This window comes from Balaenoptera borealis (assembly GCF_965194805.1).
Source record: "Balaenoptera borealis genome assembly, chromosome: 2".
Classification (NCBI taxonomy): domain Eukaryota; kingdom Metazoa; phylum Chordata; class Mammalia; order Artiodactyla; family Balaenopteridae; genus Balaenoptera; species Balaenoptera borealis.
The window spans coordinates 176,626,338-176,751,713 of NC_138867.1; the positions used below are offsets into that span (position 1 = coordinate 176,626,338).

General features: G+C 52.5%; 5 protein-coding genes across 28 annotated transcripts; 2 read left to right on the top strand and 3 right to left on the bottom strand.

Moving 5' to 3' along the window:
* Positions 1–43,252: 43,252 nt before the first annotated feature.
* On the top strand, positions 43,253–59,003 carry ADGRE5 (adhesion G protein-coupled receptor E5). 4 transcript variants are annotated; one of them, XM_082380069.1, is made up of 21 exons: positions 43,253–43,327; positions 43,458–43,652; positions 47,130–47,180; positions 47,398–47,517; positions 48,068–48,223; positions 51,328–51,459; positions 52,018–52,164; positions 52,624–52,773; positions 52,861–52,907; positions 53,037–53,114; positions 54,364–54,541; positions 54,625–54,732; positions 54,953–55,176; positions 55,765–55,944; positions 56,761–56,952; positions 57,217–57,443; positions 57,569–57,635; positions 57,773–57,864; positions 57,950–58,118; positions 58,206–58,310; positions 58,395–59,003. In XM_082380069.1, exons 2-21 carry the CDS (start codon positions 43,613–43,615, stop codon positions 58,422–58,424), a joined length of 2,493 nt encoding a protein of 830 aa, XP_082236195.1. In that variant the 5' UTR covers positions 43,253–43,327; positions 43,458–43,612; the 3' UTR covers positions 58,425–59,003. The 4 variants fall into 4 exon arrangements, with proteins under 4 accessions (XP_082236195.1, XP_082236198.1, XP_082236196.1 ...); XM_082380072.1 differs by lacking the exon at positions 43,253–43,327 and adding an exon at positions 45,993–46,058 and having other exon boundaries at positions 43,402–43,652; XM_082380070.1 differs by lacking the exons at positions 43,253–43,327; positions 52,018–52,164 and having other exon boundaries at positions 43,402–43,652.
* A 94-nt stretch (positions 59,004–59,097) lies between these two features.
* On the bottom strand, positions 59,098–67,139 carry DDX39A (DExD-box helicase 39A). 5 transcript variants are annotated; one of them, XM_082380073.1, is made up of 11 exons: positions 66,988–67,139; positions 63,116–63,327; positions 62,855–62,982; positions 61,908–62,000; positions 61,361–61,544; positions 60,536–60,654; positions 60,076–60,207; positions 59,878–59,987; positions 59,630–59,774; positions 59,345–59,492; positions 59,098–59,249 (listed from the first exon to the last, which is right to left on the bottom strand). In XM_082380073.1, exons 2-11 carry the CDS (start codon positions 63,321–63,323, stop codon positions 59,233–59,235), a joined length of 1,284 nt encoding a protein of 427 aa, XP_082236199.1. In that variant the 5' UTR covers positions 63,324–63,327; positions 66,988–67,139; the 3' UTR covers positions 59,098–59,232. The 5 variants fall into 5 exon arrangements, with proteins under 5 accessions (XP_082236199.1, XP_082236201.1, XP_082236200.1 ...); XM_082380075.1 differs by lacking the exon at positions 66,988–67,139 and adding an exon at positions 66,885–66,909; XM_082380074.1 differs by lacking the exon at positions 66,988–67,139 and adding an exon at positions 66,536–66,661.
* An 8,362-nt stretch (positions 67,140–75,501) lies between these two features.
* Positions 75,502–99,599, top strand: PKN1 (protein kinase N1). Of its 2 annotated transcripts, none has more exons than XM_082380068.1 (22): positions 75,502–75,723; positions 80,311–80,614; positions 82,114–82,265; positions 83,926–84,061; positions 87,063–87,208; positions 87,430–87,643; positions 88,461–88,655; positions 90,644–90,753; positions 90,845–90,988; positions 93,555–93,630; positions 93,713–93,854; positions 93,944–94,037; positions 95,753–95,832; positions 95,908–95,983; positions 96,081–96,172; positions 97,428–97,604; positions 97,766–97,828; positions 97,976–98,052; positions 98,253–98,395; positions 98,667–98,774; positions 98,864–98,944; positions 99,327–99,599. In XM_082380068.1, exons 1-22 carry the CDS (start codon positions 75,703–75,705, stop codon positions 99,528–99,530), a joined length of 2,835 nt encoding a protein of 944 aa, XP_082236194.1. In that variant the 5' UTR covers positions 75,502–75,702; the 3' UTR covers positions 99,531–99,599. The 2 variants fall into 2 exon arrangements, with proteins under 2 accessions (XP_082236194.1, XP_082236193.1); XM_082380067.1 differs by lacking the exon at positions 75,502–75,723 and adding an exon at positions 79,153–79,260.
* Positions 99,600–99,748: 149 nt separating this feature from the next.
* On the bottom strand, positions 99,749–103,166 carry PTGER1 (prostaglandin E receptor 1). The gene is made up of 3 exons (XM_082380078.1): positions 103,096–103,166; positions 101,131–102,110; positions 99,749–100,538 (listed from the first exon to the last, which is right to left on the bottom strand). The coding sequence occupies exons 2-3, from the start codon at positions 102,088–102,090 to the stop codon at positions 100,275–100,277; spliced, it is 1,224 nt and encodes a 407-aa protein (XP_082236204.1). The 5' UTR covers positions 102,091–102,110; positions 103,096–103,166; the 3' UTR covers positions 99,749–100,274.
* A 2,302-nt stretch (positions 103,167–105,468) lies between these two features.
* Positions 105,469–117,775, bottom strand: GIPC1 (GIPC PDZ domain containing family member 1). 16 transcript variants are annotated; one of them, XM_082380087.1, is made up of 10 exons: positions 117,642–117,775; positions 115,839–115,893; positions 114,156–114,210; positions 112,594–112,681; positions 108,910–109,230; positions 107,967–108,152; positions 107,690–107,870; positions 106,829–106,941; positions 106,423–106,504; positions 105,469–106,286 (listed from the first exon to the last, which is right to left on the bottom strand). In XM_082380087.1, exons 5-10 carry the CDS (start codon positions 109,195–109,197, stop codon positions 106,135–106,137), a joined length of 1,002 nt encoding a protein of 333 aa, XP_082236213.1. In that variant the 5' UTR covers positions 109,198–109,230; positions 112,594–112,681; positions 114,156–114,210; positions 115,839–115,893; positions 117,642–117,775; the 3' UTR covers positions 105,469–106,134. The 16 variants fall into 16 exon arrangements, with proteins under 16 accessions (XP_082236213.1, XP_082236215.1, XP_082236205.1 ...); XM_082380089.1 differs by lacking the exon at positions 117,642–117,775 and adding an exon at positions 116,445–116,617 and having other exon boundaries at positions 108,910–109,287; XM_082380079.1 differs by lacking the exon at positions 117,642–117,775 and adding an exon at positions 116,445–116,614.
* Positions 117,776–125,376: the final 7,601 nt, after the last annotated feature.

A 125,376-nucleotide genomic window follows, 5' to 3' on the forward strand; every position in this document is an offset into this window, starting at 1 on the left:
CCTGAGGGCAAGGGGTTTTGCTTCTCTTGAAAGGTGGGTGGGCAGGTGTCAGTTGGGGCAGCTGTCCTGGGATGTAAGCAATGATGTTCTGGTAAACCAGCTGGGATTTGTAATGTTTGCCAATTTACATGGTGTAAATTCTCCCACCTTGGTCAATTTCAAGCTGTGAAAGTGATGTCACTGAGAGGGAGAAGGGGGAGCTATAGACTGAATGTTATTTTCCCCCCCAGATTCACATGTTGACATCTTAACCCCCAAGGTGATAGTATTAGGAGGTGGGAGCCTTTGGAAGGTGATTAGGTCATGAGGGCAGGGTCCCCATGAATGGAATTAGTGTCCTTATAAAAGAGACCCCAGAGAGCTACCTGGCCCTTTCCACTGCGTGAGGACACAGCAAGAAGACACCATTTATGAAGCAGAAGAGAGTCTCACCAGACACCGAATCTGCCTGCGTCTTGATCTTGGACTTCCAGCCTCCAGAACTGTGGGAAATCAATGTTTATTGTTTATCAGCCACCCAGTCTATGGCATTTTGTTATAGCAGCCCCGATGGACTGAGACAGCGGGCATGAGGAGGTCTCCCGATGGATGTAAGCTACAGTGTGCTCATAAACCAGCTGGGGCAAGGGCATCTGTTTATAGTGTTTGCCAATTTCCATGGTGTAAATTCTCCCATCTTGGCAGATTTCAGGCTGTGAATGTGATACCTGATATGTGAGCCCTGAGCTAGGAAGAGATATGCATAATTGGCTCTTGTGAGCCAGTTTGATCCAACTCAAGTACACCAATTGGTGTCATCTCCTGGCCTGGAACTGGTCCTTTTGCAATTTGGGCTCAGGAAGAAGGGAGGAGAAGGAGGAAGGTGAAGTAGGCCTTCCTGCCTTCCATCCCAGGGCCATTTCACTCACTGTTCCCCGGCCTGGCATGATCTTTCTCCAAATAATAACCAAGTCTTCCCTACCCACTCTGAGCAGACCCCATCCCACCCTCCTGCTGGCCCTGCCCCCTAAGCAGCCCAGCATCCTCTGAGCCCCCTGCAGTGACTACCCATGCAGGTATCATTGCTGCCAAATCTGTATTTTATGAGTAGAAACATGAGGCACTGGAAGTTAAAGCGCCAGGCTAGAGGCACAGAGCCAGAGAGCGACAGGCTGGCTGCTGAATCTATTCGTGTAACAACTGGGCTTTATTACTGCCCACCTCCATCTCCTCCTCAGTACATTGTAGGCACTTTTTGCTGCTTTGTCTGCTAGAGAGCAGTGCGAGCACCAGCTCTGCTGTCTGAGCATGGCCAAGTCACTTCTTCTCTCTGAGCCTCAGTTTTCCCTTCTGCAAAATGGGTATAGAATAGTACCTACCCCCGACGTGGTGTCGTGCACCTTCACGGACGGAATACTTGGCTCATGTACCTCTAGAGCAGGGTTTCTGGACTTTGGCAATACTGACATTTAAGGCTGGGTCATTGTTACAGAGTCCTGTCCGGTGCATCGTAGGATACTTAGCAGCAACCCCAGCCTCCACCCACTATATGCTGGTAGCATCCATGCCCCAAGTGTGACAACTAAAAATGTCCCCAGATATTGCCAAATGTCTCCTGGGGATGGGGGTGGGCAGAATCCCCTCTGGTTGAGAAACACCATTCTAGATCAGCAATTCTTCACCCTGTCTGCACGTTAGAATTACATGGGAGTTTGAAAACTCCCCAAAGCCAGCCCCACCCAATTGCCTTAGGTTCTCTGGGGGTGGGGTCAGGGGTCAGCATTGTTAAACCTCCTTAGGTGATCCCAGTGGGCTGCTAAGGTTGAGACCAGTGGTGGGAGACAGATGATGCACCCAAAGTGGAGAATGGAAGAAGCCTCAATGAAGGCGTGGGCCACATCCTGGGAAATCAACAGTGGTGATGTACCCCAGGGCTGCCGGGAGCTGGGAGCTGTTACTACCCTGTCTCAGTCAGCTCGGGCTGCCAAAACAAAGAGCAGGTTGCTTAAACAACAGGCATTTATTTTCTCAGTTCTGGAGACTGAAAGTGATCAGGAAACTGACCAAGGTGCCAGCAGGGTTGGTTTCTGCTGAGACCTCTCTTCCTGGCTTCCGCACCACTGGGCTTGTGAGATCTCCGTTCCCTGACCAGGGATTGAACCCAGGCCGTGGCAGTGAAAGTGCTGAATCCTAAGCACTAGACAACCAGGGAACTCCCTCATTTAACCTTAATTACCTCCTTAAAGGCCCTGTCTCCACATACAGTCATATTGGGGGTTAGGGCTTCAACATATGAATTTGAGGGGAGACACAATTCAGTCCATAAAAAGGCAAATGGAAGAACATCCAGTATGGAGACAGACCGTGAGCTTCCAGGGATGTATGGTGATGGGCACGCAACTGCTTTGTGCATGTAGGCTGTTGATAAAGGGCAGGAGGGCTGAGTGGGCCTGCTGGGCCCTGCCATGGCTGATACACCCATGGATGGGCATGGGGGGATGGCTGTCAGAGGCCCCCTCCAAAATGTGATTCATGCAGGACAGTGTCCCCAGAGCTGATGACCCCCCCCCTACACACACACATGGGTTCCCAGATCCCTCTGCCCATCAAGGCTGGCCAGAGGCAGCTGCAGAAGGGACAAAGGGAGTCAAAGCCAAGGTCTCCAGCTCGGTAGACATAGATGAATGCTTTCTGCTTCCATATTTCGGCAGGAAGGGGATTTCCCATCCCTGAAAAATTCCTGAGAAGCTGGGAAGATGTGAAAGGCAAGGAGACCTGATGGGAGGCAGGAATGATACACATACTGCTCAACTCAACAGAGGGAGGGGGGATACCCAGGAACCCAACCCATGACCTCTGACTATAAAACTTGAAGCTGGTAACCAAGCCCCACCCCCAGGGGGACAAGATGGTACAATAAGTGTATCTTTGTGTGTATGTGTGTTAAAATACATATAACGTAACATTTACCATTTTTTAATTGTAACCATTTTTACGCTTACAGTTCAGTGGTATTAAGTACCTTCACTTTGTTGTACAACCATCACCACCATCCATCCCCAGAACTCTTTTTATCTTGTAAATCGGAAACTGTTCCATTAAATAATAACTCCCCATCCCCCCTCCCCAAGTCCTTGGCAACCACCATTCTACTTTCTGTCTTTATGATTTTGACTAATCTAAGAACCTCACATAAGTGGAATCATACACTATTTGTCTTTGTGTGGCTGGATTATTTCACTGAGCTTGATGTCCTCAAGTTTCATCCATGTTGTAGCATATTGCAAAATTTCCTTCCTTTTTAAAAGCTCAATAATATTCCATTGTATGAGTATACCACATTTTGGCAAGCCATTCATCGATTGATGGACACTTGGTTTACTTCCATGTTTTAGCTACTGTGAATAATGCTGCTATGAACATGGGTGCACAGATATCTCTTTGAGAACCTGCCTTCAATTCTTTTGTGTGTACACCCAAGAAGTGGGATTGCTGGGTCAATGGTAGGTGTGTCTTTAGATCCAGCGAGACCTACTATGTACCCAGCAGTGTTCTAAGACTGGGGATGCAGCAATGAACAAAACAGAGGCGCCTGTCCTCCCTGAGCCAATGTTCCAACAGAGAGGGAGACAATGAATTAGTTAAATAATATAGAAGTTGATAAGTTCTAGGAGGAAGGTAAAGCAGAGAAGAGGAATGGGGAGTTCTGGGAATGGGTTACAGTTTTAATTGGGTGGCCAGGGAAGATGTCATGGAGAAGTTGACTTTTGAGCAAAGAGGTGAGGGAGGTGAAAGAGTTATATTTGTTATGTAGTCCTGCGTAACAAATTACCCCAAAACCTAGTGGCTCTAAACAACATGGATGATCTTGTGATGATTTGGGGGTCTGGAATCTGGGTGCCACTTAGCTGGTCCTGTAACTCATGGGGCTGCATCAAGGCATCCACTGGGGCCATATGGTCATCTCAAGGCTCGACTTGGGAGAATCACACACAAGGCTGAAGACAGAATTCAGTTCCCCACTGGCTGTTGGCTGAAGGCTACTCTCTGTTCTTTGCCACTCTCCATAGGATGGCTTACCTCATGGCCACTGGCTTCATCAGAGCGAGAGACAAGAGTGCTGGCAAGAGGGAGAGTTCAGAAGGACAGAAGTCACAGTCTTATAACCTAATCTTGGAAGTGACACCCCATCACCTTTGCCACGTCCTACTGGTTAGAAGTGAGCGGTTCAGCCCCCACGCAAGATGAGAAAATTACGCAAGTGCCTGAAGACCAAGAAGCAGGGACCATTGGAGACCATCTTAGGTGCTGCCTACCACAGGAACCGTGCAGATACCTGGGGGAAGAGCATCTGAGGCAGAAGGAACAGCATGTGCAAAGGCCCTGAGACAGGAACAAGCTTGGACTGTGGTTGGGAAAAAAAGGACAATATGCCTGGAGCAGGGACTAAGTAAGGGGAAAGGGTAGAGCATGAAGGCAGAGAGACCAGCAGCCATCCTGAGGGCCATGGGAAGAAATCTGAAATTTTTTCTAAGAGCGATGAGCACCCACCGGCCAATTCCTAGGCAAGGCATGCGTCATCTAATTTATGGTTTGAGAAGATTCCTATGATGCTAGCAGAAGTAATATGGTACTCGGGGTTTGCTTTAAAATACTCCCTTAATTAGCAGATTCAAACTTGTATATAGAGAATGGATAAACAACAAGGTCCTACTATATAGCACAGGGAACTATAGGCAATATCCTGTGAAAAACCATAACAGAAAAGAATATGAAAAAGAATGTATATATATGTATAACTGAGTCACTTTGCTGTACAGCAGTAATTAACACAACATTGTAAATCAACTATACTTCAATAAAAAAAGATTATAAAATACTCCCTGAAAAAACACGTTGGGAGGTAAGAGATGAAACAAGATGGGCAAAACGTGGGTTATCATAAAAGTCGGGTGACAGGACCCTATGGGCTCTTCATACTCTTCTCTCTACTTTAGCACATGCAGGAAATTTTTCTATAATAAAAAGGGAAATATTAACGACAAACCATGTATCGGATTTCTGAAGTATGAACAAACAGTGGGGGAGCCAGGGTGGAAGCAGGTGTTCGAGGCAGAGGTGACTACAGTGGTCCAGGCTACACGCTATCAGCATGTTGGCCAAAATTAGAGGCTGCTGATACCGAGTGTTGACGAGACGTGGAGGAACTGGAACTCTCATCCACTGCAGGTGTGCAAAAAGAGTCTGCCAGGTTTGTTTGTTTGTTTGTTATAAAGTTACACGCTCACCATACAGCCCAACAATTGGATTCATAGGTATTTACCCAAGAGAAATGAAAACATATGTCGGCGCAAAGATCTGCTGGCAAATGTTCATAGCAGCTTTATTTGTTATTGCCGAAAAACTGGAAAAAACCCAAATGTCTAGGATGAGAGAATGGATAAACAAATTGGGGTCCGTTCATACCATGGGATACTCTGCTGCAAGAAAAAGGAACAAACTGCTAATAAGGGAGCTGGATAGAGATCTCAGAATGCTAGATGCCGAGGAGAAGCAGCCAGACAAAAGAGGCCACCCTGTGTGGATTTCTATTTGTATGAAATTCTCCAAAAAAGCTAAAGTAACCCATGTCGACAGAAATCAGAATAGTGATTAGGGCTGGGGATGAGGCAGATGGGAAACTTCTGGGACCTTCTAGATGGGAATGTTCCATAGTCTGATGGTGTGGAGGCCCAGGACCCAGAGGCACCTGCAATGCACCAGGCATCTCACCTTAAAGGATGTAAATGATCTCTCAATAACAGGGCCCGGGAAAATGATTCCAAACCCGGCGTGATAACAAGGGGGTGAGAAGCAAATGGGATTTCGTACTCGGTTCCGAGGCAAAGCCTGCAAACCTTGCAGGTGGGCAGGTTGTGGAGGTGAGAGGAAGCCCTGTGGCCTCCCCCCTTTAGGGGAGGGGGAAGCCCAGACCTCCGCCCCTGGGCGGGACTCGCTGGCGGGTCTAAAAGCTTCCCTGCAGCGGCCCAGGCGGTCGATAGCAGACACCCCGGCTCCGTCCCAGTCCCGCCTGCCCGGCAACCCAGCCCCTTCCCGCCAGCGCAGTCCCCGGGAGGGGACCCGGGCCGGGTAGAGCCTGCTCCGCAGACCCCCGTCTGACTCTGGTCCCCCTCCCCACGTGTCCCTCCTTCTCTGTCCCCAGAAGTTCCAGACTCTGAGACTTGATCTCGTCCGGGGACTGGAGCGGGGCGCCCAGACAGCCGCCCCTGGGGGCTGCGCTGTGATGGGCCTGCCTGAGCCCACTGCCCACCCCTCTACCCCACACAAGAGGCACGGGGAGCACAGGTGGCTCCGTGAAAGATGGGAGCTGAGGTCTTACTGTTGGAGCCGACCATAAATCTTGACTTAGAGCCACGTCTTTGATGTCATTCAGGCTCGCTTTCGTTAGTTCATTCATTCATGCATTCATTCATTCAACAAGTATTCACTGAGTGTCTAAGACGCCTAAAAAACAAAACAACCCCCCACCCCTCCTGGAGCCGACATCCTAGACCAGCAACGACAAACATATGATGAAGCCACAAATGAGGACCCATAGGTAATTTTCAATTTCCAGTAGCCACATTTTAAAAAGTCGAAAAGAAATAGATGCAATTAATTGTAATCATGTATTCTATTTAACCCAGTATAGCCAAAATATTATCCTTTCAACACATAATCAATATTTTAAAATGCATTTATGAGATATGTTACATTCTTTTCTTAGTACTAAGTCTTTGAAATCCTGTACATTTTTATTAGAGCATACCTCAATTTCGACTGGTCATTTTTATTTTTTATTTTTTTCCACCTGGCATGCTGGGATTCTAGTTCCCCCACCAGAGATTGACCCGGGCCCAGCAGTGAAAGTGTGGAGTCCTAACCACTGGACCGTCAGGGAATTCCCATGGACTGGCCATTTTTTTAAATTGAAGTATGGTTGAAGTACAATATTATATAAGTTACAGGTGTACAATGTAGTGATTCTTAATTTTTAAAGGTTATGCTCCATTTATAGTTATTATAAAATATTGGCTATGTTCTCTGTGTTGTACAATATATTCTTGTGGCTTATTTTATACATAGTAGTCCCCTACCCCTATATTGCCCCTCCCCCTTCCCTCTCTCCACTGATAATCACTAGTTTGTTCTCTATACCTGTGAGTCTGTTTCTTTTTTTGTTATATTCACTAGTTTGTTGTATTTTTTAGATTCTACGTATAAGCGATATCATATAGTATTTGTCATTCTGTGACTTATTTCACTTAGCATAATACTCTCCAAGTCCATCCATGTTGTTGCAAAGAGCAAAATTTCATTCTTTTTTATGGCTGAGTAGTATTCCATTGTGTATATGTATATACCACATCTTTATCCATTCATCTGTTGATGGACACTTAGGTTGGACTGGTCATTTTCAAGGGCTCAGGAAGCACACGTGGCCGGTGGTGACCATGTGGGCCGATGTAGGTTGGGAGGATGGTGGGGGGACAAGTGAAAGGGATAAGCAAGCCCTGAGGGCGCAGTGAGTCATTCAGGTTTCACTCAAGTGAGACGGGGACCCCAGAAGGTTTTGAGCAGGACAGGAGTTTGATCTGACTGTTACAAGATCGATTTGGCTGCTGTGTTAACATAAATGGGAAGGAGGTAGGGTCATACCTTGAAATGCACTAAAAAGTGAGGTGGATTATACTTCAGTAGGTGGATGGATAAATAAACTGTGGTGCATCTGTACCCATGGAATATTATTCAACACTAAAAAGAAATGAGTTATCAGGCCAGGGAGAGACACAACGAAAATTTAAATGCATATTACTAAGTAAAAGAAGACAATCTGAGAAGGCTACAAAAAGTATGATTCCAACCACATGGCATTCTGGAAGATGCAAAACTATGGAAACAGTAAAACATCAGAGGTTGGTGGGGGGAGGGAGGGATGAGGGTGGGTGGAGAACAGAGGATTTTTAGGGCAGTGAAACTACTCTGTATGAGACTATAATGGTGGATTCATGTTATTATACATTTCTCCAAACCCGTAGAATATACAACACCAAGAGTGAACCCTATTGTAAACTGAGTAATGATGGAGGTCCATCGATTGTAACAAATGTACCATGGTGGCGGGGATCTTGATAGTGGGTGTGGTTATGCACATGTCGGGGCAGGAAGTATATGAGAAATCTCTGTACCTTCCCCACTATTTTGCTGTGAACCTAAAATTGCTCTAAAAAATAAATTCTTAACTAGAAAAAAATTTTCAAAAGGTGGTTGAAGTAAGTCAGAAAGAGAAAGACAAATACCACATGATATCACTTACATGTGGAATCTAAATCATGACACAAATGAAATTATTTACGAAACAGAAACAGACCCACAGACATAGAAAACTTGCAAACTTACAGTTACCAAAGGGGAAAGGGATGGGGGAGGGATAAATTAGGAGTTTGGGATTAGCAGATACAAACTACTATAAATAAATTAGATCAACAACACGGTCCTACTGTATAGCACAGGGAACTATATTCAATATCCTGTAATAAACTATAATGGAAAAGAAAAAAAATAGAGAGGTGGGTAGATAGATGGATAGACGGACAGACAGTAACAAATAGAGCAAAACGTCCATTGTAGACTCTCAGCGGTGGGTGTATGAGTGAGTATTCACTGGACAATTCTTTCAGTTTGTCTGTACATTTGACAACATTTATGCTAAAATATGGAAAAATAGTCTGTACTTGTTTCCTGTGGCTGCTGTGACAAAGGACCACAAACTGGGTGACCACAAACAACAGGAATTTGTTCTCTCCTAGTTCTAGAGGCCAGAAATCTGAAATCAGGGTGTGGGCGGGGCTGTGCTCCCTCCAGAGGCTGTAGCAGAGGATCCTTCCTTGCTTCTTCCAGCTTCTGGAGGCTCCATGCATTCCTTGGCTTGTGGCGGCATCATTCCAATCTTTGTTTGCCTCCATCATCACATGGCTTTCTTCTCTTCTTGTGTCTTCTCTTTCTTCTGTCTCTTATAAGGACACTTGTCAGTGGACTTGGGGCTCACCTATATAATCCAGGTTGTTCTGATCTTGAGCTCCTTAACTTAATGACATCTGCAAAGACCCTATTTCCTTTTTTTAAATTTTTTTTGGGGGGGCCGCACTGTGCGGCCTGTGGGATATTAGTTCCCCAGCCAGGGATTGAACCTGGGCCCTCGGCATTGAGAGCGCAGAGTCCTAACCACTGGACTGACAGGGAATTCCCAAGACCCTATTTCCAAATAAGGCTACATTCACACGGCCCAGAGGATAGGACTTGGGCATGTCTTTTTGGGAGCACAATCCAACCCATGATGTAGGCCATGTCCCACAGATCAGCTGTGGGCCCCCAACACATGGCACAACCTCTCTGAGCCCCTCTCAGTGGCACAGAGTAGGTGCTCAATAAACCAAAGCTACTGTTTCCATCATCCCCAGGGCCTCTCCTGGCAGCTGGTCCACTTGCAAGCGGCCTCAGGGACCCAGGTTGGAGCATCAGGCACAGGACCTGGTATCATCTGGGGGAGAGGGCAGTGTCCTGGTTGATGGCACAGGCTCTGGCCTCAGAAGGACAAGAGTTCAAACCCTAGTCCCACCACCTAAAAAATTCAGTGCCCTTGAACAGGTGACTTTGAACCTCTGAGCTTCAATTTCCTCATTTGTAATGGGAAGGGGTGTGTCGTTGATTGCTTCAGCAAATATTTTTTGAGAACCTACCGTGTGCCAGGTACTGAGTGCGAGGGCTGGGTTTACAGTGGTGAATAAAAGAGGTGAGGTCTGCGCTCAGCAGGGAGATGAGTGATAAAAACAAGAAACATGCTATTCAGAAAATTTAAATGGGCTGATGGATTGGTGTAGAGAGGGCAGTAGAGAGGGCTTCTCGGAGGAGGTAACATTAATTGAAGTCTGAATAAGGGCATTCCAGGCAGAGGAAAAGGCAAAGTGGTCTTGGCTCCCGGGGTTTGATGATGGAGTCATTAATTTATTCACTCATTCATTCAACAAATGTTGTTCAGCACCATCTACCTGCCATGGATACAGCCCTGGATGAAGAACATTTGGTACAGGTCCTGGTCAGGCTGAAATGCTCAGTAACCATTGGCAGTTACTGATGGTCAGTAAATTCAGGGATCTCTCCGCCCCATCCTTCCCCAGGAGACTTTCCTGAGGGAGGAGCCTCTGCCCTATGGCCTTCTTTCCACAGTGAAAATGACTTTCTTGTTTTTATTCTGGTTGTAAGATGATACATACCAGGGGGAGAAAATCCAGGCAAGTAGAAAGAGAGGATAATACCTGTATTCTCACCTCCTGGAAGGAAGTATGGTTAACACTCTGAGGGCATCTTCCTGGATGTTTCTCTGTACAAGCAGGTGTGCACTCGCACACACGGGTGTGCACACATGCATGCATGCCTACAAATGCCTACCTAGGCACACATGCTTGCCCTCATGCATATACACCACACACAGAAGTGCACAAAAGCATGCAAACACGTGTGTGTTCACACCCAGGGAGACCCATGTATGCATGCACATGTGTGTACAAACACACATGTGCAAACACATGCAGGTACACAGGGCCAGGATTAGGGTCAAGTGACTGAGTCTGAGTCTTGAAATCAGGGTCAGGTCCTGACTGTATTATAATGTGGTGCTTTCAGGGAATGATATTCAATGCCTTGTAGTAACCTATAATGGAAAAGAATTTTTTAAAAAAAGAATATATATATATATATATATATATATATATATATATATATATATACACAACTGAATCACTTTGCTCTACACCTGAAACTAACACAATATTGTAAATGAACTATGCTTCAATAAAAAAAAGAACTATAAAGAAGAAAAAATGTAGTGCTTTAAAAAAATAAAAAATAAAATGTGGTGCTTTGTTCATATGGAATTTTTTATTATTTTGATTTATTTAAATATTGCATTAAATGGAATATAATCTATAAGAATATCAAATCTTTATGTTGTACACCTGAAACTAATATAATATCGTAAGTCAACTATACTTCAACTAAATGTATATATATATTGCATTAAAATATTTATCTTGATGACTGAGGTTTTTGACATTCCCTCAAATTTTGCACCTGAGGTCACCGCCTCACTCGCCTCACCTTCGTCCCAGCCCCAGCACACACACACACACACACACACACACACATCCACACTATGCACATACATGCACACGTGCATACATGAACACACAGGTACACATGTGGTCACACATATATACTGCAACCCCTTAGCGGGGGTGAAATCAAACCAGTGCATTGGAGCCATCACTTTCTTCTGTCGCCCCCCTCCTTTCTCCAGTCACTATGTAGACCCCGCCTTTTACTGGGGGTCTGGTGACATCAACCAGAACCTTGAAGACAAAAACATTGTACAAATGAGAAAGACCTCCTTTCAAATGGAACAGAAGAGAATAGAAAATATCAGAACCCACTGCACAGAGAAAAGATAAATATCACTTCATAAAACTTTTGTTTCAGTTCTGAATCTGGGTAGACTACATTGCAATGTGGAAAATTAATTCCCTGATTCTTGATCAAATTGCTTGAAATCTGTGGCTATATACGACGTTTGAAGCCTGTTTTCTTTTTCAATGAATATGTCGCAGAGGTCACGTGGTGTCAATGAATATAGGTTTGATCATTTTCATTTTCTACCATGTATTTGGGCAACCTGCTAGGCACAGACACTTCCATTATTTCCCCGGCTTTCCTTAAAGGTTTTCACAATGATGATAATAGTATCAAGCACCTGTTATGTGTTTGGCAAAGAGACTCTGAATTTCACACACATTACCTCATGGAGTCCTCATGATAAGCCCATTGTACAGGTGAGAAAATGGAGGCTCCGTGACATCAAGTCATTTGCCTGAGGTCACACAGCTTACAGGTGGTGGAGCCAGGATTTGAACCATGGCTGTCTGACTCTGGAGCACTTAACCACCCTGCATTACTCTTTATAGATCTTTGCATATTCCTAGAAATGGACTTCCTGGGTCAGAGAGTTTACACACTTAAATGTTTAATACAAATAGCTGCACTGCCCTCCAGTGTATTACTTTACACTTCCATGAGAGTACATGAATGTGTATACTCAAATTTCACACGTGCCGGTAAGCTTGACAAGTAAAAGGGATTCTTTAGCTGATGAATGATCAGATGGCACATCTTTACAGAGGTTTGTTGAATTTTTATCATTCCTTTGTAAGCCCTGTGCCAATTTCACACTTGGGATGTTTGTCTTTTTCTTATTGAATCATAAGTGCTCTTTATATGTTAAGGCTCTTAATGCTTTGTCTGCCATATATGTGGTCAACAATTGAATCTCCCTTGACCTGGGACCACTTTGAAAGGCCAGACAAGTCTGTTTTTATTGCACTTCTGGCCTTGATGAATGTGTCTGTTCTGACAAAACCTCACAACAGGCTGCACTTTATTGGTGGTGTCTCCAGAAGCAAAAGTGGGGACTGTGAGGTCTTATAAACCTCAGTCTTATTCAGACCAACATTTGAAAAACCCCTTAGCTTTCCACGGCAAGAAAGTCAGGACCCCCAGCTTTTTGTCCCAGGTCTGCAGCCCAACGCAATGCCTCAGCTCCTGCTCCTTCCAGGTTCAGAGGGATTGGTAAATCCAGCCACACCCACCTCCCCACCAAGCCATGCCCACTGCATACAAAATCTCCCCATTCGGCCATGCCCATCTCCTCTAATGGAGTGGAAGTAGCAGATACAGAGAAATGGTTGCCCCTCAAATATAGTCAAGGAAACTGTACAAGGGGGAGGCAGGCAGGAAGGGTCCCTTGACCTTGATGGCTGGCAACCCCTTGGTGTCCCCAGCAACCACCTGGTTAAGGAAAGAAGGAGGTCCCTGGCTACTTAAACCTACCTTTTTAACCCACTCTTTAATATATTCCTATCAGGGGCCACGGTTTCTCTGTGCCTCAGTTTTATCACCTGTAGAATGGAGATAATTTTAAGGATTCCATGAGTTGGCATCTGTAAAGGGGTTGGAACTGTGCCTGGCGCATAGTAGGTCTTCAATAAACAGTATCACTGTTTCGATTCCACTGTATTATCATTGAGGATAAGTTGCAGGCTGGAAAAGCAGGGCCCTGGGACACCTGGAACCAGCCCCGGGGGCAGGTGGGGCTCTGCACAGCATCTTTACCCAGTGTCACCTGGAGGACTCTCTGGGGGACAAATGAGGTCCCAACTACACCCCTCCCCAGCCCTTAGTCCCCCTCATCCATGTCCCTGTCTTCAGAAGCCCAGAAGGGGCCCCCTGGGAAAGTGGCACCGTGGGGACTGCAGGCTGCCCAGTACAATTACCGTTCTCATCCTCATTAAACCACATTTTCATTCTAATTAGAGTTTCACCGCCTCCCAGAGAGAAGGGCCGATTACTTTTCACATCATTACCAGCCTCTCCCTCCCTCCTTTCCCACCCTGCCCAGGTGCCTATTCCACACCAGCTTGTCTCTCTCTCTCTCTCTCTCCCCTCTCTCTTCATCTCTCCACGGACTAGACAGAAGCACAGAACATTTATCAGTCGCCTACGGGATGCCGAGCTTGGTATTAGGAACTTTCACCCACAGCATCACTGCCTTAGCTTTGCCCTGCTCTCATTGCCCTTTTTTTCTCCAACACTTATCCCTCTGAACATGCCCTGTGATTTACTTATTCTGTTTATTGTTTATCTCTGCTCCCCCAGAATGTCAGCACCCACTTGTATCCCCAAGGGACTCCACTCCTGGGTACACTGACCCTACAGCTTCCAACAGCCAGCCTCTGGCTGCTGGGTCATTCCCAGGGCGGGCAGAAAGTGCTGGAGAGCAAACACACTGCTGGAGCAGCCCTTGCCCAATGACTGGGGAAGGGCGAGGGATTAATACCCCAGCTCCCTTGCCCCTGGTGGGAAAACTCTGGGGGGTGTGCTCTACTTGGTGTCTCAGCATTTCCCCAGCAGAACTGAGTCACAGTTGTCCGCAGTGTAGATTCATTCATGAACACACTTTCATCCAATGCCTTCCCTCCCTTACTCCCCCTCTCCCCCCCATCCTTGCTTCCTGGGGTCACCTCCCAGATCAACCACATCCTGGATCTCCCAGCCTCCTTGGGGTCCAGGGAAACCAGATCTCTGAGAGAGTCACTTCAGTACTCAGCACCCAGGGTATGGGTTAAGAAACCTTCTGCAGCTCTCTCTGAAACAGAAGCTCCATTTTAACTAGAACACAGCATCACTGGGCAGCTCTGACCCAGGTTTAAAATAAACTCTCTGGGGAGTTCCCTGGCGCTCCAGTGGTTAAGACTCGGCATTTTCACTGAAATAAACTCTCTGGGTGCTCCCATTTGGAATGGAGGTAAACTGCCCAGCACTTTAGGGGAGCAGCTTGACAGTATGCATTAAAATGTGAAGTGCACAAATCACTATTTGCTTTCTGGGTGGCCAGGAGTCACTGGTCTCGAGCATGGCGGTGGAGCCAGCATGTTTTGGGCAGGCTGTTTGTGATCACGCAAACAAGAAATAATCTATGTGCCCATCAATAAAGGATGGGAAAATGAGCTACGGTACTGTGGAATACTACAAAACTGCAAAAAAGGAGCTGGATGCCTGTATTAGTTTCCTGGGGCCGACAAAACAACGTACTGCAAAGTAGGTGGCTGAAAAAAATAAGAATTTTTTCTTCCATGGCTCTGGAGGCTAGACATTCGAAATCAAGGTGTGGGCAGGGTTGGCTCCTTCTGGAGGCTCTGCGGGGAGAAGCGGTCCATGTCTCCCAGCCTCTGGTGGCACCCAGCAGTCCTTGGCTTGTGGCTGCATCACTCCAATCTCTGCCTCGGTCTGCCATGGCCTCTCTGTGTTTGTGTCTTTGTGTGTTACCTCTTTTTCTAATTGGATACCAGTCCTATTGGACTTAAGGCCCACCCTGACCCAGTATGACCTCATTTTAACTTAACTCATGTCATCTACAAAGACCCCATTTCCAAATAAGGTCATATTCACAGGTACTGGGGGTTGGGATTTATGTATATCTTTTGAAGAGACACAACTCAACCCATAATAGTGCCTGAGGGATCAACCCTAAGTGTGGGCTAATTCTCTTTATGTGATCACAGTCAACCTTTATTGGGAGATTAACATTCTCCTCCTGACACCCACGCCTCCAAGCTTTAGCCCAATCACAGCTATTTCTTTTCTCCCTTGATTTAGCCAATATTCATCATGCACTTATAACATGTTCAGCACTGTCTTAAACATTTTAAGGGCATCATTTTATATAATTTTTGCAGCAACCCCATGAAGCCTATATGACGTTAGCCCCCATTTTACAGATAGGGAAACTGATCCCCAGGTACATTGAATCCCTATTTCCAGGTCACTCAGCTGGTAAGCAACAGAGCTGGCCCAAGCGGCCTTTTGTCACCACTGTGGCTACTGGTTACTGATTTCCCTGATGACAGTGTGTACCTTCTACGAAATACATGCGGTCGTTTATTTTTTTCCAACAACCCTGCAAGGCAGAAATTACTCTCATGTCATAGATGAGAAAATGAGGCAAGGAGAGAGAAAGTGACTTGCTTAAGGTCACACAGCAGGTGTCAGAGTGGCGATGTGAGCCGAACATGTGAACTTTAGGGGGACCACAGGCTCCATCACCTGGTAAATGGAGTGAGGGTCCCCTCTGGCCCAAATGCAGTTACAGAAAGTCACAGGGCCTGGGTCTTGGCCTCCCGACTTTGGGCTGGGGAGCGGCCCTGACTGACAGAGGCCAACCAGTGGTGCCATCTGTGGGCCCTGCTCTTGAAGCATCTTGGGACTGGTAGCCCTTTCCCACCCCAGGCTCTGAGCACCACACACCAGGGACCCAAGTCAGCCTCTAGGTCTCTCCGAGCTTGGGGATCCACAGGCATCACCCTCACCTCGCAGGGGGTAATTAATTAATGCTGATTAATATCTGTGTTCACAGAGCCAGCCAGGCCCCTGGGCCTGGAGCATCCAAGGAAGGAAAGCATGAGAAAGCTGGTAACCTGCCAAGCAACAGGGATTATTCAGACTGCCACGGCTGGCTAGCAGGGAAGGGCTCACGGTAACCAGCTGACCAGCGGGAAAACGGAGGCACAGGTGAGGACCAAGCAGCAATGGACAGCTTCAAAAGTGGTTTGCCACTTGAAAGAACAAGGAGACAAGCCTTGGAGATCCAGCAGCTTCTGGTTTCACATGAGCTCTGGGTCCCACCCCTGAGCTTCAGTTTCCTCATCTGTAAATGGGCCAAAAATTTTTTTCTTCTATTTTGGAGGAGACTCGTCAAGCTTTTATGCATGTAAAATGCTTTGCACGCAAACTCCCTTCCCTGGCTGCCTGCGGGAGAGGACTTCTGCAGCCACTTGGCTCAGTTTCCCTCTTCCGCATACAATGAGCAGGCAGGGCACCCCTTTGCTGCTCCTCCCTTTGGAAGGTTCCCAGGGCAGGGCCCGACTTCACAGAAGACTCTGAAAGATCATTTCTGATCGGCCTTGAATTAATGTCGCCGTCGTTAACGTGGTGACGAGACAGTTCCCTGCCCCCTGATTAAAAACAGAAGTTTCTCCCCCACGAGACGGAGCAGAAGGGAAAACAAAGACGCGCACACTCGCCGCCAGATAAATACAGACTCAAACACAAGCACGGCAGATAAACACACACTGGCACACCAGATATACACACAGTCGGCTGCAGAATTCTGGTGGGCTGGCACAGCCTGGCTCAGACAGCCCAGAGACCCCCAGGAATGGCCACACGAAAGGTAAAGAAACCCACCTCCCACCCCACACCCCCAACCCGACCCCTACATGGATGTTGCCAAGTCTGGACCACATCCGGGCCCCTGACCGCTGCAGTGCCCATGGCCAGGAGCCAGACATGAGGGGATGAATGCCCCCGGCAAGCAGTCCTTAGTCCAAGGTGGAAGGGACTTGGTGGATAAATACCTTTGCTCCCTCTCCTGGCAGCTGCATGGGCCAATGGTCTCCCAGAGGCCCCTGGAGCGTCTGCAAGCCCTGTCTCCCCTGCCTTCTCCCCATATACCCACCCTCAAGTTTCCCCCATCATCTCCTGCCTTAGTCTGTTCTGGCTGCTATAACAAAAATACTGGGTGTCTTATAACAACAGAAATTTCTTTCTCACAGTTTTGGAGACTGGAAGTCCGAGATCATGGCGGGGTTCTGGTGAGAGCTCTCTTCCAGGTTTATAGAAGGCCACCTTTACGCTGTGTCCTCACATTGACAAAAAAGGGTGAGGGATCTCTCTGGGGTCCCTTTTATAAGGCGCTGACCTCATTCACGAGCGCTCCACCCTCATGACCTAATCACCTCCCAAAGGCGTCACCTCCTAACACCACCACGTTGAGGGTTAGGATTTCAACATAAGAATTTGGGGGAAGGGAATCCCCTGGTGGTGCAGCAGTTAGGACTCCTCACTTTCACTGCCGAGGGCCCGGGGTTCGATCCCTGGTCAGGGAACTAAGATTCCCACAAGCCGCGCAGCCAGAAGCAAACAAACAAAAAGAATCGGGGGAAAACACAAACAGCCATTTTATCTCCCAAACAAACCATGTGCCCTCCACCCTTGTGTCATGGTCTGCTTCTGGGGAAAGCCAAACCAAGGCACCCACAGAGAAGCACAAATGTACAAGTGTACACTCACCGTGACCGTGTGTGTACCTATCAAAAGAGCTGCAGGTCTCAGTGGGGGTGATTTTGCCCCTCAGGTGATGTTTGGCAAGTTCTGCAGACATTTTTGGTTGTCACAATTAAGTATGTGCTACTGGTATCTAGTGGGTCAAGGCAAGTGAGGCCGCTCAACACCTTACAGTGCATGGGACAGACCCCACAGCAAAGAATGATCTGGCCCCAAATGTCAAAAGTGCTGAGGTTGAGAAATTCTGGTCTACAGGAACCCGACTGCCTCGTACACCCTGGCACCCAAACTGACCCCCATGTAGAAAGAGCTGCACAGACATGCAGTGGGGTTCACAGGCCTCAGACCACAGAGATGCACTACTCACCAGGTCCTCATACTAGGGAAAGAGCAGGAACGTTCAAGAATGGTGTGTTTCCCACCAGGATATGTGGACTGCCAGAGGGGACCTTCACAGTCTGGGAGTAGCCTGTGTGCCAAGCTCTGTTCTAAGAGCTTTTCACGGGAATAACCCATTGGATCCTCACAGCCATCTGGGGAGATAGTTCAATGATCATTAAGCCCATTTTACAGATGAGGAAAGTGAGGCCCAGAGAGAGGAGTTTATGCCCAGTGACCCAGCTAGAAATCCAGGAGCCCCAAGTGGTATGTGTAGACACCTGTGAAGACAGTGAAAGCAGGGTGGATGGGAACCCTCCCTACCACTGTCTGGGGTCTGAGGTGAGGAGGGTCAGGGAAGACTTTGAGTTTCCAAATGGATTCCTACATCACTTGGGGTAACTAAGAAATCCATTTTTTAATGGTTCTGTTTTTCAACCTTTTGACCCTGGAGTTGGACACACCTATGGCTCCAACCTCAGCCTACCATTTTTGGGCTCTGTGAATCTGGGCCTCCCGGAGCCTCAGTTTCCCCATCTGTAAAATGGGGATTCCCCCATTCACGATTCCACAAGTATGCTGAGGGCCCACCGAGGCCAAGCACTGTGCCCAGCTCTAGCCCATAAAGGGTTAAGACAGGACATGCGCATAGCAAGCACTTTTTCCCCCACGTCCCCCTCCCCCAGGCATGGGGCTTCTTAACTAGTTTTGTGTGGAATGGGAGCAAACTGTAGGGCAGAGGGGCGGAGGGGCAGAGCTCTCAGCTCCTTCCACCCCTCAGCCCACCATCCCCGTGCCTCTCAGAGACCCAGAAGTTGGGGCCCGAGCAGGCATCCAGATTGGGGCCAGGGGCTGACCCCAGGTGGAGGACAGGGAAGGAGTAGTGCAGGTGCCTCCCCAGCCACCAAACGCTCGGGTCTTCCTACCTCTGCTTCCCGCAGCTAAAAGCACGCGGAGCGAGCTCCACCTGTGGGCCACCGGAGGGAGGTGCATGCGACTCCCCGGAAAGTGAGTCGCCCCTCCCATCTCTCCTCACCCAGGACACCCGCGGAGGGGGTGGGGAGGGTTGCTCAGCAATTTTGGATGCGACTCCCCCGCCTACAAAATTCTCCTCCACGTTCCGTTTTTCCCAGCCGCTGTTTCCACGTTGTAATCTTGTCGCCCGTGCATTCCCCTCCACCACCACTAGTTACTGAGCACCTGCTGTGTACCGGACTCTGTTCTGGGTTCAGAGGACACAGAAGGAACATAGTAGGTAAAACTCCCTGGTATTCTGGAGCCTATAGTCTGGGGGGAAGACAGACGAGGAAAGGGACAGCAACCAAGGAGGCCATTGCTGGCTGAGATAAGTGTTCTGACGGGGAAAGTAAACAGAGGGATGTAACAAGACAGGGAGCCCACCCTGGATAAGGGGAGTAGAGAGGGCTCTCCGAGGAGGCAATATTTGCACTGAGGTCTGAGAGGGATAAGTCCCCGGCCATACCAAGACTAGGGCAAGGCTTCCTGTGGAGGGCACAGCAAGTGCAAAGGCCCTGGGGCAGAAAGGAGCTTGGGGTGTGTTACAAGAAAGGGTCAGGGTGGCCAGAGCTGAGAGGTGGAGGGAGAGGTCGGGTGGGATGTCAAGGCCCCTTTTGGGGACAAACCCGACCCTATACTCCCCCTTGAGGAGTTGTCTCCTAAAAGCCTGAGAGGAAAAGAATAAACCTCAGACTGAACCAAAAGCCCTCTATCACCACTCAGCTCCACACAGATGCCGTCCTCCCCACCCACCATGAAGACCTGGGAGCAAGTGTTCCCCACAGAGAAAAGCCCCAGACCATGTGTCATGCCTCCCCTCCCAGGCCTTTGCGTCTGACGATATTGGCTCCAGTGTGCCACCAAAGGGCACCTGCAGTGGAGAGAAATGGGACTCGGTGACTCACTAGGGGCGGGGAGACCTAGAGTTGGCCTCAGAAGGCTCCTTGGGGGATGCCAGGGCCTAGATTGTTGGGGCAGGAACAAAACAAGGGGGTCTATGTGGACCTGCATGTCCCAGGGCTCCTTGTGTGCCAGCTGCCCCATGCCAGGCGGGCACTGGGGCAGGGGTTTGTCTCTGCTGGCAAAGCCCCCTCCTTGCTCCCTGGCTGCCTCCCTGGGGGACCCGGGAACCATACAGCCAGTCTGACTCCTGAGATAAATGCCTCTCGGCTGTGGTGAGTGCCCCCACCAGAGGGGGCATCCCCTGTCTTCACTGAGCGCCCCCAGGACTGCCCCTATCCTCCCTGTGCCCAACCCCTGTCTCTGGCATCCTCACCCCCTTCGAGGCTGGGTTATCTGCTTCAGCCCCCTCAGCCAGAGAGAAAAACCCTTAAGGGTTGTCACCAGCCCCACACCCCAGACCCCTGCCCAGCCCCATCTCCCTGTCTTCATGCCCCCCAAAAGCAAAGTCACCTTGTGTGGTCAGAAAACCCCAAAAGGGACTGCAGGGAAATGCCCGGGTCCCATGAGCACTGTTCCCTGGGGCCCTGCTTTGAGGGGTGGGCGCCCTGAGGGAGGCTGTGGGTCTCCCTCAGCCCCGGGAGGGGAACAGGGCCCTGTCCCGGTCCCAGCTGGCCTCAGCTTTGGGGACTGCCTGCCTCTTGGGGAGGGGGCGGAGCCTCCCGGAGCTTCTAATTACGGTTTCAGAGGCACAGACTTAATTACTGCCTTGTGAAGGGTTAATTACCCCTAATAGGCTGGGAATCATACAATTCTCCTGCCTTCTGAGAACCAAAATATTTCCCCTCCCAGACCCCCCCCCTCCTACTTGGAATCTTCTCAGTTTCCCGGCACGGAGGTGTGTGGTGGGCTAGGGAGAGTGGGGGCGGGGGGGGCGCGTGCGGACCTGAAACCACCAGTCTGCTGGCAGAGAATCCACCTTCTGGGCAGAGAGGAGACCTAGGTGGGCCCAGAGGTGGCTCGCTCAGCCGGAGCTCACTCAGCACCTGGGGCCACTCTGTTCCTCCCAAGAGCCCTGTGCCTGGGCTCCTGGTGACGTGAGTATCAGGACCTGCCCACCTCCCTGCTTTTCTCCTGACCCCCTCCTTAGGCCCTAGATACACCCACTGCTTCCCACCTCAGGCCCTTTGCCCTTGCAGGTCCCCCTACCTGGCTTACTTTTCCCCCCATGGTGCTGTGTCTGGGAAGCTCTGGCCCTAAAATGTCCTCTCCTCCAGGGAGCCCTCCCTGACCACTGTCTCCCCAGGCACCCTTCCTGGGAGTTCTCCAGCCTATCATGCTTTAACCCCTCTGAGAAATTGCCTTGTTTATATGCAGACTGGGTGACCCAGGACTCTGTTTCCTCATCTGTAAAGTAAGGGTGATGTCAGCAGTCCCATCAGAGTCCTGGGCCGTGACTCTGGTGACTCCAGGGGTCAGGGTGAGTTGGGACCTTCTTCTGCAGGGTCCCATGGGATAGACTTGGAGGTTCTGAGCACAGCTCAAGGGCAGTGAGCCGAGAGCAGGTAAGAGTGAGGTTCAGGTGAGCAGTTCATCAGAAGAGGTTAGAAAGGAGGCTGACCTGGGAACAGTGGTCAGGCTGTTTGCCCCTGTTTTACAGATGGGGAACTTGAGGCTCAGAGAGGTGAAGTCACTTACCCAGGGCACAAAGCTGTCTAGTGGGAGAACTGGTATTCACACCCACATTTGGCAGGTCCCACAGACAATTAAGGAGGGATGAGCCTGGGAAGGCAGTGATGGGAAGAGGTTTGTTTCAGGGAAGGTAAAAAGTGCAGTTTGACTCGGCTGTGTTGGCTGTATTGGGGGTGGGGGTGGGAGGCAAGAATGGTGGTTTAGACCAGGATTGGGTAATGATTCAATTAGAGATAGAAGGGAAGAAAGGAGGGAGGGAAGGAGGGAGGAGGGAGAAAGAAAAAGAAAGAAAGAAGGAAGGAAAGAAAGAAAGAGAGAGAGAGAGAGAGAGGGAGGGAGGGAGGGAGGAAGGAAAGGAAAGGAAAGGGGAGGAAAGAAAGGAAAGAGGGAGAGAAGAAGGAAGAATTATTCAGGACTATTTCAGTTTCAAGTAAAACTCCAAACCCAAACTGACTTGAGAATTTAAAAAATAATAATAATTTATTGGTTCATGTAACTGAAAAATCTAGGGTATGTTGGCTTCAGGCACAGCTGGATCCAGGGGCTGAAACAAAGTAATCTCTCCCTCTCAACTGAGCTCTCCTCTAGGGAAATTCATTCTCAGGCAGCCATTTCCCATGGGGATTAAATGGCCTCAGCAATTCCTGGCTTATATCTTATCAGCCCAGAAACTCCAAGGAAGATGGCCACTTTGCCTATAGCTCTGGCAAAAATCCTGGAGCTACCTCTCCTTGGACAGACCGAGATCCATGTCATTTAGGAATCAATCACTGTAGCCAGAAAAAGTGGAATGTGTCCGTTGGCCAGGCCTGGTCATGTGATCACTCCTGGTGATGGGGGTGGGCCTGGCCCCATCAGACCTAAGTGGACAAAAGGTGAAAGAGAAGAAGACAACTCATTCAACAAACATTTATTGAGCACCTACTATGTGCCTGGTTCTGGTTTAGGTGCTGGAAATACAGCAGAAACACCCCTGCTCTCTTGGGGCTGGTAAAGACGTGAATTCCAGTGATATTAGGTGTGTTATAGAGAAAATTAAGGCAGGGGAAGAGGGTAGAGACTGCTGGGGAAAGGGAGCTAAGATTTTTAAACAGGAGGTGGTGTGTGAGTAAAGACGTGAGGCAAAAGGAGTGAAGATATCTGGGAAAGGGTATTCCAGGCAGAGGGAAAAGCCCGTGCAAAGGCCCTGAGGCTGGACTGTGTCTGGTGTGTTTGGGGAACAGCGAGGAGGCCTGTGTGGCTGGAGGGAATGAGGGACGGGGAGAGTGGGAGGTGACGGGGCAAATTGTGCAAGGCCTTGTGGGCCATGGGGAGGACTTTGGACTTTACCCTGAGTGAGGTAGGAGCCACTGAGTGTTCTGAGCAGAAGAGAGACAGGACCTGACCGGACTCAGGTGTTCACGGGAAGAGTGGATGGTCAGACCCACAAAGTAGCCATCATATATACACAGAGAGAGAGGCTGGGTCTCTACCCATCATGATCTCCGCTGATCTGCCCACTGCCATCCTCTCCCCTGTGTCTCCCTGAGGTTTGGTGTGCTACCATTTCCCACGACCCACCGGGAGAGGCACAGGTAGGGTGAAGGGCTGGAAGGATAAGGTACTTCGGGCTTCCCCTTCCCAGGAGAACCTAGCCCCACTCTGATCCAGGATACACTTGAGCAGGACTGCTGTGGGATGTTTGCTTTTTACCCTCTCCAGGCTTGTGGGAACAGGCGTGGCTGGAGGCACAGAGAGGCATGACCAAGCTTGGCTTGGGCAAGGCTGAGGGGAAGGAAGCTGGGTCACAGAGAGGTCAACCCAGCCCGGGGAGCCCTATGGAGACAGGGGCTGCTCCCTCAGAGAAGGCACAGGGGTCCCGAGGTCAGTTTGGGCCTCTCTGGCACCTTGCTCTGTTTGAGTCTCAAGCCTGGGGCTGTAGGAAGGAGCAGGGTTCGGGTGGCAGGCTCTGTGGTTGGGCTGCCAATGGAAGTGCCGATAAGGACCCTTGAGGTTGGATTTCAGCCCTGAGAGGTTGGGCAACATCCTGTTTGGGCAGGCTCCTATGGCTTTCTCTCCTGCAGCCCTGCCCTGACCCTCGTGGGAGAATTACAGACAGTGAGAAACAGGAGCCAAGTACCCACTCAACAAGAAACAGAAATAACCTCCCCCTTGAATTTTCCGAAGAATAGGATATACACATGTAAAAGGAAGAGGAAGGAGAAGAAGAAGGGGAGGAGAGGAAGTACTTATATACTATTTCACATTCTACACAAAAAGTCACTATAAACAGATTGTAGACCTAAATATAAAAGCTAAAACTATAGGGAATTCCGGGGAGTTCCAGTGGGTTAGGACTTGGCGCTTTCACTACCGGGGCCTGGGTTCAGTCCCTGGTTGCGGAACTAAGATCCCACAAGCTGCACAGCAAGGCCAAAAGAAACAAAAAACAAAACAAAATAAAAACCCCTAAAACTATAAGACTTCTGGGAGAAAACCTATGAGGCAATTTTTGTGACCTTGGCTTAGGCAAAGATTTCTTAGACATGCCTCCAAAAGCATGACCTGTAAAAGAAAACATAGATAAGTTGGACTTCATCTAAATGAAATGTTCAGAAAAGGAAAAGACAAGCCACAGACCAGGGGAAAATATGGGCAAATCGTATATCTGGTAAAGGACTTGGATCCATAATACGTAAAAAGCTTTCAAAACTCAATAATAAGTCTCAACATCCACTCATGTTTAAAACTCTAAACAAGGTAGAAATAGACGGGAACTTCTAAACTCTCATATAAGGTACCTACCAAAAACCCCACAGCAAATATCAAACTTAATTGTGAAATAGTGAAAGACTTCCCTCTGATATTAGAACAAGAAAAGGATGGCCGCTATCACCACTTGTCTTCAACATTGCCGTAGAGGACCTAGCCAGGATAATAGAAGATTTAAAGATTGAAATGCAGTAACTAAAACCTTCACTATTAGTGAATGACACTATTATGTAAGTAGCATATGTAATAAAATCTACTGCTAAACTAATAGAACTGAGTGAAGTTAGCAAAATCCCTGGATACAAGGTCAATATATTTTTAAAAATTTATTTATTTATTTGGCTGCACCGGGTCTTAGTTGCAGCATGCAAACTCTTATTTGAGGCATGCATGTGAGATTTAGTTCCCTGACCAGAGATCAAACCCAGGCCCCCCCGCGTTGGGAGTGCAGAGTTTTAGCCACTGAACCACCAGGGAAGTCCCAAGGTCAATATTCTTTTAACAATTAATTTCTATTGGAGTACAAAGTCAATAAATTCTATTTCTGTATACCAGCAACAAGTTCTTGAAAAATAATTTTTAAAAAAACTCAGTAATAAGATACTGTACAACATGGGGAATATAGCCAATATTTTTTAATAACTAATTTAACTATGAATGGAGTATAACCTTTAAAAATTGTGAATCACTACATTGTACACCTATAACTTATATAATATTGTACAGCAACTATATTTCAATAAAAAACAAAAACAGGGAATTTCCCAGTGGTCCAGTGGTTAGGACTTGGCACTTTCATTGCCATGGCCTGAGTTCAATCCCTGGTTGGGGAACTAAGATCCCACAAGCCATGTGGTGCAGCCAAACAAATAAACAAACAAAAAAACACAAAAAACAAAATGAAAAAATATCAATAAAAGAACATTTAAAACCCAATCTAAAAAGGTTTTAAACAGATACTTCAGCAAAGAGGATATTTGAATGGCAAATGAGGATAGGAAAAGATACTCAAGATCATTAGTGGTTAGAGAAACACAAATTAAAACTACCATGAGATACCACTACACACACCCTTTGGAAGAGGTAAAACAAAAAAGACTGACAATACCTAGTGTTAGGATGTGGAGGTACTGGAACCCTCAACCGCTCCTGGTGGGTATGTAAAATGGTACCATCACTTTGCAAAACAATCTGGCAGTTTCTTAAAAAGTTAAACATACATGTCCCCTGTGATCCAGAAATGAAAGTAAACTCTAGACAAAAAATGCACATGAGTGTTCACAGCAGCCGTATTCATAATAGCCAAAATGTGGCAACAACCCAAATGTCTACCGACAGAGGAATGGATAAACAGAATGTGGTAGATCCATACAATGGAATACTACTCAGCAATGAAAAAGAACAAAGAATTGATAAACACACCAATGTGGATGGACCCCAACAACATTACACCAAGTGAAAGAAGCCGGATACAAAATACTACATCTGGGGCTTCCCTGGTGGCGCCGTGGTTAAGACTCCGCCTGCCAGTGCAGGGGACACGGGTTCGAGCCCTGGTCCGGGAAGATCCCACGTGCCCCGGAGCAACTAAGCCCGTGCACCACAACTGCTGAGCCTGTGCTCTAGAACCCACGAGCCATAACTACTGAGCCTGTGTGCCACAACTACTGAGGCCCGCGTGCCTAGAGCCCGTGCTCCACAACAAGAGAAGCCACCGCAATGAGAAGCCTGCGCACCACAACGAAGAGTAGCCCCCGCTCGCCGCAACTAGAGAAAGCTGGCGCATAGCAGTGAAGACCCAATGCAGCCAAACATAAATAAATAAATGAATAAATCAATAAAAATACTGCATCTTATATGATTCCAGTTATGTGAAATTTCTAGAGAAGGCAAAGCTAGAGAGACTGAAAGCAGACCAGTGGTTGCCTGAGCCAGGAGGCAGTGGAGACAGATTACAAAGGGGAACGAGGGAAATTTTGAGCTATTGAAAGTGTTCCCAAACACCAGACTGTTGTGATGGTTGCACAACTTGGTGAATTCACTAAAAATCATCGGACTGTACACGCACACCCGGTGAATTAAATGATATGTAAATTACGTCTCAATAAAGCTAAAAAAACCCACGTTGCCCCAACAATCTTAAGATGGGATTGTCACCATTCAGTCGATTAGATCAATAAGTACCTATTTTTCACGCTGGGAACACTACAGGGAGTAAAATGGACATGACCTCGTGGAACTGATGTTCTCATGAGGAGACCGACAGGAAGCAAGACGAGAAACAAAAAATCTATACAAGTGTCGGATGGTGATTGTTACAAAAAATTAAGCAGGGATTGGGGAGAGTGCAATTTTAAGTCGGGGGGTCAGGGAAGACTCTCTGAGGAGGTGATGTTTGAGGAAAGACCTGAAGGAGATGAAAAGAGAGGCATGTAGAGATCTAGGGAAGGAGGGTACCAGGCAGCGGAAACGGCAGGTGCAAAGGCCCTGTGGTAGGAGCATGCCAGGATCAGTGAGGAAGCCAGCGGGGCAGAGGAAATAGTAAGGGGGGAAGTGGGAGGAGGCGAGGGCAGGGAGGGGACAGGGCAGAGTGTGCAGAGACTTGTGGTCATGGGGAGGACTTTGACTTTTGCTATGAGTGAGGTGGGAGCCAAGGAGGGTTCTTGAGTAGAGGAGGGCATTCAAGGGTGTCCTCTGGCCACTGTTGGGGGAACAGCCTGTAGAGGGGGCAAGAGTAGGAGCTGGAAGATCAGGGCAGAGGTGACTGGTCCATCATCTCCCACTGGTCCAAGTGGGAGATGATGGGGAAGGTCCAGGGTGGGGGCCAGGAAGGAGATGAAAAGTGGTTCGATTCTGGATAGATTTTGAGAGTAGAGTCCTCAGGGTTTGCTGATGCAGGAGAGAAAGAAAGAGGACAGAGCCAGGAGAGACACAGATGACTCCAAGTATTTTGACCTGAGCGTCTGGGCCACTAGGAAGGAAACTAAGGCTCAGAGAGGTAAGGGAGGTGCCAGGTTGCACATGGGTCCACAGTGACCCTCGTCCCCAGCTGAGGCATGGCCCTGATTTGAGAGTTCTGGGGGTGTGGGTATCACTAGGGGTAGAGACTGCTCAGAGCCAGGCGCCTCCCAAATCCTCACCCCAGTACCCCCTCTGGCTCTGTTCTCATTCATTTTAGTCTTCTTTCCAGAACGTCTCCTCCCTGGGGAATTCAGCCCATGTGCTTCTGATTCCTTTGTCCTGAACTCATATGGCATGAGCACCCCCCGAAAGCCTTATGTGGAAGAGCGTAAAGGCAGAGAAGGAGGAGGGGGGCACATTCCTCCCAGGGGCCAGGGCTGTGTACAGCAGCACAGCGGTATCTCCAGGGCATCCAGCAGCAAGGGAGGCATATTTCCAGGCCGGGCCAGACCGGCTGCCGCCCAGCATAGGTTTTCTTTGGACCTGGCAGTCACCCACCCACAGGCCGGGCTCCAGCTATCCTGACCCCCCCCCCGAGGCCTCCCATGCATTTTCTCTTAGGAGCCACGACTGTGGGATTTGGTTTCCCCCACCCTCTCCTTCTCTTCCCAGCTCCGTCACTCCCTCAGGCCGCTGCCCTGGTGGCCACAGTGGGCCTGTCTCCCCACCGAGTCCCAAATAGCCATGGTAGGGCCTGCGTGTGTCCAGAGCCACAAGCTGGGCATCCCATCTTCCCTGGTACCTCCGCATCCTCTGGCCTCTGTGTTCCCTCCTCCTCCCCACCACCTGGGCATCTCTGGTCCCCTCCTGCCTCTCCATGTCAAAGGCTTTGGAGGGGTCTCCTTAATTCATCTGCTCTTTGCTGACCACTGACCCACCAGACCATGCTCTCACTATTGGGGAGACAGACTGACCGATGCTTAAAAGCTAATATTGGGTTGGCCAAAAAGTTCATTCAGGTTTGTCCATAAACCGTTCCCGAATGAACTTTCTGGCCAACCCAATACTTGTAGAGTCCCTTCTGGTCATTAATAAATCAGCCCATCCATCTCCTGACGACTCTATGAAGGAGAAGTATGGGTTCCTGTTCCCATTTACAGACAGAGAGGAGATGTTGCTTGCCCGGGGTCACAGTGCCAGAAAGTGGCCGAGCTGGGACAAACCCTTGACCACTCCACTCATCTGCTTCTCGTGAGAGAGACAGATGAGGTCTTGACCTTCCGGGGTTCTCAATCCAGGGGAGAGAGACAGGAAATAGCAAATGAAGAAGAATACCATTCAGCGACAAGTGTTTGAGGTCCCCAAGATCACCCTCGGGGTAAGTGATTCACTAGGACTCACAGAACTCAGAAAAGCTGTTATACTCACAGTTGCAGTTTATTACAGGAAAAGGATACAGATTAAAATCAGCCAAGGATAATGGCACACGGGTCAGAGTCCCAAGAAACCAGGCACAAATTTCCAATTGTCCCTTCCCAGTCATGCAGACAGCTCTCAGTTCTCCCAGTAATGATGTATGACACTAAGCATGGAGTGTTTAGAGTATTGCCGACCAGGGAAACTCACTCCAACCTTGGTGTCCAGGGTTTTACTGGGAGTCAGTCACTTAGGTACAGCTGACCACCGAGTAGCCAATTTTAGGCACCAGCTCCTCCAGAGGCCAAGCTGATACTGCATGGTGGCCCAAGGACCCCATCATAAATCACATTGTGATTTATCTGGCATGGGTAGGATCCTAGGTATACAGACACTCTTATCCAGCAAGACACTCCGGGGGCTTAAAGATGACCTCCAGGAGCAGGGCAAGGGCCAGTGCTGCAGTCTGTCCTTTCTTTGAAATGTGCAGGGTTGGAGCACCTCAAGCCCATCGAGTCTGTCGGTGCGAAGGAGGTGAGAACAGAAGGCCTCGTGGACAGAATGACAGAAAGAGGGGAGTCCAGAAGGACACCTCCACTTGGAGCTTGAACAACTGAGTCATACACTAAGAAGGGGAAAGTCAGTGGACAGACTCCAAGACAGCCCCTATGACCCTCATCTCCTGGTATCCACACCCTGTGTAATCCCTCCTCCTTGAGTGTGGGCAGGACCTTGTGACTTACTTCTAACAATAGAATAAAACAAAGGTGATGGGATGTCATTTCCACACTTTCGTTACGAAAGATTGAGACTTCCAAGTCTCTCTCTCTCTCTGCCTCTGATGAAATTGTATTGTGAGCTGCCCCGTAAAGAGGCCCACATGGCAAGGAGCTGGGAGCCACATCCTCAACAGCCTGTGAGAAACTGAGTCCTTCCAACAACAGTGAGTGAGTTTGGGAGCAGATCCTTCCCTTATCAAGCCTTCAGATGACACTGCAGCCCCAGCCGACATGTAGATGGCAGCCCATGAAAGACCCTAAATCAGAGAACTCAGTGAAGCCACACCTAATTCCTGGCCCACAAAAACTGTAAGATGTAACTCTTTGCTGTTATTTTAAGCCCCTACCTTTGGGATAACAGCAAGAAATCACTAATGCAGCAGGTCTGGCCAGAAGTTAGGAGGGGAACCATATATTAGGGTGTTTGTCATGTTGAAAAAAATTGTAATAGGCCTCTGCCTTGACTTTACTTCCCCCAGTTGCAGAGCCTGAGACAGGGATCTGAGTGCAGGTGCTTCCTTTGAAGGGGATTCTAGAAAGCATGAGTGGAGAAGAAGGGAAGTGTGATAGGGAGGGGCGGGAAGCAAATACTGAGAGTCTGAATGAGCACATTTTTGCTGTGAACATCTGGGACTCAGTCCCTGTGGGGCACCTCTGACAGAGTGTATAGGACACACCCCTCAGTTATCCCATATGAGGGGTGAGGGAGCTGGGGTATTGATCCACCAAAAATGATGAAGGGTTATTCCCAGGCATGTTAGCTTCCCATCAATTCAGACCTGTGGCCATGTGGTCCATAGAAAGCTCCCAGGCAGAGCATCTTGGGTGTTTACCAGGGCTGGGACTAGACTGAGGCGAGTGAGGTGCACAGATTGATTTTTCCCTCTGCCTCAGGCTCCAATATGTCTTGGTACATCATTTTGACAGATCCCGTCTTCATTTAAAATTTTGCCTTTTTATTCTTTAATTTTTTATTATTTATTATTATTATTTATTTAATTTTTATTTATTTATTTATTTTTTGGCCATGCCACGCAGCATGTGGGATCCTGACCAGGGATCAAACCTACGCCCCTTGCAGTGAAAGCACAGAGTCTTAACCAGTGGACCGCCAGGGAAGTCCCCATTTTGATTATTTAAAACATTGCATTAAAATAATATTCATCTTGACTATTGAGTTCTTTGTTGCCCCCTTACATTTTGCTCTCTGTGATGAATGCCTCACTTCTCACCCTAGTTCCAGCCCTGGGGTTCATGGTCTGAGGCCAGCAGCACCCGCAGGAGAAGACTCAGATGCCGGTTGCCATATCAGAGTCAAGGCAGCCTCAGTTCTGCTGCAGTGACATGTGAGCCCCACATCTCAGGGACTTAGAACATCAGAAGAGTTTTACTTCTCACTCAGCCACCGTCTGGCATATTGCAGGTTGCCCACTGCAGAAGGAAAAGGAACACAGCAGGGCCAACACCAGTTCTTAAAGCTTCCACCTGGAAGTGTCATAACTGCTCACTTTTCATTGGCCAAAGCAAATCACATGGCCACACAAGTGGGCGGGGCAGTGCCATCCTTCTGCTTGGAAGTAGAGAGGGCTGGAATGGTAGTGACAGACCCCAGTGACCACTGTAACAGCCCTGGGTGAGACTGAGGAGGATCTGGGTGTCTGAAACTAGGTGGGAAGGTCCAGGTGGGGATGGAAACGTATGAGGCTTAAGGATATAATTGGTATCGACTCCCTGGAGGGCCTGTCCCAGGCTTTGTCATCTGACAGACTCATGGGGCTGGTGGGTTCAGCCTCAGTCCCACCGCCCACCCTGGATTTTTATTCAATGTAATGAAATACACATAACAAAATTTACCATCTTAACCATTGTTGGTGTCCAGTTCAGTGGCATTAAGTGCATTCATAATGTTGTACAACCATCACCACCATCCATCTCCAGAATTCTTTGCATCATCCCAAACTGATTCTGTCCCTGTTAAACAGTAAGTCCCCATTCCTCCCTCCCCCAACCCCTGGCAACCACCATTCTGCTTTCTTGTCTCTATGATTCTGACTACTCTATGTGTCTCATGTAAGTGGAGTCATATAGTACTTGTCTTTTTGTGACAGGCTTATTTCACTCAGCATAATGTCCTTAAGTTTCATCCAAGTTGTACCATGTGTCAGAATGTCCTTCCTTTTTTTAAATTTTTAAGTAGTAAAAAAACACATAACATAAAATTCACCATCGTAACCATTTTAAGTGTACAGTTCTGCAGTGTTAAGTATATTCACACTGTGGTGCAATCAGCCTCTAGAACTTATACGTCTTGCAAAAGATGTACTCTATACCCACTAAACAACTCCCCTCCCCAGCCCTCCTCTCAGCCCTTGGCAACCACTACTTTCTTCTTCTACGAATTTGACTACTTTCGTTACCTCACGTGAGTGGAATCATGCAATATTTGTCCTTTTGTGACTGGCTTATTTCACTTAGTGTAACGTCTTCAACCATGTTGTACCATGTGTTATAATTTCCTTCCTTTTAAAGGCTGGATAATATTCCATTGTGTAGATGTACCATGTTTTGTTTATTCATTTATCCACTGATGGAAACTGGGTTGCTTCCACTTTGGGGCTATTGTGAATAATGCTGTTATGAACATGGGTGTACAAATATCTCTTTGAGACCTTGCTTTCAAATTTGGGGGAGTGGGAAGTATATACAGCATCCCAGAAGTGGGATGCTAATTCTATGTTTAATTTTTTTAAGGAACTGCCATACTCTTTTCCACAGCATCTGCACTATTTTACATTCCCACTAACGGTGCACAGGGGTTCCAGTTTCCCCACATCCTTGCCAACACTTGTTATTTTCTGTTTTCTTGATAGTAGCCATCCTAATGGGTGGGAGGTGGTATCTCATTGCGGTTTTGATTCACGTTTCCCTGATGATTAGTGATGTTGAGCATCTTCTCATGTGCTTACTGGTCATTTGTTCCACCAGGGATTTTAACAACTTGGTTTCAAAGAAAGCCCAGGGCACGGGTGCCAGTCTCTTTGTCAATGCCAGGGCCTCCTGGCCTCATGGGCATCAGGCAGCCTGTGGGGTGCCCAGGGCTGGATCCTTGAGCCAGGCAGAAACTGGGGGTGAGAGGCAGGCATGGTGGTGGCATATTCACAAAGAGATTACTGTTGAACTTCGTCCCTTGGCACCAAGACCCACATCAAAGGCCACGGAAAATCCCAGTGACACCCTCATCCCCAGATATGGGGATGCCGACAGGAAATGATCTCAGAAAAGTCATTTCTCCGACCAGTCAGAAAAGACAGTGCTCTCTGCCCAGAGGGGTCCTTTCCCCTTCCCTCACCCCGGATCCCAGTGGCTTCACCTACAAGACACTTTCGGCTGAGGCGGCACCACTCCTGCACACAGGACACAGGTCTGCTGCCCCATCCTCACCTCCTGCAGCATGGAGTTGATTGACAGCTCACAAGCATCTTTCATTCCTCTCTCCATCGACCACAGGTTGTTCCTTCAAGCAACTTTTCCTTTTTTTAATTCTTTTTTTAAAGATGTTTTTTAATATTTATTTTTATTTATTTATTATTTTTATTTATTTTGGCTGTGCTGCGTCTTAGTTGTGGCATGCGGGATCTTTGTCGGGGGCATGTGGGATCTTTTGTAGTTGCGGCATACGGGCTTCTTAGTTGCGGCATTTGGATTCCTAGTTGCCCACACGAACTCTTAGTTGCAGCATGCATGTGGGATCTAGTTCCCTGACCAGGGATCGAACCCGGGCCCCCTGCCCTGGGAGCACGGAGTCTTACCCACTGGACCACCAGGGAAGTCCCCCTTTTTTAAATTCTTAAATGAATTTATTTTGAAAGGAACCTTTTGCTGTACAGCTGAAACTAACACAGGATTGTAAATCAAATACACTTCAATAAAAATTAATTTCAAAAAAAAGAGGAACTTTTATGCCACTGCCACAAAAGGAAAACAAGACCATTTCCATAAGTGGAGGGCAGCAGAAAAAAGAACTACATTGGTGGGGGCAGTGGGGAGGTGATATTAAAGTAGGTTAATGCTGCTGCCTTCATAAGACTCAGAGCTGGGAGTAGGGTGAGGAGAGTGAGGCACTCAGGAGCAAAATTTAGGGGGTTACTGGCTCTCAGGGGCCTGAGAGCCATGGCCTTGCCCTCTATTCCAGCCATGGATCAAAGACTGCTCCCTTCCTTAAAAAAAGAAAAAAAAAAAAAAAAAAAGAAAGACAAAAAGGAAAATAAATGAAAATGGAAAGAGATTACTGAGGTGTTGAAAGGTGTCAAAAGCAGCTCATGCAGCTCAATATCAAAAAAACAAACAACCCAATCCAAAAATGGGTGGAAGATCTAAATAGACATTTCCCCAAAGAAGACATACAGATGGCCAACAATGAAAAGATGCTCAGCATTGTTAATTATTGGAGAAATGCAAATCAAAACTGCAGTGAAGTATCACCTCACACCAGTCAGAATGGCCATCACCATAAAGTCTACAAATAGTAAATGCAAGAGACGGTGTGAAGAAAAGGGGGCCCTCCCACACTGTTGGTGGGAATGTAAATTGATGCAGCCATTATAGAGAACAGTACGGAGGTTCCTCAAAAAACTAAAAACAGAGTTACCATATGATCCAGCAATCCCACTCCTGGGCATGTATCCGGAGAAAACCATAATCCGAAAGGATACATGCACCCCAGTGTTCATTGCAGCACTATTTACAGTAGCCAGGACATGGAAGCAACCCAAATGTCCATCGACAGATGAGTGGATAAAGAAGATGTGGTGCGTGTATATGTACAATGGAATATTACTCAGCCATAAAAATAGAATGAAATAATGCCATATGCAGCAACATGGATGGACCTAGAGATGATCATACTAAGAGAAATAAGGCAGACAGAGAAAGATTAATATCATGATATCGCTTATATGTAGAATCTAAAAAAAATGATAAAAATGAACTTTTTTACAAAACAGAAATAGACCCACAGACATAGAAAACAAGGTTATGGTTACCAAAGGGGAAAGGGGGGGAGAGAGGGATTAACATACACACACTACTATATGTAAAATGGTAAACAACAGGACCTACTGTATAGCATAGAGAACTATACTCATTATTTTATAATAACCTATAAGGGAAAAGAATCTGAAAAAGAATACATATATATATATATATATATATATATATATATATATATATCTGAATCACTTTGCTGTACACCTGAAACTAACACAACATTGTAAATCAACTATACTTCAATTTTAAAAAAAGAAAGGAGAAAAAAGAAAAGTGTCAAAGATATAACTACAGTAAACTCAGACTTTGACTTTCATCCATGCAACCATTATTTATTATTATTTTTTAAAAATTATTTATTTATTTTTGGCTGTGTTGGGTCTTCGTTTCTGTGCGAGGGCTTTCTCTAGTTGCGGCAAGCGGGGGCCACTCTTCATCGCGGTGCGCGGGCCTCTCACTATCGCGGCCTCTCTTGTTGCGGAGCACAGGCTCCAGACGCGCAGGCTCAGTAGTTGTGGCTCACGGGCCTAGTTGCTCCGCGGCATGTGGGATCTTCCCAGACCAGGGCTCGAACCCGTGTCCCCTGCATCAGCAGGCAGATTCTTAACCACTGCGCCACCAGGGAAGCCCTATTTTTTTTTTAATTTATTTTTGGCTGCCTTGGGTCTTCGTTGCACTGCATGGGCTTCTCATTGCTGTGGCTTCTCTTGTTGTGGAGCGTGGGCCCTAGAAGGCAGGGGCTTCAGTAGTTGTGGCTCGCGGGCTCTAGAGCGCAGGCTCAGTAGTTGTGGCGCACGGGCTTAGTTGCTCTGCGGCATGGGGATCTTCCCCGACCAGGGATCGAACCCGTGTGCCCTGCGTTGGCAGATGGATTCTTAACCACTGTGCCACCGAGGAAGTCCCATGCAATCATTATTGAGCACAGCTGTGGACCAGGTGCTGTTAAAGGTACAGAGGACACAGCCTTGACTGCAGCAGGTGTGCTGGAGTGATGCGGACACTGAACAATGAATAAAACAAGTGGAGGATTCTGGTTCCCCTAGGCACTCAGAGGAGGCCCTCAGAGATTAGGGGAATAGGAGAAAACCCACATAGGGCTAACACTTTTCTCGCTGGTCAGCTTCCACACCTTGCTAGGTGTTAAAAATATTTTAAATGTCACCTCTGACTTTATAGCTGCTGCACACAATATCACCCCACGATCTCCCTGGGCTTCTCTCCTATTTCTCTCCCCCCTATTCACTTGGCTTCAGCCACACAGGCCTCCTTGCTCTTCCACACCTGCCTCAGGGCCTTTGCACAGGCTGTTCCCTCTGTCTGGAAGGCTCTTCCCCAGATCTCCCATGGCTCCTCCCTCCTCACCTCCTTCAGGTGTTTCCTCAACTATCATCTCCGAGAGGCCTTCCCTGACCGCCCTATTTAGTTCAGCAACCCCCCAGCACAGCCCCCTTTCATTAACCTGCTTAATGTTCCCATTCCTAACATTCTGCGTAATTTCTTATTTATCATGTTCATAGTCCTCCCCTGTGATGAAACATCAGCCCCACAAGGCACAGATTTGGGATTGGCTTGTTCACACCTGCACCCCCCCAGTACCTAGAACAGTATGCAATAACATAGCCTGGCATGCTATGTTTGTTGAGTGAATGCATGACTGTCAGATCTGTAAAAGGAGGAACGTAATGCCTAATTCATCTCAGGGCAGTGGAAAGATGAAATGAGGGGAGACCTATGAGCCACAAAGGAGAAGTTGTGACAGGAGAGATGCCCATGGTGGGGTTAGGGGAACACTGCCGTGACCGGCTCAGGATTTTTTGAAATTGGGGTGAGATTCACGTGACATAAAATTAACCATTTAAAAGTGAACAACCCAGTGGCATTTAGTACATTCGTGTTGTGCAACTTCCACCTCTATCCATCTTGTAGCATGTATCAGAACTTCATTCTTCTTTATGGCTGAATAATGTTCCATCGTGTGGATGGACCACATTATTTATTTATTTATTTATTTATTTATTTGGTTGCGCCAGGTCTTAGTTGCGGCACGCAGGCTCCTTAGATGTGGCATGTGGACTCTTAGTTGTGGCACGCATGTGGGACCTAGTTCCCTGACCAGGGATCGAACCCCAGCCCCCTGCATTGGGAATGCGGAGTCTTAACCACTGCGCCACCAGGGAAGTCCCTGGACCACATTTTGTTTATCCATTCATCCATCCGTGGACCCTTGGGTTGTTTCCACCTTTTGGCAGTTTCTAAACACACTACTATGAATGTGGGTGTCCAAGTGTGTGTTGGAGTTCCTGTTTTCAATTTTATCAGGTATCGACCTAAAAGTGGAATTGCTAGCTCATAAGGTAACTCTATGTTTGACTTTTTGAGGAATTGCCAGACTGTTGGCCAGAGCTGTTGAAAGCAGACCCCCATCTGATAGAAGACTGGAGATGGGTTTATTCCTCCCAAAGCCCCTGCCCAGAACACAGCACTTCTTTCCAGGACTGGTCATGACCATCAGCAGTATCTGTGGTCTCATAGTCCATAACCCTGGAAACCCATGATGTGGGGACCCAGATGGGGAAGATGAGTCATGGGGAGAAACTGACGAGGGCACTTAGCCTAAACCCCCTTCCTTCCCCGCCCCACCCCCACATTCCAGGACCCCCTTGCAGTGGCCCTGGGAGGCCGGAGTCCACCCTCACTGGGCATTGTCAGCTCCCAGCCTGCGGCTCCCAGAAGCCCTTGCAGAATGGGGAAGAAGCCGAGAGCTGTGAGAAAGAGGTGGAAACGACAGCTAGGCTTGCACACTGTTCCCAGCTCGGGACTGCAGACCTTCCTGTTGGCGGCTGCCAGTTCCCCCCTCTCCCACCCCTACCGCCCACCAGCACCCACCACCCCCAGCTGCTCCCCTTCCCCAGCCGTGCCTCCCCACCTCTGGCCACCTCCGGCTGTCTTTCTTTCCTTTGCTTCTCGTTAAAGCCTTTAAATTTTTTTTTTTTTTATAATGGGAAGACTTTTTTTTTAATTATTTGCTTTATTATTTTTTTTTTAATTTTATTTATTTATTTATTTATTTATTTATTTATTTATTTATTTATGGCTGTGTTGGGTCTTCGTTTCTGTGCGAGGGCTTTCTCTAGTTGTGGCAAGCGGGGGCCACTCTTCATCGCGGTGCGCGGGCCTCTCACTATCGCGGCCTCTCTTGTTGCGGAGCACAGGCTCCAGACGCGCAGGCTCAGCAGTTGTGGCTCACGGGCCCAGTCGCTCCGCGGCATGTGGGATCTTCCCAGACCAGGGCTCAAACCCGTGTCCCCTGCATTGGCAGGCAGATTCTTAACCACTGCGCCACCAGGGAAGCCCAGCCTTTAAATATTTGTAAATTTCAAAATATTGTTTGCAGGGCCGGGTTCACAGAATTGATGAAATGTCATTCTCATGACCATGGGTCTATCCATGACCCACTTTACTCATTAATTTTTAAAAATTCCTTAAGGTAATACCCACAAGCCCTCAACAAGAAGTGGAAGATGGCCCTGCCCTCTCCCTCCACCACCCTGAATTCTGTTTCTTATTTTCTCACTCCTTTATTTTTTTAATAATAATCACTTGTATTTTTATTTATTTATTTTTAATATTTATTTATTTGGTTGCACTGGGTCTTAGTTGCGGCTCCAGGGCTCCTTAGTTGCGGCTCGCCAGCTTCTTAGTGGTTGCATGTGAACTCTCAGTTGTGGCATGCATGTGGGATCTAGTTCCCTGACCAGGGATCGAACCCTGGTCCCCTGCACTGGGAGCGTGAAGTCTTATCCACTGTGCTTCCAGGGAAGTCCCACTCCTTTATTTTTTTAAGTTTTCTTAGACATGTTGGTATGCTGAAAACTTATCTTGTATCAATTTCTCTGTCTGAGCTTTATGACTCGGGTGGCTTTCAGATGGGCTTTGGGGACTTCTTTTTTGCTCAAGATTCGACTATGATCAAATCATCATATCACAGCCTTTAAATATATTACAATTTTATTTGTCAGTTACACCTCAATAAAGCTGGGGGGGTGGATAAAGATTCTACTACAAAACCTGTCCAGCTGCAAATTAAGATTTTTGCACTGCATCCAATTTTTAAAATGAAGAAAGGAGTGTGTTGCCAGGACCCAGCCATCTGGCAGCTGACCCCGGGGGTTCTTTTCCACAGCCGTGTAATATTCCACTGTTTCTCCAGTTGCTACTGAGGAAACATTAACGTTCTGTTAAAGTCTTAACAGCCATCTTGTTAATGTGCTGCCTTTAAAGAATCATTGGTGTTGCTCCTTTTAAGCAACTCGCTTCTCTGTTCCCTCTTACTTCCCCAAATCTTGGGGATCTCTGGGAGGGGGGGTGAAGTTGGTACACTTCGGGTTCTGGCTACCCCTGAGGAGCGCTCTCCAACCCGAGGCCATCAGCTGCCCTGTTGGCCCTGCAGCTGCTTATAAACCAGCTATTTATAGCCCCACCCCACCCCCAGCCCATGTCACTGCCCACTTCCTTGGGGCCACCAGTGAGCTCAATGCTGATGGGGAAGGGGAAGTGGGTTGCTAGGTGCTGGGGTTTGTTTAGGGTTTGAGGGTGCCCCTACAATTTCCTGAAGGTCTTCATTTCCTAGAAGCTGAGAACACTGAGGTGATAGCTCAACCTATTTTTCTTACCTCAGTCAGTTCGGGGTGAGGGAGGAGGTGGAACAGGGCACTGGGACCCCGTGCCCCTTCCTTGGCCCTAAACGCAGCCCTCTAAGGCATCACAGCTTCTTGCTTCACCTCTCATTGGCTTTGGGCTCCTCCTCCACATCTTCCTCTATCCTCCATTCAAACGGGGTACAAAGTGCCCCTGAGACCCCCATAGCCCCAGCCCCGGGAGACTGAGAGGCCTGCGCAGTCTTGGGGGCCCGGGCTAAATAGGCACATGTGCAGTGCCCCCCCCAACTCTGCCCCAGGGCCGTGGCCCCAAATAGCTCAGCTTCTATATTTAGGGGTTTGCTCAGCAGTGCCAGGGAACTATAAATACGGCCCAGCTCTGCTGCTGCCTCCCAACTCCCCAGGCTGGGCCGGGCCGGGTAGGGGCCAGGGCTTAGGAGGATGCCAGCTGGGGCAGGGCTGAGTCTGCACCAGGAGTCCCTGGTCAGGTGGATTCTGGAGGCCTGGTCTCAAGGGAACCCAGGTGTCCAGCCTGAAGGAGGAGACAATGGGCCCATTGTTGGGCCTTTCCCCAGGTTGAAGGCCATCAGCCTCTGGCCTCCCACCCCCTTCCCTCACTCCATGGGGTTTCCTGGCGCAGAGACAGCTGTCTGGCCTCACAATAGCTGTGCCGTCCTCCTGGAGCCAGCAGCTGGGCTCATCCGCATGGGGGCTGGCCCGGCCCCTTCCTCTGCCATTGTCTCCCTTCCAGGGGGTTTCCTGTTATGCCCCCTCTACCCGAAGACCCCATCTGACCCCCTCTCTCAGCCTGGGCTTGTGAGGGTGCTGGGCATGGGCTGATGGCACAAGAAGCCAGGGGGCAGGACATTGGGGTCCCCTCATCTCCCTCCCCACCGCAGAGGGCAGCAAAGAAAAGGGTACCATCCTAACAGCCACTGCTGTAGTTCACTGTCTACTCTCAGCTATATCCCTGCAATCCACTCACTCTCTTATCATCTTCACCAGCCCTGCTGCGAGGTTCTGACCATTTCATAGATGGGGAAACTGAAGCCCAGAGAGGCCACATCACCCACCCAAGACCACACGGTCCAAAACATGGGGAATTCCCTGGCAGTCCAGTGGTTAGGACTCCATCCTTCCACTGCAGGGGGCATGGGTTCGATCCTTGGTCGGGGAACTAAGGTCCCGCAAGCCATGCGGCGCAGCCAAAAAAAAAAAAGGTACATGATCTCCCACAGCACCGCTTTTACTTATTACTAAATAGATTTTAAAAAAATAAAATGAGGAAGAGACTGGGTTTGTCCAAGACCTCTGATATGAGATGGTGGTGCCCTGTGACTGTGCATGTCATTTTACTACTCTGTGCCTCAGTTTCCCCATCTGCCAAATGGAAATCACAGCACCTGCCTTCTAGGCTGCTGGGAAGATAAGTGAGTTCAATCCCTGCAAAGTGATTAGAGGGCAGCCAGGTATATAGTAGGCGCTGGATGAATACTGTCATCCACTGTGATGATGTGTTACCATGGCAGCTATAATAATAAAAATAAAAATATGATATAATAAATAATACTATCATTATGATTGGCTGACTAGTCCTGGATCTGCTACTTCCTAGCTGAGGAATCTCAGGCCAGTGGCCCAACCCCCCAAGTGCTGGTTTTCCATCTGAAAAACAGGGATGCATGTCCCTACCTCACACCGTTGTGGACAGAGGTCTCGAGATTGTCCAGGGCTTTGGGGCTGGAACTTCAGGGCAGAGGAAAGGGGGAGAAACACTGTGACACCTCAGCAGGGGCAAGATCATGAAGCCTGTAGTGGGCTTCCTTCAGTGGAGGGTAGTATTACTAACTATGCAGCCCTACTGGGTGCAGGCTTTGCTCTGGTTCTACAGAGACACAAATGGACCAAAGTCCTGCCCTCCAGGCTGACAGTCTAGGCGGGGTAGGGGGCAGACAGTAAACAAATTAAGTAGGTAAATTTCGTGATGGGGGGATGGTGAAGGGCGACAGAGAACTGAGAAAGTAGGGAATATTCGGAGGATTACATTTATGACATGGGGACGGGGGGTAGGGGGTAGGTCAGGGAATGTTTGGGCAAAAACATGAAGGAGAGGAGGGAGCAAACCATGAGGTTATCTAGTTCTCTGGGTAAGAGTGCTCCAGGCAGAGGCAACAGCCTGTGCAAAGGCCCTGAGGTCATGCCATGCCTGGTGCTTTCCATAAGGAAAAACTGTAGCCAAGCTACCAAGGAGAGAGTGGGAGGAGGTGAGGGCAGGGAGGTGACATAGCAGAGCAGACTGGGCCTTAGGAGCCGAGGAAGGACTTAGGATTTTACTCTGAGTGAGGTGGGAGCCATGGAGGGTGCTTGAGCAGAGGAGGGATGAGATCTGACTCAGTTGTTCCCAGGCACCCTTGGGCCACTTGGAGAGGAAAGGAGTTGGGGTGGGGTTTGGGGGAGATGTCCCTCTTCGTGCCTTCCCCAGTCCTTCTCTCCTGTATCACTGGTTCCTTCCTTACCCTGCTCTGTGAGGCCAGTAGGCAGGAATTAGAATCCAATTCACCAGAAAGGAAAACTGAGTCCCAGGATGGTTAGACCTGCTCCAAGGGCTCAAGACACATCCCTGGGGGAAGAGAAGGCATGATTGCAACCCTCGGGCAGCGGGTCCCCCAGGCTGGAACCCCTACCCCCCAGCTTTTTCAAGCACCAGCTGTCAGACCTGTGGGCCTGTGGGCAGGGGGGGCATGTCCAGCCCTGGAATTTCCAGCTTTAAGGGGAAAAAGCCAAAAATCCCCCTTGGGCCTGGTCTGGCCCCCTCCCCTCCCAGTCTCCTCCCATGTCCACTCCCCTCCCCCTGAGGAAACTGAGGCACAGAGAGACCTCAGTTACCCTGATGGGACCCCTTTCCATGCCCTGTCCAGGTCAAAGGGACAGCAAGAGCATGAAGGGGTTAATTTTAGGACTAGGGGTGCTCCATCATCCCTGGGATAATGCTTCTCTGCCTTTGGCCATGAGTGACCTTTTTTTTCCATGACTGCAATCCTCCCCTTTTAAACTATTATGTACTTAATATTTTATTTAATTTTCTAAGAAGCTGTTGCATCCTTGAATCCATTCATTTAAAAAAGAATCTTTATATTGATGTCCTGATTGGGAAACCCTTCTCATTGCCTCAAATAGTCTGTAAATTTACAAATAAATAAGAACACAAGGAACATAAAACCATGGATTCTAGCTGGATAAACCTCAGGGCCACCAAGGTGTTAGCACCCAACAGAGACTTTCTCCTGGACCTTGGGCTCATTGCAGGGACCTGGGGACTGAGCTGCCTACCTGTGGATCTCTGCTTAGCCACTTGTTACCTGTACCTCAGTTTTCCCCTTCTGCAAAATGGGAATCATAGCAACACCTGCCTCGAAGGTATTTCGAGGAGTAAGTGAGTTAAAATAGATAAAGAGATAACTCTAGGCAAATCAGGTCTGGCTCAGATGAAGTGCTTTCTAAATAATAGTGTTTTTTAAAAAAATGATCAGAGGCTCAAGATAAACCAGTCATATGACTTATTTGAAAAGGAAAACATCTCTCTTATCATGTGTTTCTCTATTGCACTCTGTGCAGTGCCCAGGAATGCCCAAAATATAAGTTTCCTACCAGGTGAGACGCTGACCCAGAAAGGCCAGCTCCAGGAGCATGGTGGCCCCGAGGTCCCGCAGTCTCTCTTCTTGGCATCAGCCTGGCATCCATGAGGGCCCCTTTGTGTCCCTCCCCCAGCTCTTCTTTGGACTCTGGCCTCTCTGTGCCTCAGTTTCTTCAACTGGAAAACAGAGGAGGAGGGTCCTGTTAGCTCAGAGGCCGGCCCTGGAGACTCAGCCCGACGAGGCAGCGAGCACAGGGTGGTCCCCCAACGTGGGTGCCCTGAGCTATCATTTCGGACGTGGCTCCTCCCCAGCCTAAATGCCAGACAAGGCAAGACTTCCTCCTTGCCCCTGGGATCAGCCAACCCGAGTACACAGGGGCCAGAGAGTTCAGACACTCAACGGGCAGGTTGTACCACTATGCCACTTCCGAGTGTGTGTGTGTGTGCGTGTGTGCGTGTGTGTGTGTGCGCGCGCGCGCGTGCACACAAAGCGCCCCTGGGTCTGTGTTTTCACTGCACTTTCCTGTTGGCTTTCAGCTGCCCTGCCAGTTCCAGGGAGGGCCCTGGGCCAGTGGCTGCCCCCGCCTTTATAAAGGGCTGGCGGGCCTTGGGGAAGCCTGCACAGCTGCCCAGCCTGGAGACACAGAGAAGCCCTGCCCTATCTTCTGCTTCCCCTGCGGGCAGCTTAGACCATGGGAGGCCCCCACGGCATTGCCTCATTCGTCTTTCACGGTGAGAATTTGGGGGCCCCGTGGGGTTGGGAGCAGGCAGCAAGGGAGCCCCTGACAGCACCATGTGGAGCTCCGGCCCCCTTTTCCCCGGGGAGAAACGCGAAGTACGGTTGGCAGCTCTGGGGCCAGCCTCGGAGGAAGCCACATGGTCAGGCGGGCGCTGAGGGCACATGGGGAGAGGGGCTGGTAGTGCCCACAACCCCCAAGCCGTGGCAGGATCCCTCAGGGCGCTCTAAGAGCCTGCCCCCTCTCCCAGAGAAATCTCTGAGCTCTCTACTGGAGCCACTCTGGGGGCTGCTTCCAAAGCAGGGAAACAGGTTTGGGGAAGGAGAGGGGCAAAAAGCGAGTGCTGGGACTCCTGAAGACAGCCGGGCATAGGGGAGTGCTGGGGGCCTGGAGGGCTGGGGGGTTGGGGGTGGGACCTCCCCACTGAGGGCTTACCCCCAACCTGTCCCCCACTGTCTCAGTGGCAAGGGGCAGCCCCAGAGACCCTCATTCTGGCTCCCCCAGGCCCAGCTTGGACTCAGCTGCGGGTGGAAAGGACTTTGCCGGTGGAGGGTTTGAACTTGACTTTTGCTGCGACTTCCCCAGGGCCTCCCTTCCCGCCCCACCCAGGGTGGCTCTACCGGTTATCGGGGACAGTTGGTTGCCAGAGCAACCAAGCAACAAAGAGAATGAAGAAATGGCATTTGGGGTACCAACCAGAGCTTCCCCGGGCCACAGGGGCGGGCTTCCCCGTGCTGGCCCGGGATGGCAGGCGTGAGTCCAGTGGCTCCCAGACTGGGAAGCAAGAAACTGGAATCTGTGTGGGGCACACCTGATGGGGGGCAGTGTGTCACTGGAACCAGATCTCGCAGCCCCTGAGTCTCACTTTCCACATCTGTAAAATGGGGCAAGACTGGTCTTCACTTTACAGGGCTGTGTTAAAGGTTAACTGAGTTTGTATGCAAACTATTCCTGGCTTGCAGAATTAAGTATTAAGTAAACGGTATTTATTATTATTATTATTATTATTATTATTTCACTGGCTGGTCTGGGGGGTAGACTGGGGGGTCCTTAGCAGGAGGAGCAAGGAGAGGATGACTGCCCCGTCCCCACCCCAGGAATCTTACGGCTCAGGGCTCGGCAGCGGGAATGCAAACCAGATGGGACTGGGAGCAGATGACCAGCCGCTCCACTCCCAGCTCCTGTTTGGGCGACTTCCAAGGACCCAGATGGAGAAGTCCTGGCCCAAGAGCCTCCGTGGTGGGGGAGCAGTGCCCAGCCCAGCCGGGGCAGAGGTCACAGGGCACAAAACAACTGTCCCATCCCCCTGCAGCATCTGGGGACCTTGACCCCATCAATTCCACCTTTTCCAAGCTCCTTTGTTCACCAGATTCTTCCTGAATCTTTTTCTGGGCTCCAAGCCTCAGTCTGTCCATCTGCAGAATGGACACAAACAGGGCAGTTGTGAACGTGAAAGTTGCTACTGGGGACTTTGGGAGCTGGGGACAAATCAGCCCAGGTCCCATCCTACCAGGGAAGGTTATTTTGTGGTGTGTCCTGCAAAGAGGAACTGAGCCCCAGCCGAGGGGGAAACTAGCCACGCCTGGTGACCGGAGAGGAGGACGAGAGAAATCCTCACACGAGGGAGGGGAAGGACATTCCAGCCTCAGTTTACCTTGGCTGGGAGTGCTTGTGGGAGGGACTCTTGCCCACCGCCAGCCTGAGGGGTATCAAGTTTGGACCTAGGGGCTGAGTGGTCAGGGGACCCTCCAGCCTGCACCCTTGACAGCTCCGCAAGCTTTTCTCATGATGATGGACCCCAGAATTCTCCTGGGAGCTCCCTCCAAAGGCAACGAGCTATGAGTCATCCCTTCCCTTGGCCCAGGAAGTGACTCATGCCTGCCCTTCCTCCCGGCCCCCATCCCTCCGCCCACCGCCCCTTTTGGGTCTCCCTGGATTGCTGGGGTCTGCGTTGCCTCCCTGGCATTCCCACGTGGGCAGGGACTGGACGCCTCCCCCAAGCCCTCCCCATGCCCCCGCCTGCTGCTGAGCTGCCCTCCCCGCCTCGCTCCCTTTCCCTCTGTTTCCATCCCACCCCCTTTCTAATTGTTTTTCTCTATCTCTCTCTCAATCTCCATATCTGTGTCTCTCTGTCCAATCTCTGCCATTTCTGTCTCTCTCTGAGTGTCCTGTTTTCTCTGTCCCTCTCTCTCTATCACTGTCTTAACTTCTGTTTCTCTCCATCTGTCTCTCCTCATCTCTCTGTCTCTGTCTCCCTCTTTCTCCCTCTCTCTCATCTCTGTTTTCTCTCCATCTCTGTCTTCTTGTCTGTCTCTCTCTGGTGAACCGTGAGGAGATTCCCACCTCTGAAGCCCCTGATGACTTGAGGAGGCCTCGAGAGTGGGGTGCCCCTGAGCAGCAGGTACAGCCGGGGCGGAGGTGCTCGTCCAGCACCGCCCCCAACGTGAGCCCACAACATCTTCCTGTGCACAGGGGAGGCTGGGGTGAAATGTCACCACTGGGTCTCAAGACAGCCATGAGGGCTGACAGATGTTGTGGGCGTGGTGTGCATGCACCTGTGTCCCCGAGGACGGGTGTGCGGGCTGGAAGATCTTAGATTCGGGGGTGGGGAGGATCTGAGAAAACACCCAGTCCTTTTCCTCCAACCCCCTCATTCTTACATAGAGAAACGTTGCACGGGGAACTCTACTCAATATTCTGTGATAACCTCTATGAGAAAAGAATCTGAAAAAGAATGAATACATGTGGGACTTCCCGGGCGGTCCAGTGGTTAAGATTCTGAGCTTCCACTTCAGGTGGCACGGGTTCGATCCCTGGTCGGGGGACTAAGATTGCACATTCCTCGCGGTGTGGCAAAAAAAAAAAAAAAAAAAAGAATGAATATATGTATATGTATAACTGAATCACTTTGCTGTACACCTGAAGTTAACACAACGTTGTAAATCAACTATAATCCCATATAATTTTTTTTTAAAAAAGAAAAGAAACGTTGATGACAGTAAACGCTTTGACACACCAGGTGATATTCGCAGGCTTACTTCTCACACTACTCTAGGAAATGGGTCCCGTCACCATCCCCATTCTACAGAAGGGGAAGCTGGGGCTCTGAGAGATGAGGTAACCTGACCACAGTCCAGAATTTGAACTGCGGCTGCCAGGCTCCAGTCTGTTTACTGAACTGCTGCCCACAGAGCCCACAGGTCCGCGGGAGCCAGGACCCCCTCGGTGCTTGGGCCCCTTCTCCATCCCTCAGTTTCTGAAACCCACCTCCAGGTGGCAGGTGGCAGACCCTCTGGCCATGGGTGTCCAGTCTCTGGGAGGTGCCACATACTCACTCTCTCCTTGAGCAATGGACAGAGCCCAAGCCTGGGACGGGCCAACAGACCCCTTTCCACAGTTGCTTCTCTCTTAGCATTGCATCTGCCCTTCCCTGCTCTGGTGACCCCCTTGACCCTCCCCTTCTCTGTTCCAGTGCTGTGTGTCTTGCTGACTCTGTCGGAAGCTGGATCCCAGAACACCAGGGGTGAGTCTGCTGGGAGCAACTCAGTCCACAGCCGGAGCCTGGGGAAGGGGCCCTAGACCCTCACCCACCCCCTCAGCCCAAACAGGAGAGAGGCCTGTTGCAGGGGGAAGGCCAGGGTCATGCCTCCCCAGCACACCCTCTTATGGAGATGATCCTGCCCCCCTCCCCAGCCCCTGACTCAGCCCTCACGTTCTGACCAAGGTCTCCATCCCCACAGACTGTGCTCCGTGGTGCCCTCTGAACTCCTCATGTGTCAATGGCACCGCCTGCCGCTGCACTCCGGGATTCAGTTCTTCATCTGGGGAGATCTTCACCAACTTCTTGGAGAGCTGTGATGGTACAGAGGCTTGGGGGTGATGGAGGGACATGCAGAGATTGTGGGGTACAGTCCAATGCCTGTGGGGGGACATGGGTGTTGGTTGGGGGCTTCAGCCTTTCTCCTCAGGACCATCATCAAGGACAGAAAAAAGAGAAAGGAAAAGCTATGAGAGAGATGGAGAGATGAGACATGAATAAACATGGCTTCCTGGAGAGAGAGGAGCTGTGTCTCCAGGAGTCTGGAATCTGTGCCTCAGTTTGCCCTTTCAGGACTGAGGAGGGGGATGCAGAGCTTCCACCCACCCCCCACTTAAGCAGTTCCCACTGTGTCCCAATCTGAGGTGCCAGCCAGAGGGCCAAGAAGAGCAGAGCTGATAGACAAGCTTCAGGAATGGCTTGCTCCAGCCGCAGCCCAGCCTCAGCAGTATTGCCTGAGAGTCTAATTCTTTCTAAAAAGACACTGATTAACCATCAGGACCAGTGCTGGGGAGCCAGGTAGGGGATGGGGATCTCTGCCCTGACCAAACTCACGCCTTTGGGAGGTGACCCTTTGCCCTGCTGTGTTCCAGACATCAACGAGTGCGGACCACCCTTGACAGTGTCCTGTGGAAAATTAGCAGACTGCGAGAACACGGAAGGGGGCTACCACTGCATGTGCAGCCCAGGATATGAGCTTATTTCTGGGGCAACAACGTTCAAGAATGAGAGTGAGAACACGTGTCGAGGTAAGAATGACCCTGCATCTTCCACCTCTCCATCCAGGAGGTTTGGGGTCACCCAAATACTGAGTCATTCCTGTAGCATCCAGGGGTCAGGGCTTTGGTTACAGGTGTAGCACCCAGGTCTGAGTTGGGAAAGTTGTACCTGTGCCTTTCCCACCTGCACAGAGAGGCAGGGCGGCATGAGCCAGGGACCCAAATCCTGGCTTTGCCACCTGATAGCTGTGTGTGTGACACTGGCCAGGATACTTATTCAGAAATCACTGTTAACATGTGAGATGTGATAATACTATTGTGAGTGTATGTTTTTGGTTTTTTTTTAGAGTCTCTATCTTTTACAGATAAAAACAAAAGTAGCTTTGCCTTTTAGTAACTGTGTGATTTTGGGCAAGCTACTTCCCCTCTCTGTGCCTCAATTTACCCATCTGTAAAAAGGGGGTGACCAGTGGTGCTTATTACCTCATAGAATTGCCAGGAAGGTATAGGAGATCACAAAACACAAAACAGTGACGGCTCTTGGGTTTTTAAATTATAATGATTATGAGTTAATGCACCCTCTCCAGGATGGGCATCCCTGTGGTTCGTGCCCCACGGTGCGTGCTCAGGAGCAGCTGTCCCAGTCCATCACCTTACCAGGGACCCAGGAGGAGCCTGGTCTCCACACATCACCAGGTTTTGCCCCCTTTCCAGAGGGGTCAGGCAGGCAGGGAAAGGGGCAGATGGGGCCAGCAGTGGACAGACAGGAGCCACGACTCCAGAGAGGGGTCCAGAGAGGGGGTTAGACACGAATACTGAGGATGGGGAGGGGAAGGTGGGAGGTGAGGAGGAGGCTGAGCCCAGGGTCCAGAGGACTCTGAGTAGGGTCCATAGGCCCACCCTGCTGCTACCTTGGTCCCAGCGCCTTCCCTCCTGCCCTGCAGAGGGAGGGCGGCAGAGCCTCCCTGGTGGGAGGGAAGAGAGGACCTGCATCTATGTGGAGGTGCTGCTGGTCCACAGGGGCCTCTGTGGGGGTACGCTATGCTTGAAACATGTGGCCTGGCTAGAGCCTTCATGTGAATTGGAAAAATGTCCCTCATCTCCAGGTGAATACGGTGTGTTTAGGGAATGGAGAGTGAGCTGGTTTTCCTCTCCCACTTGCCTCCTTGGCTGGACACCCTTGTGCAGTCAGCAACCTGCACAACTGCACATGGTGGTCATGGAGCCCACTCAGTGTGCCTTGACTGGGGGTGCCACCCACCCACTGTTGTGAGCCCCTGCAGAGACACGGATGAACAAGAGTGAGGTGTGAGAGGGACCTCTACGGACCTCAAGGAGCGTGACTGCGAGAGAGCAGCCTGCTGGTTTGGACCAGAGCTTGCTGCCTGAAGACCTAGCTCTGTGACTGGCTCAGCTGGACTGTCTGTGCACCCCTTCCTCAGCATTCCAACCTTTGTCGCACCTGAGGATGTGTCCACGCATGTCCTGGCCGTGGGGTCTGCTATGGGCAGGAGACACAGGCTGCTCCCTGGGTTCCTCATCCCACTTTCTCCAGGCGTCAGAGGGCCGTCCTGTGCACCTACCTCATCTCCCAACCCTCTCTGAACCCCAAGGCTCAGAACCCTTTGCAGAGGGTCACTTCCAGATGTTTGGAACATCCCCCCGGCCACCTGGCATCTTATTTGCATGAAACAAAAGAGGGGCTGGCATTCAAGATACTCAGTGAGGTCACAGCACCGTGTGTTCCAGCACAATATCTGCCCTCTTCGCCGCTGTTAGTGACTGCTGGGAGGAGACCTGCCCCGCTGGGGCCCTCTCAGACCCCCTGGGCCATGGTGGACCCTGGGACCCTGTCCAGAAATGCGGGAGGAGGGAGATTCAAGGACAGGCCCACCGTCCCTGGCCAGCCCTGCCCTGGCTCAGAAACCTGCCTGGAAAAGATGCTTCCTGGCACCCTGACACCAATTCTCAGCCGCTCAGCTTCCGTCTATTTCCCCACACAAGGCTCCACCCTGACCCTCCCCAGTAATTCCAGTTCACGGACCTGAGGCAGCTCTGATGACTGGGGCCTGGGAGAACGTTGTGTCAGGGGTGGGCAGGGTGACATCGAGCCCCCAACACGCTGGAAGAATCAGATGAACAAAGAGGCTCCCATCTGGACCAGATGACAAGAGAGGTTGTCATCAGGGACCATTGCCCCTGGCCTGACGCTCTACTGAAGAGATCAACCCAGGCCCCACGATGACCCAGACCACTTGGGGACAGAAGATGGGAGGCTGAGCCCCACTCAGCAGGGTCCACGGGTCTACGTCCCTGGTGAGAGGCCAAGGGCCGAGATGACAGAAACACCTGCCACCCTTCATGCATGAGCACCTGCTCCCTGCTCCAGCCACTCAGCCATTGCCCACTGCACACGCCTTGCTCAGATGTGGATTCTCACCACTTCCTGCCAATCTAGGTGATGCCTTCGTGGGAATCAGAAAAAGGCACCTTCACAGGCCCAAGGCTGCCTGGTCAGACATCAGCCCCACTGTCCAGCACAGCCTGGTGCCCACTGCCCAGGTGGCCCTGGCCTTTCCGGCATCACCCTCATTTTCTGTGCCACTGCCCCAAAGCCTCGTCCGTGAGGGACGTGGCTCAGGGGTGGGTCGTGGTCCATCTCCATGCGGCTGGAGTCTCAGAGTGAGCGTGGATAGGAGAGTGCTGTCCCGCCAGGGTCACCAGGATCCAAGGAGAACTCAGCTGGCAGCACTCACTCTGGGGGAGTCAGGACAGAGTCCATCACCGGGAGCCAAGATGGGGCCTCCCTGCTCAGGGAACACAGCATCTCTCCTGCACTCAGTTCCCAGGAAGGCACCCACCACAGCTGGGAGCTTCCCAGGGAGGCTGAGAGAGCCAGAGCCAGCAGACAGGGGAGGACTTGGGTCACTCCTGGCCCCATCTGGACAACAGAACATCTGGGCCGCCATGCTCACCTATAGGATGCCTCCATGTGAATTAGAAAAGACCCACTCACCGGGGAAGAGAGAGCGGGCCCTTCTGGATGCTTCTAGGCCAGGAAATGTGGCCAACCTCCCAGCCCAGAAGGCTGTCCACAGCTGCAGGCATCCATCATCCTCTCCTTCCCCTTGCAGATGTGGATGAATGTCAGCAGAAACCCAAAATCTGTAAAGGCCGCAGCATCTGCATCAACACCCAGGGCAGCTACACCTGTCAGTGCCCACCCGGCTTGGAGCTCAACCTGGAGGACCCGAGACTGTGCACAGGTAGAGGCCCTGGGAAGACAGTGTGAGGATGGCCTGGAGCTGGAGAAGGAGTCGAGGCGGTTCCTGGAGCCTGAGGAGGAGGGAGAAGAACCTCAGGTTCCTGCAATGCCAAGGGCCTGCCGGGGCCCTGCCCAAGGATTCGCCTCCCCGAAAGGTCCCACCACAGGCCAGGGAGGCGGCAGAGCCTTCTGGGCCTGGGGTTCCCTTGTGGAGTTCCCTGCCCCCGTGAACATCCCCCAGACCTCGCCCCTTCCTCATCTGTCACATTCGAGCAGAGGAAGCTGTCACTTCCTGTTCCCAGAAGGGGAACCCCAGTCCAGGGCTGGACTTCCAAACCCCATGACTCAGTCTCCCTCCTGGTTTTACCGCCTATAGAGTGGGGCCCCTGCCACGCCCATCTTGCAGGGAGGCTACCCTAAGGTGCTTTGAGGGTGAAGTTGAAGGTCACCAGGTGATGGCACGTGCAATCACAGTGGGGTCCTTGGTGCTGGGCAGTGATAAGCGGGTACAGTGAGAAGTGGAAGTGGGGGCCGCCTGACCCTCTGGCTTTGTCCTCAGATGTGAATGAATGTACCTCGGGGAGAAACCCATGCCACAGCTCCAGCCACTGCTTCAACCTTGTGGGCACCTATCAGTGCCACTGCCGTCCAGGCTGGAAGCCAATTCCTGGGGCCGCCAGCGGCCCAAACAACACCGTCTGCGAAGGTTCAGAGCTCAGATGCTATGTTCTTGGAGACCCACACTCAAAACATCTGATCACATATTCAGTGGCACCCACACAAACCCAACAGAAAGAATGCTGGGGGAGCCCTGCTGTGCCAGGCATTAATTCCTTTGAGGCTAAATGTCAAAACATCTGGGGGCCCTGGAGAAGGAGCTGGGGTGCCAAGAGAAAAGCTCCCAGGAACTCCAGGCAGCAGCTAATTACTAACTGAGACGAAGATACTTCAGTATCTTCACAACCTGCCTATCTGTAGGGGGCTCACCTGCTAATGTGTCAGAACTCTGCACACTTCCCATAAATAACCTCAGCGTCCACCGTTCGAGGATGTGCAGTCACCAGGCGGCATCACCTCCGGGAGGTGGGAGGGGGCACTAATATGGGAAAAAGAGGGGCCTCATCAGGGCTGGGACAGAGCCAGACCCCCTTCTTCGTGTCCCCAGATACGGATGAGTGCAGCTCCGGGCAGCATCAGTGTCACAACTCCACCATCTGCGTCAACACCGTGGGTTCATACACGTGTCACTGCCGCCAAGGCTGGGTGCCCAAACCCGGATTCCAGGATAAGCAAGTGGACGCCATCTCCTGCGAAGGTACCTGTCCTGACCTGACCCCAGACCCCTCCTACAACAAGCACAGACACTCTCACACCTAATGAACTGCTGTCCTGTCCCCTGCAGAGATCTCCTTCCCCACCTGGACCGCACCCCCTGAAATCAAGAGCCAGGTGAGTGGCCCCAGCAGGGAGCAGGAGGCAGGAAATCCCTCCACCCAGCTCACTCTGTCCGCCCGTTTTCCCCAAGCTCCCCCATCCAGGATGAGGTTCTCTGACCCCCCTTCTGTTCCCTCTCTCCAGAGTCTCTCTGGCTTCTTTGAAAGAGTCCAGAAAATGAGCATAGACTTCAAGTCAGCCTTGACCCAGGAAACCATCCAGGTAAGGGCAGGCCCTGGGGGGAACCCCAGGACAGTGTGGGGTGGCTGGAGGATGCTTCCGTGTGAGTGGAGATGCCCAAGCAGGGGCCTCTGTGTCTGTATGCACAATATACACACACCATATATATACATTGTACAAACACAGACATACATACGCACTCCAAAAGGTACACACACACATACACACACACACATTTGAGAGGGATATAATGGCAATAGAATGAAGCAGTTGAGAATTTCACCTCTGGAGCCAGGCCTCAAGGTTCAAATACACCCCATCCTACCCGCTGCCACTTCCTGCTGTGTGACCTCAGGCAAGTGACTCCCCCTCTCTGGGCCTCAGTCTCCTCACTTCATAAATGGTGCCTGCTTCATACAGTTGGTGAAAAGGTTTAAATGAACTAATAGAAGTAAGGCTCAAAGAATAGTGTCTGGCACACAGTATAAGCAGTATACGTAAGTTTTGGCATATGTCCTTAGCCTGGTAGAAATATTGAGCCCCTAAAAAATAATAATAATAACTTTTAAAAAGAGAAATATGTGAGGAACTTCCCTGGTGGTCCAGTGGGTAGGACTCCACACTCCCAATGCAGGGGGCCTGGGTTCCCTGGTCGGGGAACCAGATCCCGCATGCATGACGCAACTAGTAAGAGTCTTCATGCCCCAACTAAAGATGCCGCATGCCGCACAAAGATCCCACGTGCTGCAACCAAGACCCGGCGCAGCCAAAATAAATAAATAAATATTAAAAAAAAGAGAGAGAGAGAAACATGTGAGCCCCTTGTGTCATTTAAAATTTTCCAGTAACTACACTTTTAAAATAGAAAAGTGAAGAATAAATTTAAAAGTAAACAAGTGAAATTAATGTGAAAATTGCATATAGCCCAGTAGATTCAAATTATTACCATTTCAATGTGGAGCCATATTTCAAGCGACACCTGTGGCTCATGGCAACTGTTCTGGGGCAGTGCAGACTTAGAAAAGGGCCTGACATAAAGCCCGTGCCTGATAAATGTTAAGTGCTGTTGTTGTTATAATACGTGCACACAGGCATATACTCAGTCCCCTTACTTGTCTTCTGGCTACTGCAGTGTCTTGAAGATTCCCCTGTGTCTGTCCCCCCAGGCAACCCAGGTGGTTCTCCAGTGTGTACCCCAGTTGTTGGGGCGGGGTGAGGGGAGGTGAGATCAGGGTCCTTCAGGCAGCCCCTGTGGTGCAATGACCCAGCAGCTGTCACCCAACACCCACAGTACCTCATCATGTCAGTGGATGACCTGTTGAAAACCCCAGGGGACCTGGAGGCCTTGGACCTGTCTTCCAGGCACCACACAGCCACCTACCTGTTCTCAGGCCTCGAACAAATCCTGAGGACCCTGGCCAAAGCCATGTCTGGAGGCTCCTTCATCTACCATTCGCCTGGGGACACAGGTGAGACCCTGTCCTGCCCCGCCGCAGCCCCGGGCCCCTTTCATACACCCAGAGCCCCTGATCACTGCCCCCTCTCCCCTCAGAGCTGTCCCTGATGGTCCAGGAGCAGGGGAGTGGAAACATCACCGTGGGCCAGAGCCATGCACGGATGCTGCTGGACTGGGCCGTGGCAGCTGGAGCCGAGCAGTCCGGTAATGGCAGGATCTGGAGTGGGCACCTGAGGGAGAGGGATGGAGAAGCTGGGATAGGGCTAGGGGTGAGATTCAGAATATGCAGCAACTGAAAACTGACCCATGGGGAGGGACGCCAGGCATCACAGTGGACTGGTGAGCCTGAATTAGACATCTTTGGAGGGAAGATGGGGCACAGAAGGAAGCAGAGCAGAAGATAGCCAGCGTGTCTGTCCCCCAGGCCCCACCGTGGTAGGAATCCTCTCCAGCCCAAACATGCAGAAATTGCTGGCCAACGCCTCTTTGGACCTGGACTCGGAGAAGCAAACCGAGCTGGAAGAGATCTACGAAAGTCCCGTCCGCGGCGCCCAGCTCAGGCTTCTTTCAGCCGTCAACTTGGTCTTTCTGAGCAACACGAACACAGATAAACTCAACTCCAAGGTCACCTTCGCCTTCTCCCACCCTGTGAGTCCTTGGGTGGGGAGGGGGGATCAGCCCTACTGCTCACCCCATGGCCAAGGTCACCGTGGTCCCTCTGCAGCATTTGTTTCCCCACCTCCACCCACTCTGCTCCTTCCTTACAGGTATCTCAGGGCCTTTGCACTTGCTGTGCCTGCTGCCTGGGACACCTTTCCTCCACATGACTCAGTCCTTTACCTGTCTCCAGTCTTTGTTCAAATGTCACCTTCTTTTCTAGGCCTTCCCTGACCTGCTTATTTTAAATTACAATCTGTAATCACGCCCCACCTTTCCTCTTTGTCCTTTTCTTTCTTTCTTTTGCACTCAGCACCTTCTAACACTGTCTAGTTTACTTATTGAATATTTATTAGGTTTATTATTTTCTGTCTGTCTCCCCCACTAGTATGTCAGCCCCAGAAGGACAGGGACTTGTGTCTGCCCTGTTTACTCCCGTGTCCCCTGGCCTGACACACACAGTAGGTGCTCAGTAGACAAATGCCAAATGAAAAACAGCCCTCTTTGGGTTCAACCCAAGCCCAGCACCCAAGAGTTGGTTCCAGGCTAACCTCTACCACCGCCCCTACCTGCTCACAGTGGGAGATGCCCGGGACACGGCAGGAGCTGATCTGTGCCTTCTGGAAGAGTGACAGCAACAGGAGAGGGTACTGGGCCACCTCGGGCTGCCAGACGCTGGGCAGCGGGAATGGCAGCACCACCTGCCAATGCAATCACCTGAGCAGCTTTGCCATCCTCATGGCCCACTACGATGTGGAGGTGAGCAGACCAGGGGCCATCCTCAAAAACCCACAGGTGGCACGGTTGGCTTCGGTGAGACAGGCAGCTGGTTCTTGGGGATACGGTCCACCTGGTTCTATATGGTTGCACAGCGCAGGTGGCCCTACACCACACCTCCCAGCCCCTTCCCTGGGACCCCCCCCCCCCAGGCCTCCACATGACCCAGCAACTAAACAGAGTGGCCTGGCACTGCAGGCTCTGCTCTGGCCAGTGCCCCTCTGACCGCTCACCCCTAACAAGTTGTTAAATATCCCTAAAAGTTCCTGAGGGAGCACCACTTTCTGTATGTGGCCTCAGAGGGATCCATAGATACGCTGGGCCATGTGAATACCTGGAATGGGCCAGGCAGAGTAGGGGAGGCTGGTGGTCCAGGCCCAAGGCCCAGGAAGGACAAAAATGTGGGTTTTGAGGAGCTCATAGTTGTGGCCAGGTGTAGGAGGGGCAAGAGATGAGGGTCAGAGAGGTGGGCTCATCAGTGTTGGGAAAGAGGGTTGCAGCCATTGAGGCCTCACTGGGGACCTTCTCAGGAGAGCTGTCTGGGTGTGTAGTGGGGAAGCCCATCCGGAAGAACTAGGGATCCCTGCTGCACCCATGGGGGTGGGGGTGGCGGTATTTAGGATGAGACACGGCAGGTTTACTCAGATGTTGATGGCAGAGGAGGTGGGGGGGAGATGCGCCACCTCATCAGAGTCCTACAGGCCAGGTCCCAGGTGCGTGTTGGTGGTGGGGCCCACAAGGAGGGCAGGAGGGCCTCAGAGTGCTAATCGAGTCCCGCCCACCCCGTCCTGCATCCAGGACTGGAAGCTGGCCCTGATCACCAAGGTGGGACTGGCTCTGTCGCTGGTCTGCCTGCTGCTGTGCATTCTCACCTTCCTGCTGGTGCGGCCGATCCAGGGCTCGCGCACCACGGTGCACCTGCACCTCTGCATCTGCCTCTTCGTGGGCTCTACCATCTTCCTGGTGGGCATCGAGAACGAAGGCGGCCAGGTGAGGCCCCGCCCCGTGGAAGGCCCCACTCTCGCCTGAGCGCTAGACCTACCTGCGAAGGCCTGGAGTGGAATAGCCCCGCCCACTCCCAGCTGGGTCCGGTGGTCGGGCCCGGGAAGCCCAGGGCCCCGCCCATTCGCCCGCTTTAACCTCGCACGTCCACGCCCTGACTCCGCCTGCCATCCGGCCTCGGGCCCGCCCACCGCTGACGTCACCCGCCCCTCTGTCCCTCCGCCCCGCCCCCGCCCCGCCCCCGCCCCGCAGGTTGGGCTGCGCTGCCGCCTGGTGGCCGGGCTGCTGCACTACTGCTTCCTGGCCGCCTTCTGCTGGATGAGCCTCGAGGGCGTGGAGCTCTACTTCCTCGTGGTGCGCGTGTTCCAAGGCCAAGGCCTGAGAAAGCGCTGGCTGTGCCTGATCGGCTACGGCGTGCCGCTGTTCATCGTGGCCGTCTCGGCAGCCATCAAGATCCAGGGCTACGGCCGCCCCCAATAGTGAGTGCGAGGTGGTGGGAGAGGGCCAGGGCGTGGAGGCTGCACCCAAACACAGTGCCCCTGCTCCCCTCTGGCTCCCCTCTGGGTTTCCTGGGTGCTGACCAGACCCCTCCCTTCTCGCCCAGCTGCTGGTTGGACCACGCCAACGGCTTCCTCTGGAGCTTCCTGGGACCTGTGACCTTCATCGTTTCGGTAACTGCCTCGCTCCCCACCCCACCCCACACCTGTGGAAACCTGAGGTGCTTGGTTCCACAGAGCCGGCCACCCCGGCTTTCTCCCTGTGAGTTCCAAGGACACCCCCTAATCCGAATTCTGTGCTCCCCACCCAGTGCAATGCTGTCATCTTCGTGATTACTGTCTGGAAGCTCACTCAGAAGTTTTCTGAAATCAACCCAGACATAAAGAAACTAAAGAAGGCCAGGTGAGAGCAGGGGCAGGGAGGGGGCCTGGCAGGAGTGGGTGTGTGAGGTGAGGACCCTACGCGGCAACTGCCCACCTCCCCACAGGGTGCTGACTGTCACCGCCATCGCCCAGCTCTTTGTGTTGGGCTGCACCTGGGTCTTCGGCCTGTTCCTCTTCGACCACAGTAGCTGGGTGCTGTGCTACACCTTCAGCATCCTCAACTGCCTGCAAGGCCTCTTCCTCTTTGTGCTGTACTGCCTCCTCAACAAGAAGGTGGGCTGCAGGCAGGGCTGCGGGCGGGGCTGGGACCCTAGTCCGGGGGCCCCCTCCTCCCCTGACCTGGCGCCCTGTGCCCCACAGGTGAGGGAAGAGTACCGGAGGTGGGCCTGCATGGTCACCAGGAACAAGTACTCCGAGTTCGCCACATCCACCTCTGGGTCTGGCTCCAGCCACAGTCAGACTCAGGTAAGGGTTGAGCCTGGAGCGGGGGTGCAGGCCATAAAGCAGCTGGGCCTGGGATCAGTTCTCACGGGGCTCCTTTCTCTCCAGGCCCTCAGGCCCTCAGAGTCTGGCATGTGAAGGCGCGGTTCTGGCCGGGCCAGCGGCTCCCGTGGCCTCAGCAGCTTCTGCACATGCTGAAGACCTCCTCTCCTCTCCCACTGCTCTGCTCCCTCCTGCCTTGGTCCCCATACGCACCATGGAGAGAAGGGTGACACCTGCCATCTGGCACCGAACTCCAGAATACCCAGCAAGGGTGGAGAGTCGGACCTACTGGGCCTGCTTCTGGCTGCCTCTCAGCTCCACCCCAGCCAGGACCCAGGGTAGGGGCAGAAGCTGGCCCAGGACTGCAGCCCCTTGCCCTGGTACACAAGGCCCAGACAGACTCAGGGCTCCTGTGCCCAGCCTGGCCCTCCCCCCTCATCTGTCTTTGCTACAGAACAAGAGGCCAGGGTGCTGGGACTCAGCACCGGTTAAGCTAAGACTGAGGTCAGGAGTGGGAGGAGGGCAGGGCCGAAGGCTCATGGTACAGAGGCCCATCTGCCCCCAGGGCAGAGGGTTCTCACTGATGTGAAGGCTGTGGATATTGTGTAATGTTTTGTATCTGTATAAACCTTCCAGTGTTGACACTTAAAATTAAATATCACATTGACATAGAAAGTGGCATTTCTTCCTGGCTAAGGACTCGGAGACCAGGCCCATGGTGTCCACGAAATGCCGAGACAGACAGAAACAGACATGGTGGGAGCCAGGCTTCCATAATAAAAATTTATTCTTACACAAATCTACAGCTTTTAAACAGTAAAAAGAAAGGCCCACTGTCACCTAGGAAGAGAACTTGAAGCAACACATGGGAAGCAGGGAGGCTCCGGGACATCCGGGCACGTGGTTACCGGCTCTGCTCAACTGTAAGACACATACAGGGAAGGCCAGTGAGGAGGGGGCGGGGGGAAGAGAGGGCCCCACCACCATGGCCCCCCAGCCCTGTCTGAGCCACTTACTGTATGTGGAGATGTCTATTTCTTCTGGAAGCTCTGCCACATTCACTTCAAACCGGTCCTGGACATCATTGAGAATTTTGGCATCATTCTCATCAGACACGAATGTAATGGCCAGGCCTTTGGTACCAAAGCGACCCGCACGGGCCACCTGCAGGGAGACAGGAGCAGGGGTCAGGCCACAGGACACAAGCTGGGGATCTGAGAACAAGCAGGGAGAGGTCCTCATCCAACACCAATCCTGGGAAGGGGGCACCAGGGAGGGGACACCTCTGGGGGGCCACTCACGCGGTGGAGGTAGGTGTCTGAGTCCTCGGGCATGTCATAATTGAAGACAATGTTGACACGCTCAATGTCCATTCCTCGGCCAAACAGATTGGTGGCCACCAGGATCCGCCGCTGGAAGTCCTTAAACTGCTGATAACGTGACAGGCTGGGCGCAGGAGGAACAAGGGGCGGCCATCAGAGACAGGGATCCTGGGCGGTGTTCCCCTCCAAGGGGCCTGCCTGGGGCTTTGAGGGCGGCGTGCACTCACCGCTCCTCCTGGGCCATGCCCCTGTGGATGGCAATGGCTGGGAAGTTCTGCTCCACAAGGAGCTGGGCCAAGGCCATGCAGCGCTGCACCGACTTCACAAATATCACCACCTGTGAGGGAGGGAGCGGCAGTCAAGGCCAGAATCCCTCCCAAAGGCTTAGAGCCCCAGGACAGGCCACAGGAGTGCGGAAGCATCACCTGGTTAAACTCCAGCACATCCAGGAGGTCAAAGAGCTTGCGGTTCTTCTCACTGTCCTTAAGTTTGACGTAGTACTGCTGCAGCCCATGCAGCGTGAGCTTGGTCTCGTCGTCCACAAACACCTCCATGGGCTGCGCCGGAAGGAGAGGAGGAAGGGGCAGGCAGGGCTTACTTCTGGGCGTCCTGCCTGCCGAGAACCTTCCAGGAGCGACTCCTTGGCTGTAATGCTTCCAGAGAGCCTGCTGTACCCCAGTAAATACTTCTCTCTCAGCAGCTGCATCTAGGGTCTGGTCTGGCTCTAGTGTAGACCAAGCTCTCAGCTCCCAGTGTGACAAGCGAGGAAGAGAGCTCTGCTGGCCTCCCAGCATTCGTGTGCCATGAGGGCAGTGTGGGAGTGGGGGAGCAGCAAGGACTCTAGGAGGCCAAAACTACTGCACCGAGGTCTTGGCCTCTACTCACGTCTTGCATGAACTTCCTACAGACGGGCCGGATCTCCTTGCTCAGGGTGGCGCTGAACATCATGCACTGCTTCTCGTGGGGTGTCAGGCGGAAGATCTCCTGCACGTCCCGCCGCATGTCTGGGTGGGGAGGGCAAGAAACAGGTGGACGTGAGCGCCTGCCAGACCACGACCCCCACCCGAGACCAGATCCAGCCCCTCCCAACCTGTGCCAGGGAGCCGTTGGCACCATGACGAGGGCGGTGTGAGCGAGGACTGGCTGGAGGGGAGAGTCCCAGGTGCCTGAAGGCCCGGACTCGGGGTGAGCACAGGCGCGGGAGGAGCGGCAATCCACTTACACGCTGCCAGAGCGGAGCAGCCGTGCCAGCGCGCCTCGAGCCACGCTTCAGGGAGGGGAGCCTGAGGCAGAGACAGCCGCTGGGGTGAGAGCTGCAGCCGCCTCCCAGGACACAAGCCCCATCTCCCACCGGCCCTGTCAGGGCTCACTGAGGGCAGGCAGGGGCCTAGAACTAACCCAGCAGGCAGCGAGGCCGCGGTACTCTGAGGGCTAACGGGGACGTGTGCCTGGATACGGCTCACGTGGGGCGCCATGGTCCCACTCAAGCTTAAGCTCAGAAGAAGCAGGTCACTCTGCCAACACCAGAACTCTCCCTAAAATTGCTTACAGGAGACCTGAGTGCTGGCCACCCACGGGACCCCACTTCGGGGAAACCTCCGGCCTGCCGTGTCAGGGCCCGCCTAGCTCTGACGCCTGGGGGGCTGCGAGGGCGAGGAGGGTGCGGCTGCGTGGGCCTCCACAGCCCCCAGGCCCAGCGAGGACACTCACCCAACTGCTCCAGCATCTTGTCACACTCGTCCAACACGAAGTGCTTCACGTTCTTCAGGTTGAGGCTCCTGTTCCGCACAAGTGCCAGGATCCGGCCCGGCGTCCCCACCACGACGTGGGGACAGTTCTTCTTCAACACCTCCTCATCCTTCTTGATGGAGAGGCCCCCGAAGAACACAGACACCTGTGCAGGCGGAAAGGTGCTTTCAACCATCTGGCGGCCAAAAGCTCACACCCCACCCTGTGCCTACGGTCGCTCAGCTAACGGCCCCGCCAGCGGCCCCCCAGCACCCCAGGCCTGGTGCCTGGAGCCAGTGGAGGCCTGAGAGTCTGGCCCCAGCTTCACCGAAAAGCAGCCCCAGGGCTGGGACCGGCACAGGCCTCTGGGGGCCATGCATAATTCATCAAGCTTTTAAGGAGCATAAACCACCACAAACCTCAAAGGCAGCCGCTGCAGCCAAGCTTGGCTAATGCTGGCTGGGCTAGAGCTGAGGCCAGCAAGGCTGCAGAGGACCACGTGGCACCCAACCTGGCCTGAGGGGCTCACCTTGACGCTGGGCATGTATTTGGAGAAGCGCTCATACTCCTTGCTGATCTGGAAGGCCAGCTCTCGAGTGTGGCACATAACCAGGACCGTCACCTGTGGGGCCGGTCGGGGAGAGACACTCAAGACAGTCCCCTAAGTCCTCCCCAGGCCAGAGCCCACGCCGGTGCTCACCCCTTGGCGGCCCCCACCCCTCGGGCCATTGGAAGGCCCAGTCCAGATGCCTCCATCTTCTTACAGCCCGTCACCTGGTGCTCATTCCCTGTGTCTTCTCACAGCTCCTCAGCTGTGTCTCCCTACGCCAGGTCCTGCACTGAGGCCTCAGTAAGGGTTAGACCCAGCCTAGCTGGCGACACGCCCCACGCTAACAGCTTCCTGAGCCTGCCCTCGGGCCGGCCTGTGGCCACCGGGGGGAGGCTGCCCCTGCCCCCTGGCCCACAACACCAAGCACTGAGCCCACACCGTGGCCTCGAACGAAATCCTCCTCTCCTTGACCATCCACCCTAAGGTCGGTAACAAGGGCTCGCGCACCCACACACAGCCCAAGGATGTGTGCCCCAGCATGTCAAGAATGAACACCAGCATGCACCTCAACTATCCCCCAAAACAGGGGACTACAATGTTCACGACATGAGAAGGACAGCTATGGCCTATCAGCAATAACAACAGGAACAAAACCGTGTTCAGTGTAATCCCACCTCCGTAAGTGTGCACGATCTAGAAAAGCACATATGGAAATAACAGCCATCTTGCTGGATGGTCAAATTGTGGGCACTTTTCAGTTTTTTCTCTTGGCTTGTCGTTTCTGGGGCGATTTTGTTACAACTAAGTACTGTGTTTAATTTTAAAAATCCAGAAAGAGGATGCGGGAACAGGGATTTTTAAAAAGAGGAGCCATGACTCCTGCTGCCTCGGATAGCTTGGGCCTAGGAAGGAGGGTGCCCACCCACCTGTCCGTTGACGGGCTCAATCTGCTGCAGGGTGGCCAACACAAAAACCGCTGTCTTGCCCATCCCTGACTTGGCCTGGCACAGGATGTCCATGCCCAGGATGGCTTGTGGAATACACTCGTGCTGGACTGAGGGGGAGAGAGCACATGAGCTATCAGAAACCGGATGTTTCCTCTGCGCAGGCCCCTCACCGGCTGGCTGAGGGGACCACACTGAGGTGGTCAGAGGCGGGCCTCGGCGGGAAGGACCAGGGAGGCATACCCTCGGATGGATGCTCGAAGCCACAGTCCACTATGGCCCTCAGGAGCTCAGGCTTCAGCAGAAAGTCCCGGAAGCCAGAGCTGTGGATGGAAACGTAGGAACCCTTGACATCTTTCTTGGGGGCAGCTGGAGCGCTCTCTGGAGGAGCCTGGGGCTCTTCATCTTCCTCGTAATCCAGAAGCTCGTTTTCCACATCCTGTTCCGCCATGGTGCTGAGAAACAGAGGAGGGAGGGAAGGGCTGAGGGAAGCAACTAAGGTGACCGATGCGTGCAGGTAAACCCACCCAGCATGGGAGAAGAGGGAGCTGGCTGCACAGAGGCCGCAGGCTGTTGACACAGGTCCCAGAGGGGCGAGGTGCTGGCGTCAGCTCTTGCGAGCTGGCACAGAAAGCCACCCAGCCACTGAAGTCAAGACCGGACATCGTCCTCCGATCCCTCTTTAGCTCACCCCCGACACTGACTCCAACAGCAGGTCTCACCACTCCATCTGTGCAGCACCTCCCAGCTTCTGCCTGTTGTGGCCACATCTCCACCACGCCCCGCCAAGCCACCTCGCCTGTCCCTGCACCCTGCCAGCCACGCCCACATGTGCACCCACACCCTCCACCTCCAAGGGCTTCCCACTGCTCGAAGCGAAACCCCAATTCCTCTCCACTCGCAACCCTCCCCACTGGCCCCTGCCCACCTCATTCCACACCACCCCTTTCAAACCACCCCCAGCCTTATTTGGCTGCTGATACTCATCGAGCCCCTACTCCAGCTCGGGCCGCCCACCCCCACCCCTGGGAACGCACTGCTGCACTGCTTCCAAGTCCCTGCACGAATGCCTCCTTCTCAGCATCAAGGTCAAGGTCTCAGCTCTAATGAATGGCCTCAGACCAGCTAGCTTCAAGGAGTCCCCTCCCCTTCACTCCCCAAGGACCCCCCCAGCCTACACGGGGCAGGACCCCCCCACACCCCGCTTTCCCACTCCCGACCTGGATATGTGGCTGCCAGGATGCTGGAGAGACAGGAGTTTGTGAGGAAGCAGTGTCTGCCCAGGCCCAGCTACTCCTGCTATTTGTGGTCTGCACAGGGGAACAATTAAGTGCTCTCATGAAAAGACCTCCCATTGGGCCCAGAGCCAATAAGAACACAGCTGAGGTGGTAAATGGAATTAATACAAAGCACGCTCACCTCCTGGCTTCGTTTAATCCAGTACATACAGAGCGCCTACTGGGTGCAGGCTGCAAGGGACCCAAACATGAGAATACTGTCTTTTGTCCTCCCTGCTGCAACCCAGCCTCCAGACTAGGGGGTGGAAGTACTAAAGCAGTCCCTCTTCTTCCTGAGCTGGATGCTGAGGGTCCCGGGCCCAATTTCTGGCCCTTCTGCCACTCATTCTCTGTGACCATCAGCCCCAGGGCTTTAACCACCTCTGTGCAGCCTCCCAAACTGTGCCTCTATGGAGACACAGACCCCATACTCAGTTACCTAGCTGCCTCTTTCACCTCTCCCCCTGGAAATGGAGGCCTGTTTCCCCTGTCTCAAAAAAGGCAATTCCATTCTCTAAACTGTTCTGTCTTTTCTCTCTCTTTCCCTGTTCTATCAGCCAACGAATCCCGCCAGGTCAATCAGGCCACTTCTCACCCCGGCTACCTTGCCAGTCTCAGGCTGCCATCTTTCTTTTTAGATTAGAATAGCTTTATGGAGATATTCACATGCCATACAAGGCACCAATTAAAAGGTACAATTCAGTGGTTTCTTGTACAGTCATATATATGCGCCATCACTGCCACTATCAGCTTTAGCACACATTTCCTCAAAAAGACTACATCCTTTAGCTACCATCCTATGCCACCAACTCCCTTTGGCAACCACTAATCTATCGTCTTTTTATGAATTTGCCTATTTTGGACATTTCATATAATGGAATTATACAACACGTGATAGTTTGACTTCTTTCACTCACATGCTTTCAAGGTTCGTCTACATTGTAGCCGTGTATCAGTACATAATTCCTTTTCATGGTTGAATAATATTCCTTTGTACTGCGATACCACAGTTATTTTATCCACTGTCAGCTGGCGGACATTTGGGCACCATCATCTCTTGCCTGGATTGTGCCAATAGCCTCCTTGTTGGTCTCCCTGCTTTCCATCCCCGACTCCCCCTTCCATGCCCCTCAGCAGCTGGAGGGAGCCTATAAAAGCTAAGTCAGAGAATGTCATTCCTCTGCTCAAAACCCTCTACAGGTTCACCCTGTGTTCAGAATGAAACAGTCCTCACCACGGCCTATCAAGCCCCACACAACCTGACTCCCTTTACACTCAGACCTTATCTCCCCCATCACCCTCACTCACTGGCCTTGCTGCTGCGCCTCAAACATGCCTCAGCGCCTTTGCACTTGCTGTTCCCACTTCTTTCAGACCTCTGTTTCTCCAAAAAGGCATTTCCCGTTGGCCCAACTGAAAATGAACCCCCTCCAGTCATGCCAGCCCAGCATCTAGTACAGGGCCTGACATACATGCGTAAGCACTCAACAGCAATGGCTGAATGAATGGAATTAGAATCAGGGCCTCAAAGCAGAGTTTAGGGGCTAAAGTTAAGCATGTATCCTTGTCTGATTCTTGAAAGAAGCAATCTGATACCAACACTGGCAAAGACACGAAGGAGTCAGTCCCCGGGCATCAGAGAGAAGAACAGGAGCCAGCAAAGGCCAGTCCAGAAACCACCAGACCCTTTCAGGGAATGGAAAGGACTGGCTGCTTGAAGTAGAGGCAGAAGACAGAGCTGGAAGAGCTGGTCAAGCCCAGGGCATTCATACTTAATTTACTAAGCAATAAAGAATCGCTGATTAAGTTTTTGAGTTGTGACTCAATCAGGATTTGCCCAAGAGCAAGTTACTCCAGAGAAGATGGAATGGGGTAAGAGACCAGCAGCAAGGAAAACCAGACACCAAATTAACTACAGTGGGGGCATTGTTAAGTAAGGAGAAAGATGGCGGAACACCCTACAGGGTGGGACCACCCCCTGGGAGAACCTCGGACAGAAAAGAGCCAGAGTCATCTACTCTGGGCTTCAAATCTGGGAGTAGATAGTGTATTAAAAAAAAAAAAAAAATTAGGAATTGAAAGTCTTTTTGTTTTGATGAGGAAACAAATGTGGGGACAGACGAAATTTGATATACAAAATTTTCTAGACTAAGTGACTAGACAGGATCCAAAGCGCAAAACAAATTAGATCAGGAAAGGATTTGGCGGTGTTTGTTCCACCCAGAGAGGGTGGCCGAGACAGCTGAGGCCCCAAGAGCTGATTAACTTGAAAGCTGACACCAGAATAAGTAACAACTCTGACTCGCACGCGTACCCTTTCACCCTGAAGTGTCCCCAGAGAGAATTTCTACCTAAGAGTTTGTTCCTTATTGAATATCTTTATCGCCCGAAATCTCTGGAACCACGAATCCTAAACGCAAGAGTGGGGGAGGGGAGAGTCTCTCGAACTCGGAGAAGACCGTCAGGTCTATAAACTCCGGCTTCTCCCACCGCGGCGCCACACCCCGGCGTCGCCCCCTGACGCCCTCCCCGAATCGCCTCGGGCCTCCTCGAACAGGCAGGCCTCCCAGAACCGGGTTCAGCCCGCGGGCGGCCATGACAGGCCCTGCCAGAAGCGGTCTCCGCACACCGCGCGCCAAAGGCCGGCCCGCCCCTTGCGCGTGCGTCCCAGCGCCCAACGGCCGCCAACGCGCGCGCCGGACACCACAACCGCCCCGCCTCCCCTCGTCTCGCACCCAGTCTTCGTCCTTCCCTCAACCCCTGGCGTCTCCCATCGCCCGCTCGCCTGCAGGTCCGACGTCTCCACACCGCGGCCCCGCGCGTGAGCCCGCCGCTCACCTGATTCCTCGTTCGCCTCCGCGTGCTGTGAGGAGCGCCAACCGACTCCTGTTACCGGTCGCGCGCCCCGACACGAGCTATCGCGCTTCCTGTCTCGTGCGTCCGACTGCAGCTCGGCTCACTGGACCGCTCGCATTTCATTCAAAAGAGGCGGAAGCGATGATTGGATTCTGCGGGAGGCGTCTGGAAGCTATTGGTGGAGAATGGAAAGAGGGCGTGCCTCATGCCTCGGATTCATTGGTCAACCTAAAAGTTGGAGCCCGAGTGGGCTGACTGAGGCGGGCGTCTGCTAGCGTGCTGTCATGTGATCGGGGTTGTGAGCTCGGTGGGTGCCGCCATATTTGGTACGGGCAACTGAAGCCTGGATATGGGCCCGGGGTGAGCGTCTCGCCCTTATGAAATATGGCCTCTACGCTGGGCTCAGAACTCAGTTTTCAAAGTGGATGTCCATCTGCGAACTCCTGGTCCTGCAGAGTGGAGGCTCTGAAAGGGTTCTGAGAAAGCTTGGGAGCTTGGAATGACTCCAGCGTGGAGAGGACATTTAGCACCAGCAGTGGGAAAGGGGCCCCTCAGGGCGTGGGAGTGAGAGAAATGGTCCTAGGCCACAATTCCCGTTTGCTGAGAGTCATTTCCTGCGTCAGACACTGTGCCAGTGACCATGCAGGTTCAGGCCAAAAAACCAAAACCAGATGTTTTCGTCATAAAACTGTTTTGTTGTTGTTAATTTTACTTTTCCTTGTATTAAATTTCCCCAACCTTTTTCTACCCCCCGCCCCCCCCCGCCCCCCCCCGCCCCCCAGTACTTTACTGAGTTGAGCTAAAGTGTATAGTAAAAGGAACAGGTCCATGAGTTTTGACGATTGACACCCGAGTGACAATTACCTGGTGAAGATATGGAACATTTCCGTCACCCCAGAAAGTTCTGCTGTGTCCCTCTGAAGTCAACCACACCCCTTTCCTCCTGCCCCCACCAGGCAACCAGTATGTGGATTTCTATCACTATCGTTCTGTCTGTTCTTGAATTTCATATTAATGGAATCATGCAGTAGATTGTCTTTTGTGTCTGGCTTCTTTTGTTCAACAAAATGTTTTGAGATTTTCCACATCGCTGCACATAGCAATTTTCCTTCTTTTTCATTCCTGAGTAGTATTCCACTGTGTGGCTATACCACAATATAGCCAGTATAGTTTCTCCACTCACCTATAGATGGACATTTGGTTTTTTCCCAGTGTTTGGCCATTATTAATAAAGCTTGTACAAGTATTTTTGTGAACACAAATTTACTTCTCTAGGGGAAATACCTAGGAGTGGAATGGTGGGTGGAAGATGATGTGGGTGTTCAGCGTTAGTAGATCCTGACAGTTTTCCTGAGTGGTTGTTCCACTTTACACTCTCGCTAGCACCCTGTGAAACTTCCAGTTACTCCCAGTTCTTGCCCATACCTCAGTCTTTTCTCAGCTATGTTAAGATTGGGGGATTTGGTGGGGGTGGGGGGAAGGAGGGAAAGTAAGTAGGACAAACTCAATAAGCCTGCTCCAGCATTCCAGTCTCCCTAAGCCCCTGACACAATTAAATCTTCCTCCACAGTTTTCCAAAGAGGTTCAAGCATTTCATTTTCATTTAGTATAAGCTATCTCAGGGTCCATGTTCTAGACAACCTCAGAGCTAAAGTCATCAGAGGTATGTAACTTCAGCCGAAAAGCCCAATGAAGAGAAACCAGTCAATCCAGAGGGAGGCTTTACATAATATAAGGTAAATATTGTATGTACAATAATAATTACATCCTAACGCTTATAGAGCACTTCCTGTGTACCCAACAGGGCCAGGATGAGGGTGATGCATGCAAGATTTAAGCGGGCACCAGGGACTTCCCAGGTGGCACAGTGGTTAAGAATCCGCCTGCCAGTGCTAGGGGACACGGGTTCAAGCCCTGGTCCGGAAAGATCCCACATGCTGCAGAGCAATTAAGCCCGTGCGCCACAAATACTGAGCCCACGTGCCACAACTACTGAAGCCCCCGCGCCTAGAGCCTGTGCTCCGCAACAAGAGAAGCAACCGCAATGAGAAGCCCGAGCACCGCAACGAAGAGTAGCCCCTGCTCGCCGCAACTAGAGAAAGCCTGCGTGCAGCAACAAAGACCCAACGCAGCCAAAAATAAAATAAATAAATAAATTTTTAAAAGGGGCGGGGGGCACCAAACACCAAACCAAACAAGAAAAACCAAAAACACTCAGTCATCAAGATAAATTGTATTTGAACGCACTATTTTAAAATCAAAATTAATTTTAAAAATCTATCTAAAATCTATGATGAACAAAATATCAAAATTTTAAATAAACACAGGGTCAGTAATAGTGCTGCGTGAAGCCGAGCCATATTGGCACCTGAGGCAAAAGGAAACGATAAGATCTACTGATCCTATCTTTCTTTGGATTTTCTGCATTATTTTGATTTTTTAAAAACTGTGCTAGGACTTCCCTGGTAGCGCAGTGGTTAAGAATCCGCCTGCCAATGCAAGGGACATGGGTTCGAGCCCTGGTCCAGGAAGATCCCACATGCCGCGGAGCAACTAAGCCCCTGTGCAACAACTACTGAGCCTGTGCTCTAGAGCCCGTGAGCCACAACTACTGAGCCTGCGTGCCACAACTACTGAAGCCCGCGCGCCTAGAGCCTGTGCTCCACAGCAAGAGAAGCCACCGCAATGAGAAGCCCACGCACCGCAACCAAGAGTAGCCCCTGCTTGCTGCAACTAGAGAATGCCCGTGTGCAGCAACGAAGACCCAACACAGCCAAAAATAAATACATTAAAAAAAAAAATTGTGCTAAAACATGTGTATCTTGAATTTGGGGGTGCCTCTTAAATTCTGTGTCTGAGGCAAGTGCTTCCCCTCCTCACCCCAGTCCCTGTCCCGGTGTTCAGCCTTGTTCTGAGAAATCTAAATATATGAACAGACTAATCACCACCTGGAGCAGATGAGGTGCGTGTATTAGCACATCCATTGTCCATATCCATTGTCGGGTGGTTAACAAACAGGAGCTCCAGAGAGGATTAATCTCAGTCCCAAAGTCACACAGCTGGCAGGGATTCAAGCCCAGGCCATCTCTCATCATTAGACATGGCCAAAACCTCTACAGGTGGAGATAGAGGCCAAAGCCAGGTAAGTTGGAAGCCTGGAGAAAACCAGTCCCCAGGGAGGGAGGAGGTGCTCCAGGAAAGCAGGTGGGAGGTGAGCTTGGAGTAATTAGATCATCTGAGATGATGCAGGAGGAGGAGGAGAGGGAAGCTAGTTGAGTCCAGTAAAGGAGTCTGGGAAAACAGGAAAAAAAAAAAAAAAAGCCCAGCACACCCACCATCCATGCAGCTGTGGGCGGGGCAGGGGGGCGGGTTTCTATGCTTCAAAACAAACAAACAATAACAAAAAACACAAGAAACAAAAAACCCCACAAACTTTAAATCCAGAAAAGATCAGAGGCTGCTAAAGTACCTCCACCACCCAAGATGAACAAATAGTAACATTTGTCACGTTGGCTTGATTCACTTCAGAATTATTTTAAGATACAGAAAATTTGAAAACACCCACCCAAATGGCTAAAAAGGAAAAGACTCACAGTACTGAGGCTGGAGCAGAGGCTGTGGAGAAACCAGAATTCTCACTGCTAGCAGGCTTGTAAAATGAGAAAACCACTTTGGAAAACAATTTGGCAGTTTGTAGTAAGGTTAAGCAGGGTATCTCAACCCCAGCACTCTTGACATTTGGGCTGGATCCTTCTTTGTGGTGGGAGCCTTCCTGTGCATTATGGGATGTTTAGCATCATCTTTGGCCTCTCAATGCCAGTAGCACCCACGCCTCAATGTCTCCAAACCAAAAATGCCTCCAGACATTGGTAATGTCCCCGCCCCTGGGGGGAGGGGGAGGGGATCATCCCAGATCAGACCCATTGGATTGAACAGGCACCTATGTCATGACTAAGCAGTCCTCCTAGGTATAGACTTAACAATCAATGAAACACTTTTTGTCCCCAAAAAGATACGAACAGTGAACATTCTCTATGCATAATAGCTCCAAACTGGAAACAACTGAAATGTCCATCAACAAATGAATGGATAAAGAAACTGTGCTCCATCCATACCATGGAATAACACTAGAAATAAAAAGGAATAAACTATTGATATACACAACATTATGGATGAATACCAAAAACATCGTATTCTTTGCAAACATACTAAAAATCACTGGACTGTACACTTAAAAAGGGTGAATTTTATGGTGTGTGAAGTTTATTCTAATAGAAAACAAAACAAATATACTGAGTGAAAGAATCTAGACATTTTTAAAAAATCATAAAATGATTCCATTAGGTATGAAGTTCGAGAACAGGCAAAATTAGTCTATGGTGATAGAATCTACATGAGAAGGTTGCCTGGGAAAGAACACAAGTAAAACTTATGCAGCAGAGGAGTGGCCTGGGTGGTGCCACAGGGGTGTGTACGTATATACAAATTCACGGAACTGAACACCAAAAGATTTGCGTACTTTACCATATGTAAGTTATACCTCGATCAAAATAAAATGAAAGACGTAACACCTTATCGTTAAAGTGGAAGTCACTTCTGTTCACTTCCCCCACTCCACTCCCCTCCCCCACTACAGAAACATCCTCAATAAAAATAACGATACTGAACAATTACTGCACGCCTATTCTGTGCTGTACAAGAATTCATTTAAGCTTCCCAGCAACCTATGAGGTAGGCGCCACTATTATCATCCCCTTTTACAGATGAAGAAACTGAGGCACAGAGCAGTGAAGTAACTTGCTCAGGGTCTCACTGTTCATAGGCAGTGGTGTCAGGATTTGAACCCAGATAGCCTGGCGGGCCTCAGCCAGGATGCCAGGCATATAATACAAGCCTGCTACTCAGAACATTCCACAAACTTAATACACAGTTTCACTTTCTGTTTTTTAGTAATTGATATAAACAATATCAAACTGTATCATTTTTTTTAACTTGCTTTTTTATCCTCCCCTCCCCCCCCCCCACACACACACGTGGTGTTTTTGAGTTTAGCCTTGCTGATACATTTAGTTCTTCTGGTGTCAGATGAATCTACTCCCATTTCTTTTCTCCGGCCTTGACTGGTGGAGACTTGGTTTGCAAAGAACCTTATATTTTGAGAGATAACCCTCACTCAGTTCCTCCCCTGCTAAGAATCCACCAGTGGTTCCCACAGTCCTCAGGGTCAAGTCTGAATTCCACTCCCACCATCTGCAACATCTGGAGCCTTCCCTCTACTCCAGGTTCATCAGCAGTAAAAAAAAAAAAAAAAAATCCAGCCATGCTTTATGATACCTGGTTTGTTCATCCATCTATTCATCCAGCAGCTGTTTTTTGAGTACCTTCTGTGTGCTAGACCCTGTTCTAGGAGCCAGGGACCCAACAGTGAACAAGACAATGATCCCTGCCCTCTGGGAGTTGACATCTTCCTGGTGAAGTCAGGCAAGAAAGAAAACAGTAAAGTCAAATTTATTAAAATTTGCAAGGAGGAAAAATCAAACTATGTGAGGAATAGAGTTTGGTAGGGATGGAGTGGGCCTTGTTTTAGGTGGAGATGCAGCCAGGGAAAACTTCTCTAAGAAGGTGACATTTAAGTAAAGATGGAAATAAAATGAGAAAGAGAGAATGCCAAGATGAGAAGGAAAAGCACTGCAGGCAGTGAGAACAGCCAGAGCAAAGGCCCCGAGGTAGGAATCAGCATGTGTGAGGAGCAGTGAGGACGTCATGCAGCCAGAGTGTGAGTGAGGGGATTGAGGTGGGAGATGAAGGCAGAGGAACTAGGACATGCCGAGTTCTACCTCACCCACCTCTAGGCCTTTGCCCTGACTGTTCCTTCCACCAGACACCCTTTTTCTCTTTATTTATTTTGTAATTTCCTAATTTGTGCCTTAGTGCCAGCCCTTCTGCCTCCTCTATAGTGGGGCATCTATGTCCTCAAGGCATTCACTGGGCTGGGATACCTTTCTCCTGACAGCTCACAGTGTATGCATTCACTCATTCCACAACGACTGAGCGAGCTTAGGCCAGTTACTGGGAAATTTCAGAGAGGAGTGATATTTAAAATAAATAAAACAGAGCCATGGGCCAGAGATGACAGGGCATGGAGGTGCTCTGGGAAGGTCTCCCAGAGGAGGTGACATTTAAACAGAGACCTAAATGATCAGAAGAGGCCAGCCTTGGGGAGATGTGAGGGAAGGGCATTACAGACCAGGGAACAGCCAGTGCAAAGGCCCTGTGGTTGGAAATAAGGTGAGAATATTTGAGGAACAGAGAGAAGGCCAGTTTTGCTAGATGGGGATGAGGAGAATGGAGGGGGATGCGGCTGGACAGGTGGGCAGAGGCCTGACAGGACCACCCTGTAGGCCAGGTGAGGAGTGGTGTTTTTCCTAAGAGCTCCAGAGAGCCAGAAACAGGTTTTCCAGCAGGCAGAGGTGGGGGTGGGGTGGGTGTGATTTAGGGTTTCCAAGGCCCCAGAGAGGATTGGAGAGAGGCCAGAGGAGCTACAGGGAGGTGCTGGTGCAGTTATCATATTTGGCTGAGATTATACAATAAGTCCTTGGTCTCCCTGTTTCAAGCCCAGAGTGCGACTCTGTTTCCAGTGCTACCAAAGTCCCCAGTGGGTGCCGATAAATATTCACCGAGTAAATGAATGCCGGAAGCTTGGAGAGAGAATTTGGCAGGGTTCCCCAGCTCCATCCGCGGAGGCAGCCTGGCAACCGGGCAGGCAGCAGAGGGCCCATCCCTGGATAAGGTGACCCAGTTCCTGGGCTGGCTCTCAGCCTTGCTTTGCCCCCTCATCCCCATCTGTAAAATGAGTGGGCTGGAGAATTAGAGGAAGACAGGGCAAGGACTATAAACATCCTGACTTTATAATTGGGATGAGGGGCTTCTCTCTGAGCCTCAGTTTCCTCATATTTAAATCAAGAGCAAAAGAACTAGCTCAAAGGTTTCTTTAATTCAATGGATGAATATTCGAGGAACTGCCAGGAAGCAGGTGTAGCTGGAGGGAGTGAGCAAGGGAAAGAGGTGGGAGAAGAGGAGAGAGGGAAGGTGAAGGGGGCAGATCATGCAGGGCCTTGTGGGCTGCGGGTAAGACTTTGGCTTTTACTCTGAGGAAAGTGGGAGCCAAAGAGGGATCTAGGCAGAGGAGGGACATGACCTGACTCAGGTGTTCCTAGGAGTCCTTGGGGTGTTGTGGGGAAAAGAGACTATGAGGTCGAGGGAAGAGCCGAAAGACCTGGGAGGAGGCGCCTGCACTGGTCCAGGCGAACGATGATGAAGACTGGACCCGGTGGAGAGAGTGGAAGGGTGAGAAGTGGGTGGATTCTGGATTGGTATAATTTCTCCTCCTCCTCCTTCTCTCTCTTTCTCTGTTAACCACCACCACCAACAACCAGCCCCAGAGAGTCGCCCAAAGGAAAAAGGGAGAAAGAAAACATCCCGCCCCGGTCTCTGGGACGGTGCAAACCACTCACAGCTGCGGGTAACCAAGGTACCCGCAGCCCTCCACGCTCTGGCGGGTCCCAGGAGGGCACCAATGAGGCGGTGCCGCCAGGGAGCGCTCCCCGCCCCGCGCCCCAGGGACCGCGGCTTGGCTCAGTCACCGGATTTGAAAGGGAGTGCGGGGCCGGCCACGAGCCCGGCTGCATGCTCCGGAGCCTCCGGAGACCCTGAGAAGCTCCTCAAAGGTCTCCACCTTCTGCCTCTGATAGGGTAGGAGTCTGCATTGTGGAGCGCCACCTGCATGCAGCAGCCCCGAAGAAGAGGCGGGCCCCCATTTTACAGCAGGGAAAACTGAGGGCTCAGCGGCCACAGGGCCCGCAGCGAGTCCGTGACGGATTTAGGGTTCAAATCCCTTTTCATAACAACGGCAAAAACACTAAAAATCACAGCAACTAACCTTTATTGAGCGTTGTGTTCACAGCACTTGGCATGTACTGTCTCATTTAATTTTGCCAACACCTAAGGGGTGGGTAGGTAAATCCTTCCCGTTTTACAGATGAGGGGCTTTTAGGGTTTGGGGACTCCCCCAAGGCATGGAGCGCTGGGATTTGAAAACAAGTCTGCTCAGAGCTTGTCTCCAGCCTATGGGGAAGCTCCGGTGCCCTAGAATGACGGACCGTTCCAAGAGGCCTGAACTTGCAAACACAGGCGGGGATGAATTGGATTTGTTTTTTGAGAGGTCCCGGGAGGCCCAAAGGCCTCCACAGCTCCCCGCTTTAACGTGGCTCACTCTTTTCTTCGGGTTCCTGCGCGCTCAAATGGGGCACCCGTGGGCAGAGGGAGGATTCAGAAAGAGGAAAGGGCCAGGGAAGAGGACAAGGCGCTTTCGGCCGGGGAGGGGGGCGTCCGGCAGGCAGGACCCCGCAGCCCCGGGGGCCGCCGGGAGCCGCGCCCCCTCGGCCCCGCCCCCTCCTCGGGCGCCGACCTAGGCGGTCACGTGACCGAGCCAGGCGGCAGCTGGGGCCGGAGGGCGCGGCGCGCGGACACGGCGGCCAGGCCAGGCGGGGCTAGAGCCGAGCAGGCCGGAGAGGGCCGTGCGCCCGGGGCGGGGGGGTCGCGCCGCGCCCGCCCCCTCCCCGCCCCGCGCGGGGCGTACGCACGCTCCTCTCACCGCCCCTCTCTCCGCGCGGGACCCCTGGCGGACGGCGCGTGGACATGGCCAGCGATGCTTTGCAGGTAAGGCGCACCTGCGTCCTCAGCCCCCTGACGGCCAGCCGGCGCCGGGGACCCCCGCCCGCGCGCTGCCGGAGCCCCCGGGATCGGGGCGGCCAGGGCGGGTCCCCCGAGCACCGGGCACCCCCTCCCGGGGCCGGCACCGTGGAGCCAGCACAGTCCCCTTCTCGGCAGGTGGAGGTACGCACGGGGGGGAGCGGGGAGGTCCTGCAGCACCCTCAAGCTCCGCCCTTCCCCGAGAATTAGAGGGGGGGCGCGGCGGAGGCTAGAATTCAGGTGTCTGTGGCTGGCTGTGCATCCCGGTGCCTGTCGCCCCTGCCACTCGTTCTCCCTCCCAGCATTCGGTTCCGGGCAGGTGCAGCTCCACCTGAGCAGGTGCCTGGCGCGGTGCCCCGGGAAGGGAGGAGGCCGCCCGGCCCGTTCCTCTCCCCCGCACAACAAAGCTCCAGCCGCCCCCACCTCCGGACTGAGCTTTATGATGGTCCCGACGCCACCCACATTGTCACCTGTTGCCGGAAGTGCCAGAGTCACCTCATTAGGTCGGGGACGGGAGACCCACACGGCCACCCGGCTGCCAGGTGGAACCTTATCCCAGGTGGGGAGTGTCCATGTCAACAGACTGGGGATTCTCTTATACCTGGAATCCCACCTGGGCATGGGCTGGGGCACCCCACAACACACACACACACACACACACACACACAGCTGACTGACACCAACCTGCCGCCCAGCCAGGTTCTTCCTGTGCCACCTTGTGGACATCACAGCCCTGGACTCACCTTCCCTATTTGTGGCAAGCAGGGCCAGGGTGACTTCTGAAACTTCTTTCGTTCAGTGACCCAAATCTGAGACATGTCCTGTACCTCTGGTGCCCCCATTAGCGCCTCATCATCCCTCCGTCGTCCTGTGGTTGCTGTGTAACTGGGTTCTCGTCTCCTTCTGCACCTGCCCCCACATCCCCTTTGTGTCTGTCCCATGACCCCCATCCCCCACCCCAGTCCTGCTGATGGCCTGCCAGCCTTGCCGAGGAGCTGGGCGTATCTGGTGTTGCCGATCACACAAGGTCAGACCTTGGGGGCTGGGGAGGGCTGGGGTCTCTGCGTCTACACCTCAGCCCTGGGAGGGCTGTGTAGGAATCCCCTGGCGCATGCATGCGCTTGGCGTGTAGCAAACATGACCCGGACGGAGGCTGTGATTCCTGGAACGAGGCTGGACCTGTGCCCTGGTCCCCTTTCCCATCTCCTTCCTGCTCTCTTCCCCTGTCCTGGTCATTCCTTTCTCGTGGCTGCTTGGGTCTGCTAACCTGTCCCTCTGTCTGTCCCAGTGTGTGCCTGTCTGTTCTGTGTCCAGAAAACGGATGTCCTGTCCAGATTCCGGAAACGCCCAAAGCATTGAAATCTCCGGACATGGGGTCTAGGTCCCTGGCCACTCTGGGAAGAGGGGAATTCTGGAAGATGGACCCGCTGGACTTGGGGTCTCCTGCTTCATGGTGGGAGTTGGGGGAGCAGGGATTCTCCAAGGCCAGGCCAGGCTCCTGATTCATGGGTTCATCATGCTGGCCCTCAGGTGACCCCTGCCCTAGGTAGGAGTGAGTCACCCAAGAGAGGAGAACCCAGGAGGGCGGGCCTCCCTCCCTCCCTGCTCTGCATATTCTCAGGCCTCGGCGGCTGGAGGAGGTGGGGCTGAGGGAGCCTGCCTCTCCTCTCTGCCTGGACTTCCCTCATTTGACCCGGCCCTGCTCCTTCCTGGCTGTACCCCCGCTCTGCCTGCTGGGGATAGTGTGGGGCTGGGTGGCAGGTGGGGCCTGGTTGGTAGCAGGTGGTATTAGGTGAGCCTGGGTTTAAATTCCAGAGCTGTCACTTCCTAACGGTGTGTCCTAGGCCCAGTGCCTTTCCCTCTCTGAGCCTTGGTTCTGCTGTCAAAAAAATGTAGCTGGAGGGTTTTCGTGGTGGGGAAAGACGTAGACCAGGCCAGCACCTTGCATGTGGGGCTGCCGTGAAATCCTTCCTGGGTCACGGTCAGCAGCTCAGCATGTGCATCTGTGTCCTTTAATCCAGGGTTTCTAAGCCTCAGCACTATTGACATTTGGGGCTGAATCATTCTTTGAGATGGAGGCTGTCCTGTGTACTGTAGAACGTTGAACAGCATCCGTGGACTCAACCCAGTAGATGCCAGTAGCACCCCCAGTTGTGACAACCAACCAAAAATGTCTCTGGATATTGCCGCATGCCCCCAGAAGTGGGGTGGTAGTGGAGGCGATCCCCTCCCCCACAGAGAACTGCTGCTGCCACCTCTCTGAGCCTCAGTTTCCTCACCTGTAAAGTGGGGGAGAATTATGGCAGTTGCTCAGGATAAATGTGAGGGGTCAGTAGGATCATGGGAGTGACGCTTTCGGCCTGAAGTAAATCCTCCCTGGGGGCAGCTGCCCTTGAGGTTGACTCCTGGTTGACAACCATGACTTTCTTCATCTCTGAAATGGGTTCTCATGGCGGCGGCAGATAATGTATGTGGGGCTCTTCATGCCGCACTGACACCTAGCTCAGATTCTGGGCATTCCTGTTTGAAATCCTAGTCTGCCTTCTGCTGGCTGTAGGACTTTGGGCAAGTTACGCCACTGCTCCAGGCCTCAGTTTCCTCATCTTGAAAATAGGGTGATAAGAGGGACTTCCCTCGCAGTCCAGTGGTTAAGACTCTGTGCTTCCACTGCAGGGGGCACGGGTTTGATCCCTGGTCAGGGAACTAAGATCTGGCGTGCCATGCGGCATGGCCAAAAAAAGAAGAAAGAAAATGGGGTGATAATAGCACCTTCTGGAGTTGCATTAGTTGACCTGGGTGCAGCCTGTAGTAACTGCTATCATACTTGAGCTTTAATGGAGACACTCTCACCCCAACCCTCCAGCGCTGCCTCCTCACAATGTGGGCCTCAAGGAGGTGCCGCTGGGCTGGCCAGGCCCCTTAGGCCTCCAGGCTGTGGTCAGCAGCAGCGAGAGACCGAGCTGAGAAGAAGCCGGAAGCTGGGACAGGCTGCATCTGCAGGAAGGGGGCTGGGCCACCCATATAAGCACTCATGGGTGTTTGCGTATAAGTGTGCACAGGGGTAGATGCAGCGGGTGTGCACACACTTGCTAGCCTGCGATGCGTGCCCATGCCTATAGGTGTATGAGAGTGTGTGCACACCCAAGGCAGCCCCTGGAGCCTGTATACACGGGAGAGGCTGCTCTTCACGTCCACACTAGTGGGCCTGTGAATGTGTGCACGCTGTGTACACCTTGGGCATCCTCTCGGGACAGGGGGCAGGGGCCATCCCTGGGGTGCCTCCAGAGAAGCCGGCTCAGGCCTGGAGTGGGGGCTGAGAGGAAGGCCCTCTAGATGCCCCAGAGGCCCAGAGCTGGCCTTCTGCAGGGGTTGCCGGGAGCTAGCAGGAAAGAGGAAGTAGCAGGCGAGAGGCCCTGGCAAGGCTGAGGTTCAGGAAGAGGGCGGGGCCCTCAGCCGGGACCCAGGATGGCGGAGGCCAATCCCCCTTTGGACCGGGAGCTGGAGGTGCGGGCTGGGGTCCTTGTGGGGGGCCAGCAGGGGAGGACCCCAAGTGGCACAGGCCAGGGGCCCTGCCCCCGGTACCTCTCGGTTTTGGACTGAAGGGAGGAGATGAGGTGTTGGACTTGGAGTTTTCTGTTTGAGAGATGAAACTGGGGCCCTTTGGGCTTCCAGGCTGGGGAGAGAGGAGGAAAGGGAGAGGGCTCTGCTGTTTAGGGTGCCGGTTGTAGAGGATGAAAGGAGGGGAGATGGGGCCTGTCTCCGGGATCTAGTTTGGGGGTACAGCAGGGGATAGATGAGGCCTCGCCCCATGTCCTCCTCGTTTAGGGGTATAGCAGAGGGAAGGTGAGGCCTGCCCTCAGTACCTCCTAGTCTGAGGGCACAGCGGTGAAGAGAAGGGGCCTGGGACCCCAACCGTATGGTTTGGGGGGCATCAGAGGCCTGCCCTTGATACTTCCTTGTTTGGGGAGCAGCGGAGGGAAGATGAAACCGCCCTCAGGACCTCATAACTTGGGGGATAGGGGAGTGGAGATGGGGCCTACCCTTGGGACCTCCTAGTTTAGGGGGGCAGCAGAGGGGAGAAAGGGGCCTGCCCTCAGGACCTTGTCATTTGGGGGGGCAACAGAAGGGAGACAAGGCCTGTTCTTGGGACCCCCTAATTTGGGAGGACAATGGAAGGGAGATAGGGCCTGTCCTTGGGGACCCCCTAGCTTGGGGGGCACAGTGGTGGGATGATGGGATCTGACCTGAAGAATCCCACTGCGTAAGGACAGATGAAGGGAGATTGAACTGTATTGGTGGTCCCCTCATCTGAGGGGACAGGGAAGGAAGAAGCCCCTGCCCTCGGGACTTCGCAGTTTGGGGATGTCTGAAAGCAGGGACAGGGCCTTGCCTCACCTCCCACTTTTGGCGGCGTTGGGGGGTGCCCATCAGAGGACATGGAGCAGGCCCTGTGTCAGGAGTTACAGTCTGGGGGGCGGCCCGGCCAGGTCGGCTGAGCACGGTCTGCACCCCGTAGTCCTCCTGGCCCCGCTGACCCTGCTCCGTCCTCCGCAGAGCGAGCCGCGCAGCTGGTCCCTGCTGGAGCAGCTGGGCCTGGCGGGTGCCGACCTGGCAGCCCCCGGGGTGCAGCAGCAGCTGGAGCTGGAACGGGAGCGGCTGCGGCGGGAGATCCGCAAGGAGCTGAAGCTGAAGGAGGGCGCCGAGAACCTGCGGCGGGCCACCACCGACCTGGGCCGCAACCTCGGCCCCGTGGAGCTGGTGCTGCGCGGCTCCTCGCGCAGACTCGACCTGCTGCACCAGCAGCTGCAGGAGCTGCACGCCCACGTGGTGCTGCCCGACCCCGCGGCTGGCGTGCACGGTAAGCCAGGCTTCCCCGGGGATGGGGGGCAGCAGGGCGTTCCACTGCCCAGGGCTCACCCGCCGTGTCCTAGAGCGAGGCCAGCCCATCGCCTCTGACCTCCAGGGAGACACACTCGGTCACAACAGCACCGAGCCTCAAAACACAGGCAGACCAAAGGCCAAAAGCAACACCCAGAGAAAGGTACACACAGTCACACCCACACCTGGACAACACCAAAGGGCTTACACGGGGTCACACGAATATCCAGACGCACAGAGTCACACCACCACCCGGACAACACCCAAAGACTCTTTCTAAAATATCTTTAATTTTGATTGATTAAAAAAATTTTCAATTGTGATCAAAAAACACATAACAAAATTCGTCATTTTTAAGTGTACAGTTCAGTGGTGTTGAGTAGATTCACATTATTGTGCAAGGGATCTGCAGAACTTTTTCATCTTGCCACCGAAGACAAAGATGTAACACACATCACATCAGTAGCCAGAGACATTCACACACGGTCACACCAGCACCCAGACAACTCCAAGGCCATACACACTGTCATATGAATACCCACAGACTTCCATACTGGCACCCAGCACCCAGAGAAATGCACACACAGTCACGCCGACACACAGACAATACCCAGAGACTCGCACATGCTCACACCAACCCCCAGAGATTCACACTCACACAGAGCTGCCCAACCCCTACAGATGTCCACCGACCTATCAACAGCCTGAGACCTATACACACGATCAGACAAGGCCTGAAGACTCAACACCACTTAGCCCAACACCCATATACCACTTAGGTGTGTCAACAGCTAGAGACCAACTTTGTCATGTCAACACTCAGAGATAACAGTTCAGCCGACACCCAAAACTTCATCCGGTCACAGCTGCACCCAGGGTGACCTGGACGGTCACACCACTCGCTAGAGACTCACAGAGCCATGCCAGCATCCAGAGACACGCACGCCCGGCTGTACCAGCACCCAGGCACGTGGACACAGTTGTACCAGTGCCAGGAGATCAGAAAGCACAGTTGTGCCAGCAGTCGGAAGCATATGCCTAGAGTCACCCCCAGCACCCAGAATCTCACACAGTCATTCTAACACCTCGAATCTCACAGTTACACTAGCACCTGGGGAGACACACACTCGCTCAGTTATGCCAACACCCTGTGGGTCACAGACTTAACCGCTGCCACACCCACGGATGCCCACACAGCTGTGCAAGTAGTTGGGGACTTCCGTACGAAGGTAGATACAGTCACACCAACACCAAGGACTCAACGCACACCTGGACACTTGCCTGTGCTCATTCATGCTGGTCCTGCCCCAGTCCTGAAGGGGTTTCCCTACGAGGGCTGGGGTGGTTGGGCCCTCTGGACCCTGGTCCCCAGCTCTTCCTCCCCCTGGCCCCCGGGGTGGATCCTCTCAGCTGGGGCAAAACCACCTGGGCAGATGGAGGTGAGGGCCGTGGTGACTCTGCCCCATCCACCCCCTCCAGATGCCCCCCAGTCCCCCGGTGCGGGCGGCCCAGCCTGCTCTGCCACCAACCTGAGCCGCGTGGCCGGCCTGGAGAAGCAGCTGGCCATCGAGCTGAAGGTGAAGCAGGGCGCGGAAAACATGATCCAGACGTACAGCAACGGCAGCACTAAGGTGGGGGCAGCGCGAGTGCACATTCCCCCTGTGTGCACGTACACCCTCAAGCGCATCACAGTCTGGGGGGGCAGGGTGGCACCTACATCTGCTCCCCTGGGAGTCTGGGGTCCTCTGGGTTGGGGACAGAGGGGCTGATGGGTGGCTTTGCAGCAGGACTGGGGTGCGGGCAGCTCATGGGGGCATATGGGAAACAGGGTAACTGTGGGTGATGTCAGACAGACACATGGCAGAGACTGCCCCCCCCATACTCAGTTACCCCCAGAGATGGTCAGGGCAACACGCAGCCTCTCACTGCTGGTGGTCTCTCTCTGACACCTGTACACACAGATCAACACCTAGGTGCACACATACCATCATCCTAACATCTAGAGACACAGCCATGGTCATGACAACACCTAGAGACACACAGACACACATACACTGTCATAAGATCTAGAGTCACATCAGTAACAAGGCTCATAAACACGTGGAGGATAATCACCACAGCCACCTCTAGATACAGAGAGACACACACCATCGTATAACGCCTGGACACACACCATCGTATAACGCCCGGACACACACCATCGTATAACGCCCGGACACACGGCACAGGCCAACAGAACACCTAGACACACAGACACACACATCATTAAATTCACACTCGGAGACCAGAGTTGTCACACAGGTGCTCCCCCAGTTGTACCAACACTGAGTACACAGTCACAGGTTTGCACCAACACCCAGAGATACACCCACAGCACAGCCAGACCTATAGCTAGAGACCCGGAGAGCATCCGTGCCTGTGTGCGCACACAAATGCGAATATTATGTGGGAGGGCACGAACCATGCAGAAGTTTTTTTTTTTTTTTTTTACCTTTTATTGATGTGTAACAAATGGACGTAAAGTGCAGAAAACGTTAAGTGTACAGACCGATGAATTTTTATCTGGGCACACATCACCCACATTGAAATACAGAACACTTCCTGTCACCCGGAAAGGGTTCCCTCCTGCCCCCTTCAGTCAATACACAGGCTTCTTTCACCACAGGTTAGCAGTGCCTGGTTTTGAAACACAGCACCAAGTAGATGGAAAAATCCACAACCAGTGTCCGGCGCTTGTACACACCACGGGGTCCTTGGCTATGCCCAGTCATCACTGTGCCTTGACCTGCACGCACAAACATCGGGACTCCGCTTACTGCAACTGTCTCACATCCAGTCACCCTTGGGCTCACCCACGTGGCTACAGTCAAGGCTGCACCCACCACGGGGAACGCTTACACACGTACGCCATTCTCACAGCTGACACAAATACAGTGCCTGCTGGTGCAAGGCACGGCTCTGAGCCCCACACGCGGATTAGCTCCTTTAATCCTCAGCCCAGTGTTGGTTGGTGCTATTAGTACTCCCCTTCCTGCAGATGAGCAAACAGGCCCAGAGTAGTTGAGTGGCTTGCCCGAAGTCACCCAGCTGTTAGGCGGCAGAGCCAGGATTCAAACGCCATGGGCTACATCTCCCATGAACACCCAGGACCACACGGAGGCACATGTTATCACACCCACACGTGAGTGCTCTGTCACAGGGTCACCCAGGGCCTGCACGAAGTGGACAGCAGGCCTGGTGGTCAGACCCTCATCTGCCCAGCCTTCCCTCATGGCCCATCTCTGCCTCCAGGACCGGAAGCTGCTGCTGACGGCCCAGCAGATGCTGCAGGACAGTAAGACCAAGATTGACATCATCCGCATGCAGCTTCGCCGGGCGCTGCAGGCCTGCCAGCTGGAGAGCCAGGCGGCCCCAGACGAGGCCCAAGGTGAGTCCCTTGCCCTGAAAAAGCCTCACCTGCGTTCCACCTTGGCGCGTTCAGCTCCCAGCCCCACGAGGGGTCCCTTTCTGAGGCAGGGAGGTGGGTGCTGTGACTCGCCATGTGACTGGAACCCACTCCTGGACCCTTGCCAGGCCTCAGTTTCCCATTTTGTCCTATTTCAGATTTGCATGTGCTCATGTATTGGCAAACCACAGTTCTTGGACCAAATCTGCTACTGCCTTCTTTTTTTTTTTTTTTTTTGCAAATAAAATTTTATTGGCACCCAGCCGTGCCCATTCATTTACTATCACTTAAGGCTGCTTTTGCACTGCGACAGCAGGGCCAAGTAGTGGCAACAGAGCCTGTGTGGTCTGCAAAGCCAAAAATATTTACCCTTTGGCTCTTTACGGAAATAATGTGCGGACCCCTGGACTAGGTGATTGCCTCGTTGGCCCCTGTGCTGTAGAACTGTGGGTGTCCACGGCGTGTGTGTGTTTCCTTGTGTGTCTCAGTGTATGAATGCCTGGGGGTGTCTCAACCCCATTGTTAGCCTGAATTTGAGACAGGGTCTTGATGTATTGTGTGCAGAGAAGATTATCTGTGCTACTGACGTGTGTCAGTGTTGATGTGATGCTGACCGTGGGGACCAGAGGTTGTATGCATGCCCTGTAACTATGGTAGTTTCTGTGTCACCATGAGAGGTAAGCGTCAGCTGTTGGTGGGTGTTAGTGCATTTGGGCTGCTGTACCACAATACCACAGACTGGGGGTGGGGGCATGTAAACAACAGACATTTATTTCTCACCGTTCTGGGGGCTGGGAAGTCCAAGATCTAGGCGCCAGCAGATCCAGCGTCTGGTGAGAGCCCTCTTCCAGATTCATAGACAGCTGCTTTCTTACTGCGTCCTCACTGGTAGAAGGGGCAAGGGAGCTCTCTGGGGTCCCTTTTATAAGGACACTGATCCCATGCATAAGGGCTCTGCCCTTATGACCTAATCACCTCCCAGCGGCCCCACCAACTAATACCATCATATTGGCGGTGGGGTTTCAACGTATGAATTTTGCAGGGACACACACATGTAGTCCATAGCAATAGGGCTTGGAACTCGGGTGACAGTGCATGTGTCTTTGGAGCGGGGAGGTGTCGGCGTGACTGTGTGGTTATTCATCTGTACTCTGAATGCCTACGTGGGCTTCTCAGTGACAGTGTGTGATGGTATGATCACGTCCCTGTGCTTTCGGGTGACATTGTAACTTTTGGTGACAGCCTGATTTTGTCCCCATAAGTGTAAAAGCCTTGATGACTGGGCACATGTGACAGCAGTCCCGGTGGGTGCCACACAGCTGTGGGTGACTGTGACTGTCTGAGTGCCCAAGTCTGAGTCTAGGTCATTGTGCAGGACAGCGAGACCGTTCTTGGAATCTACAGCCTTGGATAAGGGTGACCGTGACCTTGTGTCTCTGAGTGACAAGTTTCCTGCACCTGGGTGGCAGTGTATCCTTGTGCCTGTCCCTGTGCCATTGGGTCTCTGTGTCTGTGGGTGTCAGTGATGCTGCCCTGCCTATGTGACAGTATGACGGCATTTCTTTACCTGTCCCTATGCCTTATCCATGTGGCAGTGCGATTCTGTTCCTGTGATTCTCCCTGGGCTGGAGTTAGAGCCCTGGGAGTTTTGCCACTCTGTGACTGTGTCCTATAAGGGTATTTATATTTTGAGACCATTTCCCTCTGCCCCTGTGACTGTGTCCCTTTGCGGGGGGTTGACAAGGCAGATATCTATGTAATAGCCTCACCACTGTGACAATGTCCCTATGTGGCAGTGTGATGGCATCTTTGTGAGAGTGTTCCTCAGTGTGTGGGTGTGTGTGTTCCAGTGCCTACACTGGTGACAAAGTGATAATGCCACTGTCACCCTGTGAGTGACAGCATGACGATGTCTGTGTGACACTGTTACTGTTCTCCCAACTACATTGTATTTCATGGGGTGGGTGGTCACTATGCATTTATCCAGACCCCTGCTGGAGGAGATGAGGTTATTTCCAATCTTTTGCTCTTAGAAGGAAGGTTGTGAATAACCATGTAGAGGTGTTTTGTTTTTTTTTTTTTAATAAATTTATTTATTTATTTATTTTTGGCTGCATTGGGTCTTTGTTGCTGCGCACGGGCTCTCTCTAGTTGCGGCGAGCGGGGGCTACTCTCCATTGCGGTGCGCGGGCTTCTCATTGCGGTGGCTTCTCTTTTTGCGGAGCACGGGCTCTAGGTGCGCGGGCTTCAGTAGTTTTGGCACGTGGGCTCTAGAGTGCAGGCTCAGTAGTTGTGGCGCACGGGCTTAGTTGCTCCGCGGCATGTGGGATCTTCCCGGACCAGGGCTCGAGCCCGTGTCTCCTGCATCGGCAGGCGGATTCTTAACCACTGCGCCACCAGGGAAGTCCCTGCAGAGGTGTTTTTTTATGGGATAAAGTCCCTGAACTGGGATTGCTGAATCAAAGGGTAAATACATTTGTGACTCTGATAGAAATGGCCAAACTGCCTCCATTGGAAAGCCACTTGTATTCCCATTAGCAATGAATAAAAGTTACTATTTTTTTTAAGTGTCCCTGTGTCTGTGTGACTAGATCCTATCCAGTTGCCATGGTATCCCTGCGACAGTCCCTGGGGATGAAGTGGGACCCTGACAATGTATCTGTCCCTAAGACTTTGTTAATGGTGTGCCTGTATCTATGACTGTCCCCAGGTGACAGCTTAACTACATCCCTGGGACGTCCATGTGGGTGTGAGAGTGTCTGGATAAAAGAGGGACAGCATCTGGGTGGAAGAGTGGCCGTCTGCCTGTGGGTGACAGTGTGACTGTGTCACCGTGACCCCCCACCTTGGGAGAAAGTGATGCATATTGATGGCCATCTGTCTGTGGCCAGTGCTTGTTCCTGCAGATGGCTGCGTGTCTGGGACCGGGCTGGTTGGACCTGGGCCCAGGCTAGCCTCACTGCCTCGTGTCCCACACCCACAGGGAGTCCGGACCTGGGGGCCGTGGAGCTGCGCATCGAGGAGCTGCGGCACCACTTCCGAGTCGAGCACGCGGTGGCCGAGGGCGCCAAGAACGTGCTGCGCCTGCTCAGCTCTGCCAAAGCCCCAGACCGCAAGGCCGTCAGCGAGGTGAGGGACGCGGTGTCGACCCAGAGGGGTGGGGCTTCAGCGAGGGGTGGGACCTTATTTTCAGGGAGCCCAGGGGTAGGACCCAAATGGCTGAGGGCTTGGGCTTCCAGGGAGGAGCTCCAGGTAGGACTTAGCCAGTCGGGGGGAGGGGCCTGGGTCTGCACTTGGGGAGGGGCGTGCCGGATCCCGCCCCCAGCCCGGCCAGGCTCCTCCCACCGCAGGCACAGGAGAAGCTGACCGAGTCCAACCAGAAGCTGGGGTTGCTTCGGGAGGCGCTGGAGCGGCGGCTCGGGGAGTTGCCCGCTGACCACCCGAAGGGGCGGCTGCTGCGCGAGGAGCTTGCTGCGGCCTCATCCTCAGCCTTCAGTGCCCTCCTGGCCGGGCCCTTCCCCGCCATGCATTATAGCACCCTGTGCAAGCCCGCGCCGCTCACAGGTGGGTCCCGACGTCCACCCCCAATCCGGACCCTACCTCCTGCAGCTCTGGACTCCTGACCCCTCCGAGTCCCCCAGCCCCGAGACCCCCAACCGGGATCTCCACTCTCCCCAACCCTGGACTCCCATCCCACTGTTCCCTCCCTTCTCCATTCACCCCAACCCTCTAGACCTGGGCCCCATTTCCCATGCCAGACAGCCGCATGCGCCCTGGACTTCCCACCCCGCCTTGCCCTCTGAGGGACTCTTGCCCCCATCCCCATCCTCACTTTTGCCACCCCTCCCCGAATGGCCCTGCCGTTTTTCTCCAGCCGGAGTCCCCCAGCCCAGTCTCATAGTCCCTTGCTCTCAGAACCCTCAACCCTGAACCTCTGTCCCCCCACCCCCAGGCTAGCCAGCCCCTCCCTCCTTAGATCCCTCAGCCACTACCTCCCCAGACCAGCCCTACCATAGACCCCAGCCCCAGTGTCAGACTTCAGATCAGCCTGCCGAATCTAAGCCCGGACTCCTAGTCCTACCTGGCTCACCACCGCCTGGACCTTCAGCCTACACCCTGAACCTCTCTTCTGTCACTAAACCCCAGCATCCAGAGCCCCTCCCCAGATTGACCCACCCGTCCCCTTGTCCCATGTTTCTCACTTCCGGACACAGCCATCCCTGCATCAGACCCCCTGCCTCACGCTGATAGTCCCTCACCACCTCCCACTTGCATGCTGGCCACTTCTGCACATGCCCACTTTACCCGCAGGCCCTTCCCCTCGTCCTGCCCCAGATGTGACCACCCCCCCGCCCCCGTCATGAGCCTGCCCCTCTCTCAGGGACCCTGGAGGTGCGTGTAGTGGGCTGCAGAGACCTTCCAGAGACCATCCCTTGGAACCCCTCACCTTCAGTGGGGGTGCCTGGGACCCCTGAGAGCCGCACCCCCTTCCTGAGCCGCCCAGCCCGGGGCCTTTACAGCCGAAGTGGAAGCCTCAGTGGCCGGAGCAGTCTCAAAGCGGAATCCGAGAATACCAGTGAGTGGGCATTGAGGGTCTGGAGGGATGAGGTGGGGTGGGGGGGTCCTGGATTTCCCACATTTGTAACATTCTTAAAAACTAGTACATCACACCCATTAGGATGGATACCGCAAAACAAAACAAAACAAACAACAGCTGTTAAGGAGGATATGAGAAATTGGAACTCTTCTGCACTGTTGGTGGAAATGTAAAATGGTGCAGCCACTGTGGAAAACAGTATAATAATTATCCTCAGATAATTAAACATGGACTTACAATATGATCCAGCAATCCCGCTTCTGAGTAAATACACAAAAGAGTTGAAAGCAGGGTCTCGAAGAGATATTGGTATACCCATGTTCATAGCAGCATTATTCACAATGGTCAAAGGTAGAAGCAACCCAGCGTCTGTTGACAGATGGATGGGTAAACAAAATGTGGTCCATCCATGCAATGGAATATTTTTCTGCCTTAGAAAGGAAGGACAGGGCTTCCCTGGTGGTGCAGTGGTTGGGAATCCGCCTGCCAATGCAGGGGACACGGGTTCAAGCCCTGGTCCGGGAAGATCCCACATGCCGCGGAGCACCTAAGCCTGTGTGCCACAACTACTGAGCCTGTGCTCTAGAGCCCGCGAGCCACAACTACTGAAGCCCGCATGCCTAGAGCCCACGCTCCGCAACAAGAGAAGCCACCGCAATGAGAAGCCCGCGCACCACAACAAAGAGTAGCCCCCGCTTGCCACAACTAGAGAAAGCCCGCACACAGCAACGAAGACCCAACGCAGCCAAAAACAATAAATAAATAAAATAAATTTATATTAAAAAAAAGTAAGGCCATTCTGAAACATACTGCAACGTGGATGAACTTGAGGACATTACGCTAAGTGAAATAAGCCAGTTATAAAAAGACAAGTAGTATATGATTCCACTTATATGATCTAGAGTGGTCAGATTCATAGAGGTAACGGTTGAAGGTGGAGGGGAACGGAGAGTTATTGTTTAGTGGGGACAGTTTCAGTCTGGGAAGATGAAAAGAGCTCTGGAGATGGATGGTGGTGATGGTTGCACAACAGTGTGGACGTACTTGATACCACTGAGCTGTACTCTTAAAAATGGTTATGATGGTAAATTTTATGTTATGTGAATTTTACCACAATGTGAAAAAAAACTAATACATACATGTTTAAAAGTATGAATAAAAGAAGAATAACAATAGAGTAACCATCTGTGTTACCACCACCCAGGTCAAGAAGTAGAATTCTCTGAGCCCCCTCATGCCCCATCCTCAGTTCCAGCCCCTTCCTCTGTCCTAGAGGTAGCTACTCTCCTGACTCTCATGGTTATCATTTCCTTGTTTTGCTTTGTAGTTTTAGCACCCATGTACCGTCTGAAAACAATGTAGTTTAATTTGCCTGTGTTTGAACTTCATATACGTGGAATCATACAGAATGTATTTCATGGTAATGGCTTCTTTTATTCAACATTGTTTGGGAGACTTATCCCTATCGTTGCATGAAACTACAGTTCATTCATTTTACCCCTGTTTAATTGTCTTAGACTGAGGCATGTCAAATTGCTGTCTTTTTTTAGGTAAAAAATAGTTGAATATCAGCCATTTCATGGTTTAGCTAATAAGACTATATTACAATTTATATATTAATTCATGGACAGTGAGATGTTTCTAATTTAGGGCTGTTATATAAACATTATATTTATGCATCTCCCGATGTATTACTTGCTTGCATTTTTCTAGGGTGAATACTTAGGAATATATTGCTGGAACTTGTATACAGCATAAAAGTGAATTTGGATGCCCGCCTCACACCACGCGCAAAAATCAAGCGGAGATGGATTAAAGGCCTTAATGTGAAAGGCAGAACTGTAAAGCTTTGTCACATAGCACAGCAGAATATTATGGGGGGAGGAGAAGATTTCTTCAGTAAGGTACAAGAGATTACCCTCCCCCTGCCAGCACCTCCTGACACCCTACCCCACCCCCTGTTCCAGGTGAGGTGAGCACGGTGCTCAAGCTGGATAACACAGTGGTGGGGCAGACGTCCTGGAAGCCGTGTGGTCCCAACGCCTGGGAGCAGAGCTTCACCCTGGAGCTGGAGAGGGTGAGTTCGGTTAGGGGATGACAGGGCTTGGAGGAGGAGGAGTTTGAGGCCTCGGGCATCCCAAATGACGGCCCTCTTTCTCTCCCTTGAGGCACGGGAGCTGGAGTTGGCTGTGTTCTGGCGGGACCAGCGAGGCTTGTGTGCCCTCAAATTCCTGAAGTTGGAGGACTTCTTGGACAACGAGAGGCATGAAGTGCAGCTGGACATGGAACCTCAGGGCTGCCTGGTGGCCGAGGTACAGCCTGACCCCGACCCTGAGAAAATGCTTTGGCATCTCCTCCTCTCGGTTTTCTGGAAGGGGGAAGATGTGTTTTCCATTGGTCTCTGAATCTCGTTAGAAAAGTACATATAATTAGTCACATCAATGCATGACTTAAGCTGGGAGTGGTTTTGTTCTGAAACAAGATATTAAAAGAAGAAAAAAAAAAAAAAACCCAAAATTTTGTCAAGCTAGGAAAGAAAAGCAAAACCTAGCAACATATCACGGAGATTGCTGCCAGAGCCACGGCTGAGCAGAGAGATTCCTTCCGCAGTGATGTCAGGGTTAGGGTCCAAATCAGGGTAGCCCACCCTGGGCACTGTGGACATTTGGGCTGGATCATTCTTGGTTGCAGGGGCCGCCCTGCGCAGTGTAGGGTGCCCTGCCTCCGCCCGCAGGATGCCAGTAGCAACCCCCCGCTCCACGTTGTGGCAACCTAAAATGTCTCCAGACATGGCCAGGGTCCCCTGATTAAGAGCCCGTAGTCTAAATAACATTCCTGGGCTTCTCTGGTGGCGCAGTGGTTGAGAATCTGCCTGCCAACGCAGGGGACGCGGGTTCGAGCCGTGGTCTGGGAAGATCCCACATGCCGCGGAGCAGCTGGTCCCGTGAGCCGCAACTACTGAGCCTGCGCGTCTGGAGCCTGTGCTCCGCAACAAGAGAGGCCGCGATAGTGAGAGGCCCGCGCACCGCCATGAAGAGTGGCCCCCACTTGCCGCAACTAGAGAAAGCCCTGGCACAGAAACGAAGACCCAACACAGCCAAAAATAAATAGATAAATAAATAAATAAACTTGAAAAAAGGCCACAAGCAAAATTATAAAAATAAATAAATAAATAAATAAATAACATTCCTAGCTGACCCCCGGTAGTAGTATGGCCGGGCCCTGTTCAAAGTGCTGTGCTGGCACTGACTTGTTAATCCTCACAATAACCCAACGCAAACAGGACCATTATTAGTCACATCTGATAGAGGAGGAAATGAGGCACAGAGAAAGTCACTGGCGCCCTCATTTAACCAGAATTATCCTCAAAAATTCTTTAAATTTGCCCCTAACATATACATGTGTCCTGTTTTTTGTATATATATATACGTGTGTGTGTGTATGTGTGTGTCTCCCCATGTCCTTAAACCCAGGAGGAAATTTGTTTTTTTTTTTTGCTACTTGCTTAGATTTTTAAATACCACTTCTCTCTGCAAGAAGATCAGACCACGTGAAAGAGGTCAGAAATGTGAAAGAGAGACAGAGTTCACAATGCACAGTATAAAAAACAGCTGTATAATTAATTCTGTTTTCGGGAGTGGGATAAATATCAAGTGAGTCATTGGGTTCAAGTGAGTTTAAAGATTAACCTGAAAGAAGCTTTTCCTTGGTGGCCGGAGACCAAATATATATTACTCTAAGTTTTCACTAAAAAGTGCTTTCAAAATTAAAAAACATTAGTAAATTTTCACTAATTCCTAACATGTAGTTTTTTCTTGAAAAAGTATCTAGAAAAATTCTTAAAATATTCAAGGCTATTTTACTATCCAGGTGGAAATTCTTATGTGATCTCATAATCGAGGACTCCTGAAGGAAAGGAGCAGAGAAGGGCAGACTTCAGATGGTAGGGCCACGAAATTATTCTTCTATTAGGAAGACTGTTCAAAACCCAAGTGGACAATAGAGGTGGGTGGCCCGGGGGATAAGTTCTGAGGCAGTCCTTGCCTTCAAGGTTTACTTATAACATTCTATTTTGTTCTCCCCAAAGCACCAGCCTGTAGAACTTTCTACAGTTCTGTTGTCAGTGAGCTTACAATAGTTGAGTTCTGTTGTAGGTAGAAATGTTCTATATCTGTGTCATCCAATACAGTAGCCGCTAGCCAGTTGAAGTGTGGCTAGTGTGACTGGGGAACTGACGTTTTCATTTCACTTAATTGAAATAGCCACATGTGGCTAGAGGTGACCAGATTGGACACCCATAAAGTCACACAGTTCTATGACTTCAGCACCTTCTAGAAGATGCGTTGGAATCGGGAGAATTCAACTAGACCAGTGGTTTCCCCACATGGGTGGGCGCCAGCATCACCTGGAGGGCTTGTTGAAACACAGACTCCTGGGCTCCACCGCCGGGGTTTCTGATTCAGTGGGTCCAGGTTGGGGTGGCGGTGCTGAGAATCTGCATTTCCAGCAGGTTCCCAGGTGCTGCTGCTGCTGGCCTGGGACCGCACCTGGGGAATCGGGACACTAGGTGACGTGTAGGGCCTGTTTGCTGGAGTTGTATGTACATCTCATTGGATCAGACCCACTCCCCACCCCTGGAGGAGGGCCTGCTTGCCTACTTCTTGCCTTTCCAAGATGGCACTTCAGGAGGCGGTCCTGTCGAAGGATGGATTGGCTTTGTGACCCCTTAATACGATGCACAGTACTCTGTGCTTGGATGCGATGCCACAGCGATCAGAACCCCCGAAACATACGGGCGTGCACACCTATGATCCTGAGGGCTTCCCCACCAAGCTGCCTGGAGGTGGGCTTGGGTCCTCACGCTAGCCTCTCCCTCAGGTCACCTTCCGCAACCCTGTCATTGAGAGGATACCGCGGCTCCGACGGCAGAAGAAGATCTTCTCCAAGCAGCAAGGTGAGGGGATGGGCTGGGGCAGGGGAGAGACCAGGGGTCCCGGGAGTGTCACAGAGGGTGACACCTGCCCCCATCTCCCCAGGGAAGGCATTTCAGCGCGCTAGGCAGATGAACATCGACGTCGCCACCTGGGTGCGGCTGCTTCGCAGGCTTATCCCCAATGCCACTGCCACAGGCACCTTCAGCCCCGGGGCTTCTCCAGGACCCGAGGCTCGGTCCACAGGGTAAGGAGGGAGGGCCCCGGCGTTGCGGCTGCCTCTGGTTGCTGCCCGCGTTGCTAGGTCTTAGATGCACCCTCTTCCCTTTGCTGCAGCGACGTATCTGTGGAGAAGCTGAACCTCGGGGTTGACTTGGACAGCTTACCCCAGAAGAGCTCTCTGGGTCCTCCTTCCAGCCCATCAAGTCCGGTGAGCTTCCCCCTTGGCCTGGGCAGTGTTAGGGGACCTCCACTGCAGCTCAAGGCCCAGAGATCGCCAGGAACTTCCCTGGTCACACAGCACACCTCTGCCAGAACCGGGGTCCTGTTCTCTATCCCGGATAAAAACATGAGCCTGGGAGCCAGGCCACCTGGGTCCCGTCCCCGCTCTGCTGCCCCCTAGCTGTGTGACTCACGCCAAGCACCTTCACCTCTCTGTGTTTAGTACACTGCCCTGTAAAAACGATCACATTTAAAACTCATGTCGATGACAGACGTCCAGTTAGTGGTTTTCTCTGGGCGGGGGTTTATTGATGGGGGGGGGGGACATAAGAGAGCCTGGCAAAGATGATAAAAATGTTCTGCATCTTGATCTAGGTCGGAGGTCAGCACACTTTTTCTGGAAAGGGCCATATAGTCAGTATTTTCAGCTTTGTGGGCCAGAGGGTCACAGTGATGACTAGTTAATACTGCTCTCGTAGAAAGCAGCCACACCTGATACAGGCAGACAGGAAGGGGTGTTGCTCTGCGCCAGGAAGCCTTACTGAATGTCTGTCACTTTCGTGGATCATGAACTATTATTCTTCTTTTGATTTTTTCCCCCCAACCCTTTAAAGACGTAAAAATCATTCTTAGCTTACAGACTGTACAAAACATGGAGTTTACCAACCCTTGGTCTAGGCGACGGGCATCTGGGTAGATACGTATGTAAGAGCTCTTTCCATTGCCCACCTCACTGAGTGCATTTTATACCTCATTTTCTAAAAAAGTGGAAACAATAATATATGCTTCATGGCATTAAATTAAAACGAGATGCCTCATTAAATTAGATGAGTTTGGCAAAAAAAAAAAAAATGCAAAAGTTGAATAACATTGAATGCTGGGGAGAATGCAGGAAAACAGCACGTGAATCACTACATCTCCTTTGGAGGGCACAGCTGGCTGAGTTAAAAAAATGGGCATTATCTTTACCTAGAAGTTCCACTCCTGGACATCTATGATGGACATTCACACACGTGTACCAAAATGCTTGAATGGTATAAAATACATCTAGAAAGGCACCCACGAAATCATTAACAGCAGCTGGCTCTGGGGAGGGCAGCCGGGGCAGGAGAGGACTGTTCCTATTGTACACCTGTTCACACTGATTGAATCTTTAGAACTGTCTCTATAGTGTAGAATGATGGACCAGTAGGTAAAATTTCCCACTTAAATTATTAATTTTGATTCTTCTCAAAGTTACATATGCATATGATGTAAAGAATTAGGTCACTCCATGGGACTAATACCAATAAAGGGGATAAGTAGATAAATGATAAAATACAGCATAGAATGTGCTGGGAAGAAAAATAAAGCAGAGAAAGGGGACAGGGAGTGTTGGAGCTTCTGTTAGTTATTTAATATGGCGGTCAGCTGGCCACCTTCAAAGGTGACATTTGAATAAAGGCCTGAAGCAGGTGAGGGAGGAACAGTGCAGGTGCTGGGAAAAGAGAGTTCCTGGTGGAGAGAACAGCCCCATGCAAAGGTCCTGGGGTGGAAACATGCCTGGTGTGTTCAGGGCACAGTGAATGGAACAGTGTGGCTGAAGGGGGATTGAGTGAGGGGGGGAGGGGGAGGAGAGGTGAGGTCAAATTGGTGACGGGAGCCTTGGTGGCTATTGTGGTTATGGGTTATTTACTGTACTCTGACCTCCTCTGTCTGCCACAGACTTCTCTGATCCAGGAAACTACCACCACTCCTGAGCTGCCTTCAGAGACCCAGGAGACCTCAGGCCCCGCCCTGTGCAGGTGACACCCCTCCCCTGGCCACCACCCACCACCCCTGCCCACTGTCCCTTCCCCACCAGCCTCCTCTTTCCACAGCCCTCTGAGGAAGTCACCCCTGACCCTCGAGGATTTCCAGTTCCTGGCGGTGCTGGGCCGGGGTCACTTTGGGAAGGTGAGGTGTGGGGGCAAGGAGTTGGGGGTCTGGGGGGTCCAGACGTCCAGGTCCTCGGACTGGCCACTAAGGCCACCCCTGCCCACTGTGGTTCCAGGTGCTGCTCTCCGAATTCCGGCCCAGCGGGGAGCTGTTTGCCATCAAGGCTTTGAAGAAAGGGGACATTGTGGCCCGAGACGAGGTGGAGAGGTGGGGACCCTGCTCAGGCCCTCTGAGAACTTTGGTCTCCTGGGAAATGGGAGACAGAGCAGTCCCCTCCTTGGAGCTGCTGTGAGAGTGATTCATAACAGTCACTTGTACTTATTAAGCTAGTATAGGGTTGGCCAAAAAGTTCATTCGGGTTTTTCTGTAATGCAGCGAGACCCGAACGAACTTTTTGGCCAACCCAATACTTACAATAGTAACGACTCCTAGAAAGCACCCACCGTGTGCTTTACATTCAGTAACGAATTCCTCACAACAGCTCTAAGAGGTAAGTACTGTTATTGTCTCCATTCTGCTGATGGCACAGAGAGGTTTGAGCAAGTTGCCCAAGGTCACATAGCCGGTAAGCAGCAGGTCCGGGATCTGAACTTAGGGACTCGAGTTCTGAAGCCTGTGCTATTAATGGTGCCATTGTACTGCCTCTGCTTTGGGGTCAGGACGCTGAGTTCAGATCCTACCTCTGCTACAGATGTGCTTAGAAACCCTAGGGAGGTCATTTCACCCTTCTGAACCTCAGGCTCCCCTTCTACAAAAGGGGAGCAATGATGCCTTTCTTGCAGGGTTGCCGGGTGGAGTGAATGAGAGGGTGACTCCAGAGCGTTCTGCACAGTGCCGTGCCCCCCGTAGATACCTGAGACTGTCCCCAATCTTCTTGACATCCTTTTATTAACCAGGAACCCAATTTAGGCTTAAGCAAATACAGGAATTTATTGCTGTGCATCAGAAAAGTCCAGGGGTGGACTACCTTCAGGCATGGCTGTACGCAGGCGCTCAGCTGATATCTCTCACTTCTGCTTTTGTCTGTGTGGGCTTTGCTTGCAGTCCCCTCGCAGGGACAGAGATGCCCCCCACCCTAGCAGTTTTAAGGCTCATCTGCAAACTTTAGCTCTTCTTCCTTAAATAATTCCAGCAGAAATCCTGAGATTGAGCCCCATTGGCTTGGCTTGCCCTTTTTTGAGCCAATTCCTGGCCAGGGAGATGGGGTGCTCCAAAGGGAAGTAACGGTCCCCCTGGTGGTTTCCCAAAGGGAAGTTACTAGGACGGTTACTAGGACAATGGATGGATTCTGGGTGCCTGGTTAGCACGTTCAGAAGCATTAAGCAACTTGCCCAAGTGTGCACAGCCATGCAAGGCCCTTGACAAACATCTGATGATTGATTGAGGACTCTAGGGAGTGGGCGAGTTGGTGGTAGGGAGCTGCTGTGGTCTCTGACCCCTGCCCCACCCCCATCCTGCCCAGCCTGATGTGTGAGAAGCGGATCTTGGCGGCCGTGACCGGCGCGGGACACCCCTTTCTGGTGAACCTGTTTGGCTGTTTCCAGACACCAGAGCACGTGTGCTTCGTGATGGAGTACTCGGCCGGCGGGGACCTGATGCTGCACATCCACAGTGACGTGTTCTCGGAGCCCCGTGCTGTGTGAGCCTAGGCCCCCGCCCCACACCTCCACCCACAGGCCCTGCCTCCCCCCAGCTCCTGAAGTTACGGGGTAATGGGGGGCTTTTGAGGATGTGGGAGCCTTATGTGACCCTCTGCCTTTCCTGGAAGCCCGGCTCCCTCACACCAGCCTCTCTCTGCAGCTTTTATTCGGCCTGTGTGGTGCTGGGGCTGCAGTTTCTCCATGAACACAAGATTGTCTACAGGTGCGTGCGTGTGTGTGCACGTGCCCGCGCGCGCATATACCCGTGCATGCATGCTCTGCCCACGGGGGGGCCCTGAGGCTTCAGGCAGGACCCAGATCCCCACTCATCCCTCTTTACATCCTCCTATCCCCCCCCCCCCCCCCACAGGGACCTGAAGTTGGACAATTTGCTCCTGGACACCGAGGGCTATGTCAAGATTGCAGACTTTGGCCTCTGCAAGGAGGGTGATGAGGGGCAGGACTGGGATCTGAGGGGCCGGCCTCTGGGGTTTAGACAGAGAGGGGAGGGAATGGAGTCCCCAGCCCTACCTGGGTTATCCCCTACCCTGGTCCTGGGATAGGGCTGGCTGTCTGGACCACCCCATGCTGGGCTGGGCTGGAGCTGTGACCTCCCCCATAACCTCACGTGGCCCTGCTGCCCCCAGGGATGGGCTATGGGGACCGGACCAGCACTTTCTGCGGGACCCCGGAGTTCCTGGCACCTGAGGTGCTGACAGACACATCGTACACTCGGGCGGTGGACTGGTGGGGGCTGGGCGTGCTGCTGTATGAGATGCTGGTTGGTGAGGTGAGGCCCCAGGCCGCTCCGCCCTGCCTGTCCCTGGTAACCTGTATATGCCCGGTGGGGGGGGGGGGGGCGGGGTCAGAACTGGCCTCCATTATGTGCTGTCTGATTGAGGACACGTGGCTTTGCCTCCCCAGCCTTGGTTTCTGTATCTGTAAATTGGGGTACTTACCCTCCTAAGTGAGCCTTGTAAAAGTGCAACGGGAGGCCAGGGTGGAGCTGGGTGTGGTGTGGCCAGAGGGGCCTAATTCACCCTGGCTCTTCCTGTCCCCAGTCCCCGTTCCCAGGGGACGACGAGGAGGAGGTATTTGACAGCATCGTCAACGATGAGGTTCGCTACCCCCGCTTCCTGTCAGCTGAAGCCATCGGCATCATGCGAAGGGTGAGGACCACCCCCCAGCTTAGGGTGGGCCAGGGGAGTGGCTCTGGGACGAGGAAGGGGAACACTGACACAGAACTCCCTTCCCCCAGCTGCTGCGGAGGAATCCAGAGCGGAGGCTGGGATCCAGCGAGAGGGATGCAGAGGATGTGAAAAAACAGCCTTTCTTCAGGGTTAAGTCCCCCACTCCCAGGACCCAGTCATCCCCCCCACCCAAGACCTAGTGGCTTCACCTCCAACACTGTCACCTCCCCTTGACACCTGCCTGCTTTTCCTTCCCCCTCCCTTACCCTCACTGGCCCTCCTACACCCACATCCACTCCAGGCTGGCCTGGGTGGGGGGAGCACTGCCCTGTGTATGAGCCCAGGCCCCTCCCCCCCACTCATATGGTGATCCTTCCTGAGCCCCCAGGCCAGACACTTTCCCCCCCTCTATCTTGTGACTCCCTATGTTGATCCCCACAGATCCAAGGCCAGACAGGGTGCAAGGAGCAAACCCCTCCTGCGCTCTGCCCTGAGCCTCCCCTGCTGACCTGTCCCCTCTCTGCCCTGCAGACACTGGGCTGGGATGCCCTGCTGGCCCGGCGCCTGCCGCCGCCTTTCGTACCCACGCTGGCCGGCCGCACTGATGTCAGCAACTTCGACGAGGAGTTCACAGGGGAGGCCCCCACGCTGAGCCCACCCCGCGACGCTCGGCCCCTCACGGCCACAGAGCAGGCGGCCTTCCGGGACTTCGACTTTGTGGCCGGGGGCTGCTAGCCCCCTCCCCCACTTCTGCCCCCACCGAGCTGTCAGTAGTTTTTAAAAAGGCCTTTGGGATTTGCTCTATCCATGCATCCTCCGTCCCTTCTTGTGCACAGTAATGGGGGTGGGGGGCGTGCTTGGAGGTGGGGAGAGCTGGGAGGGGATGTGATGCGTGGCCGGCGGCGTAGGGAGTGACGGGGAGAGGCCCTGGATTATGGTGGGGGATCATTTGAAGGGGGCCAAGGGATGGTGGAGACTCGGGGCTGTTATTATGGTGGGGAGCATGGGCAGGCTGCCATGGGAGGGGGCTTGGAGCTGTGTTGAGGGACTTCCGGGGGTAGAGGCCAGTGATGGGGCGTAGTTTGGGGGGTAGGGACTTGGGGTTGTGTGGGGGAGCTCAGGGCCACAATGAGCGAATGGTTGCGGGAGTCACTCATGACGGCAGCAGGGGCGAAAAGCGCCCCCCAACCCTCCCACTCTGCTCCTAGCCGAGCCACCGCCCCAAGACTGCGGCCATGGCGTTGTGCGCATGCTCCTCCGGCTCTGCGTCTCTGCGCCCCCGCGTGACTAGTCCCGGAACTGCACACCCCGGAGGGGTACACAGCACCTCTGCGGCCCCCGCGCGGCCGCGAAGGTGCTGCAGCCACGACGGGACGCACCGCCCTGGGCTTGTCCGCAAAAAAGGTTTTAGTCCCCGAAGTCTCCGAGCTGCGGACCAGAGGCCGGCCCCGGGTGGTCTGGCTTAGCCGCCGGGCGCCCCTAGAAGTGACTGAGGCCGCTGTGCTGGGAGCTGCGCAGCGAGTTGGCCTCCCAAGCGCTCATTAGGCCCAGCCCCGTGGGGCTGCCCTTGGCACCTGCCCTTGAAGGCAGGAGGCGAAGCAGTTGGTGAAGCACAGCCCGGCGCAGCAAGATGTACACCCAGGGGTCCAGAATCTGGTTCCACGAGGCGAGGCGCACGGCCAAAAACAGCGGCCGCTGCAGGGAGCTGGAGCCCCAGCCCGCGATGGCCAGCACCACCAACACCTGTGGGAGAAGACAGTGTGAGCGGTGGGTGGTGTAAGAAAAGGGCACCGGCGAAGGGTAGGGCTGAGATGGATGGGAGAGTGTCTGGAAGGTAAGGAGGCTGTGAGGATGGACGGAACGTCACGGGGAGGGTAAATGGGAATCTAATTGGGAAGGAGCTGTGGAGAGAGGGGAGAAGAAGTGGGAGCCTTAGAGAGCGTGGCAGAAGCAAAGGCCTGCAGTGGGTGTGTGCTTGGGCAAGAAAGAAGTCCCAGGTATCCCAAAGGACAGGGGAGAAGAGAAAAGGGGTGGTGATGGTGGAAGGAAGCTAGGGAATGAAAGCACTTAGTTGGGTGGGGTTGGAGGGGAACCATGCCTGGGTCGGGTGAACTACAAAGACCCCAGGAAGGAGTAAGATAAGGGGACTGGGAGGAGGAGTGGGACGTCAGAAGGAGAGGGCAAAGGGTGGACTCTGGCAGGTGGGGCCTCGAGGAGGCAGTGCCCTGGCTGGGTCAGGGAGAGAGGACCCAGGTATCCCAGGATGGAAAAGGGTGGGAGAGGTCACGGAGGGCGTGGGAAGGAGCAGGGCTGGAGAGGCATGTGCGCCCCTCACCAGCAGGGGGCTCCAGCAGATGCACGACACCACCATGATGCCTACGAGCTGGCCCACCATCTCCACGTCGTGGGCACGGGCTCGCCGCGCTGAGCCACGGCCCAGGGAGCCGCCGGGGGCGGCGGAGGCCGAAGCGACGGACGAGGCGGACGAGGCGGACGAGGCGGAGGCCTGGCGGGGTCCGCTCCCTCCCCAGTGACGGCGGCTGTCGGGGCCTCCAGCCGGGAAGTGCCGTCGAGAGCGGCGGCGCCAGCGGGCGCGCAGCAGGGCCAGGCCGCTGAGCGTGTTGCACACGAGCGCGACGAGCAGCGAGGCCAAGCCGAGGCCGGCGAAAAGGCCGGCGAGCAACGACTGGCGCCAGCCTCCCGCCGGACCCAGACCGATGAAGCACCACGTACCCGGGTACTGCAGCTCGTAGCGGCCCACGCGCGCCAATGGCAGCAGCGCCACGGCCAAGGCCACGGCGACCAGCGCGGCCAGCGCCAGCCGCGCGCGGGCCACCGAGACGCCGGCTGCGTGCAGCAGCGGCCGCGTGACGCCCACGCAGCGCTCCACGGCCATGCCGCAGCCCAGCAACAGCGGGCACAGGCCGAAGAAGACCATGCATCCGCCCAGGAAGTGGCAGGCGCCGCCGGCCGGCGAGCGCCCCGCCGCGTACAGGCGCAGCACCAGCGCACCCGGGATCACGTGGCCCGCCAGGTCGGTGGCCAGCAGGCTGGCGACGAACAGCAGGAAGGTGGCTGCCGAGCGGCGGCGCCGCAGACGGCCCGCGGCCTGCGCCAGCAGTGCCAGCGCCAGCACGTTGGACACGGCGCCCAGCGTCATGGAGAAGATGGGCAGCGCGGGCGACGCGCCCGCCAGGTCCGACAGCGGTCCGGCCGACGCGTTGGAGGCCCCGGGTGCTGTACACGTAGTCGCCTCGCCCGCCAGGCTCAGGTTGAGGGGCCCGCAAGGGCTCATGTCAGGTGCGGGGGGTGGGGCTGGGGAGAGGAGAGGAGGGGTAGGTGAGGTTCCACCATTGGCCTGGGACCAGCTGGTGGTCCCATCGCAGATCATCAGGACCCATTTGACCCCATGGAGTTCTTCTATGGACCCTCTGTCCATGGCAACTCCAAATGACTCTGGCTGCCCCATTCCTGATCCACTCCTCCTCCTCTTCCTTTTCCCAGCCCATCTCTTGCTCCAGGCCTCAGTCTGCCCTCATTGCCCTGTCCACCAGGGTCACCTGGCTTCAGCCCCACCTGTCTCTGACCCCACCTCTGGGCCTTAACCCACCCACTTCTGACACCCACCTCCCATTTTGACACCACAGCCAATTCCTGGCCCCCGGCCCCATCTGATACCCACTGACCCATTTCTGATCCCGGGGCACCATCTGACCCCACTGCCCCATCTTTGACCATCACTATGTCACCTTTACTCCAGTCCCATCCTAGATGCTCACAGCCCCACCTCTGCCACCTCTCTCCCCACCACTGCCTCTTTCCCCAGGGCCACATCCCTGTCCCCACAGCTCCATCCCTGTTCCCATAAACCCATCTCTGTCCCCTTGGCCACATCTCTGTCCACACAGCCCTGTCCCTGTCCCCAGAGCCCCATCCTTGTCCCCCACACTCCCATCTCTGAGCCCCATCGCTGCCTCTTGCCCAGGCCCTACCTCTGCCCACTGCTGCCTCACCCTGGATGCCCACAGTTCCGCTCCTGCCAGCTCCATGTCCCTGCCCCAGAGGCCTCAAGGCTAACCCGTCACCACCCATTCCTTGATAGCCCCTGGTGAGGGCTGAGAGGTCAGAACTGCCCGCTAGGTCTTATGGGAAGGGAGGCTGGACAGACAGTAAGATCAACAGGGACAGACAGATGGGCTGAGAGTCAAGGAACACAGGAAGGACAGGCTGGGGGAGCCAGGGCCCCATCCTTTCATGCCTTCCTCCCCCACTGGAGATCCTCCTGCCCCAGCCTTCTTACCCGGAGCTGCCTGGGACGCAGGGTCCCCATCTCCTGCCGCTTGGTCCCTGCTGCCCTGCTGCGCCCTAGCCTGCTGCGCCCGAGCTCTCCGACAGGCCGCTCCCTCCCTCCCTCCCTCCCTCCCTCCCCGGGTGGCTCTTCGCTCCCTGCCTCCTCCCGCTGCCCGCTCCAGCCTCCAGGGGCCGTTCCACCCAGCGCACGCCTCCAGGGGACCTGGGGTGACAGAGACCCCCTTTTTGTACTCCTGGCAATGGTCATGGGCCGCTCCAGGCCCCAGCTCCCCTCATGAGTAGGGGGGGCTCTGGGAAGTTGGCCTGGCCCCCATGACCCGCTCCCCCTGGTGGGGCCTGAGCAGCCCCATTCCCTCCCAGGCGTGGGCCTCTCGCCTGCCTCATTAATAAAGCGGATAAAATCTAAACACTGGAAAACGTTTGAGTGTCGCCCAGGGCAGGCTGGGGCGGCTTAGGGGTGCTACTACCCCCACCGGGGCTGCAAGGTTGGAGGGCTAGCCCTGCGTGGGGACAGCAGCACCCCCTTGCCCTGCCAGGGCCTTCATGGATGTTGGGTGGGTGGCAGTGGGTAGTGCCCTGGGTGGACCAGCTTGGGTCACGCCCAGCCTGACCGGGAGATCCGCCCATTATTTACACAGGGGCTTAAAGCCTAGGCCAGGGCTGCAGCGAGTCAAACTCTTGGGGGGGGGGGAAGAGGGAGGAGGCTGAAGGGGGGCAGGGGAACCAGGAAGATCGGTGACCAGTGGACTGTCTCCTAGATCCTGCTTTAGGATGTGATGAGCACACACACGTCCCAAGCCACAGACAGCCACACCTGTGGGCACACAGCTGCATCCTCACCTCCTGCCCTGAGAAGTAGGATCACATCCCTGAGGGGCACACGCACGGTCACACACTCGAAGATACACAGTCATATCCCTTAACACCCTGAGACCCCCCCCACCGTCTTGGCCTGTTCCCAGCTCAGCAGCAGTCACGTTCCTCGGGGCCTTGGGGTCAGCCATCGTCACACTGAGACAGTCTCACCTCTAGCACCAGAGATGGACCCATAGTTACGGATGCTAACACCCTGAAATACAGCTCCCTGTGAAAGAGAACATCACACCCCTTAGTGCTGGCAAATGTAGTCTCACTCAGCCCTTGAGCGGTGCACACAACTGTTACCACTGACACAGCCCCCAGCCACACCCCAGTATCACCCAGAGACGCCCCCTAACAGTCCAAGACAGGCCCCACAGGTACACACCACATACACCCAAGACACAAGGAGTGGCACCCCCTGGACACCCCGAGATCTAGCCGGTCACCCCCCACCCTAGCAACAGCAACACCCAGAGACACACATGCTGTCACACGGCCACACTCCACACAGAAGCCCTGCCAGTGACATCCACAAACACCCTGGAACGCGAAGACAGTCATCACAGCCTGTTCCCTCAACACAGCCACAAACCACCAACACTCTTGAGAGACACAGTCCTACCTGCTCAACACCCAGACTCACACAGCCCCAGCCCTTCACAACCGGAGCTGTATATTAGCTCAGACACACAAAGTGCCCACAGGTGCCCAGCGACGCCCAGAGTAACCCGTCCCCGCCCCCGTCCAGCTGGTCCTCCCCACTGCCCCCTCCCAGGGCCCATTGCCTGCATGTGGAAAATGGGGACCGGCCGGGCTTAGACCTCCCCTCTCAACTTGCCCCCAAACATTCCTGCGGGGACCTGTGGCCTGGTTCCCCCCACTTCAATCCTCGCTCTTCCCTCCAGGTCTGGCCTGGACGCCACCCCCCGCCCTTCCCTGATCCCCGCCTCAATCCTTAAGGATGAAATGGGTTGTCAAAACAAGCACATCCGGCACAAAGTATGGCGCTCCATGGACGCTGGCAGACCCCACATGTCCAGCGTCAGCTGAGGTCGGGGTGCATCATGACTCCTCCCCCCCAGCCTCGGGGTGGGGTTCCTCTCCATCAGCACTCAGCGGGGCAGGCCTGAGACTCCATCTTAAGCCCATCCCATCTTTCTTTCTCCATGCCTCCTGGCCCTGGGGCTCTCCATGGCCCTGGGTTGGAGCAGGCAAGGACCCACAGCCTCTGCCTACCGTTCGCATCAGGCCAGGGGTGGCAAGAGCCTTGTTCGAGAGGGAGCAAGATTTGCACCCTCAGCAGGCCGAGAAGCTCCGGCCTTGCCTGGAAGCCTGGTGGCTTGCAGCCAAGAGCTTCCTCAGGCGGAACGGGTGGGAGGGGGCGGGCGGCTGGGGCCAGCTCCTAATTCAATTTGGAGCCCGAAGAGGATGGATTTCAGCTGCTGCATTCTTTCCCAGCCCCAGCCCACCCTCCTCTCCCACCCCAAAGCCACCACACAGGTCCAACAGCAGATTCTTTATCTTCCAGACAGCAAATTCAGATACGAAAGCCCACCGCCATCATCCCTCCTGCCCCTTCTGTCCGGGGCTGAGCTGAGGGAGACACAGGGCAGGGCAGGAGAGGGAGGGCATCTGGGGGCTTCACAGCAGACTTGTGTTTCAAATGCAGAGGTAAGAGACTCCACACTGGGGGCTCCTCTGGGGCGACAGAGGCGACGCAGGGGGAGGGTATTATTGCATTTGCTGAGGGGGGGACACCCCCCTTCTGCATGCCCTGCGTCAGGAAACTAGGGAAGTCACGACCCCCAAACAGAACCCAAGGCCCCAGGGAGATAGAGGGACCAGTTTGGCAGCTGAGGCGGAAAGTACTGGGGGCGGGGGTGGCCGCCCAATCTGGCTGGTCCCTCCCCGCGCCTGACCCGGCTGAGGTAGGTGGGGAACAGGGCGGGGCTGGGGTGGGGGGCTGGGGACCCCAGCCAGGCTGGGAACTGTTGAGGGGGTGGTACCGATTGGAGGGGGGCAGAGGTCGGGCCCCACTTCCGCTCCGCATCATCTTCGGGCTACTGAGCTGGGCCCGAGCTGGACACCGGGGTCCAGCCCGTGGTGTCTCCACCCCAGAGGCTCCCACCAGGCCTGGCCCAAGTCATCTCAAGGTCCAGCGGGAGGCCTAGTAGCGGCCAACCTTGGCGTCCCCAATGGCTCCCCAGACGTCAAAGACAAACTCATCCGGGAAGGCGAAGTCACCAAGCCGTTCATCCAGGGCCTCAGCCAGCTCGTCTGGGTTCCTTTTGTCCTTTCCAAGCTCTACCATGGTGGCCGCTGCGGGGGTGGGGGGGTGCGGCAGAATGGAGGCACAGATGACAGAGGTGCTCAGGGAGGACCCAGCCCCCCAGGACCTAGAAGCTCCTTCCCCCAAACTCCCACCCATCCCCAGATCCAGGTGCCCCCCACTCACCCAGCTCTGTATCCCTGATGCCCATGTAACTCTCCAGCAGGTCATCCACCTTCTCAATGGCCTTCTCCTCAAAGGCTGAAGGCTGGGGGGCGGGAAGAGGGACAACAACATCATAATAATGTGAATATAATTGTAATTGTACCTACTAAGTGACGTGTACAATTTTTACCACTTTCGGTATAGAAACCCACAGTTCATCCTCGTGACAACCGTGAAAGTGTCAGTATCATTATCCCCATTTTACAGATTAGGAAACTGAGGTCCACTTGCCCAAGAAAGGTCCCAGAGCTGGGAGGTGGCAGAGGTGGGTTTGCATCCAGTGCCCAGAGCCCCTCAACTAAGAGGTGATGCTGCTGCCTATGAATTTCACAGGGAAGGGGGACTGGGGCCCGGCTGGAACACTCACCAGGTCCTCTACTGTGGCAGGACCCCGGGATCGGAGCCGGAGGGTCCCTCGGCCAGTGCCCAGCTGGGGACCGGAGCCTGGGCGGCCACCCCCTGAACGCACACTGATCATGTCTGTGGGAGACAGGGAAGGGGTGAGGGCTGGAGAAGCCCAATTCCAGCATGTTCTGTGCAGGAACCCAGGCATCCCGGCCTCAGACAACCCTCCACCTTCTCCAAGCTTCTGTAGGCTTTGGAGGAATTGGAGGCTGAGGTGACCCCAGGAGGGCAGGACTCCTGACTCAGGCTTGGCATGGGTGTAGGAGGTGCAGCCAGGGGCTAGGAATGGAAAAGGCTGGAGGGGAGACTGGAGGGGGCCACTTCTGTTCCCAGGGCCTGAGGGACAGGAACGGGGTGGGTCCTGGGTCCCCAGCTGCTTTCCCCAAGGCCAAGGGGGTATAGCTGCTGGGCCACAGACCAGCCCTATCTGCCTGGGGAAGTGTGTCTGAGTCCCCCACCCCCACCCCAGGGGCCTTGGGCCCATTCCTGAGAGTTAATGAAGCCAGACAAAAAAGTGGGGCGGTTGGCACCGGGCAGCCAAGCCTGGCTTCTTGGGGGGTGGGGAACTGGCCAGGGTTGGGGGCGCTTGGCTGGGCTAATGGCTCCTGGAAGCTGGGTGTGGGGGCAGCTTCCTCCTTGCCTCCATCCTCCTCCCAGGCTGGGCGGAGAGCCAGCAGCCCCTCCCCAGGGCAGGGTGGAGCTGCCCCCACCCCCTTTCCACTGTGACCCGCTGGGCTTGGGCACCACCTGTTGGTGGCCCTTGGCACTGCAGCCAGGGCCCAAGTGAGGGGGACCATCCAGGCGGCAGGAGGCAGCCCCTCACCAAAGGCCTTTCGGGGCTCTGTGAGCTTCAGCGTGAAGGTGCGGCCTCGGGGCAGCTCCTTGAGCAGCCGCGCCACCTCGTAGTGCCGGCAGCCCAGCAGGCTCTGTCCGTTGATGGCCTCGATCATGTCACCCACGCTGATGAGCCGGATGCGGTCAATCACGCTGCCCTCCTTAATGCGCTGTGGGCAAAGGAGCTGTCAGCCCCTGTGGCTCTGCTGTTGGGTCCTATGGGTAGGCCTTACCCTCAGGACTCTGGGTGCCCCACCCCCAGGCACCTTGATGAAGGCATAGCCAGCCCCGTTGTCTGTGATGGTGAGCCCCAACGCCTCCTCCGACTTGAACACCTCCACTTCCTTGCGCTGCCCCTTGACGTGGGCGAAGATGAAGTCCTCCAGCCCGATCTGGCCCCCCAGGAGCTTGTCCATGTCCACTTTGTGGGTGTTGAGGGTGCAGAACATCACCTACAGGGGTGGGAGATATTCAACCCTCACCTCCTTCCTGTGCCCTTTGCTAATCACCACCTGAGGGGGAAGCGAGAAGAGTTGGGAAAGGCCTGGGGGTCCCCATCACAGTGCCTGACCACCCCCAGAGTCAGGGCAGGGCCCCACTAGGGCTGGGTTTCTGTCCTAGCAAAAACTCCCTGCTGTTTCCGGGGTACAGAGCCTGGCACACAGTGGGTGCTCAGAAAATGCTTGTGGAATGAATGAAGGGGCACAGATACCCATCCTGCCTACTGAGACCCCTGCATCTACTCCCTGCTCAGTCCCACTGTCACCTTCCTTGCTTCCCTTCCTTTGGCCCCCAAAGTCCTTGGGGTGGGACCTCCCAGTGAATCATGGAGAAGTGAATGTTGCATCTGACCTCCAGTCCCCACAATCCGCTGGGCTGCAAACCTCTCAATGTATGATGGGAATGTAGCATCCAGCTGTGGCCACCCGCCCCCACAGTCCCCTGCGGCACAGGCCTCTCAATGCCTGATGGGAATGCCGCCTCCACCTGTGGCCTCCAGTTTGCCACAAGCCAATAGGGTGCAGGCCTCCCAATGCCTGATGAAATTCAGCATCCAGCCCTGGCCTCCAGTTCCCCATAATTCACTGGGGTAAGGCCTCAGTATCTGCAGCTTCACCACCCGAGCCACAGCTCACAAACAGGATGCACGCTCAGGCCTCTCTCTAGCTCACCATCAGGGACCCCGGTGCCCGGCTCCCCAGTGGGTACCTCAGCAGCTGGCAGCCGGAAGGCCTCAGCAATCTTGCCGTACAGCTCCTTGACGTTGGTGAAGCCCTCGATGCGGCCAGTGGGACTGCCATGGGCCAGCTGGGTGTGGAACACAAGGCGGGGCCGCAGGGCAGGGGGAGGGGGGGGCAAGCCCATTTGGGGGGCCCCTGCCCCACCTCCGCCCAGGGGCCCCGGCTCCCCCACGCCCAGCCCACCACGGCCTGGCTCCGCCTCCTCATTTTCCACCAGAGGCGGCGCCTTTTTCCGCCGCCCCAGTCCCAGCGGCATGAGCAGCGAGAAGAGGGGGCACGCCCAGGAGATCTGCAGGACAGGAAAAGGGGCTCAGGGCCTGGGCAGTGGCCTCGGGCCACCTCGCCCCTACAGGTCCAATGAAATATTTAGAGAACAGACTGGCCTCAGTTCGAAATCCGGTCCCAGCTCAGAGCCAGGCAAAGCAAGATGATTGGCCAAAGGAAACCCAGAAGAAATGCCCCATATAAACGATTCAAACTACCACGAAGGCACGACTCTCTCTGAGTCCGCCCGTGTGTGCCTATTTACACGTACTCTTTTTCCTAATAAACACTTTACTTGTTTCACCTAAAAAAAAAAAAAAAAAATCCGGTCCCAGCACTTAGACACTTGCACAGAAGTAATAATATCAGCTAATATCTATCATAACCCCATGCTAACTGCTCTGTATCTTAACCCTCACACCACATCATGGGGACTATATTATCACCCCCACGATGTGATTATGTGATATACCATAATATGTGATTATGCCCATTTAACAGATGAGAAAATGGAAACTCACAGCCTACATTTTCTCTTTTTTTTTCTACTGGTCACAGTCATTAATGCTGTGTGGTAAAAATTTCTGACTCCCCCCTTCAAAGCATGTAGGCAGATGGCACTTACTGGCCTCCTTGTGACTGGACAGGCATGTGACCAGTACTGGCCAGTGAGTTGTGAGAGGGAGTGACACATGACATTTCTGGGCTGAAGCATTTAATTACTGGAGCAAGAGCCTCCAGAAGTCCCTTTCTCCTGGTAGGGTGACCAGCCTCATTTGATGTCGTGGTGGCCCCATCAGGCCAGGCTCTGAGTGATGACAATGAATGGAACCCCCCACTGAGCTGCAATGGACACGTAGCAGGAACAAAAAATAAACCTTTGTTGAGTTTGGCCACTAAGATTTTGGAGATGTTTGTTATTGCAGCAAAACCTGTCCTGACTGACACACTTTCTTCTTTACTCTCCCTCTACTCTCTCTTTCTGTCTTTCTCCCTCCCACCCTTCAAACAAATGTTTTGGGCACTTACTATATTCCATGCACCAATATGGATATTGCCTTCAATAAGACAAGCAAGGTTCCACATTTCCTTACCCAGAGTAAATAAGGAGCCTCTGAGGAATGGTTAATGGATGAAGAAAACAACCCTATATGGATAAATCCTGAGAGTTTACAAATACACATACATACGTATGTGTATATACATAATATGTGTATGTGTTTAAGGAGATACATACACGTGTGTGTATGTGTTTTAAAAAGCTTTAATTAGGGAATTCCCTGGCAATCCAGTGGTTAGGACTCAGCCCTTTCACTGCCGGGCCTGGGTTTAATCCCTGGTTGGGGAACTAAGATCCTGCAAGCTGCATGGCACAGCCAAAAAAAAAATCTTTAATTAATTACAATTCAGACTTCCCTGGTGGCACATTGGTTAAGAATCTGCCTGCCAATGCAGGGGACATGGATTCGAGTCCTGGGCTGGGAAGATCCCACATCCCGTGGAGCAGCTAAGCCCATGCGCCGCAACTACTGAGCCTGTGCTCTAGAGCCCATGAGCTACAACTACTGAAGCCCGCGCGCCTAGAGCCTGTGCTCCACAAAAAGAGAAGCCACCACAATGAGAAGCCTGCACACTGTAATGAAGAGTAGGCCCTGCTCGCCACAACTAGAGAAAGCCCACGTGCAGCAACGAAGACCCAACACAGCCAAAAATAAATAAATCAATTAATTTAAAAAATTATAATTCAAAGCTATAATTAATAATTTCATAAAAGTGTGCTACAAAATGTACCTATGAAGGTGAGAAAAAATCTCTGTGAATAACTCAAGCTCATTATTGAACCACTGCACAAAATGTATGCTGGCAATATTCAAACAACTTCTATTATTACAAAAAAGAAAAAAAAAAAGACAAGCAACAAGGTCCCTGACTAGGGCCACCATGAGCAGTTACACTGGTTGTTCACTGTGCAAAAGCACCAGACCCTGGTCTGGTGAGGTGTCTGATGGGAGGAAGGGTTGCATTTTTCTAATTCATGCCTAAGGTGCTGCAAAAGGCCAGCTAGCTGGGGCTCTGTCCATGCTGTCCAGAAGCATAGTCCAGAGGAGAAGATATACAGTGAGCAAGCAAACGTGTAAATATCTAATATAATTTCTAAGAATGCTATGAAGACAATAAAACAAGACAAGTTCTACAGACAAGGTCAGGGAGGGCCTCCCTGAGAAGGTGAGGCTGAATCTGAGACTTGAAAGATAGGAAGAAATATCCATAGGAGGATACGAGGCAAGAACATTCGGGCAGAGAGAACAGCCAGTGCAAAGGCCCTGAGGTGGGGATGTGATTGGCATGTTTGAGGAACAGCAAGGAGGCATATGTGGTTGGATCCGAGTAAGGGGGACAACAGGAAAAGGTGAGGGCAGAGAAGTAACAGGCAGACTGTGCAGGGCCCTGTAGGCCAGAGGGAGAACTTGGGCTTTTGGTCTGAGTGAGGTGGCAGTCAGGGGGGGGTTCTGAGCAGACTCACAGATCAGCTGGAGACCAGTGTGGTTGATTGGAGTGAAGTGAGCAATGGGAGAACACGAAGATGGCAGGTAAAAGAGGTGACTGTGGGGGGGGGGCCTTGTAGGCTGGGAAAGAGTTCAGATTTAATTTTTTTTTTAATTAATTAATTTATTTATATTTTTAATTTTTGGCTGCGTTTGGTCTTCGTTGCTGCGTGCGGGCTTTCTCTAGTTGCGGCGAGCGGGGACTACTCTTCGTTGTGGTGCGCGGGCTTCTCATTGTGGTGGTTTCTCTTGTTGAGGAGCACGGGCTCTAGGCGCACGGGCTTCAGTAGTTGTGGCTTGCAGGCTCTAGAGCGCAGGCTCAGCAGCCGTGGCACACGGGCCCAGTTGCTCCGCGGCATGCGGGATCCTCCCGGACCAGGGCCCGAACCCATGTCCCCTGCGTTGGCAGGCGGACTCCCAACCACCGCACCACCAGGGAAGTCCCAGATTTAATTTTTAAGTCACATGTCCAAAGTCACAGAAGCTGGCTGCACCCTCAGGTCTGATTCCCAAGCCCAAGTTCATCACTGTGACGCTGTCCCCTAAGTGACTCAATCTCTCTGGGCCTCAGATGCCTGGTCTGCAAATGGGGACGTTCCATCCGCCTGGTTGTGGTGAGGATCAAATTATGCCAAATTACATTTTTCTGTGTAAAGGGGACTTTCTGCTCCTCTTCCAGGGGGCCATCCTGGATTCAGTTGAGCCCCTGGGCTGCACCATCCTCATTCAGTTATTCATTCATTCATCTGTTCTCCAACACCTCCTCTCCTCATTCATTCATTCATTCATCTGTTCTCCAACACCTCCTCTAATATCACTGGTCCAGCCCCATCAGCACTCACCTAGATCAGTGCAGTTGCCTTCTCTGTGTCTCCCAGCTTCCGCCCTTGCCCCCAACAGTCTCTTGTCAATCCAGCAGCCAGAGTGATACTGTAAAACATAACTCATATCACATCTGTCCTCTGCTCCAACCCCTCCCAGGGCTCCTGCCTCACTTGGAGTAAAAGTCAATGTCCTCCCCTTGGCCCACAGGCTCCAAATGATCTGCCCACATTACCTGTGTGCTCTCATCTCCTCCCACTTTCCCCCTAGCTCATTCCCTCCAGCCACATGGGCCTCCTCCCTGTTCCTTCAACACACTAGGCGAAGTTCAGCCTCAGGGCCTTTGCACTGGCTGTGCCCTCTGGTATCCTCACAACTCACTCTCTCACCTCTTTCAGGTGGAAAACATATTTCATTCATTTAGCTTGTTCATTGTCTGTTTTGCCTGTCTTATTCATTCCTCTTTTCTTAGTGCAGAGAACAGTGCTTGGCATATAGCAGCTGCTTAATAAATATTTGTGGAATGAATGAATGGATAAACGAATGATCCTAATATTCACCAGCCCACCAGTCTCTGTGCCCAGCTTCTCTGCAGCTCTGGGGAGCCAGAGAAGCACAGGCTGTACCACCTGCCCTCAGTAGGGTCTTGTCTCCCTGGCAAAAGTACAAGTCCTACCTCTGTGGTCCCTTATCCCTTGCTTCCCAGCATAATTCTGGACAGAATAAGTGCTTCATTTAGCAACGAAGATATTGCCGTTTTGTTTTTCACTCCCCTCCTAATCAACGATGCTAAATGACTTTTAATACATTTATTAGCCATTTGGATTTGCCCTTTTGTGAACTGCCTGTTTAAGTCTTTGCCCATTTTTAAAAACTGCATTTTTTGTTTTGTTTTGTTTTGTTTTGTTTTGCCACGCCGCATGGCTTGTGGAATCTTAGTTCTCCGATCAGGGACTGAATCTGTTTTTAATTGCAATGCAATCTATATGTTCTAGATACTAGAAATAAAATAAATTCTGAATGAATAAACCAGTACTGCTCTGTCAAGTTATTTTACTACACTCAATGATACTACCAAAACAAAAACAAAAACACCCAAAAAAACTCCCCCACATCAGCACCTCACCTGGGTCCCCTCCAACCACCCCCCATACATCTTAGCAGAATGCTAAGAACATAAATCTGAAACCTGGATTCGCCACTTACTAGCTGTGTGACCTTGGGCAAGTGTCTTAACCTCTCTGAGTTCCAAGGAAATCATACATGTGCTTGGAACAGTTCCTGGCACACAATAGGAGTTCCATAAATGCTGGTGACAATTACTACTATTTCCATCTGTATCATCTTTCAGTCAGTTGCCAAGATTCAAACTCCCTCCTTTTCCCAGGGTCACTACATCCTGATTACCAATTCCCAACATCCTTACTCTGCCTACACTTGATGCCCTGGTTCAGGCTGGCTTCGTGTCCTCACCCAGGAGAGGGTAATAATGGTGGTGAGGAAAGTGGGTGATTAATGAATTTGCTTTCCAGGCCAGAAGAGGCACAGTGGTGTGGGTTCAACTCCCACCCCTGTTACTTACCAGCTGTGTGGCTGTGGGGAAGTCACTTCACTTGATGGGGCCTCAGTTTCCTCATCTGAAAAACGGGCAGAATTCCTGTCTCTCAGAGTGCTTATGGCAATCCAAAGAGATTATGCAAGTAACTCAATTATCACTTTGCCTGACATCAATCTAAGGAAGTTGTTATTATTATTGTCATTATTGCTTCTTCCCTTGCCCTGCCCAGGAACATCCCAGTCCTCTCTGCCTGCCAAGGCCTACTTCAGGCCACCTCATCCAGGAAGCCTCCCCAGCTTGCCCCAGCCTGTTGGAACCGGCCCTGTGGTCCAAACTACTCAGGCCCACGAACTTAATTACATGTTGCCCTGGCAGAACTCTTGTCTTCCAGTCTTAGGTTGTTATTTAACTTCATGTCTCTATTTTAAAACATAAACCAGATCGCGTCACTCCCCAGCCTCAAATCTTACAACGGTTTCCCACCTGATGGAGGAAAAGCTCTAAACTCCTTAATGTGACCCCCAGACCCCTGCAGAATCACCGCTTTGGGTCCTCTCCTGCCCCAGGCACACCATGCCAAGATTGGTCCAGCCTCAGAGCCTTTGCCCTGGCTGTGAGCCCTGCCTGATCTTTACAAGGCTGGCTTCTTTTTGTCATTCAGACCTCGGCTCCAAAGTTACCTCCTCTGAGATTCCCCCTTTGCCCACAGATTCTACCATGCCACTCCCTCATATTTTATTCATAACATTTATCACCCTCTGCAAGTATTTTCTTTATTTACTTGTTAACTTGTTTGTTGCCTGTTTCCCCCCATTAGAATGGCAGCTCCCCAAGAGCAGGGATTTTTGTTGTGTTCACTATTGTATCCTCTGTGCCAAGAACAGTACCTGACACATAGTTGGTGCCTAATAAATATGTGTAGAATGAATGAATGTGTCTTATGCCCTCATTCTGACTACTCTCTGAGTTCCCCTATCCTCAGAACATGCCCACTGTAGACCTGCTAACTGCCACCTCCCCACCACATTCCCAGTCTCCCCTCAAACCTCAACACAGGTACGGAGAAAAGGAGTTTCAGCCCCGGGCATCGAGCAGGTTGGCTGCAATCCCAGCATCCCCACCCTCTCTTCCCTGGGAAGGGCCTGAAACTCAACAAGCTCACAGCCACACAGAGTTGCAGTGAGCGGAGCAAGAAGTGGGGAAGGGGGTTCCTGGGAGCTCACAAAAGCTGGGGGGGAGACACCACACCCAGGCTCCCCTTTTCAGCAGGGTATTGCTTGAGAGAGGAGGGCGGGAGGGCCTCTGAATCAGTCTTGAAAAACCGGCTCCCGGGTGTTTCCAGGGAGAACGCCTACCGTCCTGGGCCCAGGCTTACCAGGGGGGCCCAAGAAGCACAGAACCCCAGTGGTGTTGGACCCCTGCCTATCTCTCCCGCAGATGTCACTCTCTTCTCAGGACCCAGGTATTCTGGCCTTGCCTTTCCAGCTCAGAGGACAAGGGCCATGGGGACAGCTTCCTGTTTGAGCAGCTGGTGAAAGCAAAGACCAGCAGGTGTGCCCCAGACGGCGTGTCTGGCTGGAGGGAGTGGAGTGGAAGGAGCTGGTCAGAAACACCTGAGCTTTGGAGCCACCGGGCTTCTCATATAGTGGTGGAGACTCCAGTTCTGGACTCCGAGGCATGGGTTTGAGTCCCAGATCTGCCACTTACTCGCTGTGGGACCTTGGGCAAGTCACTCCACCTCTCTGGGTCTGCTGCTTCAGCTCTGAAATAAGTAACAGCACCTTCCATGAGGTATTGAGAATCAACGATAAATATGTGGTAAATACCTGATACGGAAGTGTTCAATAAATGCTAGCCGGGGTGATTTTTTTCATTATTATCTTCGGAACCTCGGTCCTCCCAAGGTCCCCCTAGGCCCTGGAGGATTGGGACTGGGCCAGCTTCGGGGAACTGCCCGGGCAGGGTTCAGAAATACCGATCCTGCGCCTGTCCCCGCCGGGATGGGAACCGTCCAGAGGTGCAGGGGGCTGGGGTGCGGCTGGAGACCCCATCCCGGCAGCGGGGAGCTGGGGTGCGGCTGGAGACCCCATCCCGATGGCGGGAGGCGTTTACCCCTGCCCCCAGCGGGAAGGCACGCGGCCCTCTGGGAAGGGGCCTCGGGCATCCCCCCGCTCAGCCTAGACGTCCAGCCGCGTCCATGGGGCCGCCCCATACCGCAGAATCGGCCAGATCCCCGCGGGTCCGCGATCCCGCGCGTCCGCGCCGGGATCCCCCAAGCGGCCGCGATGCGCCCCGCCCGCGGGTGACACTCACCTGCGGCGCCGCCGCTGCCTCCCAGTGTGCGCCGGGTTCGGCCCTCGGCAAACTCAGGCCAGGGCCTCTCCCTCAGCCACGACCAGGGGGGCGGGGCCAGGGCCCGCGTCCGGTCAATCAGGAGCGGCCGCCCGGCGCTCGCGGCCAATCCGCTCCACGCCGCGCCGCCCCGCCCCGGGGGACCCGAAGGAAACATTCCAGAGGGATCCCTGCTCTTCGCGACACCTCCCCCGCGCCGCGGGGCGTTGGACCTTCCCGCCCCTCCTAAGCCGCGGCGGGCTGTACCACCGCAAGGCTGCGGAGGGGGGAGCTGCGGCTGGGGCCGGGCCAATCTCGGGGAAGGAAGGAGGCCAGCGGCCAATGGGAAGCTGGGGCCCCTTGACCACGTGCTGTTGGCTGAGTGTCCGTGTGGGGTGCCCTGGGTGGTAAGAGGGCGGGGGGCTGGTCGTGGGAGTCAGCTGACCGAGGCTGAGTTTCGGGGAGAGAATGCAAACTCCCGAAGTCCAGAAAAGCGGACCCTTTAGGAGACCCTGGAGGGGGCCAAGGGCAGCCCCCAATCCAGTCCTCTGCCTGGCCTGCACATGCCCCAGCCCGGCCGTCCTCGGGGCGGGTAAAAAGATGCATTCATTCTGGGCGGGCGGGGGACTGAGATGAATAGGGAGGGTCCCGAGTGTCCCTGCGTCCTGGATGGACAATGGACAAGGGCATTCATTCATTCATTCGCTCATCAAATATTTAATGTGCCCCTGCTCCGTGCCAGGCTCTGTCCTATCTCTACAGACACATAGACGAATAAGCTGAATGAATGTGCTCCTGGTAAAGGGAACAGGGCGTTTAAAGGCTTGGAGGTCGGACAGAGAGATACAGCACACTTTAGGAGAGTACAATATCGTAGGAACTAGCAAAGCAGCTAGCAAAGCACCTTTCGGGTGCAATGGAACGGAAAACAAGGGCAAGATGGCCTGTTCTCTTGCTGGCTGACCAGCGAATATTTATTGAGCACATACTAAGTGCTAGATTACAAAGGGTACCCAGCCAACCCCAGCCTCTGCCCTCAGGGAGCTGACTTTCATGAGTCTGTCTACTACATCTCTGTTCCCGCTCCCCGCAACCTCTCTCCTCCCGTTCCACTTCCGAGACTGGCACAGAGCAGGGTCTCAGTACACATGTGTGAATGAAAGAACTAGGTAATCTCACCATCTCCAGGTTTGGCTTGAAACCGGGATTTCTCCGGCAGGAGCAGGTCCAAGAAACAAAGACCCAAACACACCTTACCCAGGCGGGGAGACTCAGTTCCTAGGACAGGTGAGATTTCCTTGTTCTAGGAACAAGCCAGCCACTCAGACAGCTGGGGCCGGACCAGGAGTTCGCTGTGTGTTCTGGGAATTGTAGTTCTTGGAGACCTCTAACTGTTCAAACCTCAATGAACGATTGGGTCTTTGCAGTTCCCTGGGTGAGCTGCTGCGTTTTCCAGGCCTCGCTAGGGCTTGCAGAGGGACAAAATGAGAGGGGAGAGTGGGCCCTGGGCTTAGTTGCTGAGGGCTGCCCGGCCGGCCCCACCCAGCTGGCAAATACTGAAACTGCTGTGGCAACAGGCACAGCTATTGTCCTTCTCTTCCTGTTCTGCTGACCTCTGCCACCCCCATTGAGTGATCGGTTGCCTCTGGCTAGGCTAGTGCCCTCTGTGGGACTGTGTCCACTGCCCTGCTTGTGCCTGGCGTCTGAGCTGCCTCCTACACACCTGGAGAGGACAGTATGTGGGACATGGGGACAGCAGAGTCCTGAGCAGAATCCACCTGAATCCACCTGTTGACTGATGAGGAAGTGCCCAGGGAGGGGGGAGGGGTTGCCCACGGGCACAGAGCAACACCGGACGCCTCCTTCCTACTTGATTTTATAGCTCAAGAGGCTGGAAGCCTCAGCTGGTGAGGAGCTCAGATTTTAGTGCTACCTCTGTCCCTTTTGGGGGATGGAGGGAGAGAGTTCTGGAATGCCAGCGAATACATACAGAAGGAAAGTTTGAGTTAGAAAAGCACCATTGTGCAGCCACAAGATGAATGATTGATTCAGGCTGTGCTTTGTCAATGGGGAAGCGGATATTCAGTCTCAAAGAACCAGCCCACAGATTACTTGTTAATTTCAATGGCAAAAAGGTACCTTGGAAAAGGCACAGCGGAGAAAGCTGGCAGTCACCACCTCAACCAAGTGATCAAAAAACTTCACCACTGCTGGAACAGGCTGTCCTCACTGTGTTCCCTGCTGTGATGTATTACTGAGAAGGGCACAACATCACTTTCAAAGAACTTGGTCCTTCCCATAGTGTTTAACCTGAATCTAATAACTAGGAAAAACCCAGACACATCCTGATGGAGGGACATTCTTTAAAAAACAAAAACACAAACAAAAACAAAATGGTCTGGACTCTTCAAACAGATCTATGTCATGAAAGGCAAAACCAATCCATTAATTAAAGAAATGAATGACTGGGAAACAGTTCTAGATTGAAGGAGACAAAAGAGAAAAGACAGGGACTTCACTGGTGGTCCAGTGGTTAAGAATCTGCCTTCCAATGCAGGGGACGTGGGTTCGATCCCTGGTTGGGGAATTAAGATCCCACGTGCCGTGGGACACCTAAGCCTGAGCGCCGCAACTACTGAGCCGATGTGCTCTAGAGCCCGCGTGCCACAACTAGAGAGAGAAGCCTGTGTGCCGCAGTGAAAGATTCTTCATGCTGCACCGAAGATCCCACGTGCTGCACTAAGACCCAATGCAACCAAATAAATAAATATTAAAAAAAAAATAAAGTGAGAGAGAGAGAGAAGACAACCAAAATCAATGTTTGATCCTTGATTGGGTCCTTGATAAAAATTTCAAAAAAAAGGTAAATCAGCAATGAAGGATATTCTAGGGACAACCTAGGATATTTGAATGTTAACTGGACAATATTGGGTTGGCCAAAAAGTTCCTTCGGCTTTTAAGTTAAAAATAAAGACACATTTTTCATTTTCACAAAGAACTTTATTGAACAGTGTATTCACAGTTTTGTTCCACTACCTTCTGCCATTTTTCAGGCAACTTCATAATTCCATCTTCCCAAAACTTTTTATCTTTTTGAGCAAAGAACTGTTACAGGTGCCTTTTACAGTCTTACGGGGAATGGAAATTTTCTCATTAAAAGAATTTTGTAAAGACCGAAATAAATGGAAATCTGAAGGTGCAATGTCTGGTGAATACAGCGGATGAATCAGAACTTCCCAGCCAAGGTGTAACAGTTTTTGCCTGGTCATCAAAGAAACATGCAGTCTTGCATTATCCTGATGGAAGATTATGTGTTTCCTTTGACTAATTCCGGACGCTTTTTGTCGAGTGCTGCTTTCAGTTGGTCTACTTGGGAACGGTACTTGTTGGAATTAATCATTTGGTTTTCTGGAAGGAGCTCATAATAGAGGACTCCCTTCCAATCCCACCATATACACAACGTCACCTTCTTTGGATGAAGACCAGCCTTTGGTGTGGTTGGTGGTGGTTCATTTCGCTTGCCCAATGATCTCTTCCGTTCCACGTTATTGTACAGTATCCACTTTTCATTGCCCGTCACAATTTGTTTTAAAAGTGGAATGTTTTTGTTACTTTTCAGTGGAGAATCACATGCAGAAATAGGGTCAAGAAGGTTTTTTTCGCTTAACTTACATGGAACCCAAACATCAAGCTGGTGCAAATGATTTTCAGTGCTTGATTTGAATATTTTGAGTATGCCTGCTATCTGGTATAACTTTGATTGCTCTCAATTAATGTCTCGATTTGACCTCTGTCAACTTCAACTGGTCTACCCAACCGTGAAGCAACATCCAGCAAGAAATCTCTTGCACAGAACTTCGCAAACCACTTTTGACACATTCGATCAGTCACAGAATCTTCTCCATACACAGCGCAAATCTTTGTTTTGCGTTTCAGTTGCGTTTTTACCTTTCTTGAAATAATAGAGCATAATATGCCGAAAATGTTGCTTTTTTTCCTTCCATCTTCAAGATTAAAATGGCTACTACACAAAAATTCACCAATTTTGATTTTTTTTTTTAATGCACGCTGATGTGACAGCTGTCACAATACAATCTGAAAAAATTATTTCGAATGAAGTTAAAGACAACTAAGTGCCACTTAGAGCCATCTTACGGAAAAAACCGAACGAAATTTTTGGCCAACCCAATAGATAATATCATATCCATGTTAAATTTCCTGAGTGTGATTGTTGTACTGTGGTTAGACAAGAGAATGTTCTTATTCTTAGGACATACTGAATTATTTAGTGTTAAATTCATGATGCCTGCAACTGTCACATGTTTCAGAAAAAAATTATATATATATATATACAACATTTTATATACAATATTATAAGATGGTATACATTCCTATTAACATATAGGGAGATAGAGAAAGCAAATATGGCAAAATAGTAACAACTGCCACTGAATCCAGGAGAGTGGTATATGGGTATTCATTTTACTATTCTCTTTTTTTTTTTTAATTTTATTTATTTATTTTGGTTGCACCTGGTCTTAGTTGCAGCATGTGGGATCTTCACTGCAGCCTGTGGGAATCTTTACTTGTGGTGTGAGGACTTCTTAGTTGTGGCATGCATGTGGGGATCTAGTTCCCTCACCAGGGATCGAACCCTGGCCCCCTGCATTGGGAGCTCAGAGTCTTACCCACTGGACCACCAGGGAAGTCTCTCATTTTACTATTCTTGTAAGTTTTCTATAGCTTTGAAATTTTTAAAATAAACACTTGAAAAAAATACCCCTATTCCCCTCCCATCCCCAGCGGCAACCCTCCAGTAGGTTTAATAGGCCCCCTTGCTTGTGTCTTTCCTTGAAAATGTGCATTGTTTTATATGGGTGTTCTATTATAATTGGTTTTTTACTTTTTTCACCCACTCAGTACTGTACTGCTTGTTTGTTTGTTCTGCATTCTGCCTTGAAGATCCATCTGTATTGCTAACCTCTTGAATCTCTTTTCTTCTACTAACTTCTGCTTGGTGTCTCACGGGGTGCATCCCTCACATCTTACTCCTCTGTCCCCCAAGGGTGGAAACCAAGCAGCCTCCATCTCCCCACACCACAGTGAACAGCCTTGGACACGCCCCCTTAGGGACCTGATGAGAATCTCCCCAGGGGAGAGTAATGGATGCAGAGATACCGGGTCTCTGGGCATACTCAGTTTTGCTATGTGGCCTTCCGGACTAAGTAGCCCCATCACATCCACTGGCTTTGCAGGAGGGTCCCATGTCCCCACATCTCCACCAGCCGTTGGCATTACCCAACTTCTAATTCTTGCCACTCTGACTCACTGTCAAGTGACATCACCATTGCTTTATTTTACAATTCCTCTGATTTCTGATCACTTTGAGCATCTTATTTGCATGATGGCCTTCAGGTTCTCCTCTTCTGTAAATTGCCTGTTCATACTCTTTGCCCATTTTGCACTTTGGGTTGCTATCTTTTCTTGTTGATTTGCACGTGTTCCTCACAGAGTCTAGATCTGCACTGTCCAATGTGATCTGTCTAAGGTGACACTCCGCTATCCACATGTGGTTATTGAGCACTTGAAATATGGTTCATACCAATTGAGATGTGCTGTAAGTGTAAAATACACTCTGGATTTCTAAGATTTAGTAGAATGAAAAGAGGATGTAAGATAGCGCATCTCGTTAATTAGTTTCTATACTGATTACATGTCAAGATGACGATAACTTGGGTATACTGGGCTAAATAAAAAGTATTATTATAATTATTTTTACCTGTTTCTTTTTGCTTTGTTAATGTGGCTACTAGAAAATTTAAAGTCACATATGGGCTTGCATAGTTCTATTGGATAGCACTGGGTTATTGAACCCTTGTCAGTTTCAATAATGATAGATAATGTTTAGGCAGAGTTTCCTATGTGCCAGGCACTGATCTAAGAACTTTATATTTATTAAACCATTTAACTCTCCTAACAACCATGTGAGGTGGATACAGTGTTAGACATTGCAGATGTGGTCTACCACTGTGTCATGTGACGATTCACTTTGTCCATGTTATCCTTTGTTGGAAAGAAATTTTAAAAAAAATATTCATTTATTTATTTGGTTGTGCTGAGTCTTAGTTGTGGCGCGCGGGGTTTTCGTTGCCGGATCTGGGATCGTTGCGGCATGCGGGATCTTCAGTAGTGGCATGAGGGATCTTTTAGCTGCAGCATGTGGGATCTAGTTCCCTGACCAGGGATCAAACCCAGGCACCCTGCATTGGGAGCGGGGAGTCTTAGCCAGTGTACCACCAGGGAAGTCCCGTTGGAAAGAAATTTTAAATTTCACTGTAATAGAACATATACATTTTGTGGTTTGTGCCTGCGACATTTCATTCAGGAGGCCCTTTGTCCCCTTAAATCACAAAGTGTTTTTTTTTTTTTAACCCATTCTATGATTTTTCTTTTCCTTTGTCTTTTTTCCACCTCTAGGTCATCTCAGGTTGTGGGGTATGATACAGTCATATTTCTCCATAACCTGCACTGCTCACCAGCTGTGTGACCCAGGGTGAGCCCCTTCCCTCCGTATACCCAGTCGCCTCATCTGTAAAATGGTGATCATAATAGGACCCACTTCCTAAAGTCATTACGATTATACTAGGATAAATGAACTATTCTGTGTCAAATGCCTACAATGGTGCTGGGCAGATAGTAAGTGCTCAGTGAACATCAGCTGCTATTATTAAACTGTTGTGGTGAATAACACAGTATTCATAATAGAAACATGATAGAAATAGATACATTTATTAATCCCTTACTGTGTGCCAGGCCATGTGCTGGCTGCTTTTCAGGAGTAATTCCACTGGATATCTCCCCCATTCTACAGAGGAGGTGTCTGAGGCTCAAAGAAGGGGAGCCACTGGGTTCCAAGTTGCACGGCAACTCATGGGCGTGATGCTTTAGCTCCTCCCCCAGCACCTGTGACATCCCTCTGGAGGTGTAGGTTGCACGCGAGGCCTGCTCCCGAGATGTGCGGGACAGGTTAGACCCAGGAGGGACATTGCTGAGGGACATTGCCTTGGCCAGAGTGATCTCAGAGTTTGATTGCCTGGCTCTTTGTGGCCTGTGGTTTGACTTCCCCTATTAGCTTGGCAGGACTGGACTGACTCAGCGGGATGGGCCTTGAGGGGAAGCAGAGGAGGTGGGCTTGACTGGGCTAGGTCCTGTGGCCCCAAGGCTCAGCCCCAGTGCCAGCAGCTGCCTTTGGCTGCTGGATTTCAGGAAGTCACCATAAAACCCAACAATAGTGCTGCTTTCTGGAGGGCTAATGGGTAGATCTCCTTTCAAAATACATCTCCAGTCATTTCCTACCACCTCCTTGGCCACCACCTGGTCCAGCCCCATCACCTCCCACAGCCAATTTCTCCCTGATCTCCCAGCTCCACCCTGGATCACCCCCAGGTCTATTCCCCACCCCCCCACCCCCGGGCCCACAGTACCCAGAAGGTACCTGTGAGCACCTAAGTCAGTTCCCACCCTTCCTCTGCTGATGACCCCCACAAAAAGGCCATGTGCCCTTAAAATACTTTGATGAACTATTTCATCTGGAGTCAGGCCTGGCCACATTGATGCCCAGCATAATCTTCCCAAGGAAAGTTGAGCCCCCACTGAGGCAAACCACCCAGACGTCAACTCCAACTTCCGGGCAAAAGCAAATCATGCCGTGTCCCTCCTGACTCAAGCTCTTTCAACTGGCTTCTCCTCTGCCTCAAGCATGGGGGCCAGTCTCAGCAGGGCCCTGACTCTGGGCCTGTCTCATTCCTGGGCACGCCCCACTTTACTCTCTCCTGCTCTCTCTGTTTCGCCCACACCGGGCCTCAAGGGCCTCGTGTTCCTCAGCTCAGCCTTGCTTGGTCCACGCCCCTGGTCTGTCTAGGAGCCTCATCCACAGGGCCGCAGCTCCAATGGCCCATCTCTGCAAACTGACAAGCTCCTATCCCTTGGCCTGTGTGCCCGGGGCCCACCATGCATCCTCTCTCCAAGCTCTCCGGTCATGGGAAGTATTTACTTTGCCTGCTATCATAGGCCGAATGGTGGACCCCCAGAAGATATATATGCCCGTGTGCCTGAACCTGGGAATGTGACCTTATTTGGCATGAGGGTCTTGCAGAAGTAACTAAATGAAGGATCTCAAGGTGAGATCATCCTGGCTTTAAATGGGCCCTGAATCCCATGTGTCCTTATAAGAGACAGAAAAGAAGACACAGAGACAGGAAGGGGAGATGGCCTCGTGAAGACAGAGGCAGGGATTGGAGTGATTAGCCACAATCCAAGGAACCCCAAGGATCGTTGGCAACCACCAGAAGCCAGGAGAGGTGCATGGAACAGATTCTCCTTCGGAGCCTCCAGAAGGAACCAACCCTGTTGACATCTTAGTTTTGGCCTTCTGGCTGCCTGAACTGCAAGAGAATAAATTCCTGTTGTTTCAGGCCACCCAGTTTGTTGCACTTTGTTACAGCAGCCGCAGGAAACTAAAACAGAGGTCTGTGTTTCCTGGAAGACTGTGAGCTCCACGAGTTTCCCCCCGCGCGCCATCCCTCCCCCCCCCCCCCCCCCCCCCCCCGCCTCCCCAGTGGCTTTGTTTGCCTCTCACTGGGTCCCCTGGGGCCTAGTGTTGAGCTGGCCTTCAGGAACTGTGCCCAATGACTAATACATGAAGCCTGAAGTAGAAACAGGATCCTAGGAAATAGGGGCTTTCCTGGAGCCAGACAGAATATCCACTGCTTCCAGGTGGGAGCTGGAAGCAGTAGGGCATGGGGGACCCCTTGCTGGGGGTACCCACCAGCAGACCTCAGGGCTGGGTGTATTCCTCTGCACACTCTCTGACATGAGCAGTGATACGGCAAGTGTTGCAGGTTATCTTGTCTGC

Coding starts and splice junctions, on each gene's coding strand:
- ADGRE5 (XM_082380069.1), top strand. CDS start 43,613: ATGGGAGGCCCCCACGGCATTGCCTCATTCGTCTTTCACG. Junction 48,224..51,327: donor GAGTGAGAACACGTGTCGAG/GTAAGAATGACC, acceptor TTCCCCTTGCAG/ATGTGGATGAATGTCAGCAG. Junction 56,953..57,216: donor TCGAGAACGAAGGCGGCCAG/GTGAGGCCCCGC, acceptor CCCGCCCCGCAG/GTTGGGCTGCGCTGCCGCCT.
- DDX39A (XM_082380073.1), bottom strand. CDS start 63,323: ATGGCGGAACAGGATGTGGAAAACGAGCTTCTGGATTACGAGGAAGAT. Junction 61,545..61,907: donor AATACATGCCCAGCGTCAAG/GTGAGCCCCTCA, acceptor CCGCCTGCACAG/GTGTCTGTGTTCTTCGGGGG. Junction 59,988..60,075: donor ATGTGCTGGAGTTTAACCAG/GTGATGCTTCCG, acceptor CCTCCCTCACAG/GTGGTGATATTTGTGAAGTC.
- PKN1 (XM_082380067.1), top strand. CDS start 79,222: ATGGCGGAGGCCAATCCCCCTTTGGACCGGGAGCTGGAG. Junction 98,775..98,863: donor CCATCGGCATCATGCGAAGG/GTGAGGACCACC, acceptor CCCTTCCCCCAG/CTGCTGCGGAGGAATCCAGA. Junction 98,945..99,326: donor AAAAACAGCCTTTCTTCAGG/GTTAAGTCCCCC, acceptor TCTGCCCTGCAG/ACACTGGGCTGGGATGCCCT.
- PTGER1 (XM_082380078.1), bottom strand. CDS start 102,090: ATGAGCCCTTGCGGGCCCCTCAACCTGAGCCTGGCGGGCGAGGCGACT. Junction 100,539..101,130: donor TCTGCTGGAGCCCCCTGCTG/GTGAGGGGCGCA, acceptor CTTCTCCCACAG/GTGTTGGTGGTGCTGGCCAT.
- GIPC1 (XM_082380087.1), bottom strand. CDS start 109,197: ATGCCGCTGGGACTGGGGCGGCGGAAAAAGGCGCCGCCTCTGGTGGAA. Junction 107,871..107,966: donor CTGGCTATGCCTTCATCAAG/GTGCCTGGGGGT, acceptor CTTTGCCCACAG/CGCATTAAGGAGGGCAGCGT. Junction 106,505..106,828: donor CTGCCACAGTAGAGGACCTG/GTGAGTGTTCCA, acceptor CCCGCCCCCCAG/CCTTCAGCCTTTGAGGAGAA.